The sequence below is a fragment of the Rhodnius prolixus genome, unplaced genomic scaffold (genome assembly GCF_049639745.1).
Source record: "Rhodnius prolixus isolate KJV_2025 unplaced genomic scaffold, Rpr scaffold_3, whole genome shotgun sequence".
In the NCBI taxonomy this organism is placed as follows: domain Eukaryota; kingdom Metazoa; phylum Arthropoda; class Insecta; order Hemiptera; family Reduviidae; genus Rhodnius; species Rhodnius prolixus.
This window is the reverse complement of record NW_027411603.1, coordinates 35,322,375-35,466,553: the sequence shown is the minus strand read 5'-3', so window position 1 is coordinate 35,466,553 and position 144,179 is coordinate 35,322,375. Positions and strand designations below refer to the sequence as shown.

At 34.4% G+C, this 144,179-nt stretch overlaps 2 protein-coding genes and 1 pseudogene across 2 annotated transcripts; 1 reads left to right on the top strand and 2 right to left on the bottom strand.

The window, feature by feature from the left end:
- Positions 1-44,752: 44,752 nt before the first annotated feature.
- Positions 44,753-106,349, bottom strand: LOC141452574 (protein CFAP276). The gene is made up of 4 exons (XM_074124860.1): positions 106,331-106,349; positions 65,977-66,137; positions 61,015-61,193; positions 44,753-45,043 (listed from the first exon to the last, which is right to left on the bottom strand). Exons 2-4 carry the CDS (start codon positions 66,134-66,136, stop codon positions 44,819-44,821), a joined length of 564 nt encoding a protein of 187 aa, XP_073980961.1. The 5' UTR covers position 66,137; positions 106,331-106,349; the 3' UTR covers positions 44,753-44,818.
- A 592-nt stretch (positions 106,350-106,941) lies between these two features.
- Positions 106,942-108,094, top strand: LOC141453689 (uncharacterized). Its single transcript, XM_074127177.1, has one exon. The coding sequence runs from the start codon at positions 107,056-107,058 to the stop codon at positions 108,004-108,006; it is 951 nt and encodes a 316-aa protein (XP_073983278.1). The 5' UTR covers positions 106,942-107,055; the 3' UTR covers positions 108,007-108,094.
- Positions 108,095-143,358: 35,264 nt separating this feature from the next.
- Positions 143,359-143,490, bottom strand: LOC141453866 (U4 spliceosomal RNA; annotated as a pseudogene).
- Between the last annotated feature and the right edge of the window lie 689 nt (positions 143,491-144,179).

The following is a 144,179-nucleotide window of genomic DNA, read 5'->3' as shown; positions in this document are numbered from 1 at the left end:
ATACAAAACAGTTATTGTACCGCTGTGTGTTTATTTTTCGGATATTAGGCACAGAAATCAATAATATTTAATGTTTTTAACAACTTAATGTGCAGGTTTAAGACGTTAAAAGTAACAGTTTGTAACTGACGAATACAATCAAAAGAAAGTGTATGATTCTGTTAGCTTTAATTAAAATAAATTATCTTTCAACCTCAGCCAATACTTAGAAAGTTCTTCAAATGAATTGACCTTATCTTTCTAATCAGTAATAGATTTTGGGCAGTCTAAGAGGGTCGTTTGAAAAGTCCGTGCAAAGTCAGAGAGATAGCACTACTGGCGCATATCGAGGTTATGTTTAGTTAGTAGCATCTCTTGGAAGAACACACACCAAGTTTCAACCAGATCGGTCTATTTCTTTGTGTTTGGCATTCGTTTGAATCGAGGAAGTTGAGTGATTTTCAAAAAATGGACGAAAAAGAATTTCGTGTGTTGATTAAACACTACTTTATGAAAGGCAAAACGCCTCAGGAGACTAAAGAGAAGCTTGATAAACATTATGGTGACTCTGCACCTTCGATTAGAACAGTTTATAGTGGTTTCAAAATTTTCGGAGTGGCCATATGGGCACAAGTGACGCTGAACGTTCTGGACGCCCTGTTGAGGTTACTACTCCAGAAATCATTGATAAAATCCATGATATGGTGATGGATGACAGAAGAGTGAAGGTGCGTGAGATTGCTAGTGCTGTGGGCATCTCGAATGAACGGGTACATAATATTTTGCATCAACATTTGGACATGACAAAGCTATCCGCAAGATGGGTGCCGCGATTGCTCACGCTTGACCAAAAACGAAATCGTGTGAAGTGTTGCAAGGACGGTTTGCAGCTGTTCCAGAAGAATCCGCAGGACTTTAAGCGTCGTTTCGTCACTGTGGATGAAACATGGATACATCACTACACTCCTGAGACCAAAGAACAATCTAAACAATGGGTTACCAAGGGGGAATCTGCACCAAAAAAGGCGAAGACCGTTCCTTCGGCCGGAAAGATTATGGCGACTGTCTTTTGGGATTTGCAAGGAATAATCCTCATCGACTATCTGGAAAAGGGTAAAACTATTACAGGTGCATATTATTCATCGTTATTGGACCGTTTGAAAACCGAGCTGCAAGAAAAACGCCCACGATTGGCCCACAGAAAAGTCCTTTTCCATCACGACAACGAACCAGCTCACACCTCAGCAGTTGTGGTCGCAAAATTAATGGAAATAGGGTTCCAACTCGTTTCACATCCCCCCTATTCTCCAGACTTGGCTCCCTCGGACTACTATTTGTTCCCCAATATGAAGAAATGGCTGGCGGGAAAAAGATTTTATTCAAACGAGGAGGTGATTGCAGAAATGAATGGCTATTTTTCAGGCTTGGACAAATCCTATTATTCGGAAGGGATTAACAAACTAGAGCAGCGTTGGACGAAGTGTATAAGCCTAAAAGGAGACTATGTTGAAAAATAAAAAAGGTTTACCCCAAAAAATTAAGTGTTTTTTATTTTTGCACGGACTTTTCAAACGACCCTCGTACTGTGGATTGTAACGTAGCAGTAATGCTTGCAGTTGACACAGATTATTGTAGAATTTCCTATAACTCTTATACGTACATCACTGTAATCAATCAAAAAATGTTGAACAAACATTCTGAAATAAATTTACAATTTTTTAGCGAAGATAATATTACTAGATGAGACCAAAAGACAAAATCTAGTGTAAACAATCAGAGGGCATTAACTTTACCTATCATTCTCAAAGTTATAACTCATTAAAATTCTCTAAACTCTGAATATTTGATTAATGCTCATCAAAACCATACTTTGCAAAACCGTACTTCTTCTTTTTCTTCTATGGCTTGACGGTTCTTAATTCATGACAATCTGTCCACGCGTTTAGGCGCTTCATTGTTTACAAAAAGTGGTAACAAGAACAAGAACATTTTTTGAAAAAGCCGTTTTTGCTCATTTTCGGCAACTTTTTTTATCGAAACCTATTAGATCTGGGTTGTTGCAAAAAAATTACAGTTATAAAGGAGGGTTTGCCCTTAATTTTAAAGAAAATTTGGTAATTTTATCTTTTATAGAAAAAGAGAAAAAAATTGTCAGAGTTGGTTGTTTTTCAACGTTACGCTTTTTCCTGCAGTTTTTAACGATCAACCCTTATACAACTGTCCTAGAGGACAGTTTTAATACAGGACAAAAAAAAGGTTCAAATTGAATTATTTTTTTTTACTTTATTTACTTTCACAACTGCAGTAAGTTCTGCAGTGTACTGCAGTATATTTCTGCAATAAGTGAAGCTGATACAACATGATACATAGAATAAATACATGAATAGCATGAGGGGTGATGGAATTTACTGTAACGGGATCTTGCAGCTTCTGAAACATAAGAAACAAGGAAATCTCGGTGCAAGGTAGAGTTAGGGACATAGTAAGGAGCATTAACGATTATATAGCCATTCGTTTCTGCAATCACCTCCTCGTTTGAATAAAATCTTTTTCCCGCCAGCCATTTCTTCATATTGGGGAACAAATAGTTGTCCGAGGGAGCTAAGTCTGGTGAATAGGGGGGATGTGAAACGAGTTGGAACCCTATTTCCATTAATTTTGCGACCACAACTGCTGAGGTGTGAGCTGGTGCGTTGTCGTGATGGAAAAGGACTTTTCTGTGGGCCAATCGTGGGCGTTTTTCTTGCAGCTCGGTTTTCAAACGGTCCAATAACGATGAATAATATGCACCTGTAATAGTTTTACCCTTTTCCAGATAGTCGATGAGGATTATTCCTTGCAAATCCCAAAAGACAGTCGCCATAATCTTTCCGGCCGAAGGAACGGTCTTCGCCTTTTTTGGTGCAGATTCCCCCTTGGTAACCCATTGTTTAGATTGTTCTTTGGTCTCAGGAGTGTAGTGATGTATCCATGTTTCATCCACAGTGACGAAACGACGCTTAAAGTCCTGCGGATTCTTCTGGAACAGCTGCAAACCGTCCTTGCAACACTTCACACGATTTCGTTTTTGGTCAAGCGTGAGCAATCGCGGCACCCATCTTGCGGATAGCTTTGTCATGTCCAAATGTTGATGCAAAATATTATGTACCCGTTCATTCGAGATGCCCACAGCACTAGCAATCTCACGCACCTTCACTCTTCTGTCATCCATCACCATATCATGGATTTTATCAATGATTTCTGGAGTAGTAACCTCAACAGGGCGTCCAGAACGTTCAGCGTCACTTGTGCCCATATGGCCACTCCGAAAATTTTGAAACCACTTATAAACTGTTCTAATCGAAGGTGCAGAGTCACCATAATGTTTATCAAGCTTCTCTTTAGTCTCCTGAGGCGTTTTGCCTTTCATAAAGTAGTGTTTAATCAACACACGAAATTCTTTTTCGTCCATTTTTTTGAAAATCACTCGACTTCCTCGATTCAAACGAATGCCAAACACAAAGAAATAGACCGATCTGGCTGAAACTTGGTGTGTGTTCTTCCAAGAGATGCTACTAACTAAACATAATCTCGATACGCGCCAGTGGTGTTTTCTCTCTGACTTTGCACGGACTTTTCAAACGACCCTCGTATAGATAAGTCGTTTATTCTGTAGTGAGAGTTTAGATCGCTTGTCGAGAAGTCTAGAGAGAAGTTTAAATCGTCTGTTCACTTCTTTCCCTTTGAGTCTAGTATGTGAGATTCCAGGTTAGGCGTCAAATTGAATTAAAAATAAATTAAATAGACATTTAAATAAAGAATTCAGGATTTTATTGCAAAAATAAAAATCTTGCTGCTACTATAAAATCTATGAAAATAATTAATTTTTTATGATCGCAGTAGGCGGTAGATATACAAATGAAACTAATCTACGATTACGCCATAATCAGAAATTGTGAAATATGATTGATTGTTGAAATCGATTGTTCTGTAATGATCGTGCAAACTTCTGAAAACATATCGCCAAATATGATACTCAGTAATATACTAAATGTTCCAGTTGATTACAAACTACTAAATTGTATTCGTGTTTGCATAAAAAAAAATTCATGTAAACAATTGACAAGAAAGAATAATTATTCTTTGTGGTTATAATGTTGAGCTTTAATTGAGACCATATATGTTCAGTTGTTGGTGTCGCGATTCAGTTTAAGTTCCTACAGAAAGTAACCGTAATTGTGTGGTCACTAACTTTAACAACAGGCTAGCCATTTCTGTTAATGGTACTTGGTAGGACTAGCCAATTGACACTAACTTAGTTGCAATTGCATTCAGAATTGTTACTTAGCAGGTAATTAAAGCAGTTATTGATAGTCAGTTGTGGACACTAACCACTCAAATCGTGACATGTTGCTGCACATGATGGCCAAGAAGCCCACCTACAACTTGGCCTAACTATAAACCAGTTTTATATTTTCTACTGAATTCGTTTCCACTCTTAATGGCATTAATTAAATAAAACTATGGCATAATCTATTTTCTAATTAGACTAGGTACCTATAATCCAAAGTGGTTAATTGATTTTAAAATTTAGGTTATACAAAAGTTGTGTTGTGTCTAAACCTAGACCTAACAATTTCAACAATTTCTTTTCAGCCTCAATAATACCTAATTAGCGAAGTGTTATATTTTTGTTATAAAATACCTCATATACTTTTATGTATTTTTTAAGTTAATCTCTTAAAAGGTAGGTATTTTTTATGTATTTAGCGTCAACTTCAGTTTTTATTTAAACTATTGTTGGTTCATATTATGTTCTCTTCAAAGAAATCAGTAAGTATGAGTTCGTTTTTGCTTTTTTAACAAGAATCAATCAACATAAAATTCGTTTTTAAAAAAAACACAATTATGTTATTTCATACTTTAGATCTTCTCGCCTATGCTGACGATACTGCCATCTTATCTACTAACAAAGATCCATTAATAGCTCATAGAAACCTTCAATCTCACCTCACCTCCTTATAAAAATGGTTCAAAAAATGGGGCTATCAAACTGAACGAAACTAAATCTCAAAACATTACCTTCACTCTTCGACGCATCACTCATCCTCCCGTCTTTTACAATCTTATTCCTTTACCAGTAGTCAACGTAGTCGGCTACCTTGGGCTTTACCTTGACAGAAGACTTACATGGAACCCTCGTACTCGACTTAAGAGAACAGAACTCAACAGACGCTTCCGACAACTGAAAAAACTACTCGACAACAGACCAAAACTCACTCTGGACTACAAAATACTTATTTATGTAAGTTGTATTAAAGCCAGTCTGGGTTTATGGCATTGAACTGTGGGGGGTTCAACCAAACGCTCAAATCTGTAAAGGATCCAGTCCTTGCAGTCTAAAATTCGCTCTACAGTTAAACGCTCCTTTTGTACGTCACCAATCAAACCATTCACACAGACTTGAACATTCCTTTCGTCACACAAGTGGCTGAAAACACGATACAGTAAATTCCATCTTAGCATTCAAAGACATCGCAATCCACTTGTACAACATCTATCTTCCAGAACATTTCCAGACAACACGTCCAGACGTCTTAAAAGACAGTGGTCTCACGATCTCCTCACTGATGAAGAGAGTCAGTAGAATGTAGAATGCTATTGGGGTGTTACCGCTGGGTAACTTCTCCACTCTGATATGTGTGATGTTGCTTATTGTTACCCTTCTTGCTTATAACGCAATGCGTTGATTGTAACTAAATAAATGATTAAAAAAAAATAAATAAATAAAAAATACTTTAGATATTTTCAATCAAGCTCATTATAATTTACTTTAGCCAAATCCAGAATAAAATTGGTTGATAACCGAGAAATGTCTACTAATAGATTGAAATTCGTCAGATGATTTTACACGTTCTACACTGTTTTCTTAGATTGCATTTGTTGTTTTATTGTATTGTAATTGAGATTTCTCCCCTAGTACATTAGTAAAATTGTTTATGTTATTGAATATAGCTTTAAATGTTTTAATAATAACAATGATTTATTTTTTTAAAAAAAGGTAAATACAATTTCATTCAAAATTAAAAGAAAACATTCTTTGGCATGAAAATTCCGTCTGCCGGAGGATTAACGCAAATATGAAACAAAATATCACTAAGTGACACTCGGTACAAAAATTACAAAATTAGAAAGAAAAATTAAATAAAAAATTGACAACTTAAAAAAATGAAAAAGAAATAGAAATAGAATTATAAATACTTGCTAATCTAAAAAATATAAAAGAAAATTAATAAAAGTACTGAAAAAAGAAAAGAAAAATACATAAGTAAATACAATAGAAAGTAAGAAAACTGAAAAGTACCTTTATTAGATGCGAAAAATGAATATTACTAATTAATATATTTAATAGAAACACCCACGAGCCTTGAAAATAACAAGACTATGATGGTCGAATCGTATTCAAAAAGAAAAATGCATTAAGAAGACTATAAATGAGTTCTAAACCTTTCGTACAGAATAAAATATAATTTAGCTTTATTTCAACAAGTTCAGTCGGTTCAAATCAAAACAATACTTAAAATAAAGCGGAAAATTGTTCAAATGTTTAATAATAGAGATGTAGCACAATACAAATTGTTACAAAGGTCTACCTTTTAGATATGTTAAATACTGCTTAGTATTCTCATTCAGATTACACACAACATCATGGTGGGGTAGAGGTGGAGGGAGGGAATGTTACGAGATATTGCTTGGGCAGGGAAGAACAATAATTCCTTTGTTTGTAAATACAAGAAGGAAATATTGAAGGAACGTTATTGTTTTATTAAATATAATAATCAGTTGCAAATTCTATTTACAACAAACTAAATATTATTAATTCACAACGGCCATTAAAGTGATAATTAATTTGAATAAATCAATTATACAATTTTTAATCAATAATACTTTGTTTCAATAATCCTTTTACTTTAATATAATTATTGACGAATGTTTTGTTCAGTCTTTAGATCATAAATGTTTTTAAATTTACTAATAATGTAACAAAGCACAACTTTTACTCGTAAAAAGTTTGACAAAAATCTTTTGAACTTGTAAAATTATTCTTTGTTAAGTTTCTAATATTTGTTATGTGATTAGAGTTTAATTCTGTAAAATACTAAAATTGTGTTTGTTAAGTAATCTTTAACATCTTCATTTGTTTCTGAAATGCTAAATAAATCGAAAACAAGGAGGAGCAAAGCTTAATCTCTCTGTAAGTAATCCACTGTCTATTTGATATTCGAGCTTAGAAGTGCTTAGATTAGAATGAATTTTATTCTCTAATAATAACGAGACATTATTAAATTCAACAAGTTAATTAATTATTATGCAGAGTACCCAATAAATATAACAACTGTTTTTATAGTATTATGAAAACTATGGTGCATACAAAGTACTGGTACTATACTAATGATATAGCAGTTCTTTTTGTACTTTCTTAAAGTTCTCATTTAGAAATCACCTTATTATGTAAATTAGTATACAGGCCAGATTAAAGAAATCACTTTCCATACAATATCGATTATCATGAATCGACTAGAGGTATGTTTAAAAATTAATATACACTATATCTCTTCCTTTTATAACTTAAGTGCGACATGATTTTTTTTGTTTTTTTTTCTAGTTGAAAAATAAGAGGCGTCGTAACAATTGATGGGCGGGAAATATCTAGAGGAAGGGTCGATCTCATGTTTATGTATTATTTGATTGGTGTACGGTATGTCAAAAAGATGTGTATAAAGAATTGTTTACAGGATTAGTGGAATAAGTGAAATTTTTTCGTAACTGAATTTGATTGAATGCGGTTTGTTACATTTTCTTTCTATTTCTTTGAACTTTAAATTATAGTTTCATAATTTTTTCAAAACTTTTATCAGAAATATACTTCTTAAAATTTAAAAAAAAAAAAGTAGACTCACTGCTAGTGGTTGTTAACTGAGGATCATCGTGACTTTAATTTTCTTTTTTAGGCTTGAGATATTCATTGACTTCAAACCAATGTACCAGGGGTTCAACTTCAGTATATTTTATGGCGATATCTTTAAAGTTGTATTTATTTGACGTTTTCCTCTATTTGTGGTAGTTCCTTTTATCCCTAGTCTTGTGTTGCCATTGTTTTCTGTTCCATAGCATCACTTAATTCCAATAGATATTGCTCTAGAATTGAGAATAATTCTTGCTCCGAATCTTCCATAATCGACTGTCCTTTCTTATTTTGTTAGTTCTTGAAATTATTATCTTGATTTTCTTTCTTGCGTTCTTGGTTTTCTTCGCTTTGGTTGACCTTGACATTAATGATATTTTCTTCTTTATCAGTTTCTTCTTAAACGTTTTAATTCGTTACAGTTTATTCCTTAGGTATTGTTTGTCAAGTTCAACTTATTTTTTTTCTGTCTAATCTTGGGTACTCCTTTGTACTCATTTAAGATTTCGTTCATTTTGTCATCGGTCCGTGGAAGTCGTTTCGTCTTTTCCCATTTTTACTACGATGTTCGTTCCTGAAGAAAAAGGATCTTTTCTGTTTTATTGATAAGCTAATTGTCAATCATGCATCATAGAACATAAATTTTGAGGCACAACATAATTTTATTTTTTTCACTTTATTTACTTCTACTACTGCAGTATATTTCTGCAATAAGTGAAGCTGATACTTGCAATATAATAATAGATAAGTACATGAATATCATTGAGGGAGAATTGGTGAAACTCCCAAAGAGGTGCAGTTCTATATTGTCGACTGCGGTGGCACATACTTCATTTAGAAGATCGCGTGGCCAGCTAAGCTTCAGCAATCTTGAGGTATTTCCAGGCAATGAAGTAAGTTGGGATCCTAGTGGATTAGGATGTGAGGTGATTGATGTGTGGAATTTAATATAACGGGATCTTACAGCTTCTGAAACATAGGAAATAAGGAAAGCTCGGTGCAAGGTAGAGTTAGAGTACATAGTAAGGAGCATTAGCGATTCTACGGAGTGTTTTTGATTGAAAGGATTGGATTCTTATAGATATTGGAAGCTTTGGCTGAGCCTCAAAGTTCCATTCCGTAAGTAGGCAGGCAGGTTTCAGTATCATAGTATAGATAAGTCGTTTATTCTGTAGTGAGAGTTTAGATCGCTTGTCGAGAAGTCTAGAAAGAAGTTTGAATTTTTCCAACAATGAATCGTCTGTTTAGTTCTTTCCGTTTGAGTCTAGTATTTGGATTCCAGGTTAGGCGTTTGTCCCACAATCTGCTGTGGGAAGAGCAGTGAGGTTTAGGTAAACCGGTGGAAACATAAATCTTAGATTTGAAATTATCTTTCTCGATGGTAATAGCTTTCATAATGTAGCTCTGCTTGAATCTCTTTTGTATTTGAGACACAAAAGTCTACGTAGATTTCGGCAGTTTTTCAGAGGACTGTTTCCTATGGCATTGTACCGCTTCTTGTTATTTACATTAACACCGCAGTATGTATCAATGAAATCTGTAAAACCTCTCGAAGAACATCTCTTAGCGGAGAGACAGAATTAGCGAGCATAGTGATATAATATTTTATTTTGAGTTTTGTTTTGGACACAAGAAGGTTGCCAAATGGTTACCCTTGTAACATTTAATGCATTTTGGATATTTGGGGGAGAACGAGGATTTATCATTTGTTCCAAAACTTCATCACATTGTTCATCCGGCAATGTGTATCAGAATCGTTTTCTTGTGGCACATGAATTGGTTTTACCACTGTGCTCCCATTAAGACTTTTACGAAAGTGTCTTCCCTGCGAAATACTGAAGATTATGGAAGCTATCTTTAGCAGCTAATTCATCTCTAAAAGTGGCTATACAACCGCTCTGGAAGAAGGTCTACAATAATAATCACGACTATTATCATCCAAAGCATGAATGGTTTTAAGTAAATCTGATGTATTCACCTTGTACAAAAACTATTTTTTAGTAACGTTTCTTTGCGTTGCATTCCATCTTTACTACACTATAACTTTGGGCGTGCATCAGTATTTACAGTCAAAGAAAATTTACGGGCAGCATCACCTGGACTCGAACGAGATAAACATCCGCTTGTCCAGGCACCGAATGGAATTCCAAGATGGCGAAGTTTCCACTAACTTTTAAGAATTTTGACACTTGTTATCTTTAAATAATGTCCTTATATTTCTGCAATACTACTTAAGATAAATCATACTAAAAACTTGTCTACCCAAATTTGGTAATTTGATTGACTTATTTAATTTATTTTTTTTTTTTAAAAAACTATCCACTAACCTTTAGAATTTGCATAATAAACATTTTTCTTTAATTAATTTAACGTAGATTACAGTGTTGTTAATTTTTAACTTATAAATCTGCGGTTAACAGAATCGACAACTTGCCCTGGTCAATTAGCAACATTTGTGTAGTTATGCTGTAGATTAGAGTTCTTTTCAATTAGTGTGGGTGTTATTATTTTGCTAGTCAGATCGGCTTTTTTAACGCTAAAAAGTCAACCAGTTCTTTTTTTCCTGGTTAATATCAATATTTTATTGATAAAAATTTCACCTTTACTACTATTTAAATGCTAAATTACTGTGTAATGTACGGTCGCAACAATTGTGTACAATTAGGAATGGATAAATATGTTGGTTGGTACGATAATCCACTAGAATAAAATTTGTATCGGATGTTTTATTTATTCAGTCTTTATTTATTAAAATAAAAATAAAATACATTTCTGGGTGTACAAAATAAATTATAAAGACATCTGCCATAGTCAATGACCGTCGGCGGAGTGGTTAATACAATTTATTATTATTATTATTATTAAAGAAACCAGAGAGTTAAAACAAATTTGGTAAATAAAAGTTTTCAAAAAATAATTTGCGAATAATTAATAATAACCTTTTTCAGAAAGTAATAGATTACCCTATAAATCTAACATTTATTTCTATTATGTAATTTAACCAATACTAGAACCGTATATACTTATTGCTTTACAATATTGTGCTAACCGAGGCCAATCAGAACCATTTAATATTTCTAATATTTCCACATTTGTTATAGATATATTCCTAAAATATTTTAGTCTGACCTCACTCAGTCTAGAACAAACTACCAATATATGGTACGAGGGTCGTTTGAAAAGTCCGTGCAAAGTCAGAGAGATAGCACTACTGGCGCGTATCGAGGTTATGTTTAGTTAGTAGCATCTCTTGGAAAAATACACACCAAGTTTCAGCCAGACCGGTCTATTTCTTTGTGTTTGGCATTCGTTTGAATCGAGGAAGTTGAGTGATTTTCAAAAAAAATGGACGAAAAAGAATTTCGTGTGTTGATTAAACACTACTTTATGAAAGGCAAAACGCCTCAGGAGACTAAAGAGAAGCTTGATAAACATTATGGTGACTCTGCACCTTCGATTAGAACAGTTTATAAGTGGTTTCAAAATTTTCGGAGTGGCCATATGGGCACAAGTGACGCTGAACGTTCTGGACGCCCTGTTGAAGTTACTACTCCAGAAATCATTGATAAAATCCATGATATGGTGATGGATGACAGAAGAGAGAAGGTGCGTGAGATTGCTAGTGCTGTGGGCATCTCGAATGAACGGGTACATAATATTTTGCATCAACATTTGGACATGACAAAGCTATCCGCAAGATGGGTGCCGCGATTGCTCACGCTTGACCAAAAACGAAATCGTGTGAAGTGTTGCAAGGACGGTTTGCAGCTGTTCCAGAAGAATCCGCAGGACTTTAAGCATCGTTTCGTCACTGTGAATGAAACATGGATACATCACTACACTCCTGAGACCAAAGAACAATCTAAACAATGGATTATCAAGGGGGAATCTGCGCCAAAAAAGGCGAAAACCGTTCCTTCGGCCGGAAAGATTATGGCGACTGTCTTTTGGGATTCGCAAGGAATAATCCTCATCGACTATCTGGAAAAGGGTAATACTATTCCAGGTGCATATTATTCATCGTTATTGGACCGTTTGAAAACCGAGCTGCAAGAAAAACGCCCACGATTGGCCCACAAAAAAGTCCTTTTCCATCATGACAACGCACCAGCTCACACCTCAGCAGTTGTGGTCGCAAAATTAATGGAACGAGGGTTCCAACTCGTTTCACATCCCCCTATTCTCCAGACTTGGCTACTATTTGTTCCCCAATATGAAGAAAAGGCTGGCGGGAAAAAGATTTTATTCAAACGAGGAGGTGATTGCAGAAACGAATGGCTATTTTTCAGACTTGGACAAATCCTATTATTCGGAAGGGATCAACAAACTAGAGCAGCGTTGGACGAAGTGTAAAAGCCTAAAAGGAGACTATGTTGAAAAATAAAAAAGGTTTACCCCAAAAAATTAAGTAGTTTTTATTTTTGCACGGACTTTTCAAACGACCCTCGTACATTCGATCAAGCATTAGGTCATTACATAAGAGACAAACTTCTTCGGTATTATCATGGTGGTATGGCGGAGAACTACCTAAATACAATAAACCAGCTCGAGCCTTAATTATCCACCTGACTTGCTCCAATGATAAACTACAATTGAAGTAATGTTTGTTACCTAAGCTAAAATTAAGCTCTTTATAAATGTTATAGGAATCGAGTTCCAAAACTTTCTGCATAAATTCCTCTTTAAATTGTAGTTGGACACATTTTACTAATTTATTAAAAATATTGTTCCATGAGGTTATATTGTTAGTATTACATTCAAAGTTTATATGATATTTTTTTAAATGGTTGATGATTTCTAGAAACCAAAAAAGCTTCTTAGAAACAATTTGATAAGTCTTCTGCCCTTATTAGGGAAAATCCTTGAAAAGCTCCTCTTAATCCGTCTCCAAAATGAAATAGCAGCCCTAAATGTCATTCCTGATCACCAGTTCGGCTTTCGGAGTTGCCATTCGACTGTACACCAGACGCATCGCGTTGTGGATGTCATCGCTACCTCCCTTGAGCTGAAGCAGTACTGCCCGGGTGTTTTCCTGGACATATCGCAAGCCTTCGACAGGGTATGGCACCTAGGGCTGCTGTATAAGCTCAAGGGCGTCCTACCTGCAACCTATTATCTTGTCCTCAAGTCCTACCTGTCCGACCGTTTCTTCCAAGTAGTCCAAGGTGCCTCATCCTCTCCTATTTATCCCATTCTTGCAGGAGTTCCTCAGGGAAGCATTCTTGCTCCCCTCCTCTACACACTATTTACGGCTGACCTACCAACTCACCCAAACACTATCACCCTTACCTATGCCGATGACACGGCAATCCTTTCTCCAAACATAGATCCTGTCGTGGCAACACGAACCCTGCAATCCCATCTTCACATCCTCGAACCCTGGCTTCGGCAATGGAGGATTAAGGTAAATGAACCCAAATCTAAACATGTAGTCTTCACCCTAAACAAAAAAACACTCCCTTCTCTTTACCTGAATAACATTCCTATCCCCCCTGCGAACCAAGTACGATACCTTGGCCTACATCTAGACAAACGACTAACGTGGAACCCTCATACTAGACTCAAACGAACTGACTGCAACTTCAGGTACAAAATGTTAAAACGACTACTTGACAAACGCTCTAAACTTACTTTACTGAACAAAAAGAGACTCTACACTGCCCTGATAGCCCCAATATGGACATACGGAATTGAACTTTACGGTACTGCTAAACGATCCAACCTTAACCGTCTTCAAACCCTACAATCCAAAATCCTGAGAACCATCCTCAATGCTCCTTTCTATGTCTCCAACCATACTATCCATTCCGATTTAAACATACCATTTGTCTCTGACCTAGCCCAATCCCGCTACACAAAATTTCATTCCAAACTATCCTTCCATTTTAATCCCCTAATCCGTGACCTATCCTCAAGAACACTTCCTTCAAATCCTCATCGAAGACTAAAGCGGAGGTGGCCGCGCGATCATTTAAGTGCAGAACGGCGGCCTCCTAGGATGGCTGCTGTGTAAGATTGCCTTCTTGGCGAACTAGCGGCTCCCATCACTGGATGGTCGCCGTTCACATCGCTCATGCCAATTTGTATATATATTTATTTATATGTACATTATTCACACATCAATTTTGCTTGTTGTATATATGTACAGTTGCAGAAATAAAGTAAAAATAAAAAAAAAAAAAAAAAAAAAAAAGAAACAATTTGGGTCGCAACTACTTTTGGTAACCTGTTGTCACTCATAGCAAAAACTTTAACAATGTATTTTAATTGTAATTTGAGGGTGTGAGTATAAATTGGAAGGAAACCAGTTTCACAATAAATAAAGGCAGGTGGGACAAATAATGGCAGTTTAAACACTTTTTTAATAAAGAAATGGTATAGCTTTTCTAGATCTTCATATTGGTCTCCTCCCCAAACCTGGGCCCCGTAACAAGCCATAGAGCGACTTACACTGTTAAATAATTTTAGTTTCGAATGATAGTTTATACTATTATTTTCTATAAGTCGACTCCATAACGTGTTCAGCCCTTGTTTAGCTTTAGACACATTACTTTTAATATGCTTTACAAATGACAATCTAGAAGTCAATGTCACGCCCAAGTACTTGTACTCATTTACCGTTTCTACAACTTCATTATGGCAGAACCATTTCTCTCGTTTTGCAGGCCTTCCTCCATTCCTAAAAACAATAATCTTAGATTTCTTCATGTTTATTTTCAAGTTCCATAACTGCGTGTAGTTACAAAGAGAGTTAATCATTCTTTGCAGCGTTTGGGGCTCGGAGGCAAGAAGCACTATGTATCGGATGTTATCTCTTTTTAGGGCTGATTTTTAACTAGACCGGTTATCGAACCCAGTCTACATCTTAGCAAGGCGCCATAAGATCTGAAGTCATTAGAGCTTGGAACTTTTTTCATTGTACGAAGTGTGGCTATATTAAATAACGAGACTGATGATGCTACAGAAGAACTATGCATGCTCCAAATCCAAACTATCCGACAGCTGTGCAGCGTAAAACCTCTTTCGATTGCAGCGTCTCACGTGTTTGTAGAGAAATCTGTCTGACCGGAACCGTCGTTTGTGTAAGAGGTGTTAGTTTCGTTTTGCCGAATACATGATACTACACACTAGGCCTTACAATACCAGGATCACGGGATCCCGAATACCGGAATCCCGGACGATTTTTGTCCGTAATTAAAAACCGGTATTTATGTAAAAATACCGGCATTTTTGTATTACATTGGTTGATAAAAATTGAATTTATACACAATTTATCATTTTTCAGATAAAGAATTTAATTTATTATCTTCAATTATTGCTGCTCTTACTCCTGTAAAATTAACAGTAGATGCATTATGCCGAAAAGATGCAAATTTTTTGACGGCTGACGCTTCTTTGACATTTATGTTAAATACTCTTTCCCAGCAAAAATCTACAATTGCATTAGAATTATTGGAAGCATTAAAATCTCGAATTTTACTGCGACGAACTGAATTATCACAAATACTTTAGTGTCTGCAAAAAGGCTCACAAGATGTTGTAGAAGTATTTAAACGCATATCCAAATTTACAATCATTAAAAAAATTGTAAGCTTAACAAAACGGCTCACACATGAAAATCTAGAAGATACAGAAGATATGGAAGTTGTGCAAGAAACATCCCTTCCAATATATTTTCAAATTAGTAACGAAACAATATTAGAATCTGACAAGGTAAACGTAAACGCATTAAAGAGAAAACTACAGGCAGCAATAGACGAAACACTAAATACTTCACCCGTGCCTGCGTTTAAAAAAATTCCAAGTCTGGAACAAAAAATAAAAGATGAAATTACTTTTTTTGAAAAAACAGAAACCAAAGGAACGTATTTACAAAATGTGTATGATTTCTTAATGACAATAGTGCCGACAAGTGTAGAATCAGAAAGAGCTTTTTCAGCGGCTGGTTATATTTGTACGAAAATTCGGTCCTCGCTTGATGATGAAACGATTGATTGTTTGTTTTTTAAGAGCATACTTTAATAAACAAAACGCAAGTTATTAATATTGTTTCATAAATACTTTCAATTAATTATATTTTTCGCTTCTTTAATTACATAATGCCATGCGAGCCTATTATATGTAAAATATAACATAAAATTTAATATGTACTTTTTTTATTTGCACGATTTTTTTATCTATTCCTACTCTCTATGTAATAAAATTAATAATATCTACTCATTTCAGAACAATATTTATTAGATTTCAGCAATTATTTGTTAACAAGTCAATATAATATATGATGTAAGTAAAAATATTACTAGTAAATTTTTTATTAATAATACCGGTTTTAATACCGGTATCCCGATATTTCAAATTTCAAATATCAAATACCGGCATTCAGATTTTACTTCGGTATTTTAAGCCCTACTACACACGTAGTAGGGAACGAATTGTCGTGAAATTTCACATGAAACTTGGTAAAACCGCCACTGAAACTTATCTTTTATTAAAAGAAGTTTATGGCGATGAATGTTTATCACGTGCGCAAGTTTTTGAGTGGTTCAAGCGTTTCCAAGATGGCCGAGAAGACGTCAAATCACTGCCTCAGATCAAATAGTTCAAATAAATATTGGTTTTTAGGTAGATAAGTTGGAGTTGAAGATACTTGTTTATTAACTGTGAAATCTTTGTAAAAATTAAAATTGTTCCTGTAAATTTAAAATCGGTTTCATAATTAATAAAATTTGATTAAAGAATATTGATATTAAGTTTAGTAAATGTAAGTCATGTGTTCACACAACTTTTGGTTTGTTTTTTAACTCGATTGGAACTACTCCAAAGATTCAAGTGTTAATGGAATGTAGATAATTGCTACTTGCCTACCCAAACTATTTTCAATTACACCAACCATTTTAATTCATATTTAAGGAAGGTGTTATTTCATTTTATTTTTTATTTTTTCATGATGATTTATAGGCGATGTTCATTCAATTGATGATTTGAATGATTTTGAAATCGTCGAGAGAGCGGAAGTTATTTTTTGTTTTTTTCTAAAAGGCAATTAGAAAGAGGCGCCACACTATTCTGAGTTGGTGTGGTCTCACTATTTTTTATATTTTTTCTTCTTTTTTATAAAACCAGAATTATTAATTCCATTGGCCACTTCCGTTATCAAGTGAGTGTGTGGGTGTTATTTATAATTGTCCAAACTCTGCTTTATTAAATGATTGAATGTGTTAGTTGAATTTGCTTTGATTTTTTATTTCTGTTTTTTTTTTACCAACTCATTCAGAGTAAGGCGACTTAAAACTATGAAAGAACAATTTAAACAACCATTTATTATGTAACATTTTATGCAAATCATTTTATTTCTTTTAATTCATTCATTTTGAAGTTTGTGGCGCCCACCTATTTCATTTTTTATTTGTTTGTTTTAATAAATTGTTTTTTATTTGGTACAAAAAAGACAGAAATGTTATCCAAGATACGACATTATGAACGTTTAAAATTTATTATTAACATTGTAATCCGTTATTAGTATTTTTCTTAAGTATATGAATAATTTAAAATTAAAATTATATTTTCTTTGCAATAAATAATATCAAAATGTATATTTTAACCCTTGATAGATAAGAAATTTGCTATTTTTAGTTTATTGGCAGGCGAACCACATTATTTATTGTTATAATTATTATATAATTATATTATTATTTTTCGTTCTGTTTGTTTTTTAATTTTCAATATTATCCACTTAAATCGAAGGTGGATAATTTAGATTTGAATGTTTCCAGTGTTTCTGTTTTGCACAAGTTTATTGTGACGGTCTAGAAACATCTCCTTTTTTACGAGGCAAGAGTTTACTAATCTGCATTTGTTTTAAATATAAAAAATGAAAAATTGTACAGCAATTCAAGCTAGTATTGTTCAACTGCTGAGCCATAAGGCTATAAGGTTCGAGCCTTGAGCGCTCTAGCTCTCAGGGTTCGAGTCAGAGCTTGAGCTGAAGTTGTACAGAGAGCTCGGTGAGCCTCCAAGGCTCGGCTTAAAAGGCTGGAGTTTCTTTTTTCTTTATTATAAGAAGCATTTTATTTGAACCAATTAATAAATTCATTTCTTAAGATAAAATCAACTTACAGCAGCTAATGAATTTTTCAAACATATTTTTTGTATAAATGAATACAATAATTTTTAATGTGTGTGTGAAAGAGGTGTAGGGGGGGGCCAATGCCGGGGCAGGGGTGGTAAATGTAAATAGATTTAGGATTGTAAATGAGTGAGAGGAATATAGAGTACTCCACTCAATGTATATATAGGAATATAACTATTAGGATGAATGTATTTATTAGGATGATTGTATTTATTAGGATGAATGTAATTAATAAGATGAGTATATGAGTGTACATATAAATTTTGTGTAAATAGGTTTTTTTAAAATTTAGGTTAGATCTCTATGGGGTGCGAGGAATATCGAGTACTCTACCCCAACATTAGTTAGTTAGGTTAGAAGAAAATAGGAGTTAGGCCAACCGTTAGGTTTGTATCGATCAGATTGACTAGGTGTAGGTTAGGCTGTGTAGTAAAGTGTCTATTCTACAGTATAGTTTAGGTGCAAAGGACCCTTGTTGTTGCGCACCTTACAAAACCCCAAAACAAACAAATAATTTTTAAAACGTTAGTTGTTCATTGATTACTCGTCATTCCTTAAGAATTTAAAAAAGGCTCGCACTTTATGAGCCTTCAACTCCAGGTTTATTAGCCTCCAACTTGTGCTTCATGGCTGCAGCTTCGAGGGCTAAAAGGCTCGAGCTCTGAAGGCTCAAGCCGTAATGACTTGAGTCGAAGCGCGACTCGGTTGAGCCTTCAGCTTGGACCTCAACTGAACAACACTGTTCAGGAAACAGCAGGAAACTGCTTATCCATCTAAGACACAGTCTGCAAAGTGGCCATCTATCTACAGAAGCTTTCTGAGCCTATCGTGACTGAGACTGAAGCTCGAAACCAGGCATGTTACACAGGCTGTTGCACGTCGAGAACTATGCTATTTTTGCTTTGATCTGCAAAAAGGCTAATTGGGCGTACGTTGAATGCAGTTCGAATACTCCAAGAGCTGAAAGTGGAGCAGTATCGACGAAAAAGCCGTCACAGTTTTCGCCACCGGATTAGGACAAGAGATTGCTGGAACTTGTTACCAAACGACTGAACCGAAATGCTCGCAGAATCGGCTTAGATAATTATGATGTTTTATTACTTCTACAAGATTTCAAAGAAGCTTTTCCTGATACTCGTCTTAGTCATAAAGAGATATTATGGTATTTTATAAATGAAATTGTGAGAGGTTGATGAGATATTTACACTTTGCAATAATAATTTCGAGATTTAATTGTACTTAATTAACATCTTTGCAACACTCTAACCATAAACAGCAGAATTCTACAAAGCGGATCAAATTACTAAAGTAGTATCTATCGTCTAGTTGTCAATTTTAATTTTTTAACTTTCTTTGCGCATATATCTTTGTGTTAACAATAACAGATTTACATCAATAAAAACCTGGATTTAAGTACTTATCTTAAAATTAGGAGTTGTTGTTGTTGTTTTTGTAATTATACAATTCACCAAATACATATATTTTAATTTATATCTTTCATTTTACTTTGATGAGTTTAATTCTGCCATATTAAAGTTGTGCAAGAAAAATTATGGGCACTAATTTGTAAGAGTAATTTAGTTTGTGACATCTTCATAATTAGCATATTGTCTAAATCCGAAGAACCCATGATGAGATGGTTACTTAGACCGCTTTTTTTAACCGCAAATAAATTGAGATTAAAATGAAATAAGATTAAAAAAATAGAATGGAAACAAAGTATTGCTTTTTTAGCGGGTTAAACTGTTGTAAGTTTTTTTATATCATTGGTAAGCTTGATGTTTATTAATAAGCGAACAATTTTCTGTGAGAAAAACAATTTGTTATAAATCACAGATTATTAATTGTTCTTCTAATGAGTCATCTTTAAAAATACTTTTGTAAACGATTGAAGTGAAGGGATTAGATGTGCGGTAGTTATACTCGGTTATCTTGTCGATTCGTGTCCAATCTGTAATATTCTTGGATTTCTTTGATGGAGAATGCTGTCTGTGACTTAACTTCAGAACATTGTCTTGAGAGCAACGTGTAGCGAGAAAGACTCAGGACGAATATCTAGATAAGTTTTAATGCTTTGTCTTCAAAAATTAAACTATTTTAGTAATTGCTTGGCTCATTAAGCTTAACCGGTCCATTAAGAACTAGAGCATAAGTTACTGCAGAATACACAGGTGTTATTCTTATCTGTCCATCTCTCGCTAGTATTATCTAACATTTCACGACTGGGTCCTCAGCTCTTCTGAAGATTATAGCCTTATATACGTCCTTTACTTGGCGCTGTTGATGTTTATTCTACTTTTGATTGGAATTAGTGGTGCTAATAATAACTTCTAGCAAAACTTCTTAATAAAATTGAAGACCCCTGGTCATGCTCTCGACGGGAGCAAACAAGTTCTTGAGAACGGTGCTACAAGATGGAACATTCGCGCATCACCTTTGTGCACCAATGAGGAGCAATCTTATCCTCTTTATTTCCAAACCATTCCTTTGGCCACTGTAGTTTTGTACGTTTACAAAATCTGTTTCCGTTCAGGGTACCTGGTCAGAATAGTCCCAACGTAATTCGAAAGGGCATTCTAGATCTTTTTTGTAGCGAACTTAGTCTTACTGCCAGGGAAATGTGCACTACCTCTCTCAGAGGTTTGGTCTCCAAGTTCATGAGCCAAGGATAGGTCTCGTGGTGTCAACACAACGTATCAAGAGGTGATTCTTAGTCTTTTTTCTGTTTTTTTGAAAGGAGAATGGTCTGGTTTGTCTCCGGATTATTAGCGGTCAACTACCTTAATGTCTTATAACAACCCGTCACGAGGAACGGAAACCGAAGAGTGTGTACAGTAAATGTGATTGCGTCGATTTACAAGTTGATGAACTGATAAAGATGGCAGTTGCCCACAACAGCTGCTCCATTTTGTTAGTTATTATTGCAAAAGTAACACCACAGCTATTTGCAAATCATAATCTGAATAAAAAAGAACTTAAACTTCTGACTAGTAATAAGACAGATTAATGTAAAGTTTGAACCGATAATCCGATCTTCAAAACTTCAGATCTATAAAACGGAAAAAGAGGACTAGGGCACAGAGGTGTTTCAGTTAAAGCAGAGGTCGCCAAATTGGTCTATATAGACCTTCAGGGGTCTATTTAACAAAAGTAGGGGTCGATCTGAGCCAGGGGGTCGAAGGAAAAACAATTTCGAACCCAATATAGCGAACTTCGCAAAGAAACACCAGGCACACACCCTTCTCATTAATTAAGAAGCAATACTGTAGTTATTTTACTTATTTATAATTACTTATTATTTAATAAATATTAAGGTATTTAAATTTCAACATTAAGATATTTTTCATAAAACTATTGTTACACTATGTAAAATTACTTTAATAAATGTTTAATATCATAAAAAAAATGTAAAAACACAGTGCCTAATAGATAGTTTAATTTTAATTAACTGAAAATTACTTTTATGGAGGGTCGATGGAGATTTCGAAAATTTTTATAGGGGTCCATGATCAAAAAACGTTTGGCGACCCCTGAGTTAAAGCAACCAAGGAACTAGGAGCTGCTAGAAATTATTCGAAGACCAAAGTTCCGGGTATTGATTAGCTTCTTTCAGAAAAAAAGTTTAAGCACGGAATTAGTAAATAGTTAATTAAACTAATTGGACAAAGAGGTTAGAAGAAGCCATTAACATGTCTGTATTCATGAGAAAGAGTTTTTTAATTCCCTCTAACATCATGCTTCCTTGTAAACCCTTACAAACTTATTATATTCAAATGATGAGGGCACCTAACACGTTGAGAAACTGTATTGTAGGAGCTAGAAATCCGGAGTAGTCTACGTCCGTCTTCTTGAGATGAGTTTGAGTCTTATAGTTCGGTGAAGAAGCTACTGTTCCGCTATTGATTTCCATTGTTGACAACTTGGTTTAAGCCAATGACGGTGGTCTTCACTCAACCTACAGAGCATCTTAGTATTTACTGGATAGATATTAGATCGAATTTTAATTAATGCTAAATTTATTATTAATAAATCATAAAGTTTATTGCGTCTAGTGCCAGTGCTCGACAGTTAAACAAAGAAAGTAATTTACTGGAAGATAGGGATGCTGTAAGAAGATGGACCACCCTGTCACGCATGCAGCCGACTCTTAAAAGCGTTCGCTGTGACTATCATCACATCTTTATTACATTACCACCAAGTGTTTATTTTTATTTTTTATATATACATAGAATTAACTATTATTGGCAGATGAATAACAAAACTGCTTTGTCCATCCTTATATTATGTTAGTGTGTTTGTAAATTACCAGGTCGTGAAGGTATACCCAGGTATATATGCTAATTAGATGGAACATGTCCTACATGTAACCTTACTTCCCTAATAAATTTTATGTTTTTGAAGAGTTAATTTGAATTTTGATTGAAATGCAGTTTCTTATTTTCTTCAAACTGCCGATACGAGGAAATTTTACGAATGCAGAGAGTTTTGAAATTTAAATTAGCCGTCTCGGAAGTTAGAATTTCCTTCTATATTGGACCAACATTTAACAACTAAATATTACGATCATATCTAAATGCATCAATTTGAGACATTCATTGCCCAATATTCTAGCCAAGGCACCTTCATTTGTAATAATTTTAATATTATTTCAATCATGGCGACCTTATACTTATGTAATAAGTTAACATAACTAATTTGAATAGAGGTTCTATTAAAATAAACTAGCATTTTAGTGATGCGGATTATGATAAATAGTTGATAGAGATATCTGGCCCATATATCACACAATTAATATGAATGTTTTCTTGTCAATTATATTTTTTACTTTCGAAGTGAACTTTTACTACCATTAATTAATAATGAAGTAATGATGCAACTAACATCTTTGGCACTTTAGTAATTGTTCATGCTTCTATTTTGCAAAAGGTCGTGCCATTCAAAAAAATGTTGACAACTTGTTAAACATAAGAAATTATTTAATTTTTAATGATAGATAAGTTAATTTAGGATAGATAGTGTTTCTTAAATCTTTATCTATTCGTGGCCATCTTTGATAGATGATGGATTTAAAAAATTAAATCTATCATAGAAACGTTTTTTTCCCCTATAATTCCTAAATAAGTATTATTTTAATTAAATATTATACAGTAAAGTTGTTAATATGTACAGAAATAAAGTAAGTCTGTCTCAAGATATACGAGAAAATATAAGAGCAAATTTAACAGGATTAAAGAAAATTTAAGAAAAGCTACATCATTATCAATAAAAGTTAAAGAAAATTTAACAGAATTATCATGTGACAGAACTTAAATGATAACTATGTAAAGATCTGCTTAAAGAGACTGATTGTAATGAGTAAGGAATGGATTTTTATGTATTTAAAAATGCCAAATATTTAATTAAAATATGCATTTATTTTCGTCAATTATGTGGAAAAAATGTGATTTTCTTAAAATATTTTCTGGAATATTTAAGTAAAATGGACATTTTTTTTTATGAAAATGGATTTTTGGGGGGGGGGCAAGTTATAATTATTTATACAAGAAAAGAACATTTTTACAATTTATAATAATTTATTAGGAACATAATAATTTGTTTTTACAAGTTATAATGATTTATACAACAAAGAACATTTTTACTATTTATAAAAAGATGTGTTAAATTTTCAATTTTGAAAACTTCTCTCTTCGAAATTGTTTGCAACCACATGAAATTTCAAATGTTGGAACGTAAAGTGACGACGATCTGGGCGTAAGATGGACTTGTAACGACTAAAAGATCGTTCAACATCTACAGATGTTATAGGTGCCTTGCTGAAAGAAGTTATCTCGTTGATTGTAAAGGGTACACGATGTTCTGAGGTGACTTCTATTCCACTGATAATATCAGAAATCTTGCAGATGGTCTCCCACCCTTTGTTCTTGCTTAGTACTTCTACCAGTTTTGATCTGATCAGATCTCCCTTACTCCCAGGAAAAAGTTCTGCTGGAAACTTGCGAAGATATTTAGCAACCAGTTGTTTGTTTGAGGCCGATGTTCGTGGCATTTCACCCAAAAAAGAATACACTAAGTGACCGAACGAAATGAATTGGACACTTCAACGAACGAGCTGAAAGAACAGACAACATCAGACAACTTCAAAGAACTAACAAGTGCCCGTCACTGTTTAGCAGCATTCTGTGTAAATTACAGCAACCATTGCCCACTGTGATTCACAGCCCTACAGTCTGTGGTTCACAGTTCCTGTCAACCACCATATGAAAAAATATGTACATATTTTGATTAAATATGTAGAAATATTTATTTATTTTAATCAAATATGTATAAATATGCGATAACATCCAAACATGTGGAAATATGTGAAATAAAAGTAGACTCAAACGGCTTAAAAAGTCAGTATGAATACTTCTAGTTGAAAAACGTCTGTAAATTGCCTAGAAAAAAATATGTAAATACATACGAATCCGTTCCCTAGTAATGAGTAAGCTCTATCCAAGCAACATTAAATTTTTTTTTTTTTAATTTTTTTTTAATTTGTTTATTTATTTTGCAACTATAATAGATATAACAAGCAAAAGGGATGAGAGTAAGGAAATGGCGCAAATACACGTGCACGCACATATATGCACTTACATACACGCGCGCGCACATGCATGTGCGCCAAGAGGCGTGAGTGGAGTGAACGACGACCATCCAGTGATGGAAGCCGTTAGTTCGCCTGATTGGCAAGCTTACACAGCAACCATCCTAGGAGGTCGGCGTTGTGTTGAGATGGTCGCGTGGCCACCGCCGCTTTAGTCTGCGATGAGGATTAGAAGGAAGTGTTGTGGTAGACATGTTGTGGATAAGAGGGTTGTAATGACTGTGTAGATTTGAGTGGAGTTTTGTGTAGCGAGATTGTACTATTTCAGAAACGAGAGGAATATTGAGATCAGTGTGTATTGTATGATTGGAGACGTAGAAAGGAGCGTTGTTCTCAGGATTTTTGATTGTAAGGTCTGAAGTCGGTTGATGTTCGATTTTTTGGCACTTCCGTAGAGTTGTATTCCGTACGTCCATATTGGGGCAAGTAGAGCGGTATATAAAGATCGTTTGTTCGTCAGGGTCAGTTTTGATCGTTTGTCGAGTAGCCTTTTCAACATTTTATATCGGAGATTGAGGTCAATTCGTTTGAGTCTCGTGTGTGGGTTCCACGTCAGTCGTTTGTCAAGATGTAGTCCGAGATATCGTACTTGGTTAGTCGTTGGTATAGAAGTATTGTGGAAGGAGAGAGGAGGGAGAGTTTTCTTGTTTAGAGTGAATACTATGTATTTAGATTTTAATTCATTCACTTTTATTCTCCACTTTTGCAGCCAAGGCTCGAGAAGATTTAGGTGAGTTTGGAGAGCACGGCATGCTATTACAGGATCTAGATGAGGAGAAAGGATTGCAGTGTCGTCGGCGAATGTGAAAGTAATTGTAGTCGGGTGAGTTGGTAAGTCGGCAGTATAGAGAATATAAAGTAAGGGGGCTAGAATGCTTCCTTGAGGAACTCCAGCGAGTATTGGAAGGATAAGAGAAGATGAAGAACCTTGTTTGACTTGGAAGAAACGGTCGGAGAGATAAGACTTAAGAATGAGGTAAAAGGTAGAAGATAGTAGGCGTTTGAGTTTATAAAGCAGTCCCGTGTGCCATACCCTGTCGAATGCCTGAGATATGTCAAGGAAGACACCCGGGCAATACTGCTTTAATTCAAGGGAAGTAGCGATTACATTTAGTTTTAAAACTAAGATCTCACACTTTACATAGTTTATAAAGTGAACATGAACTTGAACTCCTTTGTAACAGGATAAATATAAATAAAGATAATACAAATAAAGATAATAATAATAACATAACACAATCGGGAATAACAAATTTCACGAAATACAATCATTTTTACGAAGTGGTACAATTTAGCATGATGTAAGGTTGAAAAACGCTGTTCTAAATACATTATTAACCTAATTGTACTAAATGGTTGTTCATCAACCATATCTTGATGTAATTGTAAGTATAATCTTGTTGGAAATTAGAACAATAATTAGAGTGGACCAGAATGAGTATAGGGTGCAATTTGAGAGAGCAGCATATACAACGTATAAATTTAATTGCAAATATGAAAGACCTGACGACAATGGTGCGCCCAGGACTCTTTTTAAAATGTCTGCAACTAAACAATCATAATGTACGAGTATGTACAGCAATACCACCCACTTATAGTGAGTGGTACATTGCTGTTATGCATAGGCTACACCTTCAGGCTACTAGATTATATATGTTTCCTTGACAGGCTTAAATACGGTCTCTTTAACTATTACTCACTTTAGAGTTTGATTTAATTTTAAATTTTAACCAATGCCAACTTGAATTTGAATTCATGACCGGAATTGTGAAAGTATTTCTTTTGTACTCGCTTTCTTATTTACTCTGGACAAGAACTTTATATATTCTGTTGAGATTGTAAATCATAGTTTTATCAAAAAAAAAAAAAAAAAAATTCCGCTGTACCCGTAATGCAACAAACTCTATTTGCTATATTTTATAAGCAGGTAGTTCTTTAATTAAAATAATGGAACTAGAAAAAAAAACGGAGCTACCGCTATTTGTTGCGGAAGAAATGAAACAATTTGACCAAGAAGCCGTCAATTAACTTTTCGCCGACTGCAGTTTTTGTGATGGTCATCAACAAAACTAACAAATTGAACCACTATTATAGGCTCAATCTTAAGTAAAGAAGTTATTCAACACTTAAAAACATTCCCCTAAATCCAGCTTTTAAATTGCAAGCTTTACCCGTATTTATTGAAAAAACTTAAGCTCATTGAACGGAGCTTGACCAATGAAGCCAGCAATTTCAAGTCCTTTGGGATACAGATATAGGAGTTTATTTTTAAGATGGAACGTCACAGATTGAACTGGACCAAAGTAATGCCCACTAAATTCAATCCAAAATTAACGAAGTATTGCACAAGTGCAACTCTAGCAGGCCGTGCATATTTGGATAACAACATGCTTCTTGTTTACTTACTATATTTGTTTCAGACACCATATTCTGGTTTATCGTCTGGTAGTAATGTGAAACAGATGTAAAACAATATGCTAACAGTATTGTTAGCACTCTTGACAGTGGCCAGTTGGTAGTTTGTTATTGTCAACATAAACCTCGTCTTTATCTCGTACTGTTATTGCTTTTGCCAAGTGTAACAATCTTTTATACCATATTGTAGCAGAGCGTCTTTACTTATCGCCACAGCCACCTATACTATTAAAACGCCTTCCAGTTACTTACGTAATACTTCCTTTTTTTTCTAGATTGAAAATGCTACTTTTTATTTTGTTATTTATTATACCAATTTTGGTTCTAGATTGCAGAAAATTGGTGATAGCACTTTAATATCGGTATATTAATTTTTATTTATTTCGGTTGTATATTATAGCAGCTATTTACGGTCTAAGAAGAGGAAAAATAAGGTGACAATAAATGTTGTTATTTTAGATTTGAGAGGCTACAAACATTGCCTCGTTGCATTTAATGGTATTTTGCTATCGATGCTTTTTTTATCCCCCTTTTACAATTTCCTAAATTGAACTAGTTCTCGCGAAACAGAAATTTAAATAAAAAACATAAAATAAAAAGTAGATTTTGCACACTTTAGATAGAACTGTTTTATCTGTAAAAGTGAAACGTCCTACAAAGTTCTTATGACATTTCGCTCAGCATCTTATACACTGCTTTAGAAGAAGATATAAAGATAAAAGCTTTGATTGAAACTACATGTATGAAACAGGAGAAGTAATAGCTGTTAAAATATATGGTGATGAGCTGTTGATGAATGAGATAAAGACATCATTTATAACAGTGGTTTCTAAACTTAATGTATCTTCGCTCTCTTTTAGTTCTATAATTAATCGTTGTGCTCTTTTACAAATATTCAACAGTCCCTATTTTTAAAAATATTATTCTTATATTCATTTAACAAAATAGCAGAATTACGAGGGTCGTTTGAAAAGTCCGTGCAAAAATAAAAACTACTTAATTTTTTGGGGTAAACCTTTTTTATTTTTCAACATAGTCTCCTTTTAGGCTTATACACTTCGTCCAACGCTGCTCTAGTTTGTTGATCCCTTCCGAATAATAGGATGATAAATGATAAAATGATAAATCCTCGTTCTCCCCCCAAATATCCAAAATGCATTAAATGTTACAAGGGTAACCATTTGGCAACCTTCTTGTGTCCAAAACAAAACTCAAAATAAAATATTATATCGCTATGTTCGCTAATTCTGTCTCTCCGCTAAGAGATGTTCTTCGAGAGGTTTTACAGATTTCATTGATACATGCTGCGGTGATAATGTAAATAACAAGAAGCGGTACAATGCCATAGGAAACAGTCCTCTGAAAACTGCCGAAATCTGCGTAGACTTTTGTGTCTCAAATACAAAAGAGATTCAAGCAGAGCTACATTATGAAAGCTATTACCATCGAAAAAGATAATTTCAAATCTAAGATTTATGTTTCCACCGGTTTACCTAAACCTCACTGCTCTTCCCACAGCAGATTGTGGGACAAACGCCTAACCTGGAATCCATATACTAGACTCAAACGGAAAGAACTAAACAGACGATTCATTGTTGGAAAAATTCAAACTTCTCTCTAGACTTCTCGACAAGCGATCTAAACTTTCACTACAGAATAAGCGACTTATCTACACTATGATACTGAAATCTGCCTAGACTTACGGAATGGAACTTTGGGACTCAGCCAAAGCTTCCAATATCTATAAGAATCCAATCCTTCCAATCAAAAACACTCCGTAGAATCGCTAATGCTCCTTTCTACGAGTGGTGGAACGTACCTGTTCCTCTTTACAATATCCTTAATTCTGAAGACATCCAATGCAGTATTATTGACTTGTTATTATTAGGCTGCGTGTTTAGTAAAAGAAATGCCTTCTATTGCTAACAATGAAACAAAAAAATTAATTTTATGGATCAAAAACAATGTTCAATGTTTCGTTTTTAACCGGAAAATATTGTCTTTATTTCTTATATTGTAATAGTTATATCGGCATGCTAATAACTTAGAATGTACCTTTAAATTTTGCAAGTGCATGAGATGAGTACGAAGATGTGTGCATCAGGTTAAGGACAAAGTGCATCAGTTTACATAGATTATTTTGTTTGTTTGTTTTTATTTATCAAATATTGAATAAATATTTATTTCTACAAATATACAGATGTACATAACGTAAATACAGAAGTATAATGTATAAAACATTTTAACCTTCATAACAAGTGAGGAATGTGAAAGATTAAGATGAGTAGGATAGGAATGCAGGGAAAAAAGGAGAGGAAAAACCTGCAGCTAGTGTAGAGAGTTAGAGGAGTATCTGTTTTATTCTTCTGTGTCTGTAGGGTATAGAAGGATCTGTAGGAGGCTATGTAGCGGCAGAGTGGATTAGGATGACAGTCTAGGATGGAAAGGAGTTTGAGCAGACGATTTTGGATATAGGAGTGTACCGAGGGATAATGGATGCAGACTCCGTGGAGTGAGTCATTTCTAGTGCGTCGAGGTGAGTCTGTTGCGAGTCTCAGACATTTGTTTTGCGTTATCTGAAGTTACTTGATGTTGCTACTACAAGTACAGGCTCCTGATTATTTTGTAGGATATACTTTAGCATGGAAAATTAAAATAAAAATAATGAGAAAAATAACGCCATATTCTTTACTAAACGTAGACTGTCCTCAAAAAACAAATAAGGCCCAACAATACTTTGGTCTTGTCGTCTAACCAAGTACGTCAAGTACTTCAGCTTAACATTGGACAACGAACAGCCCTTCCATACTCACGTTCAGGACAAAGTGAATTCCGAAAAACTGACCACAAGACTATTTTTCTCTTTAACACTTGTGAAACACGAAAATGTCAGTACAGAACCAACTCCTCTTCAATAAAGTGGTCATCAGGCCGATGTTACTCTACGCCTGCTCCGCCTGGAGTTTTGCCTGAAGGTAACTACTTCTATACTTTTCTAGTACACTCCTTTATCCTAAACTATCAGCTGAAACTCCTATCCACTCGAATGCCATCCTAATGCATCCTGGCGCGATCTTGACTTTCACTTCAGACACAAAATAATTAAATATAATCTTCTTGTCCCATCCTAAACTTCTCCAATGTAAGTAGGTTGTAATGAAAATGTAATGTAATTTAAGTAAGCCATGTTCGCGTATATTTTCAATTTAAGTTTATATCTATCGATAGAATATTTTCTTATTTCCAATAAGCGGCCCTCTACTTGAAACAGTGTCCGTCAATATCTAATTTTAAACTCTAAAGAGAATATCCTACAACAATGTATTTCTATAGAAATAAACTAGCCTAAATTTGACTGTACCTTATCCCAATAGTTCTGAGAATGAACGCAATGAAAGTAGATCTCATTATGCCGTTATTTTTTTTAACCTATGTTATAACCTTAGCAATTTTAAAGCCTGCTGCTAATCTTAACGGTTGGCTTTAAACTGAAACCGTTCTTTTAATATATTCACTTCACTACTGAACTGATTATGTTAATATATTTTATTACTACTAATAGTTTTATATTCAAATTAAATTTATTAGTTATTTAAACACTAAAATTATTTGTGAATATAAAACAGTTCACAAAGAATTCAAATTGTTTGTTGTAACTCCTTGAGATATGCTATGAATATTACATACTCCCCTCTTAATAGATAATTGCTATTTTTTTTAATTATATATTAATTTCAAACTTTTTATTTAATGAATGATACACATTAGTAGCATATATTACAGAATATAAAACAACTAAAACAATTCATTGTTTCTTTTTTGTATAAGTTATGCATTTTTTTTAATGTTATTATTTGTGTTCAACGGCGACGAATGAATTATTAATAATGTAATATTCAATTAACATCCAAGCTATTAGTTTACGATATATCCTTAATAATTATAACCCAGGAAGTTGGGTGGAAAGGGCAAGAAGGAGTTGGTTAACTTGAAGTTAAATTAGGAAGGACGAGGATAATTTGTACAACTATTGATGTTTGTGGTGTCTATACAGCCTTGCAGATGACATTGTGTTCTCCATTCACAAACCCACGCTTCATTGAGGGAGATTTAAAAAAAAAAAAAAAAAAAAAAAAAAGGAGGCATATTATACATACACAATTATACATAAATACATACAAATACATTACTATTTATAAATAACGTTGTTGACATTTTGAATTTTTAAAACAATAATACTTGTACAGGGACAGAGAAATGACATGCGTACTAATGAGTTTTATTATTCTTATCTAAAAGTCGCTTAATTGAACTGAAATGTGTTTTTAGCTTTATTATTATTATTTATATGTGATAAAAGTTTATAACAATAGTTTGGTCAGTTGTTTTAAATCGCTAATTTTCCTTATTACAAACATGTTACTAAATAATTTAACCTTTAGATTGTAATTTTTTGCAATTCTTTCAATATTAGCAGAAATTTTCATATTTGAGAGTTTTTTAAATGCAAAAAATTGGTTGAATAATATGATTCCATTGAAGCAAAAAAGTGTTCCTTTGAAGGATTCAACACGAATTCTGTGCAGAACTGAGTATTGAACAAGATGGCTCCCTAAAACAGAGTCACAGGAGTCTAAAAAAGGTGATATACGAGGGTCGTTTGAAAAGTCCATGCAAAAATAAAAACTACTTAATTTTTGGGGGTAAAACTTTTTTATTTTTCAACATAGTCTCCTTTTAGGCTTATACACTTCGTCCAACGCTGCTCTAGTTTGTTGATCCCTTCCGAATAATAGGATTTGTCCAAGTCTGAAAAATAGCCATTCGTTTCTGCAATCACCTCCTCATTTGAATAAAATCTTTTTCCCGCCAGCCATTTCTTCATATTGGGGAACAAATAGTAGTCCGAGGGAGCCAAGTCTGGAGAATAGGGGAGATGTGAAACGAGTTGGAACCCTATTTCCATTAATTTTGCGACCACAACTGCTGAGGTGTGAGCTGGTGCGTTGTCGTGATGGAAAAGGACATTTTTGTGGGCCAATCGTGGGCGTTTTTCTTGCAGCTCGGTTTTCAAACGCTCCAATAACGATGAATAATATGCACCTGTAATAGTTTTACCCTTTTCCAGATAGTCGATGAGGATTATTCCTTGCGAATCCCAAAAGACAGTCGCCATAATCTTTCCGGCCGAAGGAACGGTCTTCGCCTTTTTTGGCGCAGATTCCCCCTTGGTAACCCATTGTTTAGATTGTTCTTTGGTCTCAGGAGTGTAGTGATGTATCCATGTTTCATCCACAGTGACGAAACGACTGGTGTGTTCTTCCAAGAGATGCTACTAACTAAACATAACCTCGATACGCGCCAGTGGTGCTATCTCTCTGACTTTGCACGGACTTTTCAAACGACCCTCGTAATTAGAAGCAATAAACGGCCAAAGGACAAGTAATAGTTGACAAATGCAACAACTATACTTTGTTTAACCCTTGAGCCGTCACCTTATGTGAAGTGCCATAAGCCGTGTCACCTCGGGTCATATTGACCCAGCATTAAAAACTATTAAATAAAAAGGAAAAACTAACTAATACCATGTTATAGGGAATAGAAATCGAAGACAAAACATTTATTTATACTTTAATAAAACAGAAATACAAATTTAAAAAAAAATCAGTAACATAAAGATGTAATTTCTAAATGAGGTGCTGCTTAGCATGCAATGAAAAACAGAGAAAATATTGGCAGTTTACAATTAAAATTAAAACAGTTAATTAATTACAATTATTTCTACAGTTAGTGCAAATAGTTACTGAGTGTATTTTACATATGTAATTTTTACAGTTACTGCAAAAAGTAGGATATTTATTGTCTCTTAGGGTATATGTGGCATCTTCTTCGTTTTTTAGGGTTAGCGATGTCTTCTCCATTTGTTGCAATCGGAAGAATTGTTGCGCCTTCTTCTTGCAAATACATATTTATCCTCACCTTCAAATTCCGTGGGATCACGGTGCTCAGCTACCCTCTAATAATGACGTTTCTCAATAATTGATGCCCCAAACTTTTGAGGAAGGTGCGTCGGTCCATTTTGAAGTTTATATTTTTACGTTGAGCATTATTTTTATGTGATATACGCATTAATGGCTGACACATTAAGTAAGTGGTGAAAAATGGCCCTGGGTCATCTATTTGTTTTTCTTCCTACACAATAATTTGCACAAAGTTGGTCATTAGTATCTGCCCCCTCCTTTGGTAGCATTGTAAAAAGTTATAATTTCGGGTTTATTTTTGTTCCCTGTTCCGCTGCCAATGGATCTATCGCTATGTATTGTAGATAACAAAATTACTGCTCTTGATTTTTTGATCTCCACGGACAATAGCTACATCCCCCTCGGCGGCAAGGCAACTTTGATAATCGTACATTATTAGTAGCAATAACAATAAAAAAAAATCCTTTTATTGAATAAAATTAAAGAATTACTTGCTTCGGAAACAGTTTTATTGGAGGAGAAAAATGTTACTCAAGAAATCACCTCGGGTCAAAACACTAAGGGTACGTTCACAACGGAGCAGTGAGCATAGATGATAGCGGAGATGATAGCAGTGATGCATCAGCGCTTATAGAATAACCTAGTACATTCTTATGTGAGCGTGCACAACGAAGCTTCGACTAGTGACTCATACTCGCTGCTATAAACGAGCATAGATGATAGAATTGAATTTTTCATTTTTCTGCTAGCTGAACTCCAGTATCGGAGCTTCAAAATGGACGTAGAAAAATTATTTAGTGCTGTCTTTACTCATTATTTTTTATTATTTACTTTTAAACAATATTTTGTTTTTTAAATCGTGCTTACATTTATTTTCATGTGTATTTATTTGTTTTTTTTTCAATCAAATCATTACTTACCTAAGAGTAATCACTAGTTTTTCTTCTATGGTTATAGGATTTCCATGACAATTTTTCCAAAGTTTTCTTAATTTTGACGTTATTTTTTCTAAAATATAGTCGAATGTGGGTGGACCCATCCTCACATATTAAAAAAAAACGATCCGGATAATTTCTAAGTTCCTTATATAAATAGTGAAATTCACCCAAAGTACTTCGTTTTTTTATTTATGGGATGTACATGATATTTTCTAAAGCGTTTTTTCTTTAAAATATACCTTTTTGTTGCTGCTGAACATAAAAACTCTTCTTCACTACTCGGACATGTTGCATGTATCACAGCTCCATTGTGCACACTAATCAGCGATTATATTTTATTCTATCAGTTATCATCTCTGCTAGCATCTATACTCACAGCTCCGTTGTAAACGTACCCTAAGAAATGAATGACACAGGCCGTCACCTCGGGTCAAAATTGCTGGTTCGCGCCCGTACAGCAGGCAGCGGGAAAAAATCCTATGCCATCTCAATCAAAATACGTCACAAAGAGATAAATAAAAATTTCGCGCTTATAGATATTAAAGTAGAAGACTTGAAAGTATGAGTCGGGTCAATATGACCCGACGTAACGGCTGAAGGGTTAATGCACATTTTTAGTAATCTTTCACCTTTGGTAACCTAGGCTGTAAAACCTCATTTAGCTGAAGATTTTGATACCAAACAGTTATTACTTTGCACTGCACAATATTGATATATTGATATTTTAAATAAACTGAACACGAAATTCTAGAATAAAAAAAAATCTCTCATATTTAAATAATTATATTTATATATTATATATTATAATATATAATAATTATTTAAAAAGATAAGAGTTATAAATAAATATATAGAGCAATGGCTCTCCTAAAGGAAGTGCCATCATTCTTAGTGTAACCAATAATTTGGCAAGTGGATAATGTTTGAACATATACTCCACGAACTAAGAAGCCTGGAAGCCACCCATCAAGAGGGTGTGGTTACCTTCTTTTTCATATAATAGGTAATATTACAGGCACAGCCTGATAGGATCAAAGTAACAATTATGAAACCCTAAATAACAAAATCAATTATCCTTGGCTATGCACAGTGTGAGCAGAAGAACGGTAGACGTTCATTCAGTTGTCCTTATCTTGCCATGATCTTTTTTACATAATAACATATATGAAAAAAAATAAAAAATAATGAAACTATTTACAATATCTATGTAAGGTCTCTCATTGTTTCGCCATCCGCTTAGTTATTTGTGAATAATTGTTTTATTTTTAATCGCAACCTATCTCACCTCTACTTATTTTAATTGTTACTAATTGAATGTAGACCATTAATTATCGTGTAGGTATTACTATTATTAATTCATTAAATTCATTAATTGATTCTCAACTTCAAAACTGCTGAAGAAAACTTTTTTTAAGTCCTTGGAATATATATTATCTTTTGTTCATTGCATAAAATTAAAATTCAAACTGAATATATCCGCTTAGCTGTATTGTTAATTAACATTTTTTATATATAGTTCATGTTTTCTGCTAATATCAACAATCAATTTAATTCGCTTTTAAATTCAAGTGATTGCTTGGTAATATGCATTAACTTGCATTTTAAAAATACTATAATTACCGCATTCGTGAGAATTTTAAAACGCTTTGTCTGGGATTTGGTGCAGAAGGATTTCGTTTCACTTTTCTTTAGAAGTGTTCTAGCTAACTTCCTAGTTTTTTAACCATAACTTTTCTATCTATTTCTAGCTAACCTATTGCGTTGTTACCTTCTTCAATTGCCATTTATCCAAGATAACTAACTAATAGTTTAGAATGTTCAGCTATTATTCAAATTTCCCTTTTGAAAACTTTTCTTTAAAAATGGCCAGCCACTTGGTTTCTTTCAGTTTTAACTTTACCTTCGGTGGTTCCCCTGTCGCTACTTCACTCTTGAAATAAGGTACTCTAACGTCAGTATATTGCATCATTAATCACCACGTTTCAAAAAGTTTTATTTATATTTTAGTATTTTATGCAGGGTTTAACTTTTTTTAAGAGACATTTGGCCAGTTATGCTTGAAGATGTTCCTCTACAACGTTGGCTAGATATGTATTTTCAACAAGATGGTTGCCATGCATATAATGCGAGAGTTATTCGACGTTACCTGGACAGAAATTTCGATGAAAAGTGCTTAGGAACTCATTGTCCGATCCAATGACCACCTCGATCTCTGGACTTAACCCCAATGGACTATTTTTTTGTGGGAGTATCTAAAAAATAAAGTGTACAGTAACGTTAATCCAGGCTTCAGTCGAAGATCGGGAACGTCAAATAACTCTAGCCTGCCTAGATCTTGAGTTCGCCACCGTAAGTGCTGCTACAAGCAGAGCGTGGGGACCAGAGTTTTGGCTTGTCTATCCGTTGATGGTGCCCATTTTGAGCAGCTTCTTTAAAAAAAAAATTAAGATAATTTTGACATTAAACTGAAATTTGGTTTTCATTTTTTAAATTACCATAACTTTTGAAAAATCTAACCGATTTAATGTTTTCTTTGAAAAAAAGTGGGTGGAGCATATAACTCTTGGTTACCCTGTACATCTCACGCTCCCCTTACAAATAATTTTGTCCTTTGTTCCCTTCTAAATGTCCCACATTTTCAAATGTTCCATCTGAAACAGTTAAAATCATTATCAACACTCTAAAATCTGTTTTTATTTTATGTTCGTAAATTCACGTGGAACCCACAAACTAGACTTAAAAGACAAGCAATGACAAAACAGACTACTTGGACGACTCTCCATAGAACTCAAACGCTTAATATTACAGTACTATTCTCAAACCTATGTGGACTTACGGGGCTAGAGCAGCGGGGTTCAGCCAAACCTACAAACATACGGACTGTGCAGGACTTTTCAGTCAAAACTCCTCCGACAGATAGTTGACGCTCCTTTCTATGTGACTAACCTCACTCTTCACAACGATCTCAACATTCCCTTCATAGACCAACTCGCCAAGACGAAATACCAATAATTCCACACTACTCTCTCGACTAGCTCTAATCCTTTTGTACTGTCTCTCGCTTCCTGTGACATCTCTAATACTCCTCGCCGACTGAATCGCCAATGGCCCCGCGACTTCCTTGAGGTCTGAAGAACTAAACGTCATCCTTCTCTAATAGAGAGTGCTACCGCTGGGTTGTTTCTCTCCTCCTGCTCTCCTCTCGCACCAGTTCATCATACTCTTCTCATTTACTCATTGTATAGTATGTATACTGATTGTAAATTACAAATAAATTTTAAAAAAAGTTCATAAATATTGTTTAGTTACCTTAAGCCTAAAGTTTCCATTCAGCCAACCCTTAATACGATATTTGTCTTCTAATTGGCACGATTTATGCATTTGAGTAACCAAATATCCGCAAGTAAGATCTTTCAACCGAATCATTTGCTACTTACATCTATAGAAGTAATAATTCTGAGTAATTATTCAACTAAATACGAGGGTCGTTTGAAAAGTCCGTGCAAAAATAAAAACTACTTAATTTTTTGGGGTAAACCTTTTTTATTTTTCAACATAGTCTCCTTTTAGGCTTATACACTTCGTCCAACGCTGCTCTAGTTTGTTGATCCCTTCCGAATAATAGGATTTGTCCAAGTCTGAAAAATAGCCATTCGTTCTTGCAATCACCTCCTCGTTTGAATAAAATCTTTTTCCCGCCAGCCATTTCTTCATATTGGGGAACAAATAGTAGTCCGAGGGAGCCAAGTCTGGAGAATAGGGGGAATGTGAAACGAGTTGGAACCCTATTTCCATTAATTTTACGACCACAACTGCTGAGGTGTGAGCTGGTGCGTTGTCGTGATGGAAAAGGACTTTTTTGTGGGCCAATCGTGGGCGTTTTTCTTGCAGCTCGGTTTTCAAACGGTCCAATAACGATGAATAATATGCACCTGTAATAGTTTTACCCTTTTCCAGATAGTCGATGAGGATTATTCCTTGCGAATCCCAAAAGACAGTCGCCATAATCTTTCCGGCCGAAGGAACGGTCTTCGCCTTTTTTTGGCGCAGATTCCCCCTTGGTATCACATTGTTTAGATTGTTCTTTGGTCTCAGGAGTGTAGTGATGTATCCATGTTTCATCCACAGTGACGAAACGACGCTTAAAGTCCTGCGGATTCTTCTGGAACAGCTGCAAACCGTCCTTGCAACACTTCACACGATTTCGTTTTTGGTCAAGCGTGAGTAATCGCGGCACCCATCTTGCGGATAGCTTTGTCATGTCCAAATGTTGATGCAAAATATTATGTACCCGTTCATTCGAGATGCCCACAGCACTAGCAATCTCACGCACCTTCACTCTTTCGTCATCCATCACCATATCACAGATTTTATCAATGATTTCTGGAGTAGTAACCTCAACAGGGCGCCCAGAACGTTCAGCGTCACTTGTGCCCATATGCCACTCCGAAAATTTTTGAAACCACTTATAAACTGTTCTAATCGAAGGTGCAGAGTCACCATAATGTTTATCAAGCTTCTCTTTAGTCTCCTCAGGCGTTTTGCCTTTCATAAAGTAGTGTTTAATCAACACACGAAATTCTTTTTCGTCCATTTTTTGAAAATCACTCGACTTCCTCGATTCAAACGAATGCCAAACACAAAGAAATAGACCGATCTGGCTGAATCTTGGAGTGTGTTCTTCCAAGAGATGCTACTAACTAAACATAACCTCGATACGCGCCAGTAGTGCTATCTCTCTGACTTTGCACGGACTTTTCAAACGACCCTTGTAGAAGTAATAATTCTGAGTAATTATTCAACTAAATAGATATTGTGTGTAAAAGAAATTTATTTTTTTAAAAAATATTAAAATATTGAACAGTGTGGGAAATAATTTATAATAAAATGCCGTTTCCTCGAGATTGCTATACAATATAAATTATAAAATTCAATTAATAATAAATCTATATGCTTCGAAAGTAACTTTGTATTGGTAAATTAACTTCCAATAGGAAACATTAAATGAATTTCTAAATCTTATAACATTCGCTGTATCTTTATCGGGTGAAAGCGTATCTTTTTTATTTTTTTGTACTTTACATTTTGAAATAATTTTATATATTTGTTTTTTATTGCGAAGAATATCTTTGAGTTCGATTATCTTCTTGCTGATGAGTTGAATTGTGTGGCATATTTGCTCATAAATTTAATATCTTTATGATAAAAAATTCTTTTACGAAAACAATAAATGAATAAATAAATAAAATAAAGCATATTTAGGCGCCACGGTAGCCGAGCGGTTAGAGGCGAGACCTGTAAAGCTAATATGTATTGTAGTACTGGGTTCGATTCCCGGTCTCCTGGGTCTTAGATTTTATTTAATAGTTAGTAAAAGAAATTTACAGTAAAGTATGTTTGCTAGTCGCCTCCGTCCACGTCACCTAATTGGTAGTTGGAGGTTAAGCCTCGCCTGAAAAAATAGGCGATTACTTTATTTTACTTTTTAAAGCATATTTTGACTCTGCATCTAACATATTGTACTTTTGCGGATTTTGATGCTAGTATTCCAGTATCTTTCGCGCTTGTTACCCAACTGTGTTTTTCGCTTTGAATTTGGCAGCAGCCTGCAAAAATGTGTAATTCAAGATGGAGAAGTTCAACCAGAATTGGACAATTTAACTCTTTTACAGTAGCTGCAGCGTTTCTTCTTTTATTGCAAGTTCTTCTAAGCAAAGCAAATTTAGTTTGCTTGAAAGTTTACAGAACTTCGGCCTAGTTTGATTACTTGTGCTTTACTGCTGAACGAAACTGGTTTCATTAAAAATGGCCACATCTGTCCCAACAATTGTACTAACTATACAGGGTGACCAGAGTTATATGCTTCACCCACTTTTTCTTTTAACGCCGGGAAATTTCGAAAAAATAAAAAACACGTATTTAATCATTTTTAGTCTAGTTTATTTTCAGTGATTGACCAATTTTTTTAAACCCTTGTATCTCAAGATACAGCATCCAAGTTTTGTTTTTCAAATGGAACGTTATATTTTTTGTTGCATATTTTTGTAGTATTTGAGCTCCTAAAAACAACAACAAAAAATTTTTTGAAATCGGTTAGGTTTTTCAAAAGTTATGGTAATTTAAAATATGAAAAAAAAAAAAAATTCAGTTTACTGTCAAAATTACATTTTTTTTTAAAGAATCTGTTTAAACTGGGCACAACCAACGGATAGGCAAGCCAAAACTCTGGACTCCCACGCTTTGCTTGTAGCAGCACTTATGGTAGCGAAGTCAAGATCTAGGCAGGCTAGAGTAATTCGACGTTTCAGATCATCGACTGAAGCCACGAGATTAAGGATACTTTACACTTTATTTTTTTAGGTATCCCCACAAAATATAGTCCATTTGGGTTAAGTCCAGAGATCGAGGTGGCCATTGGATGGGACAATGAGTCCCTAAGCACTTTTCATGGAAATTTCTGCTCAGCTAACCTCGAACCACTCTCGCCGGGCAACCATCTTGTTGAAAATACATATCTATCCGACGTTGTAGATGAACATCTTCAAGCAGAACTGGCAAAATGTCTCTGAAAAAAAAAAGTTGAATACCTTTCACCAGTTAAGTTCTCTCTGTAGAAGTATGGGCCGATTAGTTGATTTCCTATAACTCCACCTAAATGTTTGTAGAAAAAACAACCTGAACGTCGAATACTTCTAGCCTGCCTAGATCTTGACTTCGCCACGATAAGTGCTGCTACAAGCAAAGCGTGGGAGTCCAGAGTTTTGGCTTGCCTATCCGTTGGTTGTGCCCAGTTTAAACAGATTCTTTAAAAAAAATAACGTAATTTTGACAGTAAACTGAAATTTGTTTTTCATATTTTAAATTACCATAACTTTTGAAAAACCTAACCGATTTCAGTATTCAGAAACAGTCGTACCATTGCCGTGAGGAATCAAACACTGCACTTTATTGTCGGAACAATGTTTAAGTTTGATCGATGAATTTGTTGTAAAAATATTGTACGTTTTTGCGATTCTATGAATTTTAATCTAAATGGAGAAATTCTTACTTAAAGAGGGAAGTAGGCTGGCCCAATTCTAGCGTCTCTATGGTTATGCCAGCCCAGTATTACAAACAACATTTCTATTCACACATATCAGCACATATCCAACTATCATTTACAATATTTAAGTAAATATAGGCCAGCAGGGTTAGTTGATGCTTGCAACTCCATACATATTTGGATTTAGCAAAGCCACAGACCATTTCATTCTACGAAGTAATCCTAAAGCGTTCAGGAAATCACAAAAAGATCTTTTAGATCAGTGGTTTCGATTTTATAGCCCCTTTTACACTTTGATCAGTCCTCAACAAGCTATTTCTTCGACAGACATGCTGGAGATTTCTCTCATTTGCTCAATCCAGATCGCGTATGTTTAAAGTTAGAATAACTATTGCGTCATCAACTTTCATTAATTAACAAAATTCTCATTTTTAAATATGTGCATTATTTGTAAGAATAGGAATTTCATAGACAACTACTATCTCTTTCAATTACAATTAATTTCTTTTTTTTTAATTTCAATGTAATTTAAACGGGAAAAATACTCAATCTGTGATCAGGCATGTCTACAATGTATGTACAACACTTCATTAGTTTACATTTTAATATTTTGAATAACAAATAAAATTTAAAAAAAACTAATATTATTATCTTAGATTTGTGGTATCATCCAACTACTTAATATTTGAAGTTCTTTTAGCGATCTTCAAATAGTTATTTATTTAACAAGTGTGGAAAGTAGTACTTTTCCTCACGCGAGGCAGGGTTTGCACGCACGAGCGAGCGAAGCGATGCGAGTGCAAGTGCAAATTGCCGAGTGTGAGGAAAATACTTTACACTAGAGTTAAATATTATATTTTTTCTGCAACCATTTATTAACTAATGAAATTAAAAATTTCATTTTTACAGTCTACAAAAAGTAATTTATTTATTATAAACATTTATTGTTATATTACAATTATTTACATTACTTACGTATTTACATTACTTATTACATTTTCTGCTGTTTCTTTTATTGATGGAGGAGTGTTTTCTAAACAGGAATCACTAGAATCCATTTTAAATTTCTATAAGGTAACACTATAACCTTTTTAACTGTTATAATTAAAAATATCTAATTATTTATTAAAGTATTATTTTTATTTCTATATTCCTTTCAATTTTTATTTTATTTTTTAATATTCTTTTTTTAATTATTTAGTTACGTTAAATAAGCTTATTAAAGTTTTACAGAAAATATTTATGTTAATAACAAAACTTCTTATATCAAGGAAGCACAATAAAGTTTTTCCACTCACTTGTGCGGAAAGTGACACTAATGGGAATTTCCCCCCACTAGTGTGGGAAGTTGGGCATTACACAGCTGATTTTAATTGAGTAATGAGAACTTCCCTACATGGTTGCAGAAAAAAGAATATTCAGAATTCAAAGATTAATCGGAGCAGAGATGAAATATTTCGTTATCTCCTAAATCTTTTATGTTATAAAAGTGTTAAAATATATATATATATTTTTTTTTAATGGACCATTAAAAAAAATTGTCCGTGTAATTCACATAATAAATGTAAATATATATATATTTAATAATTCCATCTTGAGTTTTACAAAAGCTTAAGATATACCAAGCATACAACAAAACACAACGACTAACAATAAATCTTAAAATATAGGTTTTAATATCCGCTTATAAATATAAAATCAGAACAAAATTTTGGTGCCTGTTTTCAAACCAACTTCTACACGTTGCAGCTACTGCTAGACACATTATAATAACTTTCCTTAACAATAAATTGTAAGCTTACTTGTTAATGTCAACAAGCTTCTAAACAGGATAAAACATGACCTAATAAAAGTGCCATAAATAATAGTGGTTTATTATGACTGGGTTAAAATATTGCTCTAGTCAGGTGCAAACCATGAGTGTTCTTGAGGTTCAAAAAAAAAAATAAAAAAAAAAGAGCGTGGTTGCCATGAGGGTTTCAAATCCTCGACAACTTTTAGCGATTTTACTGTAGATTCTCGTGATAGCTTGAAAAATTGTAAGGGCCAAAATTTGGTGGAAATGCCATCTACCAAAAGGATTAGTGCCAGAAATATGAGTAATGAAGCTTCTTCAATTTCTTAAGATTCAAATATATGGGGCCGATAATGAGTAAAAAATGGAGATTCGGAGATTGATTGGGGTAAACGAGACTGGCTTCGAGAATTCAGTGCTTGTAGAGTACGAGGTCTGTAAGTTAAGTAATGAGACTGATTTTTTTAAATTTTTTCATTCAAAAATAATTACAATTCTATATTGACACCTTCAAAATAACTTCCTTCTAAAGCCACACAGCGCTGGAGGCGTTTCTTCCACTCCTCGTAGCAGTGCTCGAACTCCGATACTGGAATAGCCTTCAGCTGGTTACAGCCGTTTGAATGTTTTCGACTGTCCCAAAATGAGTTCCCTTGAGGTGATTTTTCAACTTCGGGAAGAGAAAAAAGTCACAAGGACTCAAGTCAGGCGAATAAGGAGGCTGAGGAGCCACAGAAATGTTTTTACTGGCCAAAAACTCTGGTTTATTGAAATTGGACAAGGAGCATTATCGTGATGCAACACCCACTTGTTCTTGATGTTTGGTCTCACACGAATGACCCTTTTTCGTGAAGTTTTTCAAGAACCTCTCGGTAAAAAGTGTTGATTGACCGTTTGACCTTGAGGTAGAAACTCTTTGTGGACGATTCCGTGGATATGGAAAAAACAAATCAGAATGCATTTCATCTTCGACTTCGCCATCCTTGCTTTTTTGGTCCTTGGAGAGGTTGAAGTGTGCCACTCCATGCTCCTTATTCGCCTGACTTGAGTCCTTGTGACTTTTTTCTCTTCCCGAAGTTGAAAAATCATCTCAAGGGAACTCATTTTAAGACAGTCAACAACATTCAAACGGCTGTAACCGACCAGCTGAAGGCTATTCCAGTATCGGAGTTCGAGCACTGCTACGAGTCTTAGGTACTTTCAAATTGATACAAAAAGAGAATATTTTATTCCGTTATTCAAGCGAACCCCTCTTCAGGAAACGAATCGTAACGCTCAACTCTGTCACTAACAGTCTCACTCTAGCAAAAATAACAAACACTGCAAGATGTGGAAATTGAAATAAATTATGTAAAAATTAAGGCCATCTTTTTGATCAAACGTAAACGTTTCCTCAACGGACAAATTGGACACGATACTTCGACCTCTTGGACTAATAACCACGTGCAGTACCTCAGTTTCAGTCTGGACAACTTCTCTTCTCATGTATAAGGTCAAAATGAGCTCTGGTTAATTGACTAAAAGATTACCATCCCCTTTATGTAAGTAAGTGGTCATCAGGCCGATGTTACTCTACGCCTGCTCCTGCTCAGGAGTTTTTCCTGAAGTAACTGCCTTTATCCTTTTCTAGTTAACTCCTTTATCCCAAACTCCTAACTGCTGAAACTCCTAACGAATCCTGCCGCAATCCTTCCTCTCTCTTTATGCAGAAAATAATTAAATATTTCCTGTTCTAATCTTTTCTTCTAGCAGCAGTTAGAAATAGGGAACTAACTTTCATTGAGGTTGATAGACCTTAATGTGTTTAATGTATCGCGACGTTTTCATCTTAACCTGACGTAGTGAATAACAATCAACTTAGAAAAGTTTTCCTTACAGTTCCGAATTAAAAAAACAAGTAAACATTTATTGATCAGAAATAAATAAATAAATAAAAATAAAAAACCCCTTCTTAAGATCCATAATATGTGCCATCAATTTTTCTTGAAAAGCCGGCATTCGATTGGGGTCCATGATAAGATGATAAGCCCAGTTTGACATTGTTTACATCAATACGATCCCCAATTCCGCCAATTTTAATTCCATGCCATTTTGTGCCAGGTAACTGGCTTTCTGCATCCATAGCCCCAGGTTGGTCATCTTCTTGCAAATCTCGTGCTGGTCGCACTTCTGGTACCTGGTCAAGAAAAGGGTAAATAATTAGATATGTATAGAAAGGTAATGGAATAAGATTTAATTGTTTATTCATATTGCAATAATATTTAAAATAAGTAAAGTAATGCGTATTTTTAGACTAATTATTGTAACAATTTACTATTAGATTCTCGTATTAAACATTAAATAAAATCCAAAGCCTAGACCGTGAATGGAACCTAATACCAGAATACGAGGTGTGGCTATTAAATAACGAGACTATTGCTGTAGAACATTTTATTTTAAATTTATACATATTTAGTTATTATCACCTTCAATATACACCTCCCCTATCCCTACAACGCTCCATGCGAATTTACCATTGTTCGAAACAGTGCTGGAAGTCTTTTTCTGTCAGCTCCTGCATGAAGCGTGCCGCTTTTTCTTTCACAGCTTCAACGGACTTAATCGGGTTCCTTTTAATGCAGATTTGACTTTGGAGAACAGATAAAAGTCACATGGAGGGCCAGGGCAGGCGAATAAGCCTGATGGCCTAAAACTGGGATGTTATACTTGGCTAAAAACGTCTTGACAGACGCAGTGTGAGCCGGCGCGTTGTCTTGATGGAGAACCCTTGACTGTTTCTTCCACAAATCGGGTCGTTTTTTCTTTACTCTTTCACGGAGTTGAGCAAGCACCTCATGGTAGTAATGTTGATTAATTGCGATCGATATTTTCATCCGTTTTGGACTTGGAAGAGCGACCCGGGCGGTCATCATCTCCGACTTCTTCTCGCCTTCTTGGAAACGCTTGAACCACTCAAAAACTTGCGCACGTGATAAACATTTGTCGCCATAAACTTCTTTTAATAAATGATAAGTTTCAGTAGCGGTTTTACCCAATTTCATGTGGCATTTCACGATAATTCGTTGCTCTACTACATGTGTGTAGTATCATGTTTTCGGCAAAACGAAACTAACACCTCTAGTACACAAACGACGGTTCCGGTCAGACAGATTTCTCTACAAACACGTGAAACGCTGCAATCGAATGAGAAGGCTTTACGCTGCACAGCTGTCGGTCGTAAGGATTTGGCGCATGCATAGTTCTTCTGTAGCAGCATCAGTCTTGTTATTTAATAGCCACACTTCGTACATATTAGCTTTGCAGGTCTCACCTTTAACCGCTAGTGTTAGTGTTTCAAAACTGAGTTACTATTAAGGTAGTTTGATGTTTTTGTTAAAATGAATTAATTAAAACGCTATTTTTGTTGTGACTATCAAAGCACAAATAAACGAACTGAACAGATGTCAAATTAAACTAATTTTATAGGGAATATTAATTAGTTAGCGAAAAGTAAGTTCATGTCTCAAAGAAGTACTTTCAAACTCATAACCACGTAGAGTTAAAACCGATTTTCTGCACGACCGTAGGAAAAAGAAGTTATCGAACTGAAAAAAAAAAAAAAACTAATATTATAAAGGCAAGCATGCTATAGCAATAATATAGACCAAAATCTGACCTATATAATAAATAATAAGTTATAAAGGAACAAGAAGGATGCGTGTTCGTGTTTAGCGACATTAAACTATCTTAGCTGGGCATCTTTAGTAGGGTGGAGTTCAAACTGAAGACAACATTGCCGCGATGGTATTATGGAGTATATATATGAATGTGATACATTGGCTTCTGAATTGGCACGCAGGCTATATTTTATTGTCAATATAATATCGCAAGTTCGTGTGAATAAAAAAATATTCTGGGTTGTTTAAATTTTACAACTCATTATTTTAGGGAAAAATTAAGTTTTTTGAGCTTTAAAAATTTACCATCTTATCGGCAATGAAGCATCTTCCAAAGTGTTCTTCTCATGGCTTGTTTTAAGTTTAAAGTTTTAAGCTTTAGGTTTTGAGAAGTTCGATAGGATTAGTTTTACTGATTTAAAATTGAAGTTGGACGTACGGTATTGAACTGTGGGGTTCAACGAAACGCTCCAATCTTCAACGAATTCAATCTCTTCAGTCTAAAATTCTCCTCACTATCGTTAACGCTCCATTTTACGATTCAAATCTAACTATCCACACAGACCTGGAAATTCCGTTTATAAGTCCTAGTTGCTCGAAATCGCTATAAAACTTTCATCAGAACTTGCACTCTCATTCCAATCCTCTTGTCCGCCATTTATCATCTCATCATCACCATCCAGATCATCCTCCCAGACGATTAAAACGTCAGTGGCCTCGCGATTTTCTCTCTTCTGAAGAGAGTAGCTAATCCTGGGAGACGACTTAGGGAGTGTTATCGCTGGGTAACTTCTCCCCTCAATTAGTTAGTTCGATGTCAGTTATTGTCATTGTTACTTATAGCGTGTCTAGCGCTGGTGTAACTTTACAAATAAATTAAAAAAAAAAATTGAAGTATCACCTCGGCTCCCAGCCTTCTCAGAGAAAATAAATATACTCTTGTTTACAGGCACCACGGTAGCCGAATGGTTAAGGCCTAGACCTAAAAGCTAAGAAGTATCGTTTTCCAGACTAGGTATTGGATTTTATGCAATGATCAATTTAAGAAGTTAATATTAAGTATGTTTGCTAGTCGCCTCCGTCCAAGACACCAAATGGTGGTAGTTGTTACCTCCATAACAAAATAAGGCATTTCTTTACTCTTTCATAAAATTTTAAAATCAAATCTCTGCAGCAATCCCCACTCATATTAGCCTTAAAATATTAATGCTCCAATAAAAAAAGGAAAGCAACTTCAAGATTTGACCAAAAGATGTCAAAATGAGAAGTTAGTTTTGTAAAAAAAAGAAAAGAAGAATTTCCCAGCTGCCATAACCTCGATGAACTCCTTGGAAGAACGTTAGAAAGAGATACACCGTACACACACTGAACGAGTGAGCCGAAATAGTCCAGCTTTTAACCACAATGCCACGCAGTTAATCTTTTTTTAAAATAATGGTTTCGTTTAATCTTTTCCAGTTTTGCATTATTTATAGAAGAAAAATGGTTAAAGCTATGTTGGTAATCTATAAAAAAAGGAATGAGTACTAAGACAAATTTTTGAAGTGTTTTCTTTGGGTGGTCAGCCCATTAAATTAGCCTTGGTTGTCCACTTTAGGAGAGGCTATAGTCATTTAAAGAAATTAAGACTTTTTTCCTTAAACAGTATTACACAGAAGCAAAACAAAAAACACAAATCTTTCATAGGCCAGGTTTCTTATTTCGATTTATCATTGGAGAAATGTTAGTTCAAAGCAATAATTTACATATTGTAAGGTCCAGCTTATTGTATTTAGATTTGACTTGGTTGTCTGAATAGACTGTTGCAAGCGCATTGTTACTCCTTAGTAAACACATGTACAATAAGACTAGCTGCTGATTAACCTCCCTTCACGATCTCCCATCACCACGAACGCTGCCTACTTATTTTTTGATTCCATTACTACTAAGTAGAAAATCATCATCAATATAGACATGAAATATATATACATATATTGGTGGCATACTTTTTTCAGTAATACATTATCTTAATGCAATCTACTTTGGCAGCTAGCCACTCATAGCTAGATAATCATTGATCAGATCATGATTTGTTGTTTTAAATTGAATTTAACAGAGAGTTTCTCTGTTGCACGTGCTCCTGCAATTCTTTGTTCATCCTGCTGCAGCATGTTGCTTAGTTTTGGATCATATCATACCTTCGTTCTGTTTTTATAAATTCTTATGTGAATCCTGCTGTTATCTCCTTCATTTGTTCCAGTTTCTTTAGTATAAGAATATCCAATTTTTCTTCAAGAAGAGTTCATTTTTCTAGACATCCACTGCGCTTCTTCTTTTACTTAATAAGATTAATAAGGATGTAGGTCAAGGAGCATAGAAAGGATAGCGTAAAGAACGTGTGAAGCGAAATTGGTGCCCAGAGCAAAAACCGATAATCTGATACCTTTACTCAGTTCTAACCCAGATACCGACCTTTAGATCTCCTTTCCCCCAAGGAGCTCTTTACAGCTCACTGTCCGAAGCTGCAGGCGCCAAAGACCTCAGATGTTGACGCGACTTACGTTTAATAAAATGGTCTAAATCGATACGACGAAAGTTGCCGGATATTTTCAATTTATATTATTATTTTTCCAAAACTGCTCCAACGATATTTTTTGAAATTGATCGCTCGTTGCACACCATCAGATCAATAACTACTATTTTGATTATTTCCCTAAGAGAGGCGAAGTCAACCATAATGAAATGCTATCTCAGCATAGCGTACATTCTCAGTTATATCACATTAAGTAACCTTGAAATCAAAATATAAGTGTAATTCCAAATTTTGAAGATGTTCAGTAGCATGGATGTGCCACGTTACTGACTTAATTGTTGTAAGCGATGTTGTTTGTTTTGTTTTACAAATCATATGGTTGAATAAAATTTCTTTCTGAAAAGTTAGGGTATATGAGATGAATAGAGAGGCGATCCTCTAACGCAGGGGTCACCAAACTACGGCCCGGGATGCCAGTTTAACAGGCCCGCTGTCGGTTGATGAAACGTATGGAACACGAGACATTTCGATACAATTTAATTGAATTATTATATTTAGAATACTAAGAGATCTTCATACGTGCGTAGACTTCCAGGCTGCTGTTATGTGCCTTAATTTTAATATTTTCCATTTTAATTTATTGTGTGCCAGTGAGCAAACATTTTCAAAAATGAAGAATGTGAAGCCAGCAAATCGAATGAGATTGACTGATGAAACATTTAAAAGCAATTCTTTTGATTGGAAGCAGCAATTTCTAGCTAAACTCGTATCTTGAAAGCCAAACATCAGTTTCACAAATCTCACTTAAGTTTTTTTGCTGCTCAGTTTGTGAGATTCGGATTTATGCACAATAGGTCTGATGTAACTATCTTTTTGCTAACTTCGCCTACTTTGATAACTTTTTTTTAGTAAATAAATATGTTGGTTGTCCCTGTTTTTTAGTGCAATGCATTGCCACTCACCCAAGATTAACAGTGAAATGCTGAACTTAGTTTTTTGAGCTTGCGCTCAACATTTTGTCAGTTATCCAACCCAATTTACCAAAAAAATTTTGGTGACCTCTACTCTAACGTACCCATTATATTACGATTTAAATCCTCAACATCGATAAAATATTCATATTAAATAATTATGAAGATTAAGTTTTAACTTTAAAAAAAATCAAATATTGATTGTTTTTGCTATAACTGTTTTATACAACTGTTTTTTTACTTTAAGGAATTTAATTATATTTAGAGCTCAATTCTTGTGACAAACACAGTAATTAAAATATATCATTTTTAGGAGCGTATAACTAAGGATAGAATTTTAAAAAGTTTAAAATGTTTTTTATAAAATAAGAATGTCTGTAAATATATTTTGATAAAGAACTTGTAACTCGAGTATTCTAGAAGCAAGTTTAGAGTAATATTTATTTGATAAATCTGTTACTTTAATAGAACGATTGAGTTATCTACTCTTTTTTTTTTCTGGCCACTTGTTACTTCTAATCAGATCCTAACATCCGAACTTGAAACGCTTCCCTCTTGAAACGATATTAATCACACTAATAGTTTTAAGAGAGTATATATACGAGAACTGTACACACTTCTCACTCTCCAAGTAAAGTGTGATATATGACCAAACTATACTCGAGGCAAGAACATCACCGAGTAATTACATACGTTTTTAACACGGTTGGCGGTCAACAATAAAAACAAAAAAAATACTCAAGTCTACACCACTCTTGTCTTGCACGGCGGGATGACCATAATTCCCCTTCTCCGTTCCCTAGTTTTCTGAGTTCTTTACTTCTTATTTATTTCTTTTTTATTTTATTTTTTCAAAATGTTTTTATGCGATGATTGAGTCATTTGTTAATGTCATCATTGGAATTAGTATAGAATAAAGTTTTGGCTCCTTACAATAATACTATTTCTTTTCTTCTTTTTTTTGTGGTACCACTTAAATACTATTTGACATAATGACATAATGATTGTACGTGCTAGTCATTTTGGCCGGTGCTATTTTAACTTAACCAAGTTAATCGAATAAAAGAGTTAACTGGTGGAAGTTAATAGGTTGAGGCCGAGTGATTATCTTACACAGTTTACTATCCCACTTTCAACTGGAGTTCTCCTGTTACACTAATTCTCTTTCTCAATATATTTTTATTGCGTAGCACTTAAAAAGGAGCATTTATAAAGAATTATTGCATCCACGACATTTATCTAATGACTAAATTAATTTAATTTTGGGCAGAAAATCATGATAGCAACGTGATGGTACCATAAAATGTGCCAATTTTATTTGGGTATCTTTATTTTACACATCGTTGGATGGGCACATCATTTAATAGTGAAATTTATTTAACTTAAGGTAATTTGTAGAAATCGGAGATTCACTAATCACTTCACTTTCACAATGACCCCTACTCGAAGTTTTTTTGTGGATGTTGTAAGATAATAATTCTTCTTTTAACTTTTAACCTTCACTTGGTCGCAATGCTCATCAATGAATCCAGCTCAATGTACATGGAAAACTCACTAATTGTATTTAATCTAAACTACTCAAAAGTTGCTAAGGAATTTATAAATAACATCAAATATAATTAACTTGCACAATGTTTTGATGTTTATCTCGTTATTTTGGCCTTCAATATTTGTTTATATTAAGGAATTAATGCACTTGTTAGTCGTACAAAGGTTAAGGTACATTGCTTTTTCAACTTAGACCTCTAAGTGATGAAAGGGCAAATTTAATTGCCCAGTTTCATTTACAGGGCCTTTCTCAGCTTGAAATTGCTAATGCTTTGAACATTGCGCCAAGTGTTGTTTGCCGAGCATTGCAAAGATACCGCGAGTTTGGAACTGCACAAAGACGCCATGGCGGTGGGAATTTTCGAAGAACCACTGAAAGAGAAGACCGCCTAGTGAGGATGAATGCCCGCAGAAACCCTTTTTTGACCGCCCGACAGTTACAAAATCGTCTTTTTGAATCCTCTGGGACTCAAGGTATCTGGTCAAACGATTAGAAATCGATTGAGAGAGGTTGGTTTGCGTTCGTATCGCCCAGTTAGAAGGCCCCTCTTTGGATACTCGGCACAGAAGAGCAAGATTGGAATGGGTAAACTCTAGGTTGAGGGAGAACCAAAACTGGGAATTTGTATTGTTTAGTGATGAGTCAAGATTCTGTTTATCGAGTGATAGCAGACGTTTGCGAGTGTGGAGAAGGCCAAACACTCGTTTTAAGCCACAATTCATCCAACCGGTAACAGCACACCGCGGTGGCGGTGTCATGGTGTGGGGGTGGAATTACTCTCAACAATCGTACTGAACTACACATCATTCAGGGCACTTTAAATGGGATCAGATACAGAGATGACATTATTCGGGGGGTTTGTCTCAGACTTCCGAGACAATATTGGGCCACAATTTGTTTTTCTCGACGACAATGCCCGCCCTCACCGCGCCAGATGTGTTCTTGAAGAAATTCGTCGTCTCGGCATTACCCACTTACCACTGCCAGCACTATCACTAGACCTAAACCCAATAGAGCACATTTGGGACAATTTACAGAGACGACTAAATAACCATCAGCCCCAACCCAGGAACACCGGAGAGCTTGCTAACGTTTTAACGTTACTATGGGAAGAAATTCCGCAAGAAGAAATAGCTGCCGTTATTTTGAGTATGGCAAACCGTTGTTCAGCTGTTCAGAGAGTAAGAGGAGGCTACACCAGGTACTGAAAAACTATTAATTGGATTAACAAAATAGAAATTGTGGAAAAACCAGTGGAGATGTTTTCCACAATTTGTTAGGCGACACTCACGGCTTTTGTTAAATCGTGTTTTATCTTTGTTTTTAAAAATTTTATTTGTGAAAGATAATGTGATATTAAAAGACAAATGAAGCAACTTTTATTTAAAAGAAAATATAACTCTTTCTGTCTTTTTTTGATCTTTTTATTGCAATTCTTTAGCAACTTTTGAGTAGTATATTTTAGTGGTTAAATTTAAAATGAAAATGATCAAAGGATCATAGTGCTTGAAATGAATCATCTTTCTTTGATAAGGATGATTTAAATGAAGAATATTAGTCTAATCATTGTATAACCACAGTTGAAATTCATAAATAAATAAGTTAACATAAAATGTTTAAATAATGAGTTCGTGGGCGAAATTTCTTGAATGAGAAGTAAGAAATAATTTTGTGTTTATTCTTTAATTTTGTTCAACATTTTCATCAGAAGTTTTTCTGCCTAATTATTCAACATTTTCTTCATCTTTTTTTTTGATTGTGAATATCTGGAAAATTCCTCGATGTAGCCTATAGAATAATAGTAATACTGCTAATAGTTAAATATGCGCTAAATAATAATTTGAATATTCAGCAATCAAATGGCTAAACATCTTAAAAGTCTTGTTGGGAATTAATGTTTTTAGAGCCATGGTATTTGAAGAGCCGATTCTATTTGATGGAAGATTTAAACAGCCTATATAATGAGAAATATCTCGCTGATTAATAGTTGAAATGAGTTGCTCACAATGAAGAATATTTTTCTGACCATGATGCTTGAAATGAAGAAAATTAATTAAATTAGTTCAGCGTTTACCGACCTGTGGTCCGCGTATCATAAAATTATCATAGAAACGTTTTTTCCTATAATTCATAAAAATTATTTTAATTAATAATATTATCCAGTAAAGTTGTTAATATGTACAGTAATAAGGTTGGTCTGTCTCAAGATATGCGAGAAAATATAATAGCACATTTAACAAGGATTAAAATTGTCTTTCATGGAGTATTTTCCAAAACCCGAAAACACAAATGATAATTAGATTTCAAACCCCCTTCTATAAAGAAAATTTAGGAAAAGCTAGATCATTATCGATAAAAGATAAAGAAAATTTAATAGAATTATCATGTGACTGAACTTAAATGATAACTATGTAAAGATCTGCTTAAAGAGACGGATTGTAATGAGTATAAGCTGTATCTGAGCATCATTAAATTTAATTGGCACTTATAGGTAGTTGAATGCTTAAAAGAAATAATATGTAAGCAATTTTTAATTGTTTAAAAAACGTTTAAAACTAAGATCTTACACTTTACAAAGTTTATAAAGTGAACATGAACTTGGAACTCCTTTGTAGCAGATACATTGTATCTCTATTCAAATAAAGATAATAAAATAACAATGAATAACAAATAACTCGGAATAACAATAAGTTCGTGAAATACAATCATTTTTACGAAGAGGTACAATTTAGCATGATGTACTACCAAGTGGTATGCGAGATGGATTAGATGATTGAAATGAAGAATACGTTTCTCTGATCAGAGTGCTTGAAATGAAGAATATTTTTCTGATCAGAGTACTGCACTGAAGAATATTTCTTTCATCAGGATCCTTTTAAAGAGAAATATTTTTAATTAGAATGATTGGATGATACTAAAAACTGCTGAATTGAATAAGAACTTCATTTTATAAAACTGAAGAATACCCAGATAAGAATAGTGACTGCAACTTCAAGATAAAGTTTGATTGGATGCATTTCTAAATATCAACCTCATCCGAGTTCTTAACATACGCGCTGTTTAGGCACCAGACAGATGACAGATATGGCGGTTTAATTGATATTTGCCGCTATTTATGTACAACATCAGTTAGCCTTAGAGGCTACTTTCGATTATTTATTTATTTTCTTTTGCTTTCACATTATTGCTAAAAGTCTTGGTGGAGGTAATTTATATAATTTAAATGGAAAAAAAGTAGCGAATTTATTTCCTAATCCTGGATATGAAAAAAAGGTTGCCAATATCTTGATGGCATAAAGAGTCGTGTCAACAAATTACTGTGTCAAATTAAAATATAGCCGCAGTAATATTTTCATACATTAGATAATATTTAGATAGCTGATTATAAAACATATTTTATGTGTATTAAACACATGTGTTTCGGGAACCTTTAATTAACTACCTCAGTGAATGTATTATACAGGGAATTGCTGGCTGTATAATATAAAAGAAGAAGAAAAAAAACCAATTATCAAAAGGACTGCTGCCAATTTGACTAACTTCTAGGCTATCTACAGTCGCCCAACTCGCTTCTGAGGATGGCAACCCCACGACTTCAACTCCACGCATGGGTGATTTATTAACTAATACTTATTGTACGCTGGGTGCCGACATTTCTTTACTTTAACTTCTTTTCCAATACTATCCTCTCTCTTTCTCTTTACGGCGAGCGTGTGTTTGTCAAAGTTATTTGATTGATGTCGTCACTCATTTGCTGGCAACCACATTCCAAGTATAAGCTTTATTCTGACGGACACTTTGCGGACAAGCCAAGCTCGCCAATGTGAGTTATTATTACACAACAAAACACCATATTAGTACAACTTATCGTTTGCTTTACCATATTGGCTTCTCTGTGGTTTTTTCTAATACTTCTCCATTTTTTATTTCATTAATGTTAACCCCCCCCTAATTATGATGAACATGTCAGTATTTTTGTTATTGTTCTTTTTTTCCCCCCAGATTAATCAACCTGCACTTTCATATGATTACTCTCCGCTGTTTCCATTTTCTAGGTCACTAGGATAAAATACAGTTCAAGCTAGTTTAAAGGTGTGAGGTTAATTAAAGCTGGTGTCCCCCAAGGCTCAGTCCTGGGGCCTATACTTTATTAATCTTTATTAATGACATCACCAAGCTGAAACTTCAAATCCAGTTGCTCCCTGTTTGCTGATGATACTGCCTTCTTTATTTCTTCATTCAGAGTTGACTCAAATAGCCAAACATTTATCGATAGCCCTTGACAAAAAGTTTCAAATATTTCACAAAATGGAAAATAAGGCCCCAACCATGCCAAAACACAAGTTATTTTGTTTACACGATGTAGGCCGGTAGTGAATAGTTTTTGTTCAAATTAATGGTAACTCCCTTCCGTGGAGTAAGGAAGTTAAGTACCTGGAGTTGGTGTTAAACTCCAATAGGATGAAAAAATAGTTGCCCGTTTCAGTCATGATATATTTATTATGCCGAGCTTTCGACCTAAGGACTAGGTCATCTTCAAGGCTACTTTAAAAAGATGTAAATGTACAAACTAATGTACAAAGAGCCCAGAAGATGACCTAGTCCCTAGGTCGAAAGCTCGGCATAATAAATATATCATGACTGAAACGGGCCACTATTTTTTCATCCTATTGTGAAACTATGAATCAGTCACCAAAAACAATGAACAGTAATTAGACTCCAAATTAGCTTTCACAAAACACATAAACTCAGTGTGCGATAAAGCGGTAGGAATTATGTGTAGTCAGTTCCCTGTGTTAAACCGCAACTCTAATTTAGATTTTCCTAATAAAAAACTAATTTATTATCTTTATACCCGACCCATACTCTTATATGCAGCCCCTGAATGGCCCAATACTTGTTGCACCAACTACGGGAAGTTACAAAGAGTCCAAAACAAATGCTTAAGGCTATGTGGGTCATATTCCTCGGTGGACACCCATAGACTACATGCATGTAGCACTTGATGTTGCCAGCGTGTCTACATTTATCTATAGGGCCATGGAAAAATTGGTAACTTCTTGTACGCGTAGTCCCTACCCGCATGTAAGAAGTATTGTAGACTACAACTTAAGTTCACTTAGTTATAAAAAATATAAGCACAAAAGGTTAAAGCATATCCTGCTTTCCCTTTAATTTAACTCTATGTTATAAGGTTTTTTTTAATGTTCTTTTGCCTTATACTAAGTTTGGACTATTTATCAAAGTAAAAATCATGGTTGTGGAGAGTATATAGGCACTCCAGCCTGAAACCTCTTTTTGTATATACAGGGTGTCCCGACTTTTTCAGGTATCCCCAAAGGAAATAGTCAATAGGTGTCAAATCCGGTGAACGAGATGACCACTGAATCGCCCCCCCGTGTCAATATAACACCATCAGGCTTGTAAAGAGATATCTCGATAGGCAATTTGATGGGCGTATTATATCGACACAGGGGGCGATTCAGTGGCCACCTCTCTCACCGGATTTGACACCTATGGACTATTTCCTTTGGGGATACCTGAAAAACAAGGTGGTTATTCATAACTTTTCTCTTTCTTTTCTTATTTCTGCTTATCTAAAAGCATTTCTAAATCTAGGTGTATCAGAATCAAGCCGGGATTGCATCTGTAGATGAACTAAAGCAGAGATGCCTGGAACTCGGTTAAAGCCAAATCTATTTCTTTGGCAGTAAGGGACAATTGGCAGGAAAGAACCGTAATAATATTATCATTTTGACATTTCTTATAAGAATCATGTTTTCATTCATAACTTGTAAAATATCGCTCACAGAAAAAAACCATTCAGGTAAATTTTTCTTTAAAAAAAAATAGAGGAATCCATTTCTGAAATAAAAACCACACCTCCCCATTTGAAAAAATGAAGTTGGTGCCTGTATCTCGCTTCTGGAAGCACCGAAAATAATTTACAAATTAAATTTGGATTTCTAACAAAAAACTAAGGGAACACGTATTTTTTTAGTTTTTTCTAGCTATCTTAGTTTCCGAGAAAAAGTCGTTATCCATATACCTTGGGACACCCTGTATCCATATAGCTTGGGACACCCTGTATCCATATAGCTTGGGACACCCTGTATATTTGTATAACTATTTTAAAATTGTAAATAAACTTTTCAAACTCAAAACTCAGTTCAAGCTAGTTTGGCATGAATGATGCAGAAGAATGATTGTCGATCGAAAATTATTGATAAGTAATTGCTAAAGATTATTAGAAGAAATATTATTTATACATCTTTTGAAACATAAACTTCAAATAAAGTAAATGGCAATTAATTATTGGATTTATTTATTTATTTAAATGGGCACTAGATTTATGCATCATTTAAAATGAGCTACAAAAAGTAAGTGACACCCTGAGGTATTTATAAATTAATATTATGAATATTAAATTATTGAATATTTAATACTAAATACTGTAATTTTATGCATGAAGTATTTATTGAATTATTAAAAAATAAATTATGATGTATTTAGTTTATTAATATTTTATAATTTCATTAATATGACATTTTTAGTCAACATTCAAATGGGCTGTACTTTATATAGGAGATTTATTTAAATTTACATTGTTAATTAGTTAGAAACTGTAAATACACGAAGAGATCGATTGAAAGATATTTTTATTTTTTTTCTTAGAGACATTTTGAGCAAAGAAAAGAGCGAAAAATTATAGTTGTCAAGCAGATTCACACACTTATTCATTGCTACATAAATCGAAGGTTTATCGGAGATCATTAAGTGCTAAAGATCTTCTCCCGTTATATAATTAGGTTTCATCAGCAGGAGGTACTGGCTAGTCGTCAAGTCGCACGACGAACCATTTATGTTTTATGTACAGTGATTAAGGAATCTGAGGTTTAGGGTAATTTCTTTGAACAAAATTTTGGTTATTAAGTTGCACACAAGTTGCTTGTGGAACTTAGAGAAGTTCTCTCGGAATTGGAGGAATTCATGCTCGTAAACTAATTCCCTTATCTTACCTAATTTTGTACAGTTTTGAGATATTCATAAGTTATTTATACTTTCCGTACAACGTTTTAAAATTGAAAACCAATTAACAGGACATTAAAGATACTACTTAGAATTTCTCTCAAAGAGGTTTTCACGAATAATCTCTAAGATAATAATATGATAAAATTTGAATGGATTAGCTGAGAGGCAATTATTATGAACTCGCAGTGTACGAGGGTCGTTTGAAAAGTCCGTGCAAAAATAAAAACTACTTAATTTTTTGGGGTAAACCTTTTTTATTTTTCAACATAGTCTCCTTTTAAGCTTATACACTTCGTCCAACGCTGCTCTAGTTTGTTGATCCCTTGCGAATAATAGGATTTGTCCAAGTCTGAAAAATAGCCATTGGTTTCTGCAATCACCTCCTCGTTTGAATAAAATCTTTTTCCCGCCAACCATTTCTTCATATTGGGGAACAAATAGTAGTCCGAGGGAGCCAAGTCTGGAGAATAGGGGGGATGTGAAACGAGTTGGAACCCTATTTCCATTAATTTTGCGACCACAACTGCTGAGGTGTGAGCTGGTGCGTTGTCGTGATGGAAAAGGACTTTTTTGTGGGCCAATCGTGGGCGTTTTTCTTGCAGCTCGGTTTTCAAACGGTCCAATAACGATGAATAATATGCACCTGTAATAGTTTTACCCTTTTCCAGATAGTCGATGAGGATTATTCCTTGCGAATCCCAAAAGACAGTCGCCATAATCTTTCCGGCCGAAGGAACGGTCTTCGCCTTTTTTTGGCGCAGATTCCCCCTTGGTATCACATTGTTTAGATTGTTCTTTGGTTTCAGGAGTGTAGTGATGTATCCATGTTTCATCCACAGTGACGAAACGACGCTTAAAGTCCTGCGGATTCTTCTGGAACAGCTGCAAACCGTCCTTGCAACACTTCACACGATTTCGTTTTTGGTCAAGCGTGAGTAATCGCGGCACCCATCTTGCGGATAGCTTTGTCATGTCCAAATGTTGATGCAAAATATTATGTACCCGTTCATTCGAGATGCCCACAGCACTAGCAATCTCACGCACCTTCACTCTTCTGTCATCCATCACCATATCACAGATTTTATCAATGATTTCTGGAGTAGTAACCTCAACAGGGCGTCCAGAACGTTCAGCGTCACTTGTGCCCATATGGCCACTCCGAAAATTTTGAAACCACTTATAAACTGTTCTAATCGAAGGTGCAGAGTCACCATAATGTTTATCAAGCTTCTCTTTAGTCTCCTCAGGCGTTTTGCCTTTCATAAAGTAGTGTTTAATCAACACACGAAATTCTCTTTCGTCCATTTTTTGAAAATCTCTCGACTTCCTCGATTCAAACGAATGCCAAACACAAAGAAATAGACCGATCTGGCTGAAACTTGGTGTGTGTTCTTCCAAGAGATGCTACTAACTAAACATAACCTCGATACGCGCCAGTGGTGCTATCTCTCTGACTTTGCACGGACTTTTCAAACGACCCTCGTATTTGATAAAACCAAGGGTTCTTTCCAAAGTTGTTTTTGACATACGATAGCAACGCCAGTAAACAGTCTTCCTGGTACAGTCTACATAGGAGCTATACAGGTAACTCAGCTAACCTATGAAGGAGGAAAAAAGGCTTACTACAAAGACCGCTTTTAGTTCCTAACAGGATAAAAACTTGGCCTTTTCAAAAGGTGTAGGCTTACTCACATGAATTTCATTTTTGGCTTTTTGTCCCCTTTAACCTTCAAATACCAGAGGTCTCACCCCAGCGATTGCGGTACAATCTGATCGGGCTATTGGGTTAAGTAATAGTTTTAACTCTTATTTTTCCTCGACCCTTTAAGGGATGGATCCACCTACGCAAATTAGCCTGCGGGAAAGTTGTCTGACCTAGTGCCTCCTTATAAGAAAGCTACTTCAAGCAGCCTTGGACAATCAGTCTAGCCCAGATCAAAGCCCTCGATCGGATTACCACCAAGAGGTACGTTCTTTGCTCTGACCAGCAGAAGAAGCTAATGGTATGACCTTCTATAACGCATGCTGGTTCTAAGAAACCTATTTCTTCAGCTCAAATGCTCCAGGGGCCACAGTTGGAAGGTAAGTAATCGATCTGAATAGCCATCAATCATGCGCATCAACTGTCTTTCATCACCATTAAATGCATTTGACAAATGAGAGTTTTCTCAATTGACAACAAAGGTTGAGAGTTTTTATCTAGTATTGTTTACAAGATCAGACTAGATGACCTGTGGAAATGCTAATTTCCTTGCAAAATATGGATGTCAAAACCCAGTATTTAGAATAACCAAACTGGGAAACAAGAAATTCCTTATACAACCTATAAATCTGTTATAGCAGCATATTTTTCCTTAATTGTTTAGAAAATAAACCAGCTATTCTTGGTATGTTTCAATCCTAGCTAATAATTTAATTCGTACTTACAAATCTAACGTTTCTTAATAGTTTATAGGTCGGTAGTCCAAAATTGTCAGGCTGCATATAAATAAAATTTTCTTCTGGAAATGTATCTAGCCCATGGTCGTATACAGTTGACAACATGAAGTCTAAGGAATCTTTTGGAGCACAAGGAGCTTTAAGATACCGATGCCAGCGAATACTAGCTGCAAAAACATCACAGTATTAGCCAAATAACAATGAATTTCAAGGCTAATAAAGTATTTTTACCATTTAATTAATACTTTATGTTATATCTAATCATACATTTTCATAAATCAAAGCTGCAGTGACAGATAATCTACATCTAAAATTAGGAAAAGTATGTTAAAAAACGGATTTCATTGCAAAAGAAAAGGTTATTCTTAATTCTTTTATGTTAAATACAACACTTCACATTATATCCTGTAATGTAATATTTTGGACGTAGCTGCCTCTTGCTATATTAAAATAACTAATTTTCTATATTTAACTGTTGCATTACTGGAGATTTCTCCAAAGGATTAGCGTGAGTGACATTGCGGGTAAATGAATCAATTAGGAAAGCTTGTTGGGGATAAATGTACAAATAATTTGCAGTAAGAACTATAATCATGTTTGTTTATTTATAAATTGTTTAATAATTATGGGAAGGTTTTTTTGTAGATATTAAAATCCAAATAACTTCATACATCTGAAGTTTGGGCTCTTAGTTAGACCGACAGCAACATTTCATTAAGAATAACAGTGTTAAATTCCCTTATAATCATTTTTATTTCACAGTATTTAAATTTGCTGATTTCGGCCACCGTAGCTCTCTTCAGCAGAAACGAATTGATATATTTTTTGGCAGCAACGCTCCCTTTAAATGTAAATAACTTCGACTACCTTCGAAAACAGCAAAACCCTTCTACAGTATTTAATCTTTTACCAGTCTCTCTCTTGGTAAAGATAGCCCTTATACACTGCTCCACAAAAAAAGGGGCGCACTTTAAAAATGCGTTATTTTTATTTCTCTGTAACTTTTTTGTTCTACATTTTATTTTAGTTAGCAAATATAAGAAGTATAAAGTTACGGGGGGCTAAAATAAAATAAAAAATGATCTAAAAGTAATGAAAACCTTTAATTTAACGAAAAAGTACTTCTCGGCAAAATATGAGTTTAGAAAAAAAATGTATTTCTTCCGATTAAAAAAGAGAAAAAGAATTTTAGTAACGTGTATTGCTCGCATTTCTGCATCCAATCTCCTCGGCATACTCCTTATTAAATTTCTCACGAAATCTTGTGTTAATTCCTCCCATATCTCCACCAGAGCACCTCGCAACTCTTCTAAGCTCCTGGGAGGATTATTTCTCCATCTTAATCACCTACCCAGCTCATCCCAAAGATGTTCAATTGGATTTAAATGCGGGCTGCGTGCTGGCCACCTCAAAACACGAATGCTAGTGTCCTGTAGATATTGAACAACACAGGCGGCAGTGTGTGGTCGGGCATTATCTCGCATAAAAATAAAATTCTCCCCAATAAATGGTGCATAGGGTATCACATATTGCTGCAAAATTTCCCTCACATACAAATCTGCATTCAAAATTGCCCTGTTGAACACGTGGAGCTCAGTCTTAGCCTCCATAGAAATCCCAGCCCACACCAGCACTGAACCACCTCAGAATGGTAGTCTACCAGAAATATATCGCACGGAGCGTAGCGCTCCCCAGGCCTTCGGTAAACTGGGTAAACCCATCAGGTGCATAGAGAGCAAAACGGGACTCGTCTGAAGTGAGAACGTTTCTCCAATCGTTCTCTAGCGAACTCTAGACGGGCTCTCCGATGGTCTACGGTGAGCAATGGTCCCGTGGCTTGCTTCCTAGAGCGTAAATTCATTTCAGCAAACCTTCTTCATACGGTTTCGGCACTGAGTGAAACTCCACGAACAGTAAGCAGTGTTTGAGCTGTTTCAGAAGCAGTTGATGTACGATTTCTTAGAGTGTGAATTCTGATAAATCGGTCATCAAGTGCTTCTGTGGCTCTTGGTCGACCCGAACCTTGTCTGCGAGTGCAGAGGCCTGTCTCCTGGTAACAATGGATGGCTCTACGGACGGTGGTCTCAGGCAACCCTAACGTTCGAGCTGCGTACCGCTGACTCCGTCCATCCTCAACTAATGCAATAATACGGGCCACTTGCTCTGCTGTAATTCAGAGTTTGAAATGCTTTCAGCTTGAAAAAAGTCGAAACGCAACTGTAGAGGTCAATAAATTTATTTACTGTTGAGGTAAAGTTCATGTTGTTGTTTACACAAAAAGACCGAAGGGGATTAAACGAGGAATTGCTTCTCTATGTACGTGAAACTTAGGACCTTGATTCGATTAATCGTTCCCTGACAGTTTATGAAAATAATTAAAACTAATAATCTTTGCCCAAAATGTGATAAAACAAAAAATAAACGCTTTTTTCAAAGTGCGCCACTTTTTTTGTGGAGCAGTTTATATGCTGAGGAACAATGGCACTATTGTTCCTTCATAAACAGGAGTACAGGTATTTCAATTATCACCTAAATTTTCCATTGCTCTGTCTAAATTTCAGAAATTGCATTCTTTTTCGTAACAATTATTGTAGAAGCATAATTTAAAATATTTGGTTAAATTAGAATTTTTAAAATGAAATTAATTAGGTATTTTAAATAAATAATTATTAGCAGCCTATAAATAAGAACACATTCCAACACATTATGTTTTAATTTTCACTCAATGATGTTTTTAAAAAGATTCTATCTGATGCATCCTTAATTCCTTAGTTTAAGGCAGAATTGTGGAGGAACGTTTAGGTCCAGAGAAGAGAATGAGTAACAGATCTCTTTGAGTAACAGGATCTGCTTTGGATGCTTCTAACTTTCAGCATATTGGTTGGAAACATTTTCTTTCATGCTGGAGCAGCATAAAGTTAAGCTTAAGTCTGGAGTAAGATTATTAGTTGAAGGAATACATTGCTGTGTGCAGAATTGTATGATTACGGGCGAAAAAAATCACAGAATTTACGGTAATATTATAAACTAATTGCAAAGAAAAATAAGTAGCTATCAGGTGTTTGAGTTCTGATTATTGGAATGTCAAATATAATCTACACAGAACATGCTCCATATTGGGGCTATTAGCCCTAATTTTCTAATCGAGTTTAGCCTAGCTTTGTGGGGCTATGGTCCAAACTTCACTCCTCGATAAGGCATCCAGTTGCCGTTTTCGAAAAAACTGACACAGTGAAAGACTCACGAAAAATTTAATATTTTATTAAGCTTTATTTCGAAACTGGAATAAGAGACAAAAATGTCAGTTTGTTAAATATTAACAATTTTACGAATGAAAAAGAAAACTACTACACGTGTAATTAATATAAAGTGCGTAGGTGACTGGTTGTCATGGTAACTGGTTGTACTTCACGTTTACTCTATCTGGATTTGAGGTTAATAAGCTGTTTACAGGTTATTAAGCAAACAGGAATTCAATCAAAATAATTATGAATGAAAGAAAGATAAATAGACGGCTTTTGAAATTCTAGCATTGATTTTGAAAATGAAACTTTTTCTCTATAACACTGAATTAGTTTTGTTTAATTATTGTACTAAATCATTACAATTATATGTGCAAAATATTTTATAGAAAAACGCTAGAAAACATTTTCGAAGTAATCGCCAAATCCTGCAAAATGGTGATTCTAGTCGGGCGTCTAGTATTCAAATTAGGAATATCATTTTTATATTTAATTCAGTCACACCTCTCCTCATTAGAACAGTGGTTCAAGAGATGGGCTATTGTACTCAATGAAACCAAGTCTCAAAACATCACCTTCACTCTTCGTCGCATTACTCTCCCTCCAGTATTCTATAACCTAACACCAGTAGTGAACGTTGCCCGCTACCTTGGGCTTTACTTAGACCGAAGACTTTCTTGGAACCCCCACACTAGACTAAAAAGAACAGAATTAAACAGACGCTATTGACTTCTTAAAAGACTTTTAGACGATAGATCAAAACACTCTCTGGACAACAAAAGACTAATTTATACTTTCTATTTTGAAACCCATCTGGGCTGGAATAGAGTTCAACCAAACGCTCCAATTTCCAAAGGATTCAATCTCTTCAATCTAAAATACTTCGAACTATTGTAAACGCTCCTTTTTTGACTCCAACCTGGACTATACACACTGAACTTAACTGACCTTTTGTCACACAAGTTGCTAAAACAAGATACAGAAAACTCCACTTCAACCTGCAATCTCATATAAATCCTCAAGCTAAAAATCTTTCTTCAAGAACTCTTCCTGATAACCCGGACAAGACGCCTTAAGAGACAGTGCCCTCGTGATCTCCTCTCAAGTGAAGAGAGTGACTGGCAGTCTAATGTTTTAGGAGTGTTACCACTGGGTAACTTCTCCACTCGTATTCTTCTATTATCTTCTACGTATTCATTGTTCTGTTATCACTGTTATAGCGCCATCGCGCTGCTTGTAGCACAAATAAACGCCAAAAATATATATATATTTAATTAGTAATAACGTTTGGTCCATTACACTGAACTGATACATTAAAAAAAGACTTCCCTACTCCTCACCCAAAATTGCAATTCTCAAAATATTACTGGAAAAATGTTTGAAAAACGTTACAAATCAACGCATGCGCAATTAGTGTTCGAAGTTTAAAGAAAATCAAAGGTGTTATTTTCGGGAAAACCATAAAAACGTAAAAGAAAAGGTTCAGTAAAATTTCAATTTCACTTAATGGATTTTATTTAAAATTTATTTTATTTTACTTTTATTTATTAGGTCTGATACTGGGAAGCTAAACAGTAAGTTTCTGTGTTTTATGGTTTTTGAAGTATAGACTACAATCCAAAGACTAACGGATCAAACAATTTAGTTTTAATTAAATATTCTGTTAATCCCAGTAAATAAATAAAACCAATCAAAAAGATCAACTTACCCAAGGTATTGTGACGATATAGCCTTTCAGATACGCTAACTTTTTTATCCCAATCATATTCATAACCGGGTAGCATTAATGGTTTCTCCCATAATTCTTCATATTGTATTAATGGTAATGGAAATGGATTCGGCAAAATTTTCCCTTTCACATTATTCATTCTGAACAAAATTATAATTTAAACTAGAAATATTTGTAAAAATATACCTAATTAATAATTTTCTAAATCATAGCAACTAATCATTATAATAACCATTTTCGAGAATCTGTTAAATTACTTAGGTATTATTTTTAATTTAACAAATCATAATTGCTTATTACAATTTTTTGTCTTTTATGAATATATTTACATTTTTCAAATTAATTGTAAATAATTATTAATTTTATTGAATTAGTGCAGGTTGAATATATTTTAAATAAAATGGTTTGAGTCGTTTCAGGAGTGTATTACACTCCTAATTGTGTATTTAACATTTCAAGTTAAATTACTGTTATCTTTCTATTTTCTTGTATCCACGTTTAATCCCCTTCGGTCTTTGTGTAAACAACAACGTGAACTTTACCTCAACAGTAAATAAATTTATTGACCTCTACAGTTGCGTTTCGACTTTTTTCAAGCTGAAAGCATTGCAAACTCTCAATTACAGCAGAGCAAGTGGCCCGAATTATTGCATTAGTTGAGGATGGACGGAGTCAGCGGTAAGCAGCGTTAGGGTTGCCTGAGACCACCGTCCATAGAGCCATCCATCGTTACCGGGAGACAGGCCTCTGCACTCGCAGACAAGGTTCGGATCGACCAAGAGCCACAGAAGCGCTTGATGACCGATTTATTAGAATTCACACTCGGAGAAATCGTACATCAACTGCTTCTGAAACAGCTCAAACACTGCTTACTGTTCGTGGAGTTTCAGTCAGTGCTGAAACTGTACGAAGATGGTTCGCTGAAATGAATTTACGCCCTAGGAAGCAAGCCACAGGACCATTGCTCAACGTAGACCATCGGAGAGCCCGTCTAGAGTTCGTTAGGGAACACCGCAACTGACTGAGAACGATTGTAGAAACGTTCTCTATTCAGACGAGTCTCGTTTTGCTCTCTACGCACCTGATGGGAGGCGATGAGTTTACCGAAGGCCTGGGGAGCGCTACGCTCCGTGCAATATTTCTGGTAGACTACCATTCGGAGGTGGTTCAGTGATGGTGTGGGCTGGGATTTCTATGGGGGCTTAAACTGAGCTCCACGTGTTCAACAGGGCAATCTTAAATGTAGATTTGTATGTGAGGGAAATTTTGCAGCAATATGTGATACCATATGCACCATTTATTGGGGAAAATTTTATTTTTATGCAAGATAATGCCCGATCACACACTGCCGCCTGTGTTGTTCAATATCTACAGGATACTGGCATTCGTGTTCTGAGATGACCAGCACGCAGCCCGGATTTAAATCCAATTGAACATCTTTGGGATGAGCTCGGTAGGCGATTAAGATGGAGTAATAATCCTCCCAGGAGCTTAGAAGAGAGAAGGATTAAACATTCCTCTTCGTAATTCGTCTAAAACTAATTCAAAAAAATCATTTTACATTGTACGATTTTAGTTAAATTTTTGTAACTTGATTACAGACCTATAAATCTACAACACTTATTTGAAACACTAGTTTTCTTGGACAATTTTATTGATGGCATTTTGGGATTTGTTCTAAAGTAACAGTGTTGTTGAAAGTCTAGTCCTTGCTCTTATACTGTTAAGGAGGGTTGTATTTAGGTAACCAAATTCATTAGTTTGTGAAGAATTTCACAACTGGAAAGTATTTCTTTGCTCAATGGATAGTTCATTTTATTTTTTATATTTACAAAAATATGGTTATTTTTTATTCTGTAAACTTTGCAAAACATATGTGCACTGCACAAACTTCACTTTTTGACATATCTTAAATAAAAGGGGGCGAAGCATTTGGTTCAATCGTAGCTTTTTATATTTATAATAAATTTCACAAATAATAAAGATTAAAACCATTAAACGACCAAATGTTTCTGGCCATTAAATAATAAACAATTTATTACAGAAGCCATTTTGATTAACTCAGTGCTCTAATGTAAATCGTAGCAACAATTAATCTCAAATTCAGTAACAGTCACTAAATGGTAACGGTAAAATTATTTGAATTTATATTATAAACGAAATTAAAAAAAAAAATTATTATAATTTCATCGCATTTCTTCATTTTTTGTTTTATGGTGTTAATCGAGTTGTGGAGTGAATGGCTCAAATCTATACAGGGTGTTCATTTTAAGACGGCTCAAATGCATTTCATGCTTAAACGGTTAATCTGAGCAAAAAATGGTAGAGGAAAAATTTGTTGCCCGTCACCTCTAGTTTCAGAATATGTGACTTAATTTTAGATTCCTGCCCGCATACGCGGCTGACGCGCGACCAAAAGTTGTTCTCAAGCATACACAAAATGGCTAAAAATTAATTTTACATCTGTTACAAACAAGAAGGTTTAATAATTTTTTGGTAATTTTGGGAGAGTTGCGTTTAATTACCAAAAAAATTGGAAACCTCCTGCCACACATTTAAGTGATCAATATCTTTCATATAAAGGATCAAACTTATTCCTTAATTTATCAAATAATGCACTTTACTCAACTTGTGAAGCTTGTGCTGTGCCTTCAAAGGTGCCTCCTCTGGCTCGCAAGCCAGGTTAGCCAGGAGGTTATCAACTGCTCTCTGTATCTGAGGGTTCTAAAATCAAGTCACATATTCTGAAACTAGAGGTGACGGGCAACAAATTTTTCCTCTACCATTTTTTGCTCAAATTAACTGTTTAAGCATGAAATGCATTTGAGCCGTCTTAAAATGAACACCCCTGTATAGATTTATACCTTTTAAATTGAATAATATGTTTAGAAAAAAAAAAATTAGCAAGGCTTTTCTCTGTAAGAAGTCATCTTCAAGAGAAAGTAATAAGAGTGTTCACAACAGACCTTTTTATGAATCATGCAAATGTCGATATAATCTGTGATTAACTAGATTAATTTAAGTAGAGTAATTAATAGTACTTCAGTAATATTTAATTTTAATTTATTTTTATTAATCATTAGATTAACTAATAAAAATAATGCAGAACACACTTACATGAATTTTTGAACAAATAAACACAGATCAAGAGTTCATCATGGACACTTGCAGAACCCAATGGTTACTACTTTGGCGGATAACAATGCAAGACTGTAGGGTGTTCTGTGGGCGGTACAACCACAGCAAACAGTGGAACATACCGCCGTTCCTAAGAGCAGATAGAAAGGAGGCTAACAGACAGACCTACCGCTCGCTAATCGTATCTACGTTTTATTATTATCATTATTATTATATTGAATCATGCCCGCAACTCATTTTTATAAAAAGCCTATTACAATTCTGTTGTTACAAATAGTCGTGGAATGATGTTAGGTTGGCCTGTATAGCAATCGATTAGTTCGCATGATTTATATAATATTCCATCTCTGTAAATATACATATATTTTGTAGATATTCGCTAAGAATGGATGTAAGAAAGTTGAAGTAAACAAATCAACTAACGAAGGCGTACTTTTGTTCAAACATTGATTAAGAAAAAACTACTCCAAAGTTGAAATATATTTGATTGATTAAAGCTGTAACTACGTGGTGGTACAATGCATATTGTTCTGTGTATAAACTGCTAAATATAGTTGTACAATCAATCACTAGATCAACCATATTTAATCATTTCGTTTATATTTTATTTTTTACTTTCCTTTTGTAACAATAACATGTTACACGCCTTTTTATTGAACGTCAATATTCAATAATTTATTAAATATGAACAATCGGTATGTTTCCAATCAAACTATAACATGGGTTTATTATGAAATGCTTAATAGTTTAGGCTCCATGATTGTTGGGTATAGTTTACAAAAGGAGTCTTATACAATTGCTAGCAATTTTTTATAGCACGGGTGTGAGCCCTTAACAATGGCTCTGATATTAGACAGGTTACTATTTGTGAAGATTATATAAGTTCCTAAAATAGCCGCTGACTTCTGAGATTAAGTCAAAATTTCTATTTTTAAAAACTGCCTTCTCCTTAATATGCTCTAACTTACTGCGCAGCTCTATATCACAAGATTAGGCCTAGGCGTTCTTGGCGACATTATTTAATTCGTCACCTGTCTGAGATTTCATTCTCCAGATTGTAAATTTTTCCAGCAGTCACAAATCACTCTAGAAATCTACAAAATAAAAAATTTATTGACCAAAGAACATTAGAAAATGCGTTTTCTGAATTTATAAATTCTAAGGATTTCAAATTCTTTACAGAGGGTATGGAAAAGTTACCCACACGTTGGCAGAAATGTATAGAAAGTAATGGAGACTATTTATGATTATTATTATTTTCCGGACAACCCAATACCATCAGAGAGAAGTTGGTGAAACTTAATAACTTGTTAAGTTTTTAGAAATTGAGTTCATATAACTTTGACAACATAACATTACTTAATAACTAAATACTTTCCTTCTTGTAACTCGTTTTTCTTTTTCCATGTGAAAATCTTTAAATCCAGTGAGTTACTGAGCTATATATTTTTCTTGAGTGATTTCTAGGAGCATTTCCCTCAAGCGTAATTTAATTTCCTTATACTATTATAACAACTTTTTATTTTTAATCGTTTATTTAGTTTTTATCATCGCATTTATTGCGTTAAAACCAATAAGAATAACTTAGAATGTCCGCACAACATATTCAGAATGGAGAATTTACCCAGTTAAGTTGTCCAACAACATTTCACTATCTATGGACTCTCGTCGTCAGAGAGGAGATCGTGAGGCCACAAGTCTTTTAGGACGCCAATGTTGTCCGTAAGTGTCCTGGAAGAAAGATGTTGCTCCAGTGGATAGTGGTGAGATTGTAGGTTGAGATGGAGTTCTCTGTCACAGGTTTCTGCTACTTGAGTGACGAAGATTAAGATTAAGATTAGATTATCAGGGTGGGACCTATGCCCCACGGCACCGCTGCCACAAGAGGCTTATTGAGCCTTCCCCCTTTGGATCTAGACGAAACCTCCCCTACTAAGGAGGTTGAGGACTTTCCCTACTAGTTCTTTTGGGCTACAATCTCCTTTGGTCTTAAAGTTCCAAAGGTTTCATAACGCAATAGACCAGCCAGTGAGAGGCCGTTCCCTCCTTATCCTGATACAATCTGCACAACGGTTTCGAGCTAGTAACCCCCTCCTTGTACAGATGACTAAGCCCTATGTGTACTGTGTAAATGTATTGGGGTGTAACAGTAAATGTTGCTCATGTTCATGTTGTTAGGGCTGGGATACCCACAGGGACGCTAAGTACCCTGAAGAAGTGGCTAATGCACTTCCCCCTATGGGGTGAGTGACGAAAGGAATGTTTAAATCTTTAGAAAGGAGCTTTGCGAACTGAGCGAAGAATAGTCTGCAAGGACTGGATTCTTTGGAGGTTTGAGCGTTTGGTTGAACTCCTATAGTTCGATGCTATAAGCCCAGACTGGCTTTAATATACTTTCATATATAAGTCTTTTGCTTTAACAACTTATTACGTTTCTCTTAGATAATTAGAAATTTCTGTGAGTAGTAAAAAAATCTATTTTACATTTTCTTTAAAACTAAGAATATTTTTATTCTTTTTTAGTTAATCAGTCTACAAACAAATTAACAACCTTTATGAAAGCTAGACCATGGTTACGATCTGTATATTTGTTGATTTCAATAGAAATGTTCGCCTTAATTAGTTGATTATAAGATATAATTTCTGCAGAATATACTCAGAATAGAGTACGACTAGCGCCGTCTGGGTAATAAACTATTAAGTTTATTTTTAATAAAATTAAAATAATTTACATAAAACTGCATTATAAACTTTCCTAATTAATTATAAATTAGTACTTTTTCATTGTAAAATCATTTTAATTTTAAGAGCAAATAAAATATAGCGGTTTATGTTTTAAGAATTTATTTTTTTTTTACTTTTTTTACTTTTAACGGCATTTTATTTCTTTCTGTTGGAGATTCCGTCTAGAAGAGGCAGTGGAAAAGCGGAACAAGATTTCTTTGCCATCAAAGTTTCGATTATTTTGTTCGATAGTTTCGACAATTTTTGAAACAGTTTAAATTATCTTCAATTTTGTATTCGAGGGTCGTTTGAAAAGACCGTGCAAAAATAAAAACTACTTAATTTTTTGGGGTAAACCTTTTTTATTTTTCAACATAGTCTCCTTTTAGGCTTATACACTTCGTCCAACGCTGCTCTAGTTTGTTGATCCCTTCCGAATAATAGGATTTGTCCAAGTCTGAAAAATAGCCATTCGTTTCTGCAATCACCTCCACGTTTGAATAAAATCTTTTTCCCGCCAGCCATTTCTTCATATTGGGGAACAAATAGTAGTCCGAGGGAGCCAAGTCTGGAGAATAGGGGGGATGTGAAACGAGTTGGAACCCTATTTTCATTAATTTTGCGTCCACAACTGCTGAGGTGTGAGCTGGTGCGTTGTCGTGATGGAAAAGGACTTTTTTGTGGGCCAATCGTGGGCGTTTTTCTTGCAGCTCGGTTTTCAAACGGTCCAATAACGATGAATAATATGCACCTGTAATAGTTTTACCCTTTTCCAGATAGTCGATGAGAATTATTCCTTGCGAATCCCAAAAGACAGTCGCCATAATCTTTCCGGTCGAAGGAACGGTCTTCGCCTTTTTTGGCGCAGATTCTCCCTTGGTAACCCATTGTTTAGATTGTTCTTTGGTCTCAGGAGTGTAGTGATGTATCCATGTTTCATCCACAGTGACGAAACGACGCTTAAAGTCCTGCGGATTCTTCTGGAACAGCTGCAAACCGTCCTTGCAACACTTCACACGATTTCGTTTTTGGTCAAGCGTGAGCAATCGCGGCACCCATCTTGCGGATAGCTTTGTCATGTCCAAATGTTGATGCAAAATATTATGTACCAGTTCATTCGAGATGCCCACAGCACTAGCAATCTCACGCACCTTCACTCTTCTGTCATCCATCACCATATCATGGATTTTATCAATGATTTCTGGAGTAGTAACCTCAACAGGGCGTCCAGAACGTTCAGCGTCACTTGTGCCCATATGGCCACTCCGAAAATTTTGAAACCACTTATAAACTGTTCTAATCGAAGGTGCAGAGTCACCATAATGTTTATCAAGCTTCTCTTTAGTCTCCTGAGGCGTTTTGCCTTTCATAAAGTAGTGTTTAATCAACACACGAAATTCTTTTTCGTCCATTTTTTGAAAATCACTCGACTTCCTCGATTCAAACGAATGCCAAACACAAAGAAATAGACCGATCTGGCTGAAACTTGGTGTGTGTTCTTCCAAGAGATGCTACTAACTAAACATAACCTCGATACGCTCCAGTGGTGCTATCTCTCTGACTTTGCACAGACTTTTCAAACGACCCTCGTATTTACTTAGATATCTTTATTTTTACATTTTATTTATTTTCACAACCGCAATACATTTCTGCAACAAGTGAAGGTAATATAAAATAGATATGTAGGTATAAATTCGTGAATAGCATGAGTAGCCAATGGTAAAACTCTCGAAGAACATCGTTTCACTATTATGCACTGGCACTAACATCATTAAGAAGATCACGATGCCAGCTCTTCAACCTTCTTGGAGGATTTCCAGGTAATGTAGTCCTTGGGAAAATTAGAGGGGTGAGAAAATTGAGGCGTGGAATTTGCCGTAGCAGGATCTTGGATACGGAAACAAAAGGGATCAAAAAGATCTCGAAGCAAGATTAGTTAGTCGGAGTTAGTAACAAAGAATGGAGCATTAGCGATTCGATGAGGTGTTTTTGATTGAAAAGATAGGATTTTGTAGATATTGGAAGCTTTAGTTCTGTTTTATAATACTGTATTAATGGCAAGACTGTAAAATGAACATTTAGGGCACTTTTTAAGAAGATTATAATCACCCTTATCTGTTCCTGAAATGCATTAATCGTTTTTTTATTCTGGAATTATCTTTCAAATGTCTTAGATGTACATTTACACCTTTTTACATAAAAATCCTAAACACTTTGAAAATATATTCTTTTAAAGTGTATCCTTCATCAAATACATTTTCAGCGCGATGGCTGCTGTTGTTTTGGAGTTGTAAAACTGGATTGTTTGACTGCATTTCTTACCACTTTACTATTAATTTCGGTCTTAAAATGCCTTTTTTTATGTTTATAAAATAATGTTTCTTACATTTTATATTTCTGTAAATTCCTTTATTAATTTATTAACTAATCGATTTAGAGGTTAAGAACCTAAATATACAGGGTGAACCAGTAAGTAATGTCCATAGACCTACTGTGTGTAGTACATCTAAAGTGGAGTTCAATGACGTATTGGCCAACTTCATATTTTCCGCTGTTCTCGAGTGACGCCACTTTAACTTTTTTTTTTTCTAAAATCATTGCTTTTTTGCAATAAGAATGTTATTACGCAGAAAGTTTTAATCTGAATTCGATTCTGATGACACGGTTAGAAAGACAGATAAATTTTCTAAAAATTGATACCATTTCGAAGCATAAGTTATTCTCCAAACAGCCTTAATCTTCCTCCGGATGCTGGAAAAATAAAAGTAATCGAAATTTTTAAGAAAACTCATTAGGCCCTTACATGATCATTATCAGACCTAGGTGCTGGTATTTTTTATAAAAGTTTCCTTGTTTAATGTGGGCTTTCTAACGGTTATATCATTTTCCAGGATTCCTTCTATCTTCGTATGAGAAATTACGTTTGTTTTACTTGAAAACGTGTTTATGAGCACTCAATAGTGTTAGTTATCAAGTTGTTTAATTCATTGAAAACTCTTTTAGCTGTATTCAATTTTTAAAGTAGATTGTCTTAAAATAAGGAAGTCAAAGGTTACAAATTGCACTTTAAACATTTACCTCTGATCTCACTGAAATATTTGAGAAAACGTTAGGCCAGGAAACATTTATAAAAAGTGCCAGCACCTAGGTCTGATAATGATCACATAAGGGCCTAAGGAGTTTTCTTAAAAATTTTGATTACTTTTATTTTCCCAGTTTCCGGAGGAAGATTGAGGCTGTTTGAAGAATAACTTATGCTTCAATATGGTGTCAATTTTTAGGAAATGTATCTGTCTTTCTAACCGTGTCATCAGAATCGAATTCGGACTAAAACTTTCTGAGTAACTACATTTTTATTGAAAAAAGTAATGATTTTAGAAAAAAAAAAAGTAAAGTGACGTCACTCAAGAACAGTGGAAAATATGAAGTTGGCCAATACGTCATTGAACTCCACTTTAGATGTACTACACACAGTAGGCCTATGGACATTACTTACTGGTTCACCCTGTATATATATTTAACTTTCGTCGGCTTCATCTGGCAGTCTTATTTGAGAGCAGAAGTCAGAAATCTCTGTTGCAATTATGAGTTCAACTAAAAAATGCTGGATCAACTCCACAATAAGTTCTAAGCTTGCCGTTTTATTATTTATTCTCATTTTCTTGAAATAAATGTTAGAAACTTTAAATTAAGTTATTTAATCGTAAGCGAAGTTGTATAACCTATACGCAGCAAGCGTCTATGAATTATTGCAGGATAAGACTGTATGAGTAATTGCATGAGTTCGCTTTGACAAGCGCATCTTTCTCTCTCGGCAAATACAATTGAGGTTGGCATTTAATAAGATGCAGCCAATGCTTACTATACAAGAAACTTAACTGATATCAAATAGAATATGGGTCAGTAACCTCTCTTAACTTCACTTAAATGTTACAGGTCCCTCTTAATCCATAAATAGTTATGTCACATTATAAATTAATGTTTTATTAATGAAACATTTTGTGGCTATAGTATTACTCGTCTTTAGATGACACTGAATACAAAAAATAAAAAAAAAAACTTAAATCTGGTAGCGGAATACTTAAGATTCCCTTTCTTCACTATCTTTGTCAACTTATTTGCATATCGTTTGTAATACCTACCTATATTCGCTGCATATCCCCAGAAGTATCTTCTTACTTATAAATGACAATTAAGTTTAATAAATTACTTTTTTTAATTTATTACATTTTAGCTGTCAGTTGTGGAGCTTAAAGTTATTTCCGGTTGTGTCTGAGATACTAGCACTTGAGAATGTTCGCACATCATTCACAAAAGCCGAATATATCTTGTATAATCTATTAACTTGTAATTAAAAGTGTTTAAAGTTCATAATGACTTTAAGTTGGCAGTATTCATTTAATATGTTTAGGTTTTAACGATGTTTATCAAGAGTTTATTAGTAGGGGTGTTCCTTGTAAATCTCCGACCATATGGATACATTTACATTTTTTCATTTCTTATTATTTTAAATAATATCTTTGGAAAGAGCTTGAAAGAATAAGAAACGAAGAAATTAGAAAAGAAAATGAACGTTTCAAGAAAATGTGCTGCAGAAGGTGGAGGGAAAAATGGATAGATGGCATCCGAAAAAGCCTCCACGGTCACGGACTGAGAGAAAAGAATATCCGAGGACAGATACAGTCGGAAGCCAAAATTAAAAGAAATATTTGATTGCAGGAAAAACCTGAGTATTGAGTATGTTTTTGGAAACCAATTGCTAGAAGCTCAAAGAAATACAGTCGAACCTCTCAGTAATGGTTACTGGCGGGGGAAAGCAAAGTGGCCGCTTTTTGGAGGTGGCCGTTAGAAGGAGGTAGGCAAGTTTCATAATGAAAAATATATGGGTTTATTTTCCAAACATCTACTTAAAAACTGTTTATTATTAATAGATTTAAAAACGTGCATAATTGCATAATTATTTAGCTATATGATATTCATCAAGTTTTTCTTAATTATCCAAAAAAATTATCAAAAAACTACATATTGACTTAATTAATAATTTTGATAACAATTTTTATAATAATCATCACATTTATTCATAACAATAATAATTTATGGTAAAATTATCATCGTACTATCATCTATTATTAGAAAAATAGACAAACCTTTCGGCAAGTTGACGATGGCTCGATTTGGTTTTTGCAAAATCTTCCCACACATTTATTTTCTCTTCTAGATTAGATTAGATTAGACTAGGGTGGCCTTAAGGCCTACGCCACTGCGACCCGTTTGGATCTATTGTGGCTCCCCTCACTTTAAAGCTCACCCTCCAGACCTGTCCTTTTAATCAGACTTTTAATGCTGGAGAGTGACTCTTGAGTAAAGCTCACAGGCCTTGGTATTTCCTCCCCGAGAAGTAACATCCTTAGCCAAGACAAGCCCCTCACACTGACACAACACGTGCAGTGCCGTTTCCTCCTCTTCCTGACGGAACCTACAGAGGCTATCATCTGCCAGGCCCATGCATTTTCTCTTCTAGAGATAACCTCTTTTGTTTGAGAGACAAACAGAAAAAATAATATTGTTCGTCCAAAGTAATATTGAAAAATAATTAAAATGATATAAGATATATATGAGCTTATACAGGAAACTTTAGGAAAAACCAGAAAAAAACAAAAACTTGAGAGGGGATAATTCTCTTTATCACCGCGTCAAACGAACTTTTAATAATAAGGTGGTCGTTGGTGGGAGGTGAAACATGTAATTTGTTCCCCAAAATCAATGTCCGCGGTCGCTATGTAGAGTGTCCGTTAGACGGAGGTTCTTTTATTTAGAAAGTGTATAGAGGTAAAACGGGGAAATCCAAAAAACTGTCCGTAAATAGAGGTGGTCGCTAGTGAGAGTGTCCTTTATGGGAGGCTGTAGATTTAAATCTTTGAAACAAAGATTACTTGGAAACAAAGCTTAGGGGTATTGAGGAAAAACCACATTGAGAACGAAGGGTTTTATAAAGAGGTAGAAAAAGAAGCCTTAGAAGTTATCTTTAAAGTAAGGCTCGTCAAGAAGTGAGATCGTTAACGCTAGGAAAGTGCTCAGATAACATTATCTACCACCGGATAGTAAACTGTAAGAGGAACAGAAAATTTAAAGGATGCAGCTAGATTCGAACCCAGGATTTCTGAATAAGAGCCATTGAGCAAATCTGTTCTCTACACTAGAAGGGAAAGTAATAATAAGTCAAAAATTGAAAAGAAGAAGAATTAAGAAAAGCATCTCATATCCTGGTTATAATGCAATTTTAGAAACTGTAAACCAGGCTAAATGTTTAAAAATAATAATAGTACAATATGGCTTCCACAGTCTCATAACAATTCTGGTGATGTGCTGCCTGAAATGCCAGTGACCCCCACTGTGACCTCTACACATTTATACAAACGATTTGTCAATGGCATGTCACCACTGGGATTAGCTTCTTGCTTTCTCATCTTGTATTCATCACACTTCATCAATATACCCATTAATAATTATTTTCTTTAAAAGTAAAAAATAAAAATAAATTTAATTACTAAGAAACAAAACGCTTCTTATTTTTCATTCTTGAGGCGTACTCTTTGAGAATACCAAATAGTTATTATGGTTTCTGTATGATTGATTTTTACTCATAATTTCCTTAATTAGATATAAAGATATTTTAGTTGGTCCTCCTTGTCCAGTAGCCCTCAATCTCGAAAGTCTTCTGTGTGCTCTAATATTCCGATGGCCACATAAAAACGCATTTACATACAAATTAAAAATTCAAGCCTTAAACAAATTATTCTTTTTTTTTATTCTAATAGTAATAATGATAATAATAAATCATAATTGGGAGTCATCCTCAGTTGGACACTCCCGCATTTTGCGACTGAGATTTATGCTATTTGTCAGGCCATAGAGTTCATTAAAAGAAATTATTGCACAAAAGCATTAATACTTACCGACTCCTTAAGTGCAATAATGGCTCTCCGGGATAGATTCTCGACAGACCCAATGGTCATGAAGATATACTATTTATTGTCCGAGCTAAGCACACATGGTCGAAGGGTGGTGTTCGCCTGGGTGCCGGGCCACATTCGCATGTCCGGAAACGAAAGGGCGGACGAGGCTGCAAAACGAGCAGCCTCTACACAAACTAACCATACCATCCTTGTTCGGCCCACTGACTTACAAATATATATGAAAAATATTATAAATAGAAAGTGGCAAAGTCAGTGGGATAATAGTGATGAAAAACTTAAAGAATTTAAACCATGTGTGCGAAATGCTAAAGTCGAGAACTACCCGCGGCATGAATCGGTAATTTTAACGAGGCTAAGGATTGGGCATACACCTGTGACACATGGGTACCTCCTCATTGCCGAAAGAAGGCCGAGGTGCCCACGATGCCAAGAAAGGCTGACAGTGTCGCACGTGTTGGAAGGGTGTCAGGCACTGCGAACACAGAGAGAAACAGCAGGCCTGCCACATGACCAGCGCGCAATTCTCCAAGAGGGTTCTCCTTATGTAAGGAGGCTATTTGATTTCTTAAAAAATATAAATTATTATAATAAAATTTAGGTATAGATTAGGTTAGCTTATAGTTTAGTTCTTATAAAGGGGAAAGGAATATCGAGTACTTTCCCCTTGTGTGAATGAGTAGTATGTTGTTTTTAACAGCGTGAGTGTATTTATTGGCGTGAATGTATTTATTAGCGTGAATGTATTTATTGGCATGAATGATTTTATCAGTGTACGTGTATTTATTGCGAGAATGTTGGTATGAATGTTAGATTTAGTTTTTTTTAATTCGGGGTTGAAAGAAATTTATAAAAGTATTTCAACCCCCCTTAGATTTAAATTCATTTAGGATTAGGTCACTTTTAGAGTGTGCAGGAACATTTGTTAAAAGTACTGCACACTCGAGTTAGATTCTACGAAATAGCCTCCTTAGGATAGACTATGTACATAATCTAGGTTAAGCGTTATTACATATGTCATATATAATGTATTTGTATATATATGTTTTATTATATAAATCGTTACAATTTTGTTTATTAATAGTTAAAGCAAAACCCAAAGTACTTTTAATTGCTTGAATTTTGGATAAACGTCAGCTTATGAAAGTAAGGGAGGGTACCATCGGCCAAATCGCATTCCTCCTCGTCGGCTAGACCGATGATGTAAGAGGGGAGCGCGGTCTGCTTCCGTTCGCCTAGGCTCCACCCTGCCTTGCTGAGCAAGATATGTGTGTGGCAGCCCGATAGGACAATAGGGTACCATCCCAGCTCTAGTGGCCTTCATGTGAGAAAAGAAACTGTGAGCAGGCGCTAATGGCCACAGACGTCGATGCGCCGGAAAAAAAATAAAATAAAATAAAAATAAAAAAATAAATCATAATTCTTCTCGGATAACTTTGGATTAAGAATGTTTAAGTTTCCAACTTACGGGGTATTTCTTGCGAATTATTAGCGCTTTTGTCAACCTCTTTAAGTGACTGCGTTTGATAGAGGTTTTTTATATGTCAGTTAGCCCAAGTAAAACAAAAATCGATCTATGGGGTAGGTAATCTTCAGGGCTATGTAACATTGCGCTGGAAGAAGAATATTGGCAGATAGAAACAATGGTCATGTAAAGGTTTTCTGGGTTTGGAGATCTTTATGATGGAGTATAGAATAGAATAAACTTTATTTAACAATTGAAGGTATATCACGGTTCGCCTAGAACGATTTTAATTGAAAAGTTCACCAACATGAAAAATTTTTCTTTCTCATTATTTGGGTCAAAACTAACCAAAATCCACTGAAAACCAAATCGGTTTACGTTGCGGATTTTTTTTTTTTTTAATTTTTCAGGTCAAAAACGTGAAAAACGGCTTTTTTTGCATTGTTAAGCCTAATGAACGGAAAAACAACACAGTTTTTTGCAAAACCAATGCATGCATTTTGAAGCTGAGGGAATTTCCGATAGAAAAATTATTTGGGCTCTTTTAATCCAAAAAGTTTCATTAAATGAATTTGAATTGGAAAGTTTCACTTTTTCCAGTGTATAAATATTGTATTTTGCAGGAATGTTTCTCATTTTTGAAAAGTCCCATTCCCTTCCACCAAAAAGCGATGATTTATTTGTTAAGTAAGCTTTGAAATGCGAGAAACACCTTGTTTTTGCCTTATTTTGCTCAAAAATGTCTTTTTTATTGATTTTGAATGTCGAAATTTCATTTTTATCATTTATAAAATACATCAATCTGTCGAAAATTCCCTCAGCTTCAAAATGCATGCATTGGTTTTGCAAAAAACTGTATTGTTTTTCCGTTTATTAGGCTTAACAATGCAAAAAAAGCCTTTTTTGATCTGAAAAATTAAAAAAAAAAAAATCCGCAACGTAAGCCGATTTGGTTTTCAGTGGATTTTGGTTAGTTTTGACCCACATAATAGGGAGAAAGAAAAATTTTTCATGTTGATGAACTTTTCAATTAAAATCGTTCTAGGCGAACCGTGATACACATATGTACATAAGAGTGCCAGTATAAAAACTATAATCTCCAGATAATTACATAAATTATTACAGAATATGATATAAAAGTAAGTAATGAGGGGAAAAACAATGAAAAACCCTCAGCCTCCAAGGAAAGTTTCACTTCAGGGAGTCCTTAACTCTCCTGTGCCTGTGCACCGTGTCCAAACTATAGTCCACTACTAGTCTGCAGAGGTGGTTGTGACTTGATTCACACTTACTTAACAAACCAGTAGCGAGGTACTTCATGTAGTGTTCTACATAGTCCATGTTGGTGTTACAAGTGTAAGTCTATAATACAGGTGTAGCGGGGGGAAGTGATCACAAGCCTGAGGAATTTGTTTTGGATGATCTGCAGAGAGGCGATATTGGATCGACATATCCGACTCCATGAGGGACAAGCATAAAGTAACATGGGCCTAACCACTACCTTGTACAGGAGGAGTTTATTCTCTGGGGATAGTTTAGAGTCCCTGCAGAACAGCGGGAATAGCACTCGAATGGCTGTCTTTCCTTTATTGACTCTGTCCTTTATGTGGGGGGGGGTAAAGGTCAGCCCACGATCCAGTAATACTCCAAGATACTTGTGATAGTGGCATCCCACGGCACAATCCGTCCCCCGAAGTGGACATGTCGATACAAGATCGGCCTGCGCTTAGTGAAAAGGATAGCCTCTGTTTTTAAGGGGTTACTTCGTGGTACACAGATGGCTCCAAGTTGGAGGAGGGAGTAGGAGCGGGAGTGTACGGGGCGAAACCGAAATGTAGCTTTTCGGTTAGCCTAGGAAAACTAGCTACAGTTTTTCAGGCTGAGCTAGCTGCAATTAGGTTCTGTGCTACCGAGATTAAAGAGCGAAGAATTATTAACTCTAAGGTCGTAATTTTCTCGGATAGTCAGGCTGCTCTACGGGCAATTAGTTCCTACCAGGTCAATTCAAGGCTGGTTTGGGACTGTCTGGGTGCCCTGAAGGAAATTAGTGACCAAAATAAGGTCTTTCTAGTTTGGGTACCTGGTCATTCAGGACACAAGGGAAACGAAGCGGTAGATTTATTGGCCCGGGAAGGCTCTGTGGGACACTTCGTTGGCCCGGAGCCCTGCTTTGGGGTTTCGAAATGTGTTAAGTCTGCGGCCATCAATGTATGGGTGCAGAGTAAGGCTCAGGAGTGGTGGCTTGCCACCACTGGGCTGCGACAGGCGAAGGAGTTCATCAGAGGCTATTCGCCGAGGCTGACCGCAGAATTAATCCGTCAAGGCCATGGGGCTATAAGGATAATTGTAGGCCTATTAACGGGCCACTGCAGGCTCAGAAAGCACATGCATCGCATGGGCCTGGCAGATGATAGCCTTTGTAGGTTCTGTCAGGAAGAGGAAGAAACGGCACTGCACGTGTTGTGTCAGTGTGAGGGGCTCGTATGGCTAAGGATGTTACTTCTCGGGGAGGAAAAACCAAGGCCTGAGAGCTTTACCCAGGAGCCACTCTCCAGAATTAAGAGTCTGATTAAACGGACGGGTCTGGAGGGTGAGCTCTAAAGCCGGGGAGCCACAATAGATCCATAGGGGTCGCGGTGGCGCAGGCCTTGAGGCCACCCTAATTTAATCTAATCTAATCTAAGGGGTTACTTTTTATTTTCCACTTCGTGAAAAATCTGTCTATACATGACATGGCCCTAGTAAGCCTGCTGTCTATCGTGTCCAATCTCCTATAATGGAGTATTTCCAAAAAAGTAAGGATATGAGTAGTTCTCAGAGTAAAGAGTTGTTTATGTAAGACAAGAATATCAGAACGTGCCTTGGTAGCTGTTTTAAGTATACCAGAGGTTATTAGGTCGCATCTTGTAGTTTTGGAGAAGGTTAGGTTAGGTGTTTTTATAACATTTGAAGGACTGAATGTTTGTGAGAACTAAGAGGGCAGTCAAGTTCCAGCAACACTTTGTTGCCATGTTCTTAGTCAGTTATGTCAGGATGATGATGGAATACTGAGGCAAGGTAAGGTGTTTAGAGTTTTGCTGAAATAATTGAAATTATAATTACAGATATAAAGATTGACCGAAAAACAAACAAAATTTTGATTAATTACTTATAACCTAAAAAGCAAATTTATCAAAATGTTACATTGACATTTCTCTGATTATAATCAATGCAATAAAATTTAAGTATTTGCAAAGTTGTATAGTACTTTGCCAATTAGTGCTGGCAACAAGTAACGGAGAAATCCAAAGTAAAAAAAAAAATTGTTCAAGTAATTTGAACAAAATGGAATTGCTAATGATAATAAAAAGTGGATGATAAAGTCAAGGTCTGTATTAAAAACATACAAAATACTAATTTAGCGCTCACCGGATTTAAGTGGTGTTTATAATTTTTTTGTCAGAAAAATAAAGAGGCTAAAACTTGCTTATTAATGGTGGGCAGTAAAATTCAGTAGGTGTAACACTACTCAATAATAACCTCCAATAATTAATCAAAAGCAAACTCATTAAGCATAATAAATAAATGTAACTGATTGCTACGATTCTAGGCAAACGGTAACCAAGTTTCTATTTTGTGAATAATTACTGCCGAGATGTAATTAAACTTACTGTTATTCTTTTTATTGCACTTTATTTTAAATAAAATAAAACTTTAATCTTTGACTTTACTGTCACTACATGAAAGTCAAAGTCATTACTTTAATATTTAAAACTTGTCTGTCTATTTAAACCGTTCCTGGCAGGAGTTCTTGATTAGTTTAATTTTTAGCCTCATTATTTGTTTTCTGTTGAAAATATGGCTAGGTCCTCAGCACTGAATAATATTCCTGATTTTATCGATCGTAGCACAATAAGTACAGTTAGCAAATAATGTAGTGCAAGACAGTAAGTAAGTAAATTCGAAATCACTACACCAAATTTTTTTCTCAATGTAGCTATTTTAAGAATATTTTTTGAACTTAAGACTATTGATGGAGTGATGATAGAAGTTAACCATGTGCTGCAATTGAAGTCTTATCAGGACCAGTAAAGCTTCTTCTTAACCGCCTCCAGCTGCAGCCATACAGGATGGTTTAAGTGCTTAAAAGATAAGTCTGCGCTTCGACGGAAGAGGGGGTCTAATCAGCATCGAAAGGGTTCTGTAGAGGTAGCTAGAAAGAAGAAGTGAAAGATAGTGATCTGCACATTTCAGGTTGTAAAGTAATCGCTTATTTTTTTCAGGCCGGGCTTAACGTCCAGTTAAGTATCGTGGACAGGGATAGAAGCTCATACTTTAGCTGTAAACAATTTTTTCTAACAAATAAAAAAGTAGCCATACGCGGGATTCGAACTACCGACCTCTCACTCACTAAGCCAAGCTCTTGACCACTAGACCAACACGCGCCCCGCTTTTCAGGGTTGTTGTCTCCAGTTGATAATTCTGTGCCTTCATTAACTCTCAGAGTAATGTAAAATCTATGTCTAGATAATTTTTTTTTTGCATTCACCAACTCTGATTTTAAAATAAAATTAATTGGCTGGGTAAAATTTTGGGACAGTTGATAACCCTATACAGATCATATAGTTACAGTGATGGCGAACCTATGACCCGCGGGTCAGACACTGACCCGTGCAAGCTTTTTCACTGACCCACAATTTCTAGGCAACCATTTGTTTGTTTACGCGGGTTGATTTAGATTTTCTAATTGTGTGGATAATTTATATTCTATCTGTATTTTTTTTTCAATCACGCATCGACACAAAAGGCAATTTAAATGCTATCTACAACCTTTAGTTTGATCATTACAGTTCTAAAAACGCAAATGATGACAAATGCTTTTGTAGTATTTGAAAATAAAACAAAAGTGTTTACAAAATATCAAATAAAATGTATAATTTTACTCATATTTTGTTTGTTAAAAAAAAATCGACAACCCAAAGCAACTAACCATATTTAGATTTTTTTCTTCAGCTAAAACACACTTTTGTAAGGTTTTGTTCAGTTATGTTTGTAAAAAGAGACTTCCATAGCACTTGTTTCGTCCCGTTTTACCCGTTAAGCCAACTGAATTTTAAAGATGTTTAGTTTTTGAAAATATTCAGTTTAAAATTTTTAAACTTAACTCTTGTTAAGTGCAAATGGGCATTAGTGACCCAAAGCTAGAACTAGAAAAAAGGTTAGGACTCACGCCTCAAAAAGGTTAGCCATCCCTGTACAGTACATGACTAGTTTGTAAGCCAATCAATTTATTCTTTAATAATACCAAAGAATTGTATTAATTTATTTATGTTTTTAATGTACTATCTTCTTTTTATTACTTTGTTAAGCTACATAATTTTGCTTATCACTGCTGTTATCAGAAGCTGTAATCGGAGATTCTGCGATAGCGCTATCTGGCGCCCAACACCATCATCTGTACCTTAAGAACTATTGACTGAGGGAAACACAGGATGAATGCCAACGTGAAGGAAGATTATCTGTCAGTACTGTGTGAGGGAGGATGCTGTGACTAATTCTCGAAAGATTTTTATGTAAATGAACACAACAATTCGGATTTTTCTTCTTTTTGAGTGTGTGCACTGTGCCTAGTCTTTTTTGTGTCATATATATTATTGTGGCTTTAGCCTTTACATGAGAAACATTTATAAGATGATAGTTAGTATTCAGTGATTGAAAATATATTTCCTTCTACTTTCAGAGTTAAGTTGTTTTTAATAAAAATGGCCGAGATATGTAAGACCACCACCAAACCTTGGCTGGAGAATCACTTTAAAGTATAATACTATAAATTGTTGGAGCCCAAGATCGTGGCTATAGTAATGGTGTTACTTATGGAACAGTTGTGGAGACTGTCCCCTTTGGTATAAGTCAGCGTTGGCGTGTCCAACTACAGTTTGTCGTGTCTTCTCCTGGGCCCAGCTTGTTCTTACAATGCGTTATTTTTTTTCTTATTCTTCTTCTTTGTCCCACTAACAAGAACAAGAGCATGGCCACTTTGACCATAAAATTGTAAAATAATGTTCACGACCGTGGCTTATCCACCTTAAACCATGAATGTCCTTTTTTAAAACAGATTTTATTTTAATTATAACATTATATAGCTTGGGCATATACACACGTGCAGTGAACAATACTGAGCTGTACCCAAGGAAACCACTTAGCTTTATTGATTCATCTTGAGACCATGCCAACATTTATGACACCTTCCTTAATTGGATCAAAGTAGTTTCCTGCTTTCACAATAAATCTCTGAAATATTCTCACGTTCTAGATTTTTTTTTTTTCTGTTAACCTTTTTCGCCTTTATTACCTCATTGATTGCGTATTTACACTTTTTTCACGATGATATCTATATCTGGTTTCTTCAATCTATTGAACACGTTAACTGAGGCATAGTACTTTTTCCTGTCCTGCATTATATGCAGGTGTCCGGTAAGTTGTTTCTCCCTTAACCGAAAGCTTTCAAACCTTTTTGTCATTTAAAACTATCTGCGAACAAGTAATCTCTAATGTTTACCCAGTTTATTGATACTTCAAAAGAGGTAGTTATGCTGCAACAGAAGTACTTGGTACCGGTAACCCATATTACACCAGGACAAAATTTCATTTTAATATAGTTTATAAAATCTAGTATTAATAATAATATTTTTTATTTGTTTCAAGATTTAACTTATACAAAGGGTTGGTGTGATTACAGTAAACGTTACAGTTCATAAAAACAGAAACAAAAGAAACTGAACAGAAAGATGTAAGTTCTTAAACAGAATATATAAATAATACCGAAATATTAACTTATCAGAAAATAATAGTTCTAGTCAAAAAGAATAGACTCCATAACAAATTATAAAAACATTATCTCTCTTTTACAATTCAAATTTTGAAAATGGGTAATTCAGTTATTAATATGGTTCATTGCTCTAACTTCCAATCCCTTTAAAAGTTATAAATATATGTCATTAATTTTGTTAATATCAATTTTATACAATAAAGTCTCCCTAGACACATATTCTCCCTGAGCTACAGGAGAGGGGTTCATATATTTAGCCAAATATTTTTCTCTAATTTTATTAAAGTTGTAACAATAAGAAAGAAAGTGATAGATATTATCTTCATGTTTTAACGAACAAAGAGAACATACTCTGTCTGGAAAAAATTTATAATTTTTAAAGTTAAGGTATAGAGAGGGATATTTTTTATTGAATAATCTTAGTTGTGCAATAATTCTTACCTTATTAATATGACATCTATTAGTTAATAAATACTCCTCTTCAAAAGTTAACGAACTGCAGAGACGGAAATGTAAATTAAACGAAGAGTTCACAACACATTCAATATCTTTACAAATTAGAGAGTTTTTAAAAGATTCACAAAGACCATTTTTGATATTTAATACTTGTGAACCACTTTAGATGTTCAACACTTCTGCTTTACCAATAGAAATTAAATAAGATTTAAATGTGTTGTACCAATTAAATAGAAGATTAATTTTCTCTAATTCTGCCATTCTATTATAAACTATTTTAGGTAAACAGTCTGAATTCATATTTTATATTTTAATATACCAGTTAACCATTCTTTTAAATAATTTCCATCTACTATGGACTCTGCCTGTCTCCACACGAACATAGGAATCAGGAGTTGTTCGAGTTAAACCTAGGATAGATTTTAAAAATCTAATTTGGCCTCTTTCTATTATATCGGTGTAGTTACAGGCCCACACCTCAGATACGTACATAAAGCAGAACACTCTCTGCTTAAAATCTAGTATTAAAAAAATAATCAAACGGTCTCCAATCACTACTGAGCTATGGAAGCTTCAAATATCCTTAAGGAAAGATAAAGTATAAGGATAGATTTCCTAGACTTGGACCTTGTTCAGTATTACGAAGAAGAAAAAGCAGAATCTAGGTATTTGTACTTTGAAATTTTCATTTCGAATTTCATTTGATAGGTTATTAACCAATGAGAGGTTATTAACCAATGAGAGGTTATTAACCAATGATAGGTTATTAACCAATGAAAGGTTATTAACCAATGAGAGGTTATTAACCAATGAGAGGTTATTAACCAATGATAGGATATTAATCAATGATAGGTCATTATCCATTGAGAGGTTATTAACCAATGAGAGGTTATTAACCAATGAGAGGTTATTAACCAATGATAGATTATTAACCAATGATAGGTTATTAACCAATGATAGGTTATTAACCAATGATAGGTTATTAACCAATGATAGGATATTAATCAATGATAAGTTATTAACCATTGAGAGGTTATTAACCAATGAGAGGTTATTAACCAATGAGAGGTTATTAACCAATGATAGGTTATTAAATTTAATCTGTTTTATTACTTTAATTTTTACAGGAGTTTATTGGACTAGTGAATACTTCTGCACACCGGTCCTAATTAAGAATAACTTTTATTAAAACAGTTAAGTGAAGGGGCAACAATTTAAACTGCTAAGAATATCCATATTTCTGAAAGGGAAGAAAAAATTAAAGAGTAGGATGCGACTAGAATCAGTGAGGAAGAGATGGAAATGAGTATTGAGAAGGTAGTAAATATAATATTCCAGTATGTGATGGTAGAAATGCCCACTGTACGAAGGAGGAGGACGCTACATCCAGGTGCGTCACGACCCCGGAGGCCACCATTGACGGATTTAGTGGCTAATTTCATCAGGATGGTATCCCTAAACACTAAATCTCACATTCTACAGCTGAGTTATTAACAATATATACACACTAACAATTACGCTAAGCAACAGAAACTATGTGTGAACTTATGCCTTACGGCAAATTTTACTCAGTACATTGTGTAAATCATATTGTTATGAAAAATAAAACACAAAGGTAGAAACAATCCAATTGATACTGATATTATGGAGCCCCTTTGGCATTAAAACTGTTATTGATTCTGGGCAGTAGGTATAGTAAGTCTCTCCAATCTCATAGATAACTTATCGCGCAATCAATGTCAATTATTTTCTTCTTTTTTTTCTTTTTTGAAGTTGTAAATGTATGTATTAACTTATTCTGATATTATTGGAGGCATAAAATTTTAAAAAATATGTTTTTGTAAATTAAATTTTGTGTTGGAAAATTTATTACACAAGTTGTGTTGTCTTTAATGAAAATGCTTGTTGCTCGTGAAATTCCGGACCTGAAGGAACTGACCGCTAAGTGTGATGAAAAAATATTGTTTTTTTACGATGTACGGGAGCCAATCAGAGGGCAGTTATGGTAACCCGATAAAATGAAACATATTTTAGCTAACATTTTAAAATAATATTTGTAAATCTATTTATAAATAAACCGAAACATCTTTAGCTTCGTCCTCATGATATCTCCGGAAGCCACAAGGCTACCAATTTGAAATAAGTAACGTAGGTTTTAACAACTTGGATCCTGGGTGCTCGTTAAAAAAATGTTTTATCAAAAATTATACGTCTATTCAGCTGTCTGCGACAAAATAGCGCTACGTTAACATTATTTTTTTTTTCCAACAGAAAGAAATAACCAATTCAATTTTAAGGCACGAACAGGGCTTTTGAAAAATGCATGTTGATAATTCCACTTTTGCCTGAGCAAATCGTGATAAAAACGCGAAGCTGAAGAATAAAAAAAAAAAAAAGGATAGGTGGAGGATGCTTGAAGAGACAATTATCACTTCAAGATCATGGAGGCCCATAACCATAGAAGTCAGCAACCTTTCTGGGCATCGTTCCTCGAGTCCCGATCAGGAAACCTATAAAGATAAACTGTTGCTCTTTTCTGCAACGAAGCGAATGCATTTGTCATTAATCACCTGTTTCCTAAGCTCAGATTAAGTATGGGTTTTGGAGATTTTAAACATATTATAGGGATTCAATGATTGCCTCCATAGCCACGGCAGCCGAGCGGTTAGAGGTGAGACCTGTAAAGATAATATGCATTGTGGTACTGGGTTCGATTCCCGGTCTTAGGCCTTGGATTTTATTTAATGGTTAATAAAAGGAAATTTACAGTAAAGTATGTTTGCTAGTCGCCTCCGTCCACAACACCTAATTTGGTAGTTGGACGTTAGGCTCGCCTGAAAAAATAGGCAATAATTGCCTCCATACCATTATTAGCGAACGCTAAAATATTAGTATGAAGCGTTGACCTATCACCGTCAAAATAGTGCACTTCTACATGGTAAATGTTACTTCACTTCGCTCAGTTTACAAGAAATCCAGTATTTCTTATTGTGGTAGCCTATTGTGTAGACAATTGCCCACATCATGGGCTGCATTTGCGGCAGAGAGCTCAGAAATCTCCAAGACTACTTGCAGCAACTCCTGATAGTACATCACGAAGACGGATAAATTAATTTTTCAGCTCATCTTTATCATAAAGTACGCCGATATTTTACCACTTACTTACAACCCAACTGCTGAAAACGATCCTCCTTCGTCACACTATGGAGATCTTCAGATGAGACTACATCCAGGCCACGTTTCACCAAACATTCACCGAAGTTCAACAACGTAATCAAACGTTAACTGAAACTGCTGTTCATTATTTTTGGTGACTGATTCATAGTTTCAATAGGATGAAAAAAATAAATGCCAGTTTTCAGTCGTGATACATTTATTCTGCCGAGTTTTCGACCTAGGGACTAGGTCATCTTCAGGGCTAGTTTACAAAAGTAATATTTTACATTGCAGGATTGGTGTGTCTTCTGTCTTGTCTGTTCATGGACTGAAGATGACCTAGTCCCTAGGTCGAAAGTTCGGCAGGCAAATAACTTTCGGTTATTTTTTTCATCCTATTGTTAACTGAAACGCTCCATCACCCACGAAAACAGAACTGTATACAATTTAAGTACAGCCTTCACTAAATTTAGCACCCTACAAATTATTTATGCTTAAATTCACAGTTGGATTAACAATAATAAAATAAATAAAATGAAATGAACAAATCGTTTACATGAATTTTAAAAATACATATTAAATCGGAAATAATGTTATAGTATACCAGTTTTTGCTTTCACTTTTTTATAATCAAATTTCTTGCATGAATATGATTTAAAATAATATATAATACTAATATGTAATATTAGTGTAGATATGCAACTGAACAGAACAACGACAAAACTACTACTTAAATAAAAATGGATTGGTTACAGATGAGTGTAATGTGCAGGGTGTGCCCGCCGTATAATCATGGCGTTGCGACGGAAATATAATTCACCTCCTTCTCCTGAAATTCCATTTCGTTTCTTTTATTTTCTTTTGTAAATTTAATTTAAGTTGTTTTATATTTCCTGTTTTATAGTTTCCCCAAAAAATGGATGGTAAATTCTAGAATTTTAACTTGAAACAAATGAGTGCTCTGAGAAATAGATCATATCCAGGTAATGTGTATTCCTTCTATTCCAATTCAGTTATAGCAATGATGTTTGCGGATGATACAGCTTTATAAGCGTCGTCCTGGAGAACAGATACAATTGTGAATTGGCTCTCGAAATCTCTAATCGAAATTCTGCCATACTTCTATTGGTCTCTCTCTCACTCTCTAAGGCTCAACAGTCCTTAAAAGGACCAAGGCCTCCACCACTATCCTCTGCCATTCCACTCTTTCCGGGGCTCTCGTCCTCCACCTTCTTACGCCCATCGCCCGCAGATCCTCCTCCACCTGGTCAATCCATCTATTTGGTGGGCGGCCCCTGGGCCTCCTGCCTCCAGGCTTGCCCTTCAGCGCCATTCTTGGCCCACGACTGCGAACCATCCTCATTAGATGGCCAGCCCATCTTAATCTCGCTTGTTTCACTCTTGTCACCCTGTTAAACTTACGGCATTTTTCAAAATTCATTCTGAGGGTGAATATGCGGTCCGTGGTGGATCTGTCACTTCTGAATCCACTTTGCTAGTCCTCCAGTACCTTCTCAGTCCAGCAAGTTAGCCTATTATTGATAATTTTGGCCATCATTTTATAAACAATGCTTAAAAGCGCGATTCCCCGATAATTCTTACACTCCAGCCTATCGCTTTTCTTATATATCGGACAGATTATAGCTGTGGACCATTCTTCTGGCATTTTTTCCTGCATCCAGATGTCCCAGAAGAACCTATATACTTCTTCCCGAAAGATGTCGCCACCAGATTTCAATAATTCCGCTGATATATTATCAATGCCAGGGCTCTTAAATTGTACTTCCATTGGTAGAAGATAAAATTTCAATAAAAACCTACTTGCAAAGAAATTCAGATGTTTCTCTGATTGATATTAATAGATTTACAACATAAAACCTGATTCTTTCCTTGAATATCGTTATAACACAGACATTTTTTATTCAACTATGTTTTCATATCCACCCAAAGATGTCACGGGAGGGAAGGTTATGCCCAAGACAAATCAGTTATTATAAGTAAAATGAAAGAAGCATAGAGAACTTACATAAAGAAGTTTACTTTACAATTGGTAACAAAACTAAAATCTTCTTTTATGTAGATGGAAGTAAACATGTGCTAATTACAACACGCTCCTTTGCAATGAAATATCTATACTACTTGCCAAAAACAATGTTGTAAGACAATTACAAGAAAATTTAAAAATGAGTTAAGAAAATTCTCAGAGAGAACGACTTCCAGTTTAACGAGTTCTTACTTTAAAGCGTTGCTATAACTACTAGGTTGGTTTTGGCACGTTTTCAGGTACAGAAGAAAGAAAGAATATCGAAAAAGCGCTAAAAGAAAGACAACTGATTGCAGGTTAGACGCAGGGAAAAAATCTTCTTGCTTGGCGACATATTGTACAAAGAAATTTGTCAAAAACTTTTCCAATAATTGACAACGCTAGCTAGGTTTTTTGAACATTTTTAAGGAAGAAGAGGACTGAATATGCAGCAGATTAAGTAGATATTACTTCTTCTAAAATACCTAAAGACTAATTATTAGGAAATAATACCCAAGGTGGCGGCTAATAAGAAATGCCCAAAATTGGCAGAAGATTCTAATAGGGTGGCCTTTAAGGCCTACGCCATTGCGACCCCTTTGTGGCTTTGATCTATTGTGGCTCCTCTCACTCTAGAGCTCACCGTTCGTTTAATCAGACTCTTAATTCTGAAGAGCAACTCTTGGGTAAAGCTCACAGGCCTTGGTTTTTTCCTTCCCGAGAAGTAGCATCCTTACCCCAGACAAGCCCCTCACACTGACACAACACCAGTGCAGTGCCGTTTCCTCCTCTTCCTGGCAGAACCTACAAAGGCTATCATCTGCCAGTCCCATGTATTTTCTGAGCCTGCAGTGGCCGGTTAATAGGCCTACAATTATCCTTATAGCCCCACGGCCTTGACGGATTAAATCTGCAGTCAGCTTAAAATTGGCATTCTTGAAGTGGCGATTTTTATGCCACTCCGAGTGGAGTTTTAAAAGACGAGTCTAGATTTATTTTTAGAATATGCTTTCAATAAAAATTGAATTACAAATCACTTAATACTGAAGTTGCATACATAAATATTGTGATACCTTCACAAAAAGAAATTATTTCGAGAATGAAATGAGGCTCTATATAGTCTGATTTCTTATTTATTATATTAACCACATTCGTCAACAAGTATATATTTAAGAAGCAACAAAAAAAATAAGTAAATTTTAGAATATTTATACGTTTGAATCCCTTTGTTGTATAATTTGAAATAACAAATCACTCTTTTTCTGCGCTTGGTTGTAAAAACAGTAAATTTTTTATTTTTAAATTACAAAAACTTGAATTTACAGGTTTTTTACAAACTTGTAAATAAATTTCTGTTTTGTAAACAAATTGAATTTTTATAAAAATCAATATTTAATTTTTATTATAATATATTGGTACAAAAAATTATTGTTCAAGTATTCAAATAGATTTCTTTATTATTTGGAACAAATCCATTGCTAATTTTGAAATGATTTATGAGTGGAAAATATTTAAAATAATGTGGAATAGATATAAAAAATTTGTGTACGTGGAAATACGCGTATATACAAGGAAGGTAACAAATTGAAAATGGCACCTTATGTTATTGTTTGAAATTGTTAGAATATAAACAGCGAGAACTTCTCCATCACACACGTGTTGTATTTGAGTTCTTCTGGCGGAGTGGAAAGAAGCTAAAGGTGGGCGACATATTTTTTAATATTTAACACGGTGAAGGCGTACAGTCATTCTCTTCCATTCTTATAATTATACCACACTATTGGAAACAAGAACGTAGAATCAAAAATCAAAACAAAATAAAACAAGAGAGCACATATATGAGGCCATAAATATCAAAATACTTGCTTTATCCCTATAATTTTCAAGTCACTTTTTTTTTTATTATTATTATTCTACAAAGTTTTAGAGTCTCATTAGTCTAAGAAGAGATATATAAAATCTAGGTATCGATTAAATTCTATTTTATGTCTTCATTATGCAATATATTTACATGTATATATAATACAACCTACAAGTTTTTATAACAATACGATTTAATAAGTTTAACAATACCAACTATCTGTCATGTACTTAAAAGGAAATAACCAAATTGAAAAAATAAAACATAAAAGTGAAGCAAGTTACAACTCAAAGAAAAACTGGGGTCTCCTCTAAAACATATTTTTAGCACTTAAAAATAATTAAAATCAATGCCAAAAGCCAAACATTCTATAATAACTTACTTTAACTAAATAACAATTATCGAGAATTATTAAAAGTTATCGATATAAATATCATAAGTTATTAGTAAGATTCGACAAAAATTGTAAATATATGAATATAGTATGTTACTAACAGTGTGGGTAAGTCATTTTAAGATGAAACTCGCAGATCTTTTAGGTACCAGCCGTTGCTGCTGGATTCACTAGGCATTTTGAAAATGGCAGATTATAGCAAAACATAAAGAAGCTTTTGGAATTGAAGGTAGAGTTCGCTAAAGGCAACCATCATTGGTGTTGGTAAAGAGCCCGGGCACGCTCGACTCCCGAATCCAGAACTATAAATGCAGTCTCGCAAAACGATCAACAGACCAGTTCACAATTAAAATTAAATTTCTACTTCATTTGATCAGTGATTATAATGGATTATTGTTTGTAGTTGATATTAAAGAAAAATATTTCGAATTATGCAGAAATTAAAAGCACTAATTTCAAAAATAACACAAATTAAGATGAAATCGAAAAAAAAAAAACAATTTCAAGACCGTTTTACTTTTGAGATAATGACAAATTCATTGTACTTGCAAACTTCCCTATGGCGAAAAACGCGATTATAACCATTATTCATTATTTATTTACTTTATTGGCGAAAAATGCTATTATTACCACTATTATATTCATTATTTATTTACTTTATTGGCGAAAAGTGCTATTATTACCGCTGTTATATTCATTATTTATTTACTTTATTGGCGAAAAATGCTATTATTACCATTATTATATTCATTATTATTTACTTTGTTGGCGAAAAATGCGATTATTACCACTATTATATTCATTATTTATTTACTTTATAGGCAAAAAATGCGATTATTACCATTATTATTTACTTTATTGGCGAAAAGTGCTATTATTACCGCTTTTATATTCATTATTTATTTACTTTGTTGGCGAAAAATGCTATTATTACCACTATTATATTCATTATTTATTTACTTTATTGGCGAAAAATGCGATTATTACCACTATTATATCCATTATTTATTTAATTTATTTTATTTTTTCCTAAGTATTAAAATGGTTGTTCATTATTTGAGTCAGCAATATTAAACCTTATCTTAATTATACAAGATAAAGATGGTTCTACCATAACGGAAAACTAAGTTAACTGCTATAAATAATTTCTACAACAGGCATTGACGGAATTACCATTGACAGTCCGGAACACGACTGGATGAGTACAGGCAGGCGAAGAGATAGCGATATAATCTTACCGGTTTCAAATCTTCAAATTAAGAAAGACATTTTAGTTTCAAAGTCAGATTGATGATTAATTGGCAGTGATTGCAATTAATTTATTTCATACTTCACGAATTCATTTCTCATCTAAAATTAATGTAATTTAAGATTTAATTTTTTAAGAATTAAATGAACAGTATTAAATTAATTAAATTTAAAAAAGAAAAAGCTAAAGCAAAGTATTCACTTTTAAATAGATTTTAATAGATCATATATTAAACTTTTACAATCTAATAACAAAATTTAATTTGAAATAAAAGAATAAAGTTAAAAGAAATAAATATAAAACCTATTCAAGGAAAATTAATTGACCGACAAAAAAATTAAGTACAGTTTGCATTTATGAATTCATTTCCTGTCTGACTGGATAATTATATATGCAATAAATTAATCTATTTCGCATTGTATTAACTTTATTTATAAAAATGAGGCAATTTAAATTGATTCAAAAAAATTATTTTCCATATTAGCCGTTTTGAAGAATGAATTGCTCTATAGTTAGTTTTATGTAAACAGACTTGAAATTAGAAGTTATTAAATTGCCTTGTAATTCTAGTCTTTTTTTATATATACTTGTCTGACTTTTATTAATTGCTTTTTTATTTTGTTGAATGACTTTGCTGAAATTGGTTCCTATTATAATCCTTATGATTTTACAGGTTTCGTAATAAATCTTAGCATTTGCAGCACAATACCGACATTTTTTTTTTGTCGTTTACACTTTAGATTATTTATTTGTGAAGTAAAAGGGGAAGAATGTATTAAAGATTTGTGATGAATTGTCTTAAAGATGTACTGGTTTATGGCGCCATCAATTATTACGAGTACTTTCTAATGCACACGGCCTCGCAACTAGCAACGTTCGTCTACCGTCGAGGTTTTACTGATATAAAGGTGTGATTTTAGTCAGACACTGTTTTCACAATAGACTTATTTGTGAAAGAACCAGAGTGATTCTAGTCAGAGACTCTTTTCACAATAGACTCGATTGTGAAGGAACCGGTGTGATTCTAGTCAGAGACTCTTTTCACAATAGACTCACTTGAGAAGGAACCGGTGTGATTCTAATCTCAGACACTTTTTTCACAATAGACTCACTTGTGAAGGAACCGGTGTGATTCTAGTCTCAGACACTCTTTTCACAATAGACTCACTTGTGAAGGAACCAGTGTGATTCTAGTCAGAGATTCTTTTCACAATAGACTCACTTGTGAAGGAACCAGTGTGATTCTAGTCAGAGACTCTTTTCACAATAGACTCACTTGTGAAGGAACCGGTGTGATTCTATTCTCAGACACTCTTTTCACAATAGACTCACTTGTTAAGGAACCAGTGTGTTTATAGTCAGACACTCTTTTCACAATAGACTCACTTGTGAAGGAACCGGTGTGATTCTAGTCTCAGACACTCTTTTCACAATAGACTCACTTGTGAAGGAACCAGTGTGATTCTAGTCAGAGATTCTTTTCACAATAGACTCACTTGTGAAGGAACCAGTGTGATTCTAGTCAGAGACTCTTTTCACAATAGACTCACTTGTGAAGGAACCAGTGTGATTCTAGTCAGAGACTCTTTTCACAATAGACTCACTTGTGAAGGAACCGGTGTGATTCTATTCTCAGACACTCTTTTCACAATAGACTCACTTGTTAAGGAACCAGTGTGTTTATAGTCAGACACTCTTTTCACAATAGACTCACTTGTGAAGGAACCGGTGTGATTCTAGTCTCAGACACTCTTTTCACAATAGACTCACTTGTGAAGGAACCAGAGTGATTCTAGTCAGAGATTCTTTTCACAATAGACTCACTTGTGAAGGAACCAGTGTGATTCTAGTCAGAGACTCTTTTCACAATAGACTCACTTGTGAAGGAACCAGTGTGATTCTAGTCAGAGATTCTTTTCACAATAGACTCACTTGTGAAGGAACCGGTGTTATTCTATTCTCAGACACTCTTTTCACAATAGACTCACTTGTTAAGGAACCAGTGTGTTTATAGTCAGACACTCTTTTCACAATAGACTCACTTGTGAAGGAACCGCTGTGATTCTAGTCAGAGATTCTTTTCACAATAGACTCACTTGTGAAGGAACCAGTGTGATTCTAGTCAGAGACTCTTTTCACAATAGACTCACTTGTGAAGGAACCAGTGTGATTCTAGTCAGAGATTCTTTTCACAATAGACTCACTTGTGAAGGAACCGGTGTTATTCTATTCTCAGACACTCTTTTCACAATAGACTCACTTGTTAAGGAACCAGTGTGTTTATAGTCAGACACTCTTTTCACAATAGACTCACTTGTGAAGGAACCGCTGTGATTCTAGTCAGACAATCTTTTTCTACGAGTAAAAGGATAGACTTTCACAAGCTGTTTTCATCTCCTTAAATGTTTTCTCCCATTGATTAATCTGAAGAATCTTGTTAGACTTGGAAGTAACTGAAGTAAAGGTTTCAAAGAATAAATAAGGTAAATGCTACATTTATTTACGAGATAATTCATTTTTAAAAGGTTTAAAAAAAGAAAATTTCTTAAATGAATAGGACATTTCAATAATTTGGAGGAAATTGTATTGTTTTTCACATTTTTTTTTTCTTGTAGCAACAGAATTTTCTAATGCTTTTCAACCAATTGAAAGAATCCCTTCGTATTTATTAAAATACAAAGTTTGTATTCACTAAATATTTTTCTAATAAAAACGTGAACACAATCGGTAAATTTCCATTTAGTTTTTATTTTAAGAAATAAGTGTGTAAATTTTTTTTATTCAAATATGCGTAAAAAAAAGTTACTAAATTTTGTCTAGGTTGGCAATAATCGCAAAACGTTATTACACAGCTGTAAATAGTATACTGAGCATTTATTATTACCTATTATCCACTTTTTATGTATATATATATAAAATAAAATTAGTTATTAAAATTTTGAACGGAAATAGCATTACATTTCTATTGTTTTCAACTGCAATTGAACGAAACTGCGTTCGTCCATTCAATTTCTAATTTACATAATATCTTTTGTTTGTCGTTTAAGGCTGGTAAATAGTTATTGTTTTCTCATATCTTTAACGAAGTGAAAAAATAGTTTTATTCAAATTTTTATCGCTATCGATGTTCAGTTTTTATTTATGGCAATAGTTTTTCTGCCGTTTTAATATTTTAATACAAAACTAGGTGGCTACGCCTTAAATCTTGCTTCCGTTCTTTCTGATTTAATGGTTCGGTCCTAAATAGTTTTCTTGAATTGGCTCGAAATATATTGTACATAATAAGGTTATGAATTACCTGTCCTAAATACTAACCTTAATTGAACCCTCAGTATTGAAACCTACTTTACTATTAAATTCTCATATTATCTATTAAATAAAATCCAAAGCCTAGATTGGGAATCGAACCCAATACATCTTACGATACGTACGATACTTTTTTTCCCCATTCTTTTATTATTTATTTGCATCACTGACAATTACCAAAACCAAAATAAATCAATAGAAACTTTTACTAAATAATAAATTAAAGATTAATAAAATATAAAATGATATCAAATCGGAAGTGAAGGCAGACAGAATAAAATATATTAATAGGAAACAGTTGCAGCTTTTAGATGCAGCAGTAAATCAGATGCAGAATCAGTTTGTGAAGGAGTGGCTAGTTGGGGCTCCTTCTGCAGGGCTGCCACAACACACAGGTGGGTGTGTACAGGTGGGATGTGTGTCCTTGAAAGAACTTTGTCATTTGTCATTCTACCAAAATATTTACAACGCCGGTAGTTGTGTATCTTTTCAAAATTATTATCTATACATCTCAGTAAACAGTGGGCCATCTTATTTTTTTATACAAGTTAAAAAAATAATACTATAAAAGTAAATTCTTTGAAATGTAAAAAAACATATCGCTGATTAGATCAAGTGATCCTTAAATCGAAAATTCAGACTATATTATATTGAAAGACATCTATTTCTGTATTCTTGTATTTACAATTTTATAATAGTCACAGTAAATAATATTTTTACTTTAACAGACTTTAACTGTGAGAATAATATCAAAAACATATACTTACTTCCTCATCATATATCAATACTTGAACGCATATATCACTTCCATACATTCTTGTAAAGAAACATTATTTTCATTTTATGTGTCCCAGGGAAACATATAAAACATTATTATTTAAATATTGAAGGGAAACATATTAGTGCCAGTAAGGGACGGGCGTTGGTCTAGTGGTCAAGAGCGTGGCCTAGTGTGGGAGAGATCGGCAGTTCGAATCCCGCGTTTGACTACTTTTTAATTTGTTAGAAAAATTTGTTTATAGCAAAGTATAAGCTACTGTTCCCGTCCACGGTACCTAAATGGTAGTTGGGCGTAAAGAACTGCCTGAAAAAAATTGGCGATTAGTTTACTATTAGTAACACTAAAATTCAAGATGTCAAAGACTTAACCTCATTCCTCAGGGATAGCATGTGTCGCCCCAACATCTATCCCAACATATGGAAGATCTCTGGAAAGACTCGGACAACATCAGATTTGAATGATCACTTTTTAAGAAGCCTAAACAATTCTATCTCCCAATAGTACGTCCTCCGATAACAACGGCATTGACAAAGGATTGTAAAAAGCCTGCGTTAACTGTTCGAAAAGTATACTAACTCTATGAAGATGCCTAACATTTAGTTTTCGATCCAGTCATCTCTGTGCTGCAATGTCTTTTGATTCAGGTAGCGGTGATGCCTAGAATTATGAAGTACTGAAAAGAGTGGAGAGCAATAGTCTGGGATATCTCTCTCTGTACTATGTCCCATTCTTTCCCCATAATTTTCTGAGGATGACCACCAAAGTCCATTTCTCAACAAGATGGAGAATTGTGAGATTGATTATCTCGAACTCGGCTATGGGATCTTCCTTCACACTCTTTATCCAACTCTATTGGACTTTCTCTAGAAGTAGCTGAACACAAAGGACACTACAAGGAATAGAAGATCAGATTTTGACTCCAGAGTTAAGATACGCCTTTTTTGCAAGGAATACATTCGTGGTTAGTTTCTGCCCCTTGATCCTTGAAGTTATTTTTTTCTCGTTATTTCTCCTAAATTGATGCTCCTTCCGAGAGAGAGCGTTGAAGTCTTTCACATAAGACGCCAACAATTGGTAACTCAAAGAAACCATTTACAATAATTTGCTCTCAGAAAAATTATAGACTTTCAAAATATTTACCAGATTAAATAGCCAAAATATAAATCGTCAATCGATACATTATCAGCATTAATCTTAAAATATATACGGTCTTAGAACAGCCACTTATTGTTTAATCAATAACAGCAGTACTGTTATAATCTAAGCAGGAAGCAAAATGGTATTATGATAGAAATATTAGTTGGACTATAGATCATGTCAATATTGACTAATATAAATATATGTATTCAGTATATATTTATTATATGCAGAGGTAATAAATTGAATTTATGAATATGTCACGCGAATATTGTAACTTATCAATAAGGGAGAATTCTGCTTTGCAAAACGATTTGTTTCAATTTTTGTTACTTAATGTATTTGCGAAATAGATAACGCTATTCGTAGGAATATTTTACTTTTGGTGCATTGTATCGTCTCATACAGGTGCTCCACTGATATAATATATCTAAATAAAGATGTGGTGTGAAATACAAAGAATGCAGTAAAAGCCTTTTGTGGCGAAGGGGGATGATCTATGACGTGGAGGACATAATCAAGTCAGCCGCTCATGATAGTTTAAAAAATAAATTACAATCTATGGAATTTAGTCTATCTCTTCTTTATTAAAACAATAAATACCCTAACCACTTTTATATTTTTTTTTAATGTAATATTGTAACGCGTGCATTCGAATGCAACGTTTTGTCAAAATTTCAAAGCAATTGGTAAAGCACTTTCGGGAATTTAAGATTATGAACAAACAAACATTTTAATTTATGTAGATTTAACAAAATACTTTAGATTATACGTTTTAGATTTATGTTAGAAAAAGTTTGAAGGTTAAGACCGAATAATGGAACAGTTAGTTGGAGTTCAAAAACCATGGCCTTTTGTTGGATAAAGTTCCATTGTTCGGAAGGTGAATTATAAGGGCTAACTTTCTAAGGACAGTTTGATTAGAAAGGGAAGTTAGTTGGAAAGGGAGCTCTGCTTTTAAAAGTGAGTTCAAATGTAAGTATTGTGGACAAATAATGTAAGCAAAATGCTGAAGTGTGCTTGAAATGGCCGAGAATCACGCTGCTTGAGCCAACAAACTATGCTCGTATAAGGATATAAGTCCATTTATATTTCATTATTATGACACAAATTGAGGTGATTTCTTTTTTTGGCGTTTATTTGTGCTAAAAACAGCGCGTTGGCGCTATAAGTAACAGAGATAACAGAACTATGAATTATTACAGAGGTATACGAGTGGAGAAGTTATCCAGTAATAAAACTCCAAAATATTAGACAGTCATTCTCTTCACTTGAGAGGAGATCACGAGGCCAGACTGTCTCTTAAGGCGTCTTGTCAGGGTTATCAGGAAGAGTTCTTGAAGAAAGATTTTGAGCTAGAGGATTTACGAGGGGGTACCCAAAAAAAACCGGAATTATTTTTTAAAAGCTATTTATTTACAAATTTTTTACAGAACAACCTTATCCCCTTCAAAATACTCTCCATTACAACTAATATATTTGTCCCACCGGTGCTTCCACTGTTCGAAACATTTTTTGTAGTCATCTTTAGAAATGGCTGACAGCTCCTTCTTCGTTTTTTTCTTGACCTCTTCAATGTTGTCAAATCGGTGACCTTTCATGCGTTGAAATAAGAAAAAGTCGCACGGAGCCAGGTCAGGCGAGTAAGGTGCGTGGGGCAGCGGAACCATGCCATTTTTAGCCAAAAACTGTGTAACAGAGATGGCTGTGTGTGCAGGTGCATTGTCGTGGTGGAAGAACCAGTCTCCTGTTTGCCACAAATCGGGTCTTTTTTGGCGAACACTATTGCGCAATCTTTTCAAAACTTCCAAATACAAGGTTTGATTGACGGTCTGACCTGGGGGGACAAACTCTGAATGGACTACGCCTTTGGCATCAAAAAAGCAAATCAGCATTGTTTTGATGTTTGACTTGACTTGACGACATTTTTTTGGTCGGGGTGAAGATGACGTCTTCCATTGGCTCGACTGTTGCTTTGTTTCTGGGTCATAACCATAGCACCATGACTCATCACCAGTAATGACCTTTGACAGAAAGTCTGGATCAGTTTCAAGCTGTTGTTTCAAAGCACGACATGTTTCAACTCGATGTTCTTTTTGATTGTCAGTCAGAACTCGAGGAACAAACTTGGCAGCAACCCTTTTCATCCCCAAATCTTCCGTTAAAATTCGCTGAACCGAGCTCCAAGATAACCCACTACTCTCTGACAGTTGATCAATTGTCTGTCGAAGGTCTGTGAACACCAGCTCTCGAATTTTTTCAACATTTTCGTCGATTCGGGCAGTTGATGGACGTCCAGAACGAGGTTTGTCATCAATCGACATGTCGCCATTTTTAAACCGAGTAAACCACTCGTATACTTGAGTTTTTCCCATAGCGTCATCTTTGTAAGCTGTTTTCAACATTAAAACACTTTCAGCAGCATTTTTGCTGAGTAGAAAACAAAATTTCAGAGCTGCACGTTGTTCACTTAAACTTGCCATCATAAAAAACGAAAAAAGAACAAAACAGCGCTGGTAAAAACAATCACTGCAGATGAACAGAACAAGCCAGGCAGACAACACAGGCAGGACTGAACTGGCAAGGAATTGCGCTATACACGTCTAGCGGCAGAAATGCGTACTACATAAGCTCCATGCGCGGCAACGCAATTCCGGTTATTTTTGGGTACCCCCTCGTATATGAGATTACAGGTTGAAGTGAAGTTTCCTGTATCGTGTTTTCAGCGACTTGTGTGATAAAAGAAATGTTAAGGTCAGTGTGTATAGTTAGGTTGGAGACATAAAATGGAGCGTTTACAATAGTTCGAAGTATTTTTAGACTGAAAAGATATGAATCCTTTGGAGATTGGAGCGTTTGGTTGAACCCCACAGCCTCTATTCCATACGCTCAGATGGGTTTCAAAATAGAAGTATAAATCAGTCTTTTTGTTGTCCAGAGAGAATTTAGATCTATTGTCTAAGAGTCTTTTAAGTAGTCGATAGCGTCTGTTTAGTTCTGTTCTTTTAAGTCTAGTGTGGGGGTTCCAAGAAAGTCTTCGGTCTAAGTAAAGCCCAAGGTAGCGGGCAACGTTCACTACTGGTAGAGGTATTAGGATATAGAAGACTGGAGGAATAGTAATGCGACGAAGAGTGAAGGTGATATTTTGAGACTTGGTTTCATTAAGTTTAATAGCCCATCTCTTGAACCACTGTACTAATGAGGAGAGATGTGACTGCAGATTTCTGTGAGCAAGTACAGGATCATGGTTAGTAGACAGTAAGGCGGTGTCATTTGCGTGAGAAGTGTGGTGTTAGGATGAGTTGGTATGTCTGAAGTGTAAATGGAATAAAGAATAGAACCCAGAATGCTGCCCTGTGGAACTCCAGCGTCGATGTACTTAAAGTGATTTGTATTTTATTGAGACGATTGCAGAAAAAATTTGAATATTTATCGCTTTAGTACAGTGTTTTTTACACCATCTTTTCAGATACCACATACGCTCATTTTGTGACCGAAACTTGAACTTAATTATGAAAAGTACACTTTATTAATTTGTACAATAAATAATTATTATTCGAGAGAAAACAGTTTGAGGAAAATTAGAAACACGAGGACGAATATAAATAGTACTTTTTTTTAACCTCCACCAAAAGAATTCCCAACTCTTTAAGAGGTTAAACAGAAGTGAAAAGGTTAGCTAAATATCACCTTATCGCCAACTCTTACCGCTGCAATTCTCTATTTATTTACACAAGTATATAGAATAAGTTTTACATAATATATTCTATGAGAATCAATTAAAATTGGCATTCTCTTAGGTGTCAGAAACATGTAGAATTAAAAGCAGTGTACGTACAGTGCTTTTGGGCAGTAAATAAAATCTCACTACTTCAGAAGTGTTTACTATTTTAATTATTAATAAATACAAACACCGCTGTCTACCTTGAATTAAACTTTTATTTAACACTATAGCCTACTGTTAAAATTAAACTGCATTACATACATTTTGAATGTAATTGATGTGTAATTAAATAAGGTGGTGGAAAGTTGCCAATGAATGGGGACAATTTCGTCATCAGTTCTTTTGAATAATATTAGAATATATTATTACAAAAAGGTAAACTGGTTGTAAAATTAAATTAAAATAAAAAATAATAAAAAAAAAAAAATACAGGATGCAGAAATAACTTTATGAATGACTTCATTGCAGTGGGTGATATTACTATTTCCGGAATTAAATATCATATAAATCATCAACTTGTAGTCAGTGTAAATTCTTTGTATTAAGACTGACTGTTGTCGAGAATGAAGAAGCGTTATTCTCTTTTATCTAGTCCAGTCAATAGAAAACATCTGCTACTCGAGTAGACCGATTGTAGTGTTACGATGTTTTATTTCACAGGTCAATTAACATTTTTAATGTGTTAATCATTCACATTCATACTAATTTAATGCACTATTTTATTTTAAAAAAAAGTAAAATTCGATTTAGATTCTACTCAAAGAAGGGCGTGGTCATGTTTTCCTAATAAAGTGCTAATGGAATCGTATTTTAAAGTTTTTTATTGGGAGATTTTCTTAAAAAATAAATAATTAAATAAATTTTAAGACTTTTCTGTACACTTTCGAGACTTTCTTTACACAAATAGGCAAGTAACTGTACATAACATTTATTGTAAACATTTTTTTTGTTTATGGATAAGATCAGATAATGAATGATTAAGTATTGGGAATTCGAAGGACTGAATTACTCTTGCAATCTGGACAAAACCTCCTTCTGGGAGTGTGTGAAATATTTTGGATTAATCAGACAGAAATAGAGCCAACAATAACTAAATCTTAACACTGCAACTAATGCAATTTTGATAGATGTATTTACCTTACAATGATGCCCACCTGAAACCACTTCACAAGATACTGATTGCGGGCAAAATTAGCTATTTAATACACTGAATTGTCATAGATAACCTAACTAGATAACCTTCTTACTTGGCAGAATTCTCCAAACTTAACCATTTTCCTCTGACATGCGCAGTAACTTAAATATCTTGGTCAAAAAGTTACAACTTTAAGAAAACACAATACGCCAATTATTTTGCTAATACAGTCAATTTATATTATATTCGGAATTGACATTTCATATTATTGATTTTAATAACATAAATTTTCTAAACTATATTCCAATAATTAAATTCTAATGCACATTGAGAAATGACTTTTCTAACCTTTAGTGCAGTTAACCTTGCTTAAAAATAATATAAGTGCAGTCAAGAATCAACACTTGTCTCTCCATACAATAAAATTGCTTACATAAACCACTTAATTTGAATAAATTGAGTAATTCGTTTTGTTTTTCCATTTCTTTAGTATGTTATAATATTTCTCTTATTTTGTTAGTTTTTTTTTTTTTTTAAGAATACATTTATTATTAATGTGCCTAATTCTGATTGCAAATTTGGTAGACACGTAGTTCAATGAATAATAGTCATTATAGTGAAATTTGATTAACTTTTGTTCGCTATTAATTGTGCAAGTATTTAACAAACATTTTTCATTAAATTAAAGTGAGTTAGAGAATTTGGTTTATTTGAGTAGAGGGGAGAGATGACGGATAATCCAGTAAACACAGGTAATACTAGTGGTGGGGACATTCTAAATATTAGAGAGTCCGTTCTAACTGGTATATCTAATTCTTTAGCTTCTATAAACATTCAAATAGCAACACTAGCTAAAGAGCTGGACAAAGTCAGTGAAGAAAATAAACGTATTTCGTTAAGTGTTACATCTTGTGAAAATCAACTAAAAAAATCTCTTGCTCAACTTAAACAGGAAATTATTCATATTAAAAAAGAAAATAACGACCTAAAGAAGGAGAATAAGTTACTTAAAGATGATATAATACAGTTAAAACAATCCATACGCTACAATGCGATTAAAATTTCTAACTTTCCTAAAACTGAAAATGAAAATTTAATAGCAATTATTGATAAGATATTTAAACAAATCAATTTTGAATTTAACCTAGATTTTTTACAAGATTATTTTCGTATGAAAAGTAGAAATGATAAATACCCTCCCCCTATCATAGTTAAATTCCTAAAAAACAAAGACAAAACATCACTATTGAAGATGCTTAGAGAAAATAAAATACGTTTGTCATCTCAAATGATTGTGGAAGGAAGTGCTGATGTTCCTATTTACATATCTGAATATCTGTCGCCTGAACTGAATTTCTTGTTTAAACAAGCGAGAATTAATGTAAGAAATAAGGAATTAAAGTATGCATGGGTAAGGAATGGGCAAGTTTTTGTGAAAACTACGGAAAATTCTACCCCGAAAATAATTAGAAATAATTTCGACCTGAACGAGTGTTTGAGTTCAAGTTCCGTTATGGCGGAGAAAGTTAAACTTTATGAGGAGACTGATTTTGACGAATCTGATGCTACTGATATATCAACATTGAGTAAGGACAGCAAAAAGAGAAAGCTTAAGAATGTAACAAGATCAAAGAAAATTGACAAATTTTTTCGTCCCCCAGAGAAGAAGGAAAAATAGGAAACCTCGTCTTCCCACAAATACTGGATTTCAAGCTGGATTTTGGAATATCAACGGGTATGGAAACTTATATGAATTAGGTAATGAGAATATTGATACTTTTAAGCAATTGGATGTTGTTGGTTTGTGCGAAACTTGGCAGGCGACCAGTATCTTCCATTTCCCTGATTTTCTTTCTGAATATGATAGCTTTCAAGTATCAGCAGATAAAAAAGAGTGTGCAGGCCGTCCTTCTGGAGGTATAATTGTTTTTACTAAAAGAGCATCTGTCAGGGAGGTGGAGGTTGTTGATCGCAAAAATTTTTGGATTGTATTAAAATGTGTAATCAATAGTAGAGTAATTATTATAGCAACAGTTTATTTTAAACCAAACTCAATGAATAGTGTTTTTGAAAGATTCAATGAAACTTTATATGAAATATCTATACATTATGGTCAGTGTGAAATTATAATAGCTGGCGATTTCAATGGCCGTATTTCCGAATTAAACTCTTTTGATGAAGATGTTTTTCAAAATTCTTGTGTCTATGGTTCTAGAAGATCTTTAGATTTAATTGTAAATAATCAAGGCCGAAGAATTTTGGAAATAATGGAAAACTATGGGCTATGCGTGTGTAATGGCAGATCTTGTAAAGATTACCCGGCTTCTTATACGTATATTTCAAGTAATGGTTGTAGTGTTGTAGACCAAATATGGGTAAATCAGGTTCTTCTGGATTCTAATTTAGATTTTGAAGTATTAAACATCCCGGAAATTTCTGATCATTTGCCAGTGGCATTAAAGGTAGACACCCCTTCTACTAACGCGGCGCTTCTAAATAAGTCTGATTGCGAGTTAAATTATTACAGTTTTAACAAAGAACCCTTATATATAGAATTTTTTAAAGAGATTTTATTTAACTCTAATAATATTTATTTTTATAGCACTTCCGTGGACGACCTAAATGAAAATTTAATAACGACTCTTTCTGAGGCATTAACAAATAGCGGGATGAGAGTAATCAGGAAAAAAATAAATTTTTCAAGAAAAACAAATAAAGTTTGGTTTAATAAGGAATGTTTTCTCGCAAAAAAAGAAGTTAAACAAAATTATAAAATCTGCCGGAAATTTAAATTCAAAAAACATCTTGTTAGTAGTTATGTACAGTCTAAAAAACATTATAAAAAGACTATATTGACCGCGAAAACCGATTATTTCCAAACAGTTAAATTGAAATTGAGAAATGCCAAAAATAGTAGAGAATTTTGGTCCGTTTTAAGTAAGTTAAAAAATAGAATAACTGTTAAAAAATGTCCTATTGAAATAAAGTCTTGGGAGGAATTTCTTGAGAAAACGTATAAATTTAAGTCATTAACTGCATACACTCCAACAATTGACAGCCATCCATTTTTGGATAAAGAATTAACTCTAGAAGAATTAATAGCAAGCATAGAAAGTGCTAAAATCAATAAATCGGCTGGTAATGACGGTATTATGAATGAATGCTTTAAATTACTTCCATCAAATTGGTTGCATTATTTACTTAATGTTTATAAAAATGTTTGGGAGCAACAAAAAATTCCTTCAAGTTGGGGAAAGATTAAACTAAAAATGATCTATAAAAAGTCAGATCCCTGTGATCCAGGCAATTATAGAGGCATTGCTCTTGTTAATAACGTTGTTAAAATATTTACAAAAATATTATCTAGACGATTAGTCGACTGGGTAGAAAGTAGAAATATGTTGCCTGAAGAACAAATGGGGTTTCGGCAAGAAAGGGGCTGTAGAGATGGAATTTTCTCTCTATCAGCTTTAGTTAATCTGAACTTGCGGAAAAAAAGAGCAAAAGTTTATGGAATCTTTGTAGATCTGCAAAGGGCATTTGATTCCCTGTCGCATGTTAAATTGTGGGAAAAGTTATATAAAATAGGAATTTGTGGTAAAATTGTTAATATAATAAAAGCTATTTATGATAGGGCTTCAATATTTATTGAAAGTGACGGTAATAAAACAAAAGAGTTTAATGTTACGGAGGGAGTTCTCCAAGGTGAAAATCTTAGCCCTCTTTTGTTCTCTTTGTTCATCGCGGATATCGTAGATTTTTTCAGGGATCACGGTGCAGTGGGTCTTAGTATAAATGAAAGACAAGATGTGTTTATACTCTTATACGCTGATGATATTGTACTGTTGGGGCACTCTTGGATAGACGCACAGTTCAAATTGGATCTCCTAAATAAATATTGTAAGCAAAACGCACTAAATGTTAATATTGATAAAACTAAAATTTTACCTTTTCAAAAAGGAGGGAAACTAGGTCAACAGAGGAAGTTCGTTTTTGATGGGAAGGAAGTGGAATTAGTCAGGGAATTCAGGTACCTCGGGATCACTTTCACAACTAGTGGGAAATTTAGAAAAACAGCAGAACATAATAAAACACTAGGCATAGCGGCAGCTACAAAAGTTAAACAGTTATTATCTAAGGGGAAATCGGATTCATGGGAAACTAAGGAAATTCTTTTTGATAGTATGGTGGCTAGCGTACTTTTGTACTGTGGAGAAGTTTGGTCTGCCCCTTACGGAGATATTTTGGAAAAAGTACAAATAAAGTATTTTAAGTCTCTCCTTTTACTTCCAAAATCGACTCCCGATGCCTTGCTGCGACATGAAGTCAGTAGAATTCACTTAGATTTCTTTATCTTTAAAAGGATGATCGGATGGTGGATAGTTCTACTCAAAATGGAAAACGATCGCATTCCGAAATTATGTTTTAACAGGCTATTAAAGTTAATAAATTCTAAGCAGATTCCTTTTAATTGGTGCATATATTTAAAATTGTCATTGGAAAAAATTGGTGCAATAAATCTCTGGGAGTCACAAGATTACAGTGAATTAATTAGAAATAGAAGTGGCTTAATTAATGCTTTTAAATTGTATCTCTCTTGTAAGGACATTGAAAAACTCTACAACGCTAGATTTAATAATTATATTCGATTTATTAGTAATTATAATTGTAAACAGTCTTATCTTTTGGTGAATACGCCAATTAAATGTGTAAGAGTAATTTCTCAAATCCGTTTAGCAAGTGATAAGTTCCCCAGAATAATAATAAAAGATAAAAATTATGAATTCAGACCTGAAACCCAGTGCGCGCTTTGTAATAGTTCACCGGATTCAATTACACACTTCTTGCTAGATTGTAAGACCTTTGATGCGTATAGAGCAAAATATTTTAGTAAATTTACATTGTTAACTAATGAAACAGAACTTGACTTTCTTGAAAGTATATTAAATTGTTCCAATATGGATTTAGTTATCAATTTATATAATTATGTTAAAAAATGTTTGGAAATAAGAAATAAACTAAAACAGTGGTTACAAGCAAATAATAATTATAATTAATAAATAATGAAAAAAATAAGTAAATTTGTTATCTGTGTTTATGTGGGTAATAAGTTGGAATTTATTTTTTTCTTTAAAAGTGATTTATGTCTGCACTTCGAACTGTTTTCTATCTAATATGTAATCTATTAATCTATAATATCAACAATGTTATGAAATATTTCTGTTCTTAAGTTAAACTATGAAAAAAAAAAAAGAAGGAAAATTTAGTTTAAATAAATGTATTTATGTATATTTATGATGGATAAATAACTTTGTTTTATCAAAAAAAAAAAAAAAAAAGGAAAAGAAACGCATATTATTAATTCTTATTCGTTTATTTTATTTTTGTTTTTATTTTTTATTACTGTATAATAACTGAACTCTTGCTGTAAAATTGTATTTTAAAAGCAATAAATAAATTTCAAAATTTCTAATTCTGATTGCAAGCACGCACTCTAATAAACATTCAAATGAACTCTTTGGTGTCACTATATTTTAAAATATATTTTTGAGAATCCATTGTGTATTCTGACTTAATGATGGATATCCCATTGTGTGGCTGTGGTACATTTATTTTATATAAATTTAATTCATGATATGCCCGCAACTTCCATAATAACTAAAGCGAATTAGTTAGGTGATTACATTTTAAATGACATTTGAATTTAAAAGTTTAAATGCGTATCAAATTTAATTATAAAACAAATAATTAATACGTTTTTTTTCTCTCCTAAGCACTCATGAAGTTAAATTCTTATTTTGTCCTTCACTCTTAGTTTTAACAGCAGCGTTAATAGTTACTTGTTACAACGTCTTAGATAATAAAGAAGAAATATTTTAAATAGAAGGCCTAAGTAAATTCGAGGATAATTGAATTTTACTGTAGGTATTAGCATCAAAATCACGGAATCATTTTAAAGAAAAACTGAAAAGTAAAGTAGCACGTCTGTTGATGGATTTCTTCGAAACGTTCGAGTATAACTTGAAAGTTCTTTTATTCGTGTTTGGGGTTAATTAAAATCTAACGGGGTTTGAATTAAACCAAATAAAAAAGTAATCGACTGAAACTGTCAATTATCTTTTTTCCCTTTTGCCCACTGATGTGTAATTGTACTTTTTTCAGCCAACAGATAGTTTCAAATATATTTTTGCAATTAAAATGAAGTAGAATATGACTAAATATATGCATGAAACCCACATAAAAGACTTAAGAGACAAGCAATCATAAAAGAACTGCTTACTGACTTCTTGGACGACGCTCCAAATTGCCCATAGAACTAAAACTACTGATGTACAATACTATTCTAAAAACCAATATGGAAATTAGAAGTAGAGCTGTGGGGTTCAGCCACATCTCAAACAAAATCTTCTCCGACAGATAGCTGACGCTCCTTTCTACGGTGACTAACCTCACTCTTCACAACGACCTCAACATCCCCATTCGTACACCAACTCGCCAAAACTAAATATCACAAGTTCCATACTGCTTTCTCTAATTACTTTCATCCTCTCGTAATGTCTCTCACCTCCTCGCCGACTGAATCCGCCAGTGGCCCCCCCGGGACTTGCTTGAGAACTGAAGATTATCCGTCAGCACCGTTTTCTTGACGAGAGTGTGCTGCTACCAGTGGGTATCTCCTAATGCTCATCACGCACCACTTACATCACCATCATACTTAGTGCAGAGATGGCAAACCTTTTTGAGACGTGGATCAAAGTTTGTTCATTTTTTATTTTTCAGTACTACCTCTTGGGTCACTAATGCCCATTTACACAAGAATTAAGTTTAAAAATTAAAACATCTTTAAAATTCAGTTGGCTTAACGGGTAAAACGGGACGAAACAAGTGCTATGGAAGTCTCTTTTTACAAACATAACTGAACAAAACCTTACAAAAGTGTGTTTTATCTAAAGAAAAATCTAAATATGGTTATTTGCTTTGGGTTGTCGATTTTTTTTAACAAACAAAATATGAGTAAAATTATACATTTTATTTGATATTTTGTAAACACTTTTGCTTTATTTCAAATACTACCAAAGTATTTGTCGTCATTTGCGTTTTAGAACTGTAATGATCAAACTAAAGGTTATACGAGGGTCGTTTGAAAAGTCCGTGCAAAAGTAAAAACTACTTAATTTTTTGGGGTAAACCTTTTTTATTTTTCAATATAGTCTCCTTTTAGGCTTATACACTTCGTCCAACGCTGCTCTAGTTTGTTGATCCCTTCCGAATAATAGGATTTGTCCAAGTCTGAAAAATAGCCATTCGTTTCTGCAATCACCTCCTCGTTTCTTTTTCCCGCCAGCCATTTCTTCATATTGGGGAACAAATAGTAGTCCGAGGGAGCCAAGTCTGGAGAATAGGGGGGATGTGAAACGAGTTGGAACCCTATTTCCATTAATTTTGCGACCACAACTGCTGAGGTGTGAGCTGGTGTGTTGACGTGATGGAAAAGGACTTTTTTGTGGGCCAATCGTGGGCGTTTTTCTTGTAGCTCTATTTTTCAAACGGTCCAATAACGATGAATAATATGCACCTGTAATAGTTTTACCCTTTTCCAGATAGTCGATGAGGATTATTCCTTGCGAATCCCAAAAGACAGTCGCCATAATCTTTCCGGCCGAAGGAACGGTCTTCGCCTTTTTTGGCGCAGATTCCCCCTTGGTAACCCATTGTTTAGATTGTTCTTTGGTCTCAGAAGTGTAGTGATGTATCCATGTTTCATCCACAGTGACGAAACGACGCTTAAAGTCCTGCGGATTCTTCTGGAACAGCTGCAAACCGTCCTTGCAACACTTCACACGATTTGAAAATCACTCGACTTCCTCGATTCAAACGAATGCCAAACACAAAGAAATAGACCGATCTGGCTGAAACTTGGTGTGTGTTCTTCCAAGAGATGCTACTAACTAAACATAACCTCGATACGCGCCAGTAGTGCTATCTCTCTGACTTTGCACGGACTTTTCAAACGACCCTCGTAGATAGTATTTAAATTGCTTTTGTGACAATGAGTGATTGAAAAAGATACAGATAGAATATAAATTATCCACACAATTAGAAAATCTAAATCAACCCGCGTAAACAAATAGGGTCAGTGAAAAAGCTTGCGCAGGTCAGTGTTTGACTCGCAGGTCATAGGTTCGCCATCACTGACTTAGTGTATATATTTAAATGTAGCAAGTAAATTGCTCTAAAAAGTAATAAATAATTTAAAGAGAAAATATAGATTGTACTTATTTTTAAATTGCTTTTGAAGGCGAGAATTGAATCATTCGGCAGAAAAACTGGACAATCTAACAACTTCAAATTAACATTTTGTTAATATTTGAAAAGCTGCTATTAAAGTGTTAAAAATTCAGTCATTCAAAATCTGTGGAGTAACAAGTATATTATACTTTAATTGTCTATAATTAAAGGAGTATTAATTAAAAAAAAAATGAAAAATTCGCCCACTTACCAAGTAAACGCTTTTATATATAGCTACAGAAGTAAACACAACTTTTACAAATAAGGTGTAATATTAAAATAGAGAATTATATGGATACAAGCTTCATGTGGGTGCGCTTACAATGTGTTGGTATAGTGTCAGGTAGCGTCACAGCTAGTGTTCACACTGTAAGCACATTGCTGGGCCACACGGTCTTGTTCTTATTTTCTATTTTTTTTTTTTTTTTTTTTATGACCGCCATCAATTTTACATTCATATAGTGAGGTGGGTTGAATTTTATTGTTGCGCGAGTTTCTATACATTTTCCAATATTATTGTTTTATTCTAAAAGTTGATTAATTTATTATGTGTGCATTAAACAATTGTGATGGTGATAAATTTATTTCGATGTGTTTTCTTCATTTATACACATCTGAGGAGTTCTAAACACCAGCTACTGCTGGGGTTTTTTACTCTTTCTTTTTATCTAATACTCTGCTAGAGATACAGAAGGAAGTTGTGATGTGATAACAGAAGAAAAATATATAATTTTTAATTATAAAAATTATAACTAGTGGTGCCAGTCAGACGCTAGTACTTAGGTCAAGTGCCGCGGTCAGTGCACGGGCAAAAGGGACCGCCCGCCAAAGACACACCGCTTTCAAAAGGGCCATTATACGGTCAGTATACAGCGACCACCTGGCTACAAACACTCAAAAGACCGAATACCTGGCTACAGCCCTTTGATAACTTCCAACGCCTGTCACCCGGCCTATTCAAGACTAGGGTCAACAACACACGGCAAGAGATGTTTGAGTGTGACCCGTAATTACAAGAGTTGTCAATGTGTGGTGATGGCTATATATGGTCTCTCTACAGGAAGTGGGAAATCAGTCGATGATTATTCTTCAGTATTTTACCAGCGTAACATCAAGATTCTACCAGCGAGTTACACCGCGAGCGCGTCCCTATCTAAGTATTTAAACATATATCTATTTAACGTCATTATAGTTGTGCATTCTAGTTACAATTTAAATCATTTTAAATTATTGTAGTATATTTTTACAAACGTCTAAATTATTGTTAAAATATATATATTTATTTATTTTCGTAAACTCGTAATTCATATTCCGAATATCAACTCATTAAAATCTCTAACTAATTCCCGCATCATAAACCTCCTCTTCAAGTCATCTGAACCCATTACAAAGTACAATCGAACCTCCCATAAAGGACACTCTCACTAGCGACCACCTCTATTTACGGACAGTTTTTGCCCTATACACTTTCTATATGAAAGAACCTCCGTCTAACGGACACTCTATATAACCAACGCGGACATTGATTTTAGGGAACGGATTATATGTTTCACCTCCCACCAACGACCATCTTATTATTAAAAGTTCGTTTGACGCGGTGATAAAAAGTAATTATCCCCTCTCGAGTTTTTCTTTTTTTCTGGTTTTTCCTAATGTTTCCTATACAAGCTCCACACATCTTGTACCATTTTAATCATTTTTCAATATTACTTCGGACGAACAATATTTTATTTTTTCCGATATGTCTCTCAAACGAAAGTGGTTAACTCTAGAAGAGAAAATAAATGTGTTGGAAGATTTTGCAAAAATCGTATCGAGCCAAAAGTCAACTTACCGAAAGGTTTGTTCTATTTTTCTAATAATAGATGATAGTATGATGATAATTTTAACATAAATTATTATTGTTACGAATTAGTGTGATGTTTATTATAAAAATTATTAATTATTAATAATTAATGAACAATTTTTAAATAGATGTTTGAAAAAAAAACATATTTTTTCATTATGAAACTTGCCTACCTCCTTCTAACGACCACCTCCAAACAGCGGTAAATATTGTATTTTTTGTAGTGGTAAATATGTGTACTTTGATACGATTTCAGGGTTTAGAAATAAATAAAATGCAAGAAAAGTCAAAAGTTGCTGTGAATCAGCTGTGTTGGCTATGTCAACATTGTGACAAGGTAGATAGGTAAATGCTCTCAATAACAACGTATTTAATAATCTTGTAATGATGATGTTCTATCTAGAAGTAACTAAAAGATTCAAAAATAAGACATCTACACTTGAAGAATGAAACATCCAACTCATGAGTGCTCTCCAATTGTATCGACTATAACTTCGGAAATATTAAAAATTACTGAACATCAAAAGATTTTACCGAAAGATGTTGATAATATTTTGAAATATAAGAATTACAGAACTATGAGCAACTAGGAGCAACAAAGTAGTTCTTAAGTTTTAAATTCTGGCAGTATAATCTCTTAGCGGTGTACTTATTCAATATTTTCACGACAAGTTCCTAAACGACTTCAATATTTGGTTTGGTGCTTCAACCAGTTAACATCTCGCTTGTCGTTCTGTTATTTTTATTAAATTATAGTGGTTTATAATTATAGTTTCGAAATTTTTTTTTATAGAAGTGTTCTATGTGTCGAGTACTTTCATTTCCTGTTCTTATTTTGGCGTTTTTTGATTAAACTAACTGTGTAAAAACAATATTTCAATAGATATAATATTAGTGATTTTAATTTGTTTGTTCATTTCAATTGTTTACTTGGTTTAGTCTAAAGTATGAATAAACAACCAAGTTCAGTGGGGCCAAGTGGTGGCACAGCTAGCGCAAGTGGAGGGGGATTAGACTCTGTTGCTTCTATACTAGCCCGTCTTGAACAAGGTATGACAAATATCTCAACGGAACTGGGTACTATCAAAATTGAATTGCAGTCTGTCAAAACTGAAAATCAGAATATATCTACTTCGATTGATTTATTTCGAAAAGAAGTAAAAGAGTCTGTTGACAGCCTAAAATGCAACCTTCGTAAAGCCAACAAACAAATAGTTTCTCTTCAAAAAGAATTAACTGAGGCAAAAATCCAATTATTAAATTTGCAGTCTTCCTTTAACTACACACAGCAGATTGTTCATTACGACGGTCTGAGAATACTTAACGTTAATTATAACTCAGATGAAGATCTGCTAAATATAGTCAAACAAATTGCTGATTTTATAGACTTTAATCTAGATCTCTCTTCAATTAAATCTGTGTATCGTCTGAAGACAAATACTAAATTACATTATCCACCTATAATTCTAAAATTTGTTAATTTACAGTTGAAAAATAAATTTTTTCAACTCTATAAAGCCAAGAAAGGAACGTTGTGTTTAGATTCTCTTGGTAAAAGTTCAACCATTAGAATTTTTGAAGAAATGTCGCCTTCAAATTATTTTCTCTACAAAAAGGCCAGAGAACTTAAATTAAACAAAGTAATAAAATATGTTTGGTTTAGTCGTGGCAGAGTACTGGTTCGGAAAGAAGATAATTCTCCAGCTGCAGTAATTAAATCAATCGCTGATTTAGCTAATATAAAAGGTGAACGCGAAATGGTTGAAGTATATTCTGATGATGGTGATGATACTGACGTATCCTCTCTAACTTCGAGAATTTCGACCGATAGCAAGAAGAGAAGACGCGATCAAAAACATTTTACCAGCCAAAGGGGATCTCTAGACAATTTTTTAAAACCTCGTTCCCAGGCTCTGGAACCTCCGAAATAATATATAATGAATCTGTTAGTGAACAAGAACAGACATCTGTAATAGGTACTTCAGGGATCTCACTACACGCCTCGCAGTCTCCTCTTCAAAGTTTGACTTCAATTCAAGCAACTAATTCTCAGCCTTTACCCACTGTTAATTTCAATGTATTAATATGGAATATTTCAGGTTTGCATAACTTAAATAATCTAGATCATCATCAAATTAACTATTTTTGTAAACACGATTTGCTCTGCATTGTGGAAACTTGGGTATTAGAGGATCGCTTTTGTTTACCATCTTTTCTAAAAGAATATAAATATTGCTATAGTAGCGCTGTAAAAGATAAATCTCGTGGTAGAGCAAGTGGTGGCATAATGTTATTCTATAAATCTAATTTAGGTTATACTCTGGAAGTGCTAGATAAATGTGTGTTATGGCTATTTGTTAAAATCAATTTGAATAATAATTCATATGTAATAGGAATTAACTATTGGCCCCCTAGTTGTGATATTATATTTTGTACTGAATCACTAACAGAATACATACATGGACTCTATGAAAAATTTCCAATTGACACTAAATATGTTATTGCCGGTGATTTTAACTGTCGCATCGGTGATTTAGATGAAACAGAAGAATCTATTTTTATAGATACCTCTCTCAATCATCCGCGAACAGCGCTGGATAGAGTAATTAATAAGAAAGGGAAGCAGCTGACATCTACCATGGAATCTTTGGGTTTAGCTGTTTGCAACGGTCGGACTAAATCTGACACACCTTCTAAATTTACGTTTATATCATTTTCAGGCAATAGCAGTACGATCGATTTGGTATGGTGTAGTTATAATTTGCTTCATGAAATTGCTAACTTGAAAATTAAAAATTTATCTCCTTTTTATGAACATAATGCGTGTATACTTTCAATCAGGTATAAAGGGCAAGTGCAAAGTATTAAAAACTCAGAAAATTATTCGATGACATTAAATAAAAACTTAAAATATTTGAAATGGGATAATTCATTAATTAAAATATTTCATGAAAATTTACAAAATAGTTCCAATATTTATTTTAATAGTGTCGATAGTTCTGAGTTATACTGTAATTTCGTTAATACTGTTTGTTCCTCTGGATTACCGATTAAAAATAAAACTGTTGCGGATTGTTCAAATGATAGGAACCGATGGTACAACTTGTCGTGTAAAATTCTTAAAAGAGAAATGCGTGTAGCCTATCGTAAATGGAAAAAATCATGTTTTTCTAATTCAGAATTGACAAATTATATAACATTGAGAAATACTTATAGAAAACATTTAAAGCTAGTTAAAAAACAATATTATGAGGAAATAAAAAAATAATTTGGCGGTAGTTGGTAATTCTCAACAATTTTGGCAAGTAGTTAGAAAATTGAAGCCTTCTAATAAATTCATAAACCCTATAAATTTTGATCTATGGTATAACTTTTTTTGTGAACATTTTACTACTTCGTCCCCCTCACTCTCTGTTTTATGCAATAATTCAAATCCTTCTCTTGATGGTAATATAACCTTGTCAGAACTCCAGTATGCGATAGGTAAGTCCCGAAATAAAAAGTCCACAGGACTAGATGGGATCCCGTATGAAGTTTTTAAACATCTACCTGCTTCATGGGAACATTATTTATTAAATCTATTTAATGTTGTGTTTGAAACAGAAAATATACCTCAAGACTGGGTAAGAGTAGTATCTGTTCTGTTATTTAAAAAAGGAGATGCTCATGACCCGAACTGTTATCGCAGTATTGGTCTTTTGAACACAATAACGAAATTATTCACTTCAATACTACGTACAAGACTAGTGACTTGGGTAGAGCTAAACGGTATTATACCAGAAACACAATCTGGATTCAGACATGGGCGCTCCTGTGTGGATAATTTGTTTATTTTGTCTTCAGTGGCAAGCATTCAATCTCAAATTAAAAAAAAGTATCTATTTGGTATTTTTATTGATTTTAGAAAAGCGTTCGATTCAGTCGATCATAATAAACTATGGGCTAAATTAGATTCTCTTGGAGTGAGTGGTAAATTTATTAGATTATTTAGTAAATTATACAAAAATGCCTCATTTAAATTATCAGTGAATAATGTTTTATCGAACTGGGAGATTGATATAACTAAAGGTGTTATACAAGGTGAATCCTTGTCACCTTTATTGTTTATTCTCTTTATTGCGGATTTTGAGGATTTTCTTAGAAAAAAAGGTGTCTCAGGAATTTCGATCACGAGGTCTGTTGATATTTTAACTCTAATGTTTGCTGATGACTTGGTGTTATTCGCTGATTCATGGTCTGATGCTCAAAAAAAATTGCAAATTGTTTCTGAATATTGCCATATAAATTCTTTACAAGTGAATGCCGACAAATCTAAAGTAATGGTTTTTCGGAGAAGTTTTAAAGTCAAAAAACTGAAACCTCTTTCACTTAATCAAATAAATTTGGAATATGTAAATCAATATCATTATCTAGGCGTACCCTTCAATTCAGTTTGTAAGTTTTCGTCTGCAACAAAGTATTTTATAAATAAAGGTAACAGAGCTTTAGGTATTGTCAAGAGTATCTTATCGGGAGGTAAATCTGATACTTGGGAAAGTAAAATTAAATTATTTAATTCTATTGTTTCCTCCTCTGCAATGTATGCTTCAGAGGTTTGGTCTGCGAGGTATTTTCCGGATATAAGTAAAATTTTGATTAAGTACATAAAGCAACTATATCTGCTGCCTTTTAATACTCCTGATCATTATATAATGGTTGAAACTGGTGTCACTCCAATGGTTGTTAACATATTTAACAGAATTTTTAATTATGTTGGTAAATTAATGGAAATGTCTGACGATAGGTTACCTAAAGTGTTGTTCAATAAACTTAAAGAAATAAATGGATTGCCTTATAATAAAATAGAACATAACTGGTACAGTCAGATAGATCTGTTTCTTTTTGATGTAGGTGCCAGTCTCAAGGATTTAGAATTAAGTACTCAATACAGGAAAACAAAAAAAGATATTCTTGAAAAAATTTCAAACCATTGCCTATCTCTAAATATCAATAAAATTGTACACTCCAAATTTAACCCTTTGTATAGGAGCATTAGTAGTCTGAATAGTGGTGAGGAATACATTAGGTTTAAATGTTCCATTCACAAAATTAGATTAATAATGCAACTCAGATTGAGCAACAAGTCCATAACACAGATTATTTATAAAGGTTCAAAATACGTATTAGATGGTTCGGTCGTATGCACTATCTGTAACAAATTGGAATTTGAAACTCTACAGCACTTTCTATTCTCATGTCCTGTTTATAATAACATAAGAAAACAATTCATTGACAAGTATTATGACAATCAAAATTATAGCATTGAAGATCTTCTTATAATAAATTCATTAAATAAATTGAATGATCTGTTTTATTATGTAATTAACTGTTTGAAGCTTCGTACATTTGTAATTGATGAGTGACAGTGTTTATGATTGTATTGATAAACTTGTACATAGTCAAATTGTATTGTATAAAAAGAAACCGTATTTTTTTGTAATAATTTGTTTTTTATTTTGTATTTTTGACGGATACATTTTATTTTTCTTGTTTTTTATGGATACTTTTTCTTTTCTTTTTGTACGCTATTTTTATTGCATTTCCACTTATTTAAAAAAAAAAAAAAAAAAAAAAAAAAAAAAAAAAAAAAAACCAAACTCATTGTTAGAAGATGTTATCTTTAAACAATAAATATATATTATTATTATTATTATTAAACCTCCGTCTAACGGACACTCTATATAACCAACGCGGACATTGATTTTAGGGAACGGATTATATGTTTCACCTCCCACCAACGACCATCTTATTATTAAAAGTTCGTTTGACGCGGTGATAAAAAGTAATTATCCCCTCTCGAGTTTTTCTTTTTTTCTGGTTTTTCCTAATGTTTCCTATACAAGCTCCACACATCTTGTACCATTTTAATCATTTTTCAATATTACTTCGGACGAACAATATTTTATTTTTTCCGATATGTCTCTCAAACGAAAGTGGTTAACTCTAGAAGAGAAAATAAATGTGTTGGAAGATTTTGCAAAAATCGTATCGAGCCAAAAGTCAACTTACCGAAAGGTTTGTTCTATTTTTCTAATAATAGATGATAGTATGATGATAATTTTAACATAAATTATTATTGTTACGAATTAGTGTGATGTTTATTATAAAAATTATTAATTATTAATAATTAATGAACAATTTTTAAATAGATGTTTGAAAAAAAAACATATTTTTTCATTATGAAACTTGCCTACCTCCTTCTAACGACCACCTCCAAACAGCGGTAAATATTGTATTTTTTGTAGTGGTAAATATGTGTACTTTGATACGATTTCAGGGTTTAGAAATAAATAAAATGCAAGAAAAGTCAAAAGTTGCTGTGAATCAGCTGTGTTGGCTATGTCAACATTGTGACAAGGTAGATAGGTAAATGCTCTCAATAACAACGTATTTAATAATCTTGTAATGATGATGTTCTATCTAGAAGTAACTAAAAGATTCAAAAATAAGACATCTACACTTGAAGAATGAAACATCCAACTCATGAGTGCTCTCCAATTGTATCGACTATAACTTCGGAAATATTAAAAATTACTGAACATCAAAAGATTTTACCGAAAGATGTTGATAATATTTTGAAATATAAGAATTACAGAACTATGAGCAACTAGGAGCAACAAAGTAGTTCTTAAGTTTTAAATTCTGGCAGTATAATCTCTTAGCGGTGTACTTATTCAATATTTTCACGACAAGTTCCTAAACGACTTCAATATTTGGTTTGGTGCTTCAACCAGTTAACATCTCGCTTGTCGTTCTGTTATTTTTATTAAATTATAGTGGTTTATAATTATAGTTTCGAAATTTTTTTTTATAGAAGTGTTCTATGTGTCGAGTACTTTCATTTCCTGTTCTTATTTTGGCGTTTTTTGATTAAACTAACTGTGTAAAAACAATATTTCAATAGATATAATATTAGTGATTTTAATTTGTTTGTTCATTTCAATTGTTTACTTGGTTTAGTCTAAAGTATGAATAAACAACCAAGTTCAGTGGGGCCAAGTGGTGGCACAGCTAGCGCAAGTGGAGGGGGATTAGACTCTGTTGCTTCTATACTAGCCCGTCTTGAACAAGGTATGACAAATATCTCAACGGAACTGGGTACTATCAAAATTGAATTGCAGTCTGTCAAAACTGAAAATCAGAATATATCTACTTCGATTGATTTATTTCGAAAAGAAGTAAAAGAGTCTGTTGACAGCCTAAAATGCAACCTTCGTAAAGCCAACAAACAAATAGTTTCTCTTCAAAAAGAATTAACTGAGGCAAAAATCCAATTATTAAATTTGCAGTCTTCCTTTAACTACACACAGCAGATTGTTCATTACGACGGTCTGAGAATACTTAACGTTAATTATAACTCAGATGAAGATCTGCTAAATATAGTCAAACAAATTGCTGATTTTATAGACTTTAATCTAGATCTCTCTTCAATTAAATCTGTGTATCGTCTGAAGACAAATACTAAATTACATTATCCACCTATAATTCTAAAATTTGTTAATTTACAGTTGAAAAATAAATTTTTTCAACTCTATAAAGCCAAGAAAGGAACGTTGTGTTTAGATTCTCTTGGTAAAAGTTCAACCATTAGAATTTTTGAAGAAATGTCGCCTTCAAATTATTTTCTCTACAAAAAGGCCAGAGAACTTAAATTAAACAAAGTAATAAAATATGTTTGGTTTAGTCGTGGCAGAGTACTGGTTCGGAAAGAAGATAATTCTCCAGCTGCAGTAATTAAATCAATCGCTGATTTAGCTAATATAAAAGGTGAACGCGAAATGGTTGAAGTATATTCTGATGATGGTGATGATACTGACGTATCCTCTCTAACTTCGAGAATTTCGACCGATAGCAAGAAGAGAAGACGCGATCAAAAACATTTTACCAGCCAAAGGGGATCTCTAGACAATTTTTTAAAACCTCGTTCCCCAGTACTTTTCGTGTTCTCTCCAGATCCAGTCTCTGAGAGCCTCACGAACTGCACCCCTAGTGATCCCCAGGACTGGTTCCGGACCAGTGAAGGGAGTATTAGCTCCATTCCTGGCCAACTGATCAGCTATTTCGTTCCCCTTGATCCCCACATGGCCCGGCACCCATTCCAATCGGAGTTTGTTGTGCCGAGCCAATTGATCTAGGGCCTTTTTACATTCCCAGACCAGGGAAGAGGTAATTCTGAAGGAAGAGAAAGCCTTCAGTGCCGCTTGACTGTCCGAAAAAATGCAAATTTCCCTATTTCTAAGATCCATTCGCAGATTTTCCCCAGCGCAAGCTCTAATGGCAAAGACCTCGGCCTGAAATACAGTAGCGTATCTCCCAAGAGGACTCTCAATGAGTGCTTTAGGTTTAGCCCCATACACTCCAGCTCCGGTCCCGCAGGCCATCTTGGAGCCATCCGTAAACCACATGACTCCCTTCTGGCACCGTTCGGTCCAGTTTACCCTCCATTCATTCCTCGATCTGAGGATCACCTGAAACGGAGTCTCGAAACTGTATCTAGGACAGACACTGTCCCCAACCATGTCTAATACTGGCAAAGGGTCGACCTTGTCTGTAATTTTCATATGCCCAATAGAGGAGCTAATGCGCCTCCATTGTCCATTCCTCACTAGTCTGTACGCGCCAGCCCTTGCCTCCGCTTGAATGACAAACTGGAGCGGAGGCAACCCCAGCAGTACCTCCAGCGCAGCAGTAGGAGCACTGCTAAAGGCCCCTGTAATCAACATACACGCCATCCTTTGTACCCTAGCAAGAGATTTTATGGCCGTCTGTTGTTCAGTCTTCCTCCACCACACCACTGCTCCGTAGGTGATGATAGGTATGACTGTTCTTGTATACAGCCAGTGGGTCATTTTTGGGCGAAGACCCCAAGTCTTCCCACAGGTCCTGGTTATACCACATAAGGCCTGTTTAGCCTTAAGTGTAACTTTATCCAGATGTGCCTTCCAAGTAAGTCTAGAGTCCAGAATGACACCTAGATACTTAACTTCGCCTGACACATCCAGCGTTTTGTCAAAAAATACAAGATTTTTATAGCTCTCTTTGTCCCTTCTCTTAGTAAAGGGGACCAGAGAAGTTTTAGAAGGGTTCACAGAGAGATCCACTCTTCTGCACCATCTTTCTATAATTTTGAGTGCTTCCTGCAGGAGTTCAGCCACGATGATCTCGTGCCTTCCCCTGACTACCACAGAAATGTCATCTGCATAGCCAAGGACCGTGAACCCACGGAAACAATGGAGGTAAAATTTGATTTAGTTACAAACTCGTGGAAAGTCGGAAAAATTTTCAACTTACCACCTCTCCTTATTTTAAGGGTGTCTGATAAAAAGAGATTTGGCTCAATCGATGTAGACCACATTAAATTAAAATCAAAGAAATTATTTTGCAAGTTAGGTACTAATTTCAAGAGTAAGAACTTAGAATCAGATAAAAGAATTAAAGACAAAAGATAAAGATAGATAGGATTTAACCCGGCCATAGAAAATTTAATATTTAAAGGTAAAAGTAACAAGTTTTCAGCTAATGCGAGGTGTGGATGGAGCTAGCGTTGGCGAGCTCCGGAAGTTGATTATCATATCTGGCCCGCCCACCTGTTGCGTCAATCACAAAACTTAGACAAACAAGACCACAAAGACCTGTTCGCATAGTAGGGATGGTGATTTTTTTTTTTAAGTAATGTGGTTTATAATTACCATTAAAAAGATCTTAACTTTTATGCGCTTGGTAACCTTACCAAATTATTGGTTACTTCCCGAAATGGCGAGCGGTAACATTTTTGTGAAAGGATAATATTAAATAGCTTCTTCACTCGGGTGATAATTTTTTCTTTTAGTTAGAGTGAGTATTGTAGTACCTACTATAAAACTATAGAAATGGTATTTAACTTTGAATATCAAATAATATGTTAACTTTTTTGGCGGAAAGAACATGATTAGAGCACAGAGACGCTACGGTAGCCGAGCGGTTAGAGGCGAGACCTGCAAAGCTAATATGCATTGTGGTACTGGGTTCGATTCCCGATCTTTAGGCCTTGGATTTTATTTAATGGTTAATAAAAGAAATTTGCAGTAAAGTACATTTGCTATTCGCCTCCGTCCACGACACCTAGTAAATGGTAGTTGGACGTTAAGCCCCGCCTGAAAAAATAGGCGATTACTTTACTTTTTTTTACTTTTTGATTAGAGCACAGAATATCTCGGCCGGAAAGGGGCCCAAACCGCCAGAAATATCAACGATGTCTGGGGCAAAGGCAGTATAAGTGAGTGCACTATTCAACGGTGGTTCCAGAGATTTCCAGAGGGAGATTTGAGCCTCTTGAAGACAAAGAAGGCCGTGGTAGAAGTTCTGCCCTTGATGACAATGTTCTCCGTGTTTTGTTGGAAGAAAATCCCAGAACAACTGTACGAGAACTGGCAGGGAAACTCGGGAAGTCAGCAAATCAACCGTCGATGACCATCTCAAGGCGATTGGGAAGGTGAAAAAGCTTGAAAGTTGGGTTCTTCACACATTAAACGATCGCCAAAAAGATCAGCGGTATGAAATTTGTGCAACTTCTTTGCCGAAACAACAGCGATCCTTTTCTGTCCAGAACTGTGACTTGCGATGAAAAGTCAATCCTCTACGACAAGAGCAGGCGCTCTGAACAGTGTCTTGACAAAGGAGAAGCAAGAAGTGATGGTTACTGCTTAGTGGGCTTCATTTGGTCTGATTCATTACAGCTTCTTGAATCCTGGCGAAACCATCAATGCCGAATCGTATTGTAACCAAATTGACGTAATACATCAGAAACTGGCAATAATAAATCCATCTTTAGTCAATCGAAAGGGGCCCATTCTATTGCATGACAACGCTCGGCCACATATCTCACGTTTGACTTCCCGGAAAATTGTTGGAGCTTGGCTATGAAACTCTGCCACACCCGCCCTACTCACCGGACCTCTCGCCTGCTGATTACCATTTTTTTTTAGACACCTGGACCGCTATTTACAAAATAAAAAATGTATTGACCAAAGAACATTAGAAAATGCGTTTTCTGAATTTATAAATTCTTAGATTCCAAATTCTATACAGAGGGTATGGAAAAGTTACCCACACATTGGTAGAAATGTTTAGAAAGTAATGGAGACTATTTTGATTAATAAAAACAGTTATAAATCATTTATTTTTCTTTTTTTTCCTTTAAAACCATAATCCTGCATTATTTTCCGGACAACCCAATATTATGGGAAATTGAAAAATAATATAAGTTAACTTGCGTAGAACTCAGAATTGAAGTTAAACGAAAAATTATAGACCTAAGTAGAAATGAATACTTATAAAAGAGATCCCTTTAGGTCAGACTTCAGGTTGTTAGGCACACTACGCAAGGAGACAGTCTGTAAACATGGTTGGACCACTTGAAGTAGGCTAGTAAGTATAACTGACAATAGCTTGTAGTTTTTTATGGCCAGCCAGGTTCGAAGGAGGAGCCCCTAACTTCTACAAAGTTTGTAGCTACTTCAGAAGCAAGCAACATCACCCACGCTTTACTTTTTTTACCTTCACCATATTACCTGGTGGCTATAAGCACACGCTGCTGTGTGCGATATGCCTCAACACACTACAGGACTGTTGATGTGCTTGTATCTCTCGTGTCACGTAGCCACTTCACTTGGCTACGCTACATTAACTATATGATTACACTTGGGCCAAACTTCCATTATATTCTCATAATTTAACGCAACAACTTTTCTAACCACTTCACAATCTTTCATTCTATTCTTACAACAGTAAACTTAATGAACCCGTTTTTACACATGGTCAAGGCGTCAAGCCAAAAAAAAAAGCTAACTTCTTCTCAAGTATGTAGAGCCCTTTCTAGACACTGCCTACTAAATAGCATTTGAAAATAATTACCATTCCTTTCAACGTATACTTCCACTAGCTGTTCTCAACTTGCTCATATACTTCCTTCGGACCTTCACGGCAACAAGTCCCCCGCCTAACTACTTGACAGTGAAATAGTGCAAAACCTTTTTAAGAAGTCGGTTGGAGTGTGGATGAAAAGTAACATTTTACCCAGTCACATAACCTGACTGTTGGATTATCTATTATAAATGGAAGGAAATTACATTACACGGTTTATATTATAGCAGCAAAAACAGAAGGTTATCTTTTAGGTTTTGCATGATTATTAATTTCAATGAGCTATGTTCCTTTCACATCATTAATTACTTTTAAAAATTAAATTGTTTATTTTATTTGTATAAGTACAAAAGTGTAATGGAGTGGGTGTTGGTGTAGTAGTCACGAATGTGGATTTCTAAAGTGGGAGAGATCCCCTCGTCGAATCCCATGTATAACCACTTTTTATTAGTTAGAAAAAATGAAGTAAGTACTCTAGTATTGCTTCCACAGCCGTTCACGACACCTAATCGGTAGATGGGACGTTTAGCTCTGGCTGAAAAAAAATAGGCGATTACGTTAATTTAATTACCATGATCTTATAGTAATGATTTTATTTTTAATCTGATGGAAAAAGAGGTAATTTTACCCAGCGTTAAGTAAGAACGTCGGCCTCGGCATGGCTTTGTATGTGCTGCAACCAGGCGTCCATTTCATTAACTATACAAAAATCTTTTTTCTGCCCACTATTATTCTAAATTTAGTGAAGTTCATATTTCAGAGCTTAAAAATACTTTCGAAAAGTAACTTTAAATTTAATTTAATTAATAAAAAACAGACCGTGATTAAAATTATAAGTTCCTTTCTATTTTAATAAAGCAAGTGTACAACGATTGTATTTGATTCTGATTTTGTTTTGAAACCAACTTAATAAATGATTTAAGTATTAATTTGGGATGAAGTGAGAGTTTTTGGTGAAAATTTTTAAATCGGATTTTGGCAAGTTCGGAGATGAATGGAATTTGGAGATCTGTATGTACGTATTGTGTGGTTGCTAACATAGAATGGAACGTCTACTATGCGGCGGAGTATTTTGGATTGGAGTGTTTGCAGTCTATTGATGTTGGATTTTTTAGCTGTTCCGTAAAGTTCGAGTCCTTAAGTCCATATTGGTGTGAGAAGAGCCTGTATAGAATCGTCGTTTGTTCTGTAGTGAGAGTTTTGAGCGTTTTGACGAGTAGTCTGGTCTAGAAGTTTGTATCGTTTGTTTAGTTCGGGAACGTTTAAGTCTCTTATGGGGGTTCCCAGGTAAGTCTCTTATCTAGGTACATTCCAAGGTACCGCACATGGTCGGCTGGTGGGATAGGTGTATGATGTAAGAAGACAGGTGGTGGAGTTTGACGTTTGAGTGTGAAGACTATGTATTTAGACTTAGTTGGGTTAATTTTTATACGCTAGTTTTCTAACCAAGGTTCTATTGAGTGAAGGTGGGACTCTCACTTCATCCCAACCCTTTAGCTGCAAACTTGTCTTCAACTACGCTACCCTCCAATCCTCGAAGACAGCTAACCAACTGGGTGACTAATGGCGGCCATCACTGGATGACCGTCATTCACGCCTGCCACGCTATTCATATACACTTATCGCATTTACTTATTGTACCCTGTAGGTACAGGTGTAAATTTCTAAAAAGGATAAATTAAAAAAATTAAAAAAATGAAGTATTAATTAAAGATAGTATGCGCGAAAATTTAGGAATAAAAAAATCTTTTGAGTTCTAACAATAGGCAAAAGATTGCTTCTGTATTAAAAAGCATTTCAATTCTTTTAAATGCTTACAAAATTATTCGCATCAACAGCTGTAATTGTAATCCAAATGCCATAATAATGTAATGATTTTTAACTTTCTATCTGGTAGCTCAAAGTAGGGCTAGTTTTGTAGAGATGAATTACGCCTAGAGCGGCTACTTTACAAACTACAAAGTGGAGATGATGCTTTTACCTTCTAGTAATAAAATTGCTAGAACTGAATTGAGGTTACCTGCCCGCGTGCTTGCAATACTAACTTTTACCTATAAAAATAAGTCTGTTATGTTAGAATTCTTTTGGAAACGTAGCATTGGTTGTATGCGCGACATTGCCACCAACGTTATTTGTGGAACGTGTAAGTTGTAGCTCAAAACATTTTGTTCTAGTTTGATACAGTAGATTTTACCTTTGTTCTGTGTTCGATTTTCAAACAGTTTATTAATAGAACAATGTTTGTTTTGAACATTTTCTTCGTATTATTTACTTGAGAATGTAAGTAGATTCATTAAGGAATCTATTATGTCGCAGCGATGACTACAATTCCAATCTTTGATTATCTTGTCTTAAAAACATTTTACTTGCCAATGTTTCAATTTAGAATTAATTTTACGAATAAAAAAAAATACTTAAGATTTTTTCATTAAAGTTGAGGGTTCAAGGGGTTAGATATAAAATTTTAATTATTTTAATACGGCGAAGTGTTCTATTTTGCATCTACTTTTGCTTTCGCTAACTATACTAATAAGAGATATTGCGACCATTCAAAGTATTTACTATAATTGTTAATAATAGTGCAGACAGCGCTGTAATAACTTTCAAAATAATTACAGTAGACTCTAAGAAATCCGGATCGGCCTAGTCCGGACTCTGGGTTGTCCGGGTCGATGATCTTGAATTAAAAAAAAAAAAAAATTCTTGCAAATAAAAACGATGAGTGGATGAATAATGACGATGAAAATGAAATAACAGACGACGATATTATTAAAATGGTGACAAATGAAGAAACCTTAGAAGAAGAAGAACTAACCGAGAACCAGGCAAATCTTATTCCACATTCAGAAGGGTTTAAAATGCTAGACGGAGCGCTAGAGTACATTACTCAACAAGAAGGAATATCCGCAGCTGACATTATTTGTTTGAGGAAGTTGAGGGACATTGAGGCCAGACAACGAGCTAAAACTGTGAAGCAGACCAGCATTAAGGACTTCTTCAGAAGATAACTTGTAAATAATGTTATTTAAACTGCAAGTTAATGTATTTTTCAAGTTTGTAAATGTATACAAGTGTTTTATTAATTACAGTACAGTACTACTGTACAATATAATACAGAACAGCAGCTTACTGTTAATTATTTCGGAGTGTTTATACTGTAACTTATTTCGAAAACTCACTCTTGTATGTGTTGTATTTGCACATAGACGTTAACACATACAGTATTGTCATAATATTTCGCCATAAAGACGGAAATCATCAGTCATGCCAACCTCCGGGAAATCCGGATTTTTCGAAATCCGGACCGGCCGTCCGCCACAGAAGTCCGGATTTCTACTGTAAATGAAAAAGCCAGAAAAGTCATTTTTTACAAGTTAGTCTCTGGCTTTCTTTCTTTCCCGAGACCTCCGCGTGGGAATCCAATACGCTAACCGCATAGCTAATCCCTTCCCTCTTTTCTGGTTTCTCCTCACTCTGGTCTTTCTTCAAAACGAATAAATCTTTTCTTTACATTGTGTATTAATTTTGATAATTACATATTATACATCACAAAGGGAAGCCCTAACCCTTTCATCCTGCCAAATTTTAACAAAATTGGGCTAAGATTTACAGAGTTATTAGTAATAATAATTTTGGTGGGGAGCTATACATACAGCGTGGAGACCCCCAAAAGGCACATCTACATAAAATTCCGAATCGAATGACACCTTATTCATGAAAATCGGTTCACGCGTTTAGGCGCTACGCAGTTTTCAAAAAAGGTAACAACAACAACAAGAAGAAAAACATGAAAATGTCGTTTTTGCACATTTTTGGCATCGTTTTTCTCGAAAACTAATTAATCTATGTTATTAAAAAAATTACAGTTATAAACGAGGATTTTATCTTCTGTAGCAAAAGAGAAAAAAATTGTCAAAGTTGAGTGTTTTTCAACGTTACGCTTTTTCATGCACTTTTTGACGATCAACCCTTATACAACTTATTACATATATTTTAATATATTTACATTGGTACGGCACCAATGCTTCCACAGAAAGCTTCAAGAAAGACTAAATGTTTCAAGAAATAGCCTTCTATGCAATCCTGTTTCTATTGGATGGAAGGAGGTTTTGTATGAAACTTATGCTACTCGTATTGCCTAATTTAGGGGTAGGATTTAGAGATAATGTAGCAATTGAATTGGAGGTTGCCATTGAGCTTACAGAGCAAGCTCTGTTGTCAAAACCCGATCAAAAACTTGTCTGTCGTCTAGAGAGACGTACAGCAAAACTACTTTCCTTCGTGGAATACCTACCCACAAAAACTGAATCTAAATTGAAAGGCGAATTAAAGTAAATGAGAAATCTGAAAAGCTTTCATTAATAATTTAGAGCTCTGAAGCTTTAAAATTGAAATGAATCCTATGCCAAAAAAACAAATTTTTGCTGATTAAAAACAAAAATTGTTGAAACCAAAATGGTAAATTTAACCTTAAAAATGTTCACTTTTAATTAATCAAGAAAAGTCATAATGACTTTCTATGTAAATTATTCTAATTTTATTCCGAATAAAGTAGTTCGTAAGACAGTCAGTTCGAACTCTGAAGAACAGTAAATAAAACAAAATCATCTAGTAAACTAATTAAGGTGAACATTTCCATTGATATTATCAAATATACAAATTGTAACCATGCTTTGGCTTTCATAAGGGCGATTCATTTCTTTGTCAACTGGTTTTATATATGTAATCGCTGTTTGTATATAAAATGTAAAATAGATTTGTTGTTTTCCCGCATTATAAACTAGTGTTTGTTTTTTTAAAAAGAACTTCTTGATTCGTTTAAATTGAAACAAATAACTAGTTTAACAGACAACTTCTGCGCTAGCTCCTTTTTATAATGCCGTAAAAATTTTAATATAAATTAATGTTTGTTCAGTTTGGTGATTAGAATTAACGGTGGCTATCTCTTTGTAGTTTGATCTGGAATGGGAGGCTGAGTTATAGTAGAAAGATGCTAATCTCTTTGGAACAGTTTGTGGGACAGTAACAAGGTTTTAACAGTGCCACTGGATTTCAGAATTGGTAACTCTTGTAGATAATAAGAACGGGTGATTCCTATGGTGATATTCGGCCGCGATATAATATGAAAGAGTGGAGGTTAGTTGTATCTTGTTAGAAAGCTTAAAGCTCAGATTTGTCTAGCAGTATTAATTGGTAGGAGATTTACCGTAGCAATAAATGGGTACCATACCTAACTACCAATTAGCTATCTCCTTATTATATGTACGCCTACCCTTGTCGCTACTTACAATGCCCAGTGACATATTCTTTTTGTAACTTTACTTCTCTTCTACAATCGTTATTTATTTTACATTCACTTTATTTTAACGTCTGAAATTTATATTAATGTACCACAAGATAAACTTTAGAATGGGTAAGATTAAAATTGAATACCGATCTTTATTTAGTTATTAATTTATGTGATTCTCTTTGAAATGTTAAAGTTTTCTTTTTATTTGACGCGATATCTTTATTTTCAAATTTAATTAAACTGTTTTTTATTACAGCATTTTATATACGAGGTGTGGCTATTAAATAACGAGACTATTGCTGTAAAACATTTTATTTTAAATTTATACATATTTAGTTATTATCACCTTCAATGTACACCTCTCCCCTAACCCTACAACGCTCCATGCGAATTTACCATTGTTCGAAACTGTGCTGGAAGTCTTTTTCTGTGAGCTCCTGCATGACGCGTGCCGCTTTTTCATTCACAGCTTCAACGGACTGAAATCGTGTTCCTTTTAAAGCAGATTTGACTTTGGGGAACAGATAAAAGTCACATGGGGGCCAGGTCAGGCGAATAAGGCGGACAGACAGACAATGCAGGGTGAGCCGGCGCGTTGTCTTGATGGAGTTCTTCCACAAATTGGATAGTTTTTTCCTTACTCTTTTACGGAGTTGAGCAAGCTCCTGACGGTAGTAATGTTGATTAATTATAATCGATATTTTCATCCGTTTTGGACGTGGAAGGGCGTCCCGGGTGGTCATCATCTCTATCGTATCCTCGGCCATCTTGGAAACGCTTGAACCACTCAAAAACTTGCGCACGTTATAAACATTCATCGCCATAAACTTCTTTTAATAAAAGATAAGTTTCCGTAGCGGTTTCACCGCTCATGTTTCATGTGAAATTTCACGACAATTCGTTGCTCTACTACATGTGTAGTATCATGTTTTGGGCAAAACGAAACTTAACACCTCTTATACAAACGATGGTTCCGGTCAGTTTGCAGAATAAATGTTGGTATTCATGTCTAAGGTAATATATTATATTATATCCCTGAATTTTCAGGAAAACAAAGTACTGAGGAGTATTATCCTTTCTGTCAACTTCTGGACTTGAAGACCCTACGAGCGTAAGCTACAAGCCCGCATTACTGTGTCTCGCAGGGTCTATTGTGACACCCACGCTTGTCTGTTAACTAGAGGCTTCGGAGTTTGGTTAGAGGCTCCTTTGCAATGTCTAGAGAGCAGCCCTCTGAGCTAAACTAGCCTTTTCCACTGTTTGAGCAGCACCGTTTTCTCAAGTTCCTTATCGTGAGTCTATCTTCTGACAAGACTAGGCGATTCACGGGTTTGTATCAATCTGCAATGGCCTACAAAGAGATTTGCGAAGAAGCCATGGCAGCCCGTTTGGAGTAATTCCGCTGTAAGTTTGGGCTAAGATTGATACTAATCAACTTGTTCATCCTGGGGTTCCCTCTATCACTTTTATAACTTGTTAAACACTTCGATGACTGCACTGACTGAATTCGCAAAAGAGTTCAAGAACCCTTCCGGGCTAAGCGATTCCACCCATTATTGATCCTCAATCCTGAATGCCTTGTTAGCCAGACAAAGGAGCCCTTACGATGGCTACTAATTCTCATTAGGACTTCACTTCTAAGCGATCCCAGGCCAGCCATAAACAGATTTCGTAGTACTTGAGTTCTTAAGGCCATTTGGCTTCCAAATTCTGTACTTTCTCGGCTATCATGGCTTGAAGTAGTTGCTGTCGGGCATTATCTGGCTCCAGTAAGAAAGGATGTAGAGGTCCATCTCTATTATATACCCAACAGTACTCGTCCCAATGATAGGGTATCTTCCCATAACCGCTTTAGTTTGCTAAGGTTGTTTAATCAAAGGCTTGGTGCTTTGTTGGCTCCCATTTTTATAATCACTCCTGTACTATCCATTCTTTGCCATGAATCGCATTATTTTTTGGATTTAGCTGGAATTTAAAATGGACTCGCTAATTCAAAGTAGTTGCAAACTTCAACACTATTACAGATCTTTGTCTAATATTGGGGTAGTAGCATTAAATGTTGTTAGGTGGGGATACGCGGAGGGATACCAGGATCGCCGAACGGGTAAACTTTGGAAGCTATAAAACTGTAGGAAATTAATTGTGAAGGTGATTAATACTTGAGTGTAAATTAACACACAAAAAAACAAAGCAAAAATTTAATAATAGGTAAAGAAATTGTAGACCATAATTGTTAATAAAAAGACCTTGGCACAATAAGACCAAAAACTGAAGAATTTACCCGGTGAAGAAATAAAAATCCATTTTTATAAATTGGAATATATAGATGTAAAAAAAAACAAAGTGCAGTTAGTGATAAAAGTGGCAATCTGGTGTTATTACAATAAAAGGAATTCGGTTTAAGAGCACAGTTCCATAGTAATATGGAACCATTACTGTATTAACTAGGTAGGATTCCCAACTAATATTAGACCCCCGTAAAACAGACAGCCGCAAACTGGATCATATTCTCGGTTATTTATTGTAAGCACTGAGAGATGTTCAGTAGCTACCTGCGTAATACAACATTCCTGGCGCGACTAATACTAGCACATAAATACATATAAAATAACAGAAAACTTTATTAAATTCTTGTTACACTTTGGTATTTTCTAAATTGAAATATTTTATTAACTTTAGTTTTATTATTTATTCCTTCGCTCGGTAGCAACTATTTAAATTGAATTAAATAGTTTTCAATTATGTTAAAAGATTTATTTTAATAATAATAATAAATACTAAAGGAAATCCAATTAAATGAGAATTCCCATTACCTCGTAAACTTGCGATTGCCAGTTATAAACAAAACTTTTAAGTATAAACAATAAAAGTGAAATAACTACTCCATCTTTAATCTTAATTAGTACATTTTTGCTTTCTATAGACATTTTCTAAATCCCTCTGCAACAACTCTGCTTGTGATCTCCTAATCTTACATTTTCCTGGGTCATTTTTTCGTACATACTACAATTGGCTCCTTTACCCAATTCTTTTTAGTTGTCCTGGAAGAATTGTTCTCTTTATACCTCTTTCATTTCCTTATTTCTTATTTCTTCGTCGTGAAGAGATATACAGGGTGAACCAGTAAGTAATGTCCATAGGCCTACTGAGTGTAGAACATCTAAAGTGGACGCCAACTTCATATTTTCCACGGTTCTTGTGTGACGTCACTTTAATTTTTTTTTTTTTCTAAAATCATTACTTTTTTTCAATAAAAATGTTATTACTCCAAAAGTTTTAGTCCGAATTCGATTCTGATGAAACGGTTAGAAAGACAGATAAATTTTCTAAAAATTGACACCATATTGAAGCATAAGTCATTCTCCAAACAGCTTCAATCTTTCTCTGAATACTGGAAAAATAAAAGTAATGGAAATTTTTAAGAAAACTCATTAGGCCCTTACGAGAACATTATCAGACCTAGGTGCTGGCACTTTTTATAAAAGTTTCCTTGTCAAAATGGGCTTTCAAACGGTATATCATTTTCCAGGATTCCTTTTATCTTCGTATGAGAAATTACGTTTGTTTTACAAGAAAACGTGTTCACGAACACTCAACAGTGTTAGTTTGTCTAGTTGTTTAATTCATTGAAAACTCTTTTAGATGGACCAATAGTCAATTTTTAAATTAGATTGTCTTAAAATAAGGAAGTCAAAGGTTACAAATTGCACTTTAAAAATTTACTTCTGATCTCTCTCTAAAATATTTGAGAAAATGTTATGAAATATTTTAAACAAGTACTTAAACAAAAATTCATATAGTTTGTATTTACTCCAAATTACAATTTCACAAACAACTACACTGTTGAAAAAGATGTGTATTATTAGCCTTAACAACCCTTTGAACCCACTAACAGATAATCCTTATATCGGAATCTGGAATTAACCAATACAACTAGGTACCTTATAAATAAACTTCCCTGATCTGTTAGACTTGCTTTTTCAAAATTTTCTATTTTACTCTATTTTTATTAGGCCAAACCCCTCTGTATGTCTTGTTGACTATAACAGATGTAAATGTAATAAATAAATAATTAAAAGAATATTGTACCCTATTTGAAACTAAGCAAATTAACCTTCGATTATAAAAATAGCCCTTGTTGCCGAGCTTTCGATTTAAGAGTCTAGGTCATCTTCAGGGCTAATTGACAATATAATAATATTTTACATCATTAAAGAGTTGGTGTGTCTTCTGTCTGAATGAACATGAACAGACAGACAGAATATATATTATATATACAGGGTGATCCATTTAAAACGCACCAATCGCTAATAAAGTTTTAGGAAAGCGGAATTTCGAAAAAACCCACGAAGTAAATTATATGTTTTTTTAGTCTAGTTTTCAAATTTTCCTCCACCCGATGCTGTAACTTCATTTTTGGCGGAGTTACGGCCAAAAAACCGATTGGGGTTTCATAAGGACCACTGGTTTTGACAATGATTATGAAAACTACATAAATAAACTGTGAAAAATGACCCCGTTTTGATATCCGTAATATTTGTCGAGATATTTAAGATCAAAGATACAATTTTATCTATTCGTGAACGGTTTTCAATATTAATTTTCCACCAGAAATACACCAGTATTTGGAGGTCCTCTGACTGCAATAAATGTTATTTGAGACGCAAAGAACAAAAATAATAATAATTGAAGATTTTAAAACATGTAGTGTTTTAAAAGTCTTGTGCCCAGTATGCAAGACTTCTTGGTAAGAATATCTTGCCTGGGATGGGCGGATGTTGGTCTAGTGGTCAAGAGCGTGGCTTTGTAAGTGGAGAACCCCAGTTCGAATCCCGCGTATGACAACATTTTATTTAAAAAAGTATTATGGTTTTTTACGTATTAAGTATGACTGCATACGCGGGATTCGAACTGGGGATTTCCCACATACAATGCCACGCTCTTGACCATTAGACCAACACCCGCCCATCACTGGCAAGATATTCTTACCGTAATGATAGGTCAAGAAGTCTTGCATACTGGGTGCATTAAAATGATGTGACGGTTGCTTTTATTTGATGATAAAACTAATTTATCCTGATTCACCCACAACCATTACATTGCACTACATGTTTTAACATCTATTATTTTTTTACTTTGCGCAACCAATAACATTTTTTGCAGTCAGAGGACCTCCCAAAACGTGTATTTCTGGTGGAAAATTAATATTGAAAACCGTTCACGAATAGATAAAATTGTAACTTTGATCTTAAATATCTCGACTAATATTACGGATATCAAAACGGGGTCAACGTCATTTTTCACAGTTTATTATGTAGTTTTCATAATCATTGTCAAAACCAGTGGTCTTTATGAAACTTTAATCAGATTTTTGGCTGTAACTCCGCCAAAAATAAAGATACAGCATCGGGGGTGGAAAATTTGAAAACTAGATGCAAAAAAACATATAGTTTACTTCGTGGGTTATTTCGAAATTCCGCTATCCTAAAAAGTTATTAGCGATTGGTGCGTTTTAAATGGATCACCCTGTATATTTAGCAGCATATTTTGCGAATTATTTACGGATTATTGATTTCCATGTGGTTAACTCAGTTGCCACCGCTCGGTCGTGTAACTAACAGTCGCCTGCTCCCTCGATAGTTCACTCTTAAACCCCAATATTTCTCACTAATTCACTAAACGTAAAATTTGGATTAAATTCTAGAATAATTGTACAACTTTACTGAACAGTTCATTAAATTTTCACAATGTTTAGTTAAACAACAATTTTCTTAAAACATAACTTATTCAAAATTATCGCAAAAAACGTGGTAAATAGAATTTCTATAATGTCTTTTAACAGTTAGTTTTTAGTCGAAAAGAACGTGAAATTTTATTAAAACGCTATTCTAAAAAAGGAGTAAATACTTTACACCTGTATATGTGAATATCACTGAACTTTGATGTTCACATAATCCTGTGAAATAGCTAGCATAGTCGGCTGATATGGCGCCATTTTGGTAAAATACGCATTACCAATCCACCATTTTAATCATCTTTAAAAAACAGTTGGCAGCATTGCAATTTTTTATCCTCTACCAAGATGGAAATTCTGAATAAATTTCCATATTTTTTTTGAATGTGAATATTGTGTTTAATTTAAACGAAACTGTTTAACCTTTAATTGAATAGGTTTTAATGATGTATATCTTTCTTTTTTTCTTTATTTTAGTTTGTTGTCGATGGGTGAAAGCGGTCAACAGTTACGGAAACTATAATTTCAGAATTTATTTGAACAGTTACGCGTGGGAAGTAAGATTGTGTATTTTATGAGTTCATTGTGGGTAAAAACACATAATTTTCAAGTAGGCATCATCTTTGTAATACTGTTATCTATATATCCGTGTAAAGGAGACCGGAGACAACAGTACCCTCAGTTATTTAAGTGTTATAGAGGTACCAGTTTGAAACGGAACAAGTTCCGCCTTGGACACAACAGTATATGCACTATTCTGACCGGTGAGGAGAGGGAATTTTCTGTTTTCAAAGTTGGCTAGCTCACAGAATTGAACTAACAATTCATAGCTCCGAGTAGAAGGCCCATTGTATAGCCAGTGGCACTGTGGGCAACTTACTGGTAAGTAATGCCAACCTCTCCTGTATCTAGCACTGATATATTGTAGGTAACCACTGTCATGCCACTTCTTGTGTTACCACAACTACTATCGGACTTCTGGCTCCTTTAGACGTCATACCTTGAGGCTACCCGCCATCCTGGATAGTCGCAACAACCTTTCTAATATAAAATATACCTCAGGCTATAGAAGCAGTCTGTTTTCAATAATATTAATTCACCAATAGGAACAATTATTATTTCTCTAATTTTATACTGCGAAAACATAAAAGTTGAAGTTAGTAAATTATTTAATGTTTCACTAGTTCCTGCAAACTAAATTATTACTATAATTCCTATATACTAGACTTAAAAGACAAGCCATGACCAAAAACAAGCCTAAATTCTTTTTCAAAGATGATATAAATTAACTTCAAAACTAACAAGACTAATTATTACAACTCAATAATCAAACCTACATATGTGGACTTACGCTTAAGAACTTTTGGGTCCAGCCAAACTAAAAAATCTGCGAATAATACAGACTTTCCAGTCTTAATTACTAAGACAAAAGATGGCGTACAGTTGTTTTTCGTCACACTATACAACAATCTCGAAATTTCTTTAGTAATACAGCTAGCCTAGGAGTAATGCCAGAAATACTACACTCTAACAATGTTCTAATCATTTTTTTAAAGTCATTCCTCTTAATTCCATTTCAGAGAGTTCTCCACGTCGAATGAAGGGCCAATAATTTTGAGATTTCCATCGGTAATCACAGCAATATGTAGCAATAAGTGATCGTTATCTATTCCGATCTTCAGCTCACTCTCAATATTCCTCCACTTGTCACCAGAAGAGTTTATTATGATCTCTCTTTCCTCTGCAAACTTCTCCATTCTCAAATAGACTGTCCTTACCTTCTTTCTCTAATTTCTTTTAATATCTCATCCCATACTACACGACATTCTTCTCCATTCAATGTACCGTACTGCAAACATAATTACGTTTTTTACTCCCCTATCTTTCGTATAATGCGAATAGCCAATCATATTAACTTGTCTACCAGAAGGTGAGGGTCTCGTTTCTCGAGATTGTTTCGTTTAAGTGTTAAACGAACTGTTATATACCAAAAAGAGATTGCAAAAGAGAATGGTGACTCCTAGTTTGCTACCAGAAATATTTTTAGTTTCTGGTTATTTAAGAGGTCATTTATCAGCTAAACTATTCTTCTTTATTCTCTGATCCAGCTCTGGAGTGGAGATGGACGAGAACAATGGACATTTCCAGTCATCTGTTCGTCTTTAAATGGGAGCCATCCATTTGTACAATCTAATCACTGGTTCGCCAACCTTTAAGGGCACTGTACATATTTCTGCCTGGATTAGGAAAAGTGATCAACAAAGCTTGGTGAAGCCATTTGGATGATCACGGATCCACATAATCCGCCACAGGGATCTTATCCACTTTTAACTATTAAATCCACCTAGTTCGGTTAATGAATAAGACCAATTCTAAGTTGTGTGTAAGTCTAATTTGATGTTTGAGCCTCAAAGAAATTAAAGAGCCGGACAGTTGTATAAGATAATCGTCAAAAACTGCACGAATACTAGATAATGTTCACTAATGACGGTGGATGTTTGAAGCTATTCAAAGGAAATCGTTGTTAAAATATAAGCGGAAATAGTTCTGTGCAATGAATTTCATTCTTACGGTTCACAGTTATAAGTTATGGTGGTCAGATAGTTAAGCAGCAGTCAATTCTTTCATTACGCTTCTCATAATCATAAAACATCAGCTAATTTAATTACAACTCGAAACTATTTAAAAATAATAGAATAAATAGGAATAAAAGTCAGCGATAACTAAGCTTCCAATTTAAACTAATTAGAACATGCATTCGTAACCGGATCTATAGTAGGATATTACTGAGTTCATTATTAAAGGATGCTGTGCCACTTTAATAAATATTAAAACCAAATTTGGTCTGAATTATTATAGTGCATAATGTTATTCTAGCACCTTCAACAGTTAATATAAATTTATATTTATTTTCAAATTGCATGTTTATTATTTTACTAAAATAAAATTTTGCTTCCATAAATGAAAGTGTTAGATTTTCTTACACAATTTATTAATTACATTTCTATTGGTTATTTATAGTTGTGTGGTAGTGATTACCTATTGTCGTGTCTAAAACTAAAGATAAAGTTTCATAATCTATTATATGAGCCGTTAACTGAACAAATCGATTAACTACACTTTTTGAAATATCTTAAATTTGAGTATCGAAGTACTTAGTTCAGTCATAGCTATTTTCTGACCATTGAATAATAATTTATTTCAGAAGCCATTTTGTTAACTCCAGTGCTCTAATATAAATCTTTGCAATAATTCAACTAAAATTCAGTAGCAGGCGCTGAATGATAACGGTATAATTATTTGAATTTATATTATAAACAGAATCATAAAAAAAAACTACTTGCATTATTTCATCGTATTTCTCCATTTTTGTGTTTTGTTTTATGGAGTTAGTTAATCGAATAGTACAGGGAATGGCTCATATTATAGCTGAAAAAATTGCACCTCGATAGCCGAGCGGTTAGAGGCAAAGGCCCGCAAAGCTAAGAAGCGTTGTGGTACTGAGTTCGATTCCAGGTCTGCCCTTTGGATTCTATTTAAAGGTTAATAATAGGAATTTGCAGTATAGTACGTTTACTAGTCGCCTTCGTCCATGACACCCAATTGGTAGTTGGACGTAATGGCGGCCTGAAAAAAATAGGCAATTACTTTACTTATAGCTGAGCCCATATAAGTTCAGCACTCTTTTTTACCAACCCTAGAATAATCTTGAAACATCTCGCAACATAAAACCGATAGGTAACAAGTATTATTTTATTTTATTTATTATTTAAAAAGTAATTGCCTATTTTTTCAGACGGCTTTACGTCCAACTACCAATTAGGTGTCATGGACGGAGGCGACTTTACTGTACTTTACTGTAAATTTCTTTTATTAACCATTAAATAAAATCCAAGGCCTAAGACCAGGGAATCGGACCCAGTACCACAATGCATATTAGCTTTGCAGGTCTCGCCTTCTAACCGCTCGGCTACAGTGGCACTTATTGGTAAAAGTTTTCAACTAGCAATAATCGCACCTCAGGAGACCTTCATTGGTTACGATATTGCCACTGCGCAAGGTTATAATGTGTATAATGTTATTCTAGCACCTTCAACAGTTAATCGAAAACATTTTTACTTAAAATCTATTTGATCTGCATTATTGCAAAAAATTGAAGTTATAAACAAGGATATACTCTTTATGTTAAAGAAAATTTTGGAAGATTATCTTTTGTAGGAAAAGAGTAAAAAATTGTCAAAGTTGGGTGTTTTTCTTCACTTTTTTGCAAAACTTTGTCATGCAGCTTTTTGTCGATCAACCCTTATACAACAGTAATCGATAGTGATTCAATGTTTTATTAAAACAATATAAGATTTTCACGTACTTTACAAGAAGAAATGTGACCTTTCTCAAACAATTAGAATTTTATTAAATTATAGTAATTAACGTCGTAAATAATAAATTATTTATTATATTCTATTACTGTATCTTTTCAAATAAGTTTTATCAATGAAATATAGTGTAGTAATTAACGGTACTTTTTTTTTATGGTCTCTAATTAAACAGGATGAGGAGGCGCCGTATTGCTAAATTCCTGATAATAATATGTTTAATTTATAAACATTTATTTTGTCAGATTAGTGTGTCCTCCATTTAGCTCTGCGCACAGACATATTGCTTAATGCAGACCGGTTTAATGGCTACTTTATAGACTAAAATTATGAATAGAACGTGTCAACGATTTTCTTTATTTGTAATTTAACTGTAAAT

Coding starts and splice junctions, on each gene's coding strand:
- LOC141452574 (XM_074124860.1), bottom strand. CDS start 66,136: ATGAATAATGTGAAAGGGAAAATTTTGCCGAATCCATTTCCATTACCA. Junction 61,194..65,976: donor ATATCGTCACAATACCTTGG/GTAAGTTGATCT, acceptor ATGTTTTTGCAG/CTAGTATTCGCTGGCATCGG. Junction 45,044..61,014: donor TATTAAGAAACGTTAGATTT/GTAAGTACGAAT, acceptor TTTCTTGACCAG/GTACCAGAAGTGCGACCAGC.
- LOC141453689 (XM_074127177.1), top strand. CDS start 107,056: ATGACGGATAATCCAGTAAACACAGGTAATACTAGTGGTGGGGACATT.